This window comes from Aquila chrysaetos, chromosome 4 (assembly GCF_900496995.4).
Source record: "Aquila chrysaetos chrysaetos chromosome 4, bAquChr1.4, whole genome shotgun sequence".
In the NCBI taxonomy this organism is placed as follows: domain Eukaryota; kingdom Metazoa; phylum Chordata; class Aves; order Accipitriformes; family Accipitridae; genus Aquila; species Aquila chrysaetos.
The window spans coordinates 25,874,250-25,984,864 of record NC_044007.1 but is presented as its reverse complement, the minus strand read 5'-3'; the positions used below and the strand labels follow the sequence as shown (position 1 = coordinate 25,984,864).

General features: G+C 42.9%; 3 protein-coding genes and 1 long non-coding RNA gene across 26 annotated transcripts; 2 read left to right on the top strand and 2 right to left on the bottom strand.

The window, feature by feature from the left end:
- Positions 1-2,088: 2,088 nt before the first annotated feature.
- Positions 2,089-14,163, bottom strand: TP53INP1 (tumor protein p53 inducible nuclear protein 1). Of its 9 annotated transcripts, none has more exons than XM_041123112.1 (5): positions 14,050-14,141; positions 13,342-13,346; positions 10,545-10,828; positions 9,687-10,038; positions 2,089-5,559 (listed from the first exon to the last, which is right to left on the bottom strand). In XM_041123112.1, exons 3-5 carry the CDS (start codon positions 10,654-10,656, stop codon positions 5,310-5,312), a joined length of 714 nt encoding a protein of 237 aa, XP_040979046.1. In that variant the 5' UTR covers positions 10,657-10,828; positions 13,342-13,346; positions 14,050-14,141; the 3' UTR covers positions 2,089-5,309. The 9 variants fall into 9 exon arrangements, with proteins under 9 accessions (XP_040979046.1, XP_029868086.1, XP_029868087.1 ...); XM_041123115.1 differs by lacking the exon at positions 13,342-13,346 and adding an exon at positions 7,966-7,999 and having other exon boundaries at positions 5,335-5,559; positions 10,545-10,833; positions 14,050-14,150; XM_041123117.1 differs by lacking the exon at positions 13,342-13,346 and adding an exon at positions 7,966-7,999 and having other exon boundaries at positions 5,335-5,559; positions 9,687-10,035; positions 10,545-10,833; positions 14,050-14,150.
- Positions 14,164-24,715: 10,552 nt separating this feature from the next.
- LOC121233222 lies at positions 24,716-28,948 on the bottom strand. The gene is made up of 3 exons (XR_005932145.1): positions 28,764-28,948; positions 28,302-28,649; positions 24,716-24,804 (listed from the first exon to the last, which is right to left on the bottom strand). It is a non-coding gene; the product is annotated as an uncharacterized LOC121233222 (long non-coding RNA).
- Positions 28,949-33,354: 4,406 nt separating this feature from the next.
- On the top strand, positions 33,355-53,338 carry NDUFAF6 (NADH:ubiquinone oxidoreductase complex assembly factor 6). 10 transcript variants are annotated; one of them, XM_041122806.1, is made up of 10 exons: positions 38,046-38,131; positions 39,504-39,570; positions 40,695-40,762; positions 40,878-40,984; positions 42,408-42,464; positions 44,068-44,170; positions 46,874-47,007; positions 48,806-48,907; positions 52,632-52,688; positions 53,196-53,338. In XM_041122806.1, exons 3-10 carry the CDS (start codon positions 40,741-40,743, stop codon positions 53,322-53,324), a joined length of 711 nt encoding a protein of 236 aa, XP_040978740.1. In that variant the 5' UTR covers positions 38,046-38,131; positions 39,504-39,570; positions 40,695-40,740; the 3' UTR covers positions 53,325-53,338. The 10 variants fall into 10 exon arrangements, with proteins under 10 accessions (XP_029868740.1, XP_029868741.1, XP_029868743.1 ...); XM_030012880.2 differs by lacking the exons at positions 39,504-39,570; positions 40,695-40,762; positions 40,878-40,984 and adding exons at positions 33,355-33,563; positions 37,004-37,103 and having other exon boundaries at positions 38,009-38,131; XM_030012883.2 differs by lacking the exons at positions 39,504-39,570; positions 40,695-40,762; positions 40,878-40,984 and adding exons at positions 33,449-33,563; positions 37,004-37,107 and having other exon boundaries at positions 38,009-38,131.
- PLEKHF2 (pleckstrin homology and FYVE domain containing 2) lies at positions 48,806-87,046 on the top strand. Of its 6 annotated transcripts, XM_041122810.1 has the most exons (3): positions 64,596-64,623; positions 76,983-77,067; positions 83,640-87,046. In XM_041122810.1, exon 3 carries the CDS (start codon positions 83,654-83,656, stop codon positions 84,401-84,403), a length of 750 nt encoding a protein of 249 aa, XP_040978744.1. In that variant the 5' UTR covers positions 64,596-64,623; positions 76,983-77,067; positions 83,640-83,653; the 3' UTR covers positions 84,404-87,046. The 6 variants fall into 6 exon arrangements, with proteins under 6 accessions (XP_040978748.1, XP_029868750.1, XP_040978744.1 ...); XM_041122814.1 differs by lacking the exons at positions 64,596-64,623; positions 76,983-77,067 and adding an exon at positions 48,806-48,907; XM_030012890.1 differs by lacking the exon at positions 76,983-77,067 and having other exon boundaries at positions 64,568-64,623.
- Positions 87,047-110,615: the final 23,569 nt, after the last annotated feature.

Genomic DNA, 110,615 nt, shown 5'->3' with positions numbered 1-110,615 from the left:
TTTAAATGGAATTTCCCATATTTCAGCTTCCACCCATTGCCTTTTGTCCTTTCACTGGGCACCACTAGAGAAGAGTCTGGTTCTGTCTTCTTTACTGCCTACCATCAGGTGTTTATACACCTTGACAAGATCCCCCCTCGGGCCTTTTCTTCTCCAGCCTAAACAATCCCAGCTCTCAGCCTCTCCCCATTATTTCAGTCTTCAATCCTATTGTCATCTTCCTGGCTTCTTGCTGGATACACTCCAGTATGTCGGCATCTCTCTTGTACTGGGGAGCTCAGCACTGGACACAGCATTCAGATCTGTCTCACCAGCACAGTGGAGAGGAAGGATCACCTCCCTCCACCTGCTGGTAACACTCCTCTTAACACAGCCCAGGAAGCTTTCATTTTTGAGGCCACAAGGGTGCACCACTGGCTCATGGTCAACTTGGTGTCTGTCCACCAGGACCCCCAGAGCCTTTTCTGCCAAGGTGCTTTCCAGCCAGTTGGCCTGGTGCCTGGGGTTATTTTTCCTCCAGATACAAGACTCCGCATTTCCCCTTGTTGAACTCCATGAGGTGCCTGTCAGCCCACTTCTCCAGCCTGTTGAGGTCCTTCTGAAAGGCAGCACAGCCCTCTAGCGTATAAACAACTCCTCCTATCTTCTGCAAGCTTGCCGATTGTGCACTCTGCTCCGTGACCCAGGTCATTAATGAAGGTTTTTAAGTGTAAGATCCAGCATTGATAGGGTACACCAGTAGCAACTGGCCTCCAGCTAGGTTTCATGCCCAGGCCACTGATCACAACCCCTTTGAGCACAGCAGTTCAGCCAGTTCTCAACACAACTGGCCACAATCTACTTACATGGTCCATAATTCACCAGTTTGGGAGGATGTTACAGGGGACAGCATTAAAAGCCTTGCTAAAGTCAAGATAAACAACATCCACTGCTCTCCCCTCATCCACCAAGCCAGTCATCTAATTGCAGAAGGCTATTAGGTTGTCAGGCATGCTCTCCCCTGCATAAATCCCTTCTGACTACTCCTAATCACCTTCTTGTTCATGTTTGGAAACAATTTGCAGGATTATTTGCTCTATCACCTTCCCAGAGATCAAAGTGAGACTGACTGTCTTGTCATTCCCCCCATTCTTCTTGTCCTTCTTGAAGACAGGAAGGACATTTGCTTTCTTCCAGCCCTCAGGAATCATGTCCATTGCTATAACCTTTAAGATGGTTGAGAACAGCTTCACAATGACATCAGCCAGCTCCTTTGCCAGTCATGGATGTGTCCCATAGATCTGTGGACATACCATGTCTTTAAGCATTTAACTTGATCCTTTTCAACCAAGGCTTGATTGTCCTTGCTCTAGCCTTTCCCACCGGCCTCAGGGGCCTGCAATTCCCAAAGGTCTTACCAGTAGTGACCAAAGCAAGGAAGACATGGAGTACCTCAGCCTTCTCCATGTCCTTTGTCACGAGGACTCCTGCCCCATTTAGCAGCAGGTCCACGTTTTCTCTGATCTTCCTTTTGCTGCCAACATACCTGTGGAAGGCCTGTTGTCCTCCACATCCCTTGCCTCGTTCAGCTACAGATGGCTTGGCTTTGGCTTCCCTAACTCCAACCCTGGACATTTTCACAGGATTTCTATGTCCCTCACAGGCTACCTGTCCCTGCTTCCAGCTTTTGAATGCTAACAGCAGCCTTCCATACAGATTTTTCACAGTGGTGCATGGCAGGAAGACGATAGGCAATGGGTATGAGTTGAAACGAGAGGTTCAGCCTAGATAAGGAGAACCCCCACCCCCTGCACACTTTAAGTGGTAATGTGTTTTTTTTATCTCTGTCCTGTTCACCTATGGCACTTTTGCATGCTGACCAGGAAACGCAGCAGTTGGCAGAGATGCATAACACTACTTGGACCATGCATTGTCACTTGATCAGCAATGCAAACATTCCCAGAGGAACTTCTGTACTAGAGCAAGCATTCTGAGATACTCAGTACTTGTACCTACCACACCTGAATGGGGTGCTCAGGCATTTGGATTTTGACCAGTCTGTAAAAAAACCAACCAAACAAACAAAAAAACCCAAACAAACCAACAGACTGAGAATTTTTAATAGGCCATTTTTTTATTGAGAGTTAAGATCATGTCTCCCCATGGTGCACAGAACGCACTATGAAAACAAAATACAGAGGATCACTTTAGTAAATACACTCTGGTTAAGCAATGCTACTTTTTGGCAAAGTGCTGTATTTTGTCGGTTTTCAGCTTGTGTTAAACTATTAAAAAAAAAAAAAAAGAGCCAGACATTCTTCCATATCAAAAGGACTGCTACAAATAGAGAAGTGGCTCTGGAGAGAAGCTGCCATATATGCATAGACTGATGTACAGTATTAATCCTAACTGAAATGTCCCTTTTGAATCTTCAAGTTTGCTGTGTAGAAGGCACAGTTTAAAATGCAAATCTGTCTATTGACCAATACATATGAAAATAGTTTCAGCAAGATTCATTAATATCAATCGGTATGAGACAGTGCAAGGCCTCCACTTTTACATGAAAACACACACACTTTAATACAATTCAAAAACCCATATAAAAAGCCACACAGCTCACTATTAAAACAGAAAACCAAAATAAATCTAATTGCCCAATAGCTCCAGGCACAAAACAGGGCTAGACCAACATAAATATGTAAAACAAATTAACAAAAAGCCATTGATGCAGTACTATCTCACACAATAATATGGTTTCCAATATTACAAATTGAGAAGCACAGCTTTGTGCAACAAAATAGTTTATATCCTGAAAGATATAGGTTTTCATCACCAGAAAGTCATCTAGTAATGTAGTATAAAAAGATCAGTATCTCCCAACTCTAGGAGCAGTCTAAAGTTGCATTTACTTGCCTACTGAGAAGAACAGACCAAGGCTCTCATTGTAATGCTTGGGAGCCTTATACTCTCAACTCCATCTCCCCGTTAAGAGTTAAAGGATTACTTACTCCTTCCAACACGGAGAGGTGGAGACTCCATCTTCCTTCATTTCACTTTAAGAAAATTAAAGCTGAAGGAAAGTAGTTACTTTTATATAAAGAAAAATACAGGAAAGCAAAGAATTTTCCTGAGCTAGAAAGTTGGCAGTGAGGAGAAGGAAGTTTAAGCCAGGCAAAAATTTGGAGTGATAAAGGTAGATAATCTGAGGCAAGTAAGAATATTCATGAACATATGAGAGACTGGTGAAACTAGTTATTTGCAGATAAACCAGAGTATTTGGACCACAAAAGAATTGTTGTATGGACATGGGCACATACTGCTGAAGAGACTAGTAACAAAATCTGTTTTGGAAACTCATGATGTGACCAATTTAGTTTTCTTTCACTATCCACATGAATTAGTATGTCTTAAAAAAAAAAACCAAACCAAACTAGTGTATCCAGGAAAGCACCTCTTGCTTTTATACATTTAACTATTTGTTAACATATTTTTGCAACAATCTTAACTAATCCCAGTGAAGCAGCACATCTGCAGTGAAACAGAGGTTATAAATGCCATTTCCTGTACACTAAGCATGTTCCACAACAATTCCAGCTGCAGAATGTGCAACAGTACCACCACATTGAGGTCAATGCAAATTGTTGGGAGTTTTGCTTCAGTGAAATTGAAGCATTTGGCTAAATTTAAAATACTTCATAGGTCTGGAATAATTCACATTATTGATTTTTCCTAATTTCAGAGACTCCTCACATGGCTCCTTATATAACTTCTGTATGTGGACTACTGGAAGACATGGTTGAATGTAATGTTAAAACTTTAATGCCCTAGGCACTAAACACAAGGAAAAAACAGTAAGTCACATTAAACACTGACCAAAAGGGGGATAAACTTATTTCCCCCATTCTTTCAGTGCAGACTTCCACTTCCTCACCTCTATAACCATTTTAATCTACTTCCCAGATATCAGGGTTCAGCACGCCATCTGGCTGCTGTGTAATACACGCTCTTTCTTAACAGGTGAACTTCACTTTTAAGTGCCTGCCAACTTCCAAAACGTCTTGCACAGTGTTCTTGAGAAAACTACTTGTTAGTTTTAAATGGCTTTTCTTTCCTGTTGGCCCACAGAATTGCTATCCAGTCCTTCTGCAGCCAGTGGGCTAGGAGAACAACCACTGCCGATCTATCTCAATTTTTATACACCCTGTTATCACTGTGTTTAGTTCTGTAAGACTGTTTTTCAGCATCCTCTTTTTCCTGCCAAACACTGCCCTTCATTTCCAGTCACAATTAACTTGGACTTCATTTTCATAGAGAGAGAAAGAGAGAGAATTAGCAGAACTTATAGTAAAACCTTCCTTCTAGCTACTTTTGAGCTACTCTCAACCTGTAAATATGAGACAATATAACAGCAGTTAGCAGCTCAGAAATAGCTATCCATCAGCCTGACTTCTTTAAAGAAGAGTCAGCTACTGATGGGATTAAAAGAACAGTCAATCCACCATCTTTTTCCTTTAACTAGACTAGATATTAAATGAAATAGGGTAGGGGAAATACATCTTTCAAAGACAGAAAGAGGAAGAGTTAGAGAAAGGGAGTAAGAACTTGAACTGTACCAAGTAAAACCCAGTTCAGCTCTCTGGGTTGTGCATCTGCACTTAACCCATCGGTCCACTTCTCCTTCCACTCCACTGTGAGGTACTACATCTGTAACACCAGTGCCATATCATACTGCAACAATATTGGGGGGACATTTAACCTTTTTCTGATACCTATATCAAGTACCCAACACACCTACACAGACTCCACTAACACAAGTAGGTACTAGGCAATTTAGATTAGATGTCCTTCTTGTAACAGCTCAGCATAGCTATGTAATATCCACCAGTGGCTACAGTATTTCCTTGTTAGAAAGTGATCATATATGCTGAATACAGACAGATACACAAGCTGTCAAGTACTGGTCATTAAAGCATTTGGCTAACCTCAAATTTTCTAACTCCACTTTGATTAATGCAAAATGTAACCGATTTCCATCTCAGTTAAGTTTCTTAAAAATACCAGCTAATAACCCACCTATACATCATAGTTTATAGAACAGCACACAAGCTATCATACTGATAGGCTTCCAATACATTGATATTTAACATCAACGTTTAGGACTTGCTGCAAGACGTTTGGAAATTTATGTGTCATTTCAAAAGAATGCAACACTAATTACGATTGTGTTTGAGGGACTGACGATCAGCTTCAGGTTGACCACACTTACCTATGCATGAAAACAAGAGCAAACTAAAAAAAAATTAGACTGTAGATTAAAATCACAAGAGCCATCAGTAATTGAACTGACGCTGGCAAGGCTGGTGAACAAACAGTCCGTTGTGCTTGATTTGCCGGGAGTGGCAATCCCTGGTAAGGTTTTGGCGACGGAGACTGTTTCTGTTGAGATAGTGTCTTTCATTATGTTCTTTTAGCCAGTGGGTAGGACGAAAGCTCTTGTTTTTTTCCAGAAAAGTTGAACGAGTAGCAAGAGCTGTGACATAGCAGTGAACACGCTGTCCTGTTTCATTTCGGGCCTCCAGTCTAGAAATGTAACAAGCAGATATCAGTCATTACTGAGGTGCATTGGAAAGACATGCAAAGTATAAAGGGCAGAACATGGACATCAACATCCAGCACTTCAAAAGGGCACCCTTATTCTACTGGACAGAGATGTGGGTGGAGGCGAGGTCAAGCCAGTTAAGAAAAACCACACTGGTAAGGTTTAGTACAAGCATAGTACTGCTAACTCACTTTTTGTGTGAGGGCACCACAATAGCCTTTGGACTTTTGTCTGGTGTCTTATACTATTGCTCCCATCCTTCCCCACCCCCCATTCCCTAAGCCCAAGATGCAATATAGATCAGAAATACAAGGCAATGTGTGTCACACTGCTCCAGCTTTAGAAGACTTGGAGTTATCCACATGGCAAAGTTTGATTTAAAATCATCTTGAACATAGGTGTTTCAGCCTGAAAACAGAAGCACACTAATGAAAGCATGTTTGGATTGCCAGCCACACAAGCAAATCCAAACAACGTTCATGCAGAGGAATGAGAAAGATAGACCAGTTGTGACACACACAGGAAATAACTTAGAAGGATTGTTCCTCAACCAGCCCTCTAGATTTCATGAGCAGAGAGTCAGCAGTTTTGGCAAACCCTTACTCCATCATGCACTAGTGAAAAAACAAACCAGCAGCCTATGCAAGCAGGGACTGACATATTGAAAAAGGACTTCCCTACTTGACAGAACAGTCACTGGTGTTTCCTGAAACTTCCAAAGTAAAGCTAAAAATAGCCTGGCAGTTTTAAAAGCAAAGCAAATCCCAAGTCTGAGTGCCACAGCTGGTGTGAGACTAGTGGCACAAGAGTTGCTTTCCTTCTCTCTACCCACCCAGGACCAAATGACTAGCTGTCAACTCAGCAGTGCCCAAGGAAAGATGTCTGCAAGACCAGGAGCTAGCTCAGGCATAAGCAAGAGGTCTCTTGAGAAGTCTGTTTTTCAGCACTAGCACGACCCTATAATAAAGTCTCTTCTGGAAGAGGTTAACTTGCATTTATTGTATGTCGTCTCTGTAGACATAAGTCTGGTCTGCCATGCCCCCACGGTACACCCCTGTAGCCTTGCTCTTGCAGGGCTGCAGGTGCCTCGCACAGAAGTGAGCTCTTCTGCCTCCCCCCACTCCACACTAGAGCAAAATACTCGCTGTCAGCAAGGGAATACTCCCTCCCTTCTACTCTTTTCTTTTAAATATCCAAATCCACTTGCTTTTGGCTCCTTGGGTAGCTTGATATGACTGACTGAAGCCTACAGACTCCAGAATAGCCATGTGTGACACACTGGTTTTCCCCTGTTCATTCACTGGATTTTGTCCTAAACCTAGCGCTTGAAATACAAAGCAAGAAATAACAGAATAACACAGCACAAATCAATTCAGAGAGCCTTGTAAATACTTTCTATGCAAATTACACCAGTTTAATTTACATGAGGGTGCCTGCAAATATGGGGCTACTGTTTTCTATATGGGGTGATCCCTTAACACGTTCAACAGTGCTGGAAGCAGAACTCTAAGAGAAGCCTTTCTGGGGAAAGCCATAAGGAGCTAGGAAGCCACCACATTCATTAGAACTTGTATTTCCCAAGCATGCCCTTGCTGCATGTCATTGGCTAGCAAAGGGCATCAACGCTAAGACAAACTGTTGTGGTTTGTTATGGAAAAATATGACTAACCTGACAAACAGGGGGAAGTTTATACAACATCCTTTTGCTTTGAAAGGAATTTAAAAGGAACAAATAGATTTTCTCCACAAAAGGAGAAAAACTGGTTTAAAATTGCTGGTTGAAGGTATTTAAGCTTTTTCCCCTCTTATCAAATACCCTCCCAACACTGGTTTGCAAACCAACACTTTTCTACTTGTCATCTTAAAGTGAAACTGGGATAGCAGATGTGGTTTGAATTAGCTAAAAGGCCACGTACTCTTCCAAAATGTAGCATTTTGGTATCTTAGTGGTTGCCTTTGGTAGCCTGGCACTAGTGAGCCCCAGGCACCGAGAGAACAGGGCTGATGAACCCCCATCAATATTGTCAAAATGTAGTTTTAGAGGGGCTGTGTCTAAAGCCAGAGCGTCACTACATACATTCGCTGCTGCACCCCCGGCATCTATTTTGCTAGAAAGCGTAAGTGTCCTGCTAGTTGTGCTATAGAGCCAGACCTTAAGAAACATTAAAGGCTTCAGACCCCACCCCAATTAATATTTAAGTAATTTTTCTGCACTTAGCATTTTGGCTTGTTAAAGCAGCTGTAGTTAGGCTTGATCAAGTAACATCATTTGGCACAAAGGTTAGTCCTAAAACCAGTATTGTTTTGGCAGACAAGGCTCTAGAGGAAGCAGTGTTGCTAGCAGACTGATCAAACAAAAAGCATTGTCCCAAAACAGTAGTACTTACTGTGCCAGTGTGCCTTAAGCAGCTTTTCTTGGCCCTACAATGTTAAATGGCCAACCATTAAACCACTAGAGACTTCAAAACGGCTTTTGAAACTTACTGCATTATCAGTATAAATTGATGTTCCCAGTTCTGTAGTCTATCTCAGCTTTACACTTAAGTCTCCTCCCAGTTCTGCCACCCAAAATAACCTATACAAAAGCCTAGATCCTCTGACAAAGCAACAGCACAGGATTCAGTGTGAAGAAACTTAAGCACGCACCAGTTGAAGATCATCACACTTTTAGCTTCCCCACACATTAAAGCAGCTTAACTGTACTGCGTAACGTAAGACAGGATCCTTCTCCAGAAGAATTTATACTAGTATTCCCAGTTTAAGTCACTGAGAAGTCAGTATCTGACTTTGCATGTTACTATCCACTGCAAATTGATATTTTAGATAAACTGGTCTACTGTCTTTCACTAGGGCATGCCCTACAGTCTACCATTCTCTTGCAGATTCCTTCAGACCCTCATTTTAAAAGGTGCTGTATGCTCATAGCTTCTCCCCGATTTAAGTTAAGCTAGACCCTTGATGCTTAACATCACAAACTGCCCTCCCCAAATTATACAAATCCCCCACTCTAAGATTAATGGTATCAGCACTATACTTCAATACTATACAGCAGCATGTCATCTCAGTCACCTGTTTCTTTGAACTAAGAACTTTAAATATGGCAAGGAACTGATCAGAAAAGTCAACAGGCATCTACCTACAGGAACTACACTACTACACTCATTTTTTCCTGTATAACAAAGCTTAGTATACCATTTGTTTTTTTTAATTGATTCTAAGGGCAAGTACCAGATGGGATTAAAAAAAAAAAATAATCAGCCTTTGTTACTAACCAGGACTGACAAAACACCCAATTATTTCCAAATCAATGAACACATGGGCAAGTGTGGAGTCATAATGGCAAAGATACACTCTATTTGTGTACATCCATGTATACTATACTTGTATAGCTGTATATACTGGACAGTTAACACCAAAGCAGCAGTGCATGGCAAACATGCCTCTGCAATAATCCCACATGGCCAAATCTTTAGGACTCAAAACCAAAAAGCACAACTTCTTACCTTGCTAAAAGTAGAAGTTTGCAGCACAAATTTTTACCTTGAGGGGAGTAAGTTTTGTGGAATATTTCAGTTTGCTTTTGTTCCACAAACCGCCCGTGGAAAAATTTAATCCTGTCCTAATCTATCACTACCTTGAGGAAGAAAAAAAAAAAATTACCAAAACAGACTTCCCTGTCAGGATAATCAAAGTAATATTTTTCATCTCATGAGGTAACTGAAAGGGTACCAACTAACAGTTATGAAAAATACACATAGCTATGATGGGGGCAAAGTGTTTTCAAATCTATGTTACCAGCTACACAGTTAACTGCCACCAGTTTCAACAGGACTGGAGCACATTCTGCAAGGGAATAATTAGGCTCCATAAATATTCATTGCAGTGTCAAAATAGCATACTCAACTGTTTCCTGACACAGTCATCTTGCATAACATTTTTCTAAGCAGGCAGGCAGCCCTGACCATCCTACCCACCTTGTGCAGTATTCATGCTTTATTCACTTGCTCTGAAATAAGCTGGAAAATTCAGTATTAAGTGTCTAAGATGATCAAGTAGAAACCAGATATTTTCAGCAACAGAGCTCCTTGACAAGAGAAGTCAGACGTACCTGGGACTACCTGGGCTGCGAAACTCCTCATCTCCACATCCAGTCTCATTAAGGCTGTGACAGGTGTTGTGGACAGCATACACAGACATGCTGGGATGCTCTATCAGGAGGTTCTCCATTGGACTGGTTTCCACTTTGATAGTGGTTAATCCACCTGCAGTGAAACATGGGGGAGGGGTAATAAACCAGCTCTCCTCCATAGGACACGACTCAAACTGGATGAAGCAAGACTCGCTGGCCTCTGGCAAGTGTTCCAAGGGAGACGGTAAACAAGAGAACACGGGCGAGCCGTCTGCAGCTGATGCTTCAGCGATGTCCGCTTCCTCTGCGGAGCAATTAGTGCAAGTGTCTGCTGCAGGCGGCCATTAGTCAGTGGAGAGGAACCCATGGATGTTGGTGATTGCAGGGGGTTGAAAACAACAAGGTTGCACGTAGCCAGAGATGCGATATAAAAAAAGACAAAGAAACAGAAACAAACCTCTATTAGCACATACACATATTTTTATTTTTTTGAAAGCAAGGGGAGGGGAAAAGGGAGTTCCCTGATAAGCCACACTAGACACGTAAAACAACTGCTATCAGTAAAGCAATACAATTGCGTAATAAGTCAAATATATTTTATCTGTACAAGTGGTTCTGCTGAAGCCTGTGTCAGGCTTACAACCCTGACATCATTTTTCTCATCGGTTTGCATAACATGTTTTGGTACATTTGTTTGGGAGACACCCTGCACTCTAATCCACACTGGTTTTGCTTAGGTAAAGTTTCTCCCAAGCTACTGGTTTCTTCACACGGAAGTAAGACAAGTAAGAGCCAGAGAAGGACAAAGGCAGAGCTTACATTTGACAGACATCTTACCTATAAAGTCAACTAGAATCCACTCGTCGTCTTCCTTCTCACTGAACTCTGGCTCTTGGCTGGACAAGCTATCAATCTCTCCCATGAGCATGTTATTTAACCTCTGGAACATTACTAAGGCAGGAGCAAGACTTTGGCTGGTAGGTCTTTATATCCAAGGTTCAAGGCACAGCTCACACTGTACTAGCAGAGTGGCATAGACTTGAGATTAAAGTGCATAGATGCTTTATCAGCTTAGGTACGGGATATGCAGAGGCATGACTGGTAAACAGTTTATGCAAAACCTGCAAAAAACAATGACAAGGGTCTTAATGACAAAGCAACACGTAACATCCCTAGGGAACAAATTAAAGACCCTCTCGTTAGCGCAGTCTGTGGTACCAGTGAACATTTTTCCCTAAGAGGAGAGGCAGCTTCACTGGCATTCACCATCACCCTCCCAGCTAGATACATACAGAAAAAGCCTAGGTCACTCCTCTGAGCTGAGTGCCTTCCTCTCAATCCTCCTCCCCAAGCAAAGCTGTGTTCAGCTGTCAGCTCCCACCTTCTCCTATGGGAGGAGAGGACTCTTTTACAAGAGACCCTTGTGCCTACGCTCACCGAGGTGCTCCCCCAGCTCCCTGCCTGTCTTCCTCCTGGTTGGAGAGAGATGCAAAGGGCAAGCGCGTGTTTTCTGTTCCAGACAGCCCATCTCCTCAGTTGACACAGCCTCACACCTCTCCTCACACCTCCCAGAGACTCCCGTGAGGGCTCCCAGGGGTGCCCAAGGCAGCGTTTCTTCTCTCTCCCATCACACACAGTTCAGGGCCACTGCTTACAAGTTAACACAGTAGAAAGGCACGTCCCATCTTCAGGTTCAAAGTGCACTACATAGTTACCGGTGGGATGATTTTCACAGCAAGTGCCCAACTACTCATGTATGGTAAGTCTAAGTAACAAGGAAAAGAAACTCGTATACTTAATTAAAACCAATGTTTATTTCTCAATACACTTCCCTAAATCTACATGTAATTAGTCACCATAAGCCTGAACTCTACATTTGGCAGTTAAGATGAAAAATCCCATTAGTGCCGATAAGCTGAATGTTCAACCACCTCAGATCAGCATGCTTACACCCTTTGAATATTTATGTGTGAGCCAATAAATAGAAGCCATTAAAGTAGCTGAAGAAGCAAAGACTATATGTGAAAAAAATTTACCACTTTAACTACAAGTTCATTCAAATACTACTATGGTGAAATTGTCACAGCATGTCAGAATTATTACAGATTAAATACCCGTTTCATAATTAAATAGGGAAGAAGATATGCATGTAAGAGGGTACGAGTGTCTGCATTCAGAAAGCGAAAGGGAGTAAGACACACTACACTGGACAAACCCAGCCATTTGAAGAAGATACAACCCATAAAGAATATTATTTAAGGCCAGTACACCTTGCTTCACCCTATAACTCTTAGGCCACACTAAAAGGGTCATTTCGGCCTCCTACGTCATCTTACCCCAGGACACCAGACCCCATCATCTACTTGTTCAAAGCAAGGACAAGCACCTGCTCCATACAGTACTGCCTCTATAGATATTTATGCAGCTACCTCCTTATTCAAACAGCACAGAAGGATAGGACTAGAATTTAAAGTAGTCTTCAGAAGCAATATGAAAAGGTACAGTGTAACTCAAGTGGTTATGTGCTCTAGTTCTTCGATAGGAACTATCGGCTGCAGGAAAATACAAGACTGGCAACAACTGGCTCAGCTGCAGTAGTGATAAAATCCTGGTTTTTAAGACCATGCTTGAAAATGAAATGTCTGGGCTCTCTTTAAGAGAGCTACAAGAATGATCAGAAGTCTAAAGAAAACCAGTGAAGTTCAAAAAATTGAAAGGCTTAACAGAGGGAAGGAAAAAAAGAAGACAACTGTAGTCAATTATGTGAAGAAAGAGGCAAACATTTATTCTCTTCTACATTCACAGCAAGGCGAAGTGGCAGAAGTGGGTTTTAACTGCAGTAAAGTTCAATTTTTAGTGGTTACTAGCAGGAAACGCTTTTAACCATTAAGGTTGCTGAGCCCTAGATGAGTTACTTAAAGAAATGCTAGATGCCCACAGTGTTCCTATGCATCTTCTTGAGAAGGCCTGAGCACTTCAATTGTAGCCAGAGTTTGCCACGGATATGGAAATGCACTCCAAATGAAAGCCTGAAGTCCGTAGCTTTCCAGTTATCTTCCACATCCATCCCTAACCCTCTTCTGGCACAAGTCCTAGGAACAAAAGAATTTGTTTTTTCTTTAGGCTAACTAGCAAGCCATAGTGTAACTGCTGATCAGCACTGGCTTTCCCTGTACTCCCACATGCATGTGTTGCCTCTTTCCTAGATCAAGACTGGACATACCTTCAGGCAGAGGCTGTCTTTTTGTTCTGTGCATAGAGTGGAGCAAGATGAGAGCTCACATTCCTACATTAAAGCTCCACAGGCATCACAGCAACATCAAATAACTAACCCCTAACAAGCAAGTGAGAGATCAACGTTCTTGAGAAAGTAAGCTAAACAAGCTACAGCTTTTGACCCGTAAATGTCTTCCTGTAGGTCAAGAGCAATTTGTCCCATTGTCCCTTTCCCCCACTCCAAGGAGGATCCAAAAAAACATCTGAATCATTTAGAAACTGGTTGATGTTTTGACATCCTTTTGGACAAGTGCCTTTAAAAATGCTGCACTTGTGTGCTATTGTGCAAGTCCGATTGGGACCTAGAAGTGACACTCTTTTGTTATCCCGGGCCATCCTTAGGGGAGGCAAACGAGACCGAGGCTGAAAGCGAGGTACTCTACTTCTTAGGCAGGAACTATCAGCTGCAAGAAGAGAGAAGACTGGGAACAACTGACTCAGCTACAGTAGTGATTAAGAGGCTGTTAGAGATAACACACCCAATGCATGTCAACAATATTGTGTTGCTGCATAAAAAAAACCTTCTTTTTTTTTCCCCCCTATCCCAGCAGAGGAGATAGGGCGCATGCTAAGCAAAACAAAAAACCGAAAAGACGACACCACCCCCCCAAATCACTTCTGCAGCTCCCTGCTGGAGCTCGGCTGCTGGTCCCCCGTGCCCTCAGCTCGCAGCCCCTCCTCAACCACCAGGAGGCTCCAAAAAGCCGCGTTCGCCCGAGCCGGCGGGTGACCCGGCAGAGCCCGCAGCAGCTGCGCACCTTCCCGGCTGCGCTCCGGAGCCCGGCCCCGCCGCTGGGCGGCGAGGGAGGGGAGGGAACGGGACGGACGACGACGTGACTACCGGCTGCCCGGCAGCCGGGAAAAGGGGCCAACCCCTCCCGGCCTCGGTGTTTTCCCAGGAGAGAGAAGCCGGGCTGGATGCACGGGGAGACGGGAGCCCCGCGCTGCTGCTGCTGCTGCTTTTCTCTCCCTCGCCCGGGCGGCTCAGACCATTACGGCCCGCCGCGGAGTAAGCCGGGACCCCCGCAGCCCACTTAAGCCCCAAACCCCTCAAGAGCGAACTCACCCGGACCGCGCCGCTCCCGCCACCGCGCCGACTCCGCGCCCCGCGGAGCCCTTTGTTGTTATAGCCGCGGCGCGCAGCTGACTGCCCGGCCGCCCCGGCTCCGCCCCTCCCCGCCCCTCCGCCAATCAGCGCCGCCGCCGGCTGTCGCTAACGCACGTGACGGGCGGGCAGGGACGCGGCGGGGGGAGCGGCGGGGCGGGGCGGGCGCGGGGGCGGGGCGGGGCCGAATTCGGCCCCGCCCCGCCCCCGCGCCCGCCCCGCCCCGCCCCCGCGTTACCGGAGCCGGTGCCTGCGGATAAATTTGCTAAGTTTGGGGAAGTAAAGTGCTGAACGCAGCGTGGGAGGGGGGAATTCCGTTAAGGTGGTAGTTACATGGTTAACTTGGAAAGCAGGTGGTTAGGAACAGAGGTAATTAAGTATACAAAATCTTAAGTAATGATGTGATTATTTATGCAAAGTAGTTATTAATTAAACACGCGCGTTTAATTAGTAATTAAATATGCACAATCTTGACTTATAGAGTGGTTTGGGTAGAGAGGGGGTCTTCAAACAGCATCTAGTCCAACCCCCCAGCTGTGGGCAGGGGCATCCTGCACTGGGCCAGGTTGCTCAAAGCCCTGTCCAACCCGGCCTTGGATGGGGCATCCACAGCTGGTCCAGGCAACCTGGTCCAGAGGCTTGCCACCCTCATAGTAAAAAAACTTCCTCCTTATATCCAATCTAAATCTACCCTCTTTCACTTAAAAACCATTGCCCCTTGTCCTGCCACTACTGTCATTTGGCAAAAAGTCTCTCTCTCTCTTTCTTGTAAGCCCCTTTAAGTACTGGAAGGCCACAATAAGGTTTCCCTGGAGCCTTCTCTTCTCCAGGCTGAACAACCCCAACTCTCTCAGCCTTCCCTCATAGGAGAGGTGTTCCATCCCTCTGATCATTTTTGTGGCCCTCCTCTGGACCCGCTCCAACAGGTCCATGTCTTTCCTGTGCTGCGGGCTCCAGAACTGGACGCAGTACTCCAGGTGGGGTCTCATGGGAGCAGAGTAGAGGCTGATACCAATTATTAGGCTGAAGCACCTTAGCTGGGCTGTAAAGTTTCCAAGTCACACACCTGAAGCCCTAGAAAACTTGTGTGTTAGGTCACTTACCCCATGCACTCCCTGTTTTTCTTTAACGAAAAAAAAAAAGGCGAGGAACATAAAGTTCAGTTCTCTCATAAAGAGCAGTGCTCTTCTGAGAGATCAGCAGCTAAAAGGAAAGGAATTTCCAAGCGGTGAAGTTACAGCCCAGGAGAGCTGGCGTAGCCGTGCTGCACACCTTCAGCGGCTTAGTATAAATGAATGTATCGGAGTGTTAACAGTCACTTCACACTGCAGCAAATGCTGGCTGCGCAAATGTCTGCTTCCTTTGGAAGATGCTGAAATAAGTGGGTGATGTGTAGCCAAACAGCATCTTACATGCAACACATCTTATCAATTTAGGATTTTTCATGGGTTCAGTAGAGCTAAGTAACTTGATTTGTAGCAAGCAACCATAACATTTTCTACTAAAATACAAGGTGTGCAACATGACTGTGTTACAGTTGCTGGAGTCCAGATAAACTTCTTGATCTTTTAACCTCAGTGTTTAATAATATCTTTTTTGTACACTCTCTGTTTTTTGTTTTGTTTTGTTTTGTTTTTCTTGTAAGGACAAAGCTTTTCAATGTAAAACAAAATGGAGAAAGTAAATTTTGGAAAAATGCTGCAAAGTGTCTTCCTGTGGCTGGGAGTAGGCTGTGTAACTTGACTGAAAAACCGCCTAGCTGTACAATTTGTAGTATTTTTGCAAAAAATTTGAATGTCTGGTATTTGATGATACTTTTCGAGGCTGAACTAACCCTTCCTGAATTAGGAGATCAACTTTATTTTTACAACATCGGCATGTTCAAGGGGTGTAAACTGATCATATGTTTGATTGAACTTTTGGTTTATAAGTTGAAGTAACTTGTGAAAAAGCCTATAAAGTCTCTTTGATTTTCAATGATAGTGGCTCTAAGATTGAAGAGAGGAGGGGAAATGGCAGAAGCAGCGCGTGTCTGCGAATTCAAGATAGGCGAGACAGAAAATTAAATTTACAGAATAAATGCCCCAAAGGATTTATCTGTGTTGCAAAATTACATTGTGTTAGAACACGTTAATTAAGGTGATACAAAGCACTTAGTGTAGACAAGAACTGTCATGTTTGGAGCTGGGTTACCTTGGGTCAACAACAACAACAAATGTTAAACGTAGTAGTCTTTGTTTATATTGACTGTTACATTAAGCATTACGTGTTAATACATTAACATAATATATTTTTCCAGTGTAGGCAAGCCCTAGGAAGGATTGGGTGGTATTTGAGACAGACTCCTAATGAAGTTAAAAGACCAGAGTTTATATTTTTTAAAGTCCCCTGAGAAGTAATTAAAGGGATAGAAGTTCTCCTCTTTCTGTAGTGTTGCTCTCAATTTCTTTCCTCTTCATTTCACTTATCTTATTTCTTTATTCCCTATCGTCACAAAATGGTGGAAACAATGGACTTGCTTATTCTTTCCTCCAAATTGCATTGCTCTTGGCAGGAGAGGGGCAGACCTGAAAGCTACCCACCCCTCTTCTCAGCCTGGCAACCAGCATGCTTTTGTTCCAGATCTGACAAGTACTTAGGCATATGAATGGTTTCAAACGAAATAAATTACATGTGTGGACTTAAATACCTGCTGACCAAAAGCCCGGGTATTTCATCCTGCACTCGCTGAGGTCAATGACAAATTTTCTGGTGATTGCAATGGTGCAGGTTGTGGCCTTAGATGCTTTATCCAAAGTCTTTCAAATCAATTAGCCTTTCTATTGATTCTAATGGTTGTTAGATCAGGCCCTCAGACAGAAAAAGAAATACGGTCACATTGGTCTGGGGCTTGCTGGACACAAAAGTTGACTCAGAGACTTGCCTTCCCTTCAGGAATTTGACTTTTTAATTTGCATTACAGAAAAAAAAAAATCTGAAGAGATCTCTGGAGCAAGGGAACCATTCATGTTTCCAGTAATACGTGCCCTTGCATGATTCTGAATTATTGATAGGAGTTAGCAGAGAGTCCGTTGTAATTTCTGCGTGCTCAGTGGCAGCTTAATGGCACAGCCATTGCTGTGCCTGCAAAAATTTCCCTGTGCGTCCAGAGTGCTCTGTCTGTCATAGGAAGAGTAAATGACTGGGCAGCAGTCCCCTGTTATTTGAACTGTATTGATTTTTCAAGATCCTACACATTAATGCAAGGCATGACCTATTGTCTGGGTTCCCACTGCGATGAAATACTACAGCAGTATTTAGCAGGCACAATATATGTCTAGCCATGGAGTACAGAAACACTGACCTTCCTACCACAAGACCTGGGAGTTACAATGAGTGCATTGAGCTTATAACAAAGCATTGCCATGTGTCATGCCTCTTGGAGAGGCCCTACTCCGCAGACGTGCCTGTTTAAATGGGAGGTGAGAATGCAGATCTATCTCTGTGTTAGAAAGACTGAGTAGCAGGAGGGAGAACGACGCCAAATAGAGCTTACACAGACTAAAAAAATAAACACTCTCTAAACTTTGGAGAAGTTTCCTTCTCCAGACAAAGAGAAATAAAAATTCTTTCCAAACAATGTGTAACAAACCACTTTATATCACTCTGAGTGACTTGCATGAACAAATCCATCGTTCCCATGCAGCATGGACCTGGCATATCTGTACAGGAGCCTCCACACCATTCACCTTTGCTGATAGGTGGGTCATTAGTCTAGGGTCAGCGCAGCACAGCTACCAAAACCAGTTTCAGTTTAATGTTCAGTTAAATACTGATACCCCGAACCTAATCATGATGAAGATCAAGTCTAATGCCCCCTGCCCCATGGCTTCCATCTGGCTGTGGCAGAAAGTCCTGTGCTGTATGGGAAGAGATTCTGCATGATTCTGCAAGATCACTGCTGTCAGATAGGTCTTGGGTCTGTCCTGCTGAATGCAATATGCAGAAATAGCAGGAGTTTACAATTTAAAAAATATCTCAAGTATATGATTAACCACAATTAAATAACTTTTTTTATTTTTCCCTATGGAAAAGATACGGCTGCTGTTCAAAAGAGTCCAAGCTTTTCTGTCCAAATTTAGGTACAGACACTTCAAACCTGTTGTTTAAAGCACGAGCAGTCTGAACAGATCTGAGCTTAAAAAAGCACAGTCTGACATTTGTGTCCTTGCACAAATGTCAATCCCTTTTTTGAAAGTGGACTTCTAGATTTAAACATCAGTCTCAATGAAGACGGGCACTTCCTTTTTGCTCTTCTTCCTCTGACTTTACTTAGTGCAAAGGTTTCTGCAACATTGGCTTAAAGATACCAGATTGATTGTTCCTGCTGTAAGTCACAAGTTTCTAATGTTATTTTCCCAAACAGCAAGTTAAAATTTTGAGTAAGAGCAGGCCTTTCCAGACTTTTATGCAAAACAGGTGTTAGAGACCTGTTTCTGTATTTCTAGAGCATGAACTCAGAAAATTCAAGAATCCAATTTTGACATGACTAGGAGCCTCATGATTTGGCAGAGAGAGATCCAAGGAGGCAGAAAATACTGGATATGATCCTCCAAACCAGGCTGAAAAAGTTGGGGGATTTGGTTTTCTGTGGAAGAACTATTATCTTAAAACATTAAACCTGTTGTCCTTTTCAGAAAAGAGTCCTTGGTTAGAAAAAACTTTTTTTCCTTAGAAACTGTCAAAATGCAATTCCTGCTTTTCATATTGTTTGAGAGCAAACCCAGGTATAATTCTGTCTTCAAATTGCCATTGGCAGGAAGCCATTGTAAATCATAGCCAGATTAAAAAAATAACGGTAAGCCTTCGCCACACACTGAGCTCTTTTCCTCCGTTCCGTCAAAATAAAAATCCTCTCAGAAGTCAGTAGAGATTTCCATGGTCTGAATAACTCTGCTTTTCTCTAGAGCACCTTCAGTGACAGCATTTGGATCGTTATCTTGGGCTGGAGTGTGTTGGGCTTCTCAGCAGGTAGTGCCGTACTGCAGTGCCAGCCAGCAGAGAGCCAAAGGCAGATGCCTCTTCTTGGGTCATTGTGTGAATGATTTTCCTCCTGAGCCCAGAGGCATTCATCAAACATTTTCCATTGGGATTGTCTGTCCTCTTTCATATTTGTCTCTTGTACTAGAAAAAGTCCAGCATATTTTCACTGCTCTTGCCTGAACCTGTCCTCTCCTTCAGAACTCGGTAATAAAAGACCCTATTGTACCTCTGGGTACAACCAGGAATCATGCTCTTCTACTGTTTTTTTCTTTGCCCTGGGATTAGAGAGGCTTTCCAGAAGCACACCTCCCACCTAAGAGAGTCAAGTAAAGTGTTCCTATCATCCAAAGGAGAAATGACCTGTGAATTCTTGACTATGGCATTGAACATGCATTTGTTACATTTATGAAATTCCTATGTTGATGTTTGATGGGTTATTACCATGGTTATTAACCCTTCATTTTTTTTGTTCTTTATTTCAGTGGTGATGTTAGGATGATGGGCAACCCACAGTCAACATATAGGCAAGTCTGCTTGATCAACTACTACAGATTGAGTTTAGGAGGAACCTACCTTGGTGCCATGATTTATTTTTCTAAGCTGGATTTATCTTCACAATGATTTTCAGTTAATGTCCAGTGAGAGGATAAGTAGGTTTCTCTGTCTGTAACATCTCTGTGTTTTAAATCACGTGGGAATGACAGACAGTGTGCAAGAGAGCTTCCTCCTTAAATTGTCAGCCCAAAGCATGTTTTGTTGTGTGGCTAGCCATGCTTAAAACCCTTCCTTGAATTTTCCTGCACAACCGCAGAGTCAGCAGACACACACTGTTCACATCTCTGAGGCATTTTTAGTCTCACCAGCAATCCATTTGTTTCCTTTCTGCTCTCCCACTGATTCATATGCTTCCTAAAATAGTGAGCACTATCTTTGTTCTGTTGTGACGAGTTACAAAAGAATTAGCAACATCAGTTTAGCACCAAGTAATATGAATCACATCATGTGCTTGGATTTCAACTGTAAGGCTCCATCCAATTGCAAATTACCATTATTTTTGAAAGATCTCTTAGTCTTTGCAGGGTACAAAGCCACACACCATGATTTTGCATTGTTATTCTTTTCAGCCATGGATGTTTCTTGCAAATACTGAGCCCAACATTTCTCAACATCGCTCAGACAAGCCCCAATAGATTAAAAAAAAGGCCAAGTACTTCTGAGAGAAGATCAAATAACGACTATTACAATGGAGCCTGAGGTGGTCACGGTGGATAAAAAAGACGTGACCTTTCCGGCTCCCAGGTCTCAGGCACTGCGTTGGTAACAAAGACAATCAATACTTCACAACGTCCTCAGCTCGCATGTTCAAGCCTAATTTTAGCATGGTATATATACCAATGTATATGTGTGTCTTTGTGTATTTCATGAATGATTTATACAGTATATTGCAGTATATATGTAGGTATATGTAGTTTACCCATGGAGGAATTGACTTGGGATCCCAAGCACTTATTGACAGGTTCCCTTTCTTGCTTAGGTCAGACACGATGAACGCCAGCATGCTGTGCCAGCTGAGCTCTGCTGAATGAATAAATAGCGTGGGAGGTCTTGTCTGTTGAGCTAAGCATTTCATAGAAGCCAGGTGCAAGCGCCATCATTGCATAGTGAATCACTGCAACTCAGAATCTGGTATTACAGTCATCTGAAGAGCTCTTTTCAGATAGCATTTTAAAACTGGCTCTGCGCAATAACAAATTAATGAGGTCTCAGTCTCTGCAAGATTTGTGCTAATGAAGCCTCCAGGCAAGAGACAGATCCTGCCACATGCCCTTCCAGTCTGGAAAAGTTAGTGTTCACAGCAAGGTACAGCTTCCCTGCATAACACTATAACTCCCCAGATGACAGTAAAGATTTCAGTAAAACTTGCCAGCAAGATTGTCTTGTCCAGCCATTACAGCAAGATACCTGTAGTTCCAGATTCAGTTGTTAACCTGTTGCGTGGCTTTTGGCAGACTACATAACTCTGCCTAAGTTCCTCATACGTAGGATGTGGTCAGGTAGTCAGGCACTCCACTGGGATGATGCAAGAGAGTTGTTTGCACTTAACCCTTTTTACTATAGGCTGTCTAAGAACTTTTCAAATAGCCGTAGGTTTTTGGAAAGGTTCTTGGATAAGGTGAAGCAGAGCTGCATCTGGGGTATTCTTCCAGCTGATGGTTCAGCTGGTGTAAGGTCCAAAACCTAAAGAAAGTAAGTTAGTATGCTTCGGTTCTTAAACCAAAATGGCACTTTCTTGGCTATGAGTGGCAGTGTGACAGAATGTGACAACTTGACAGTGATGCCCTCAGTCTCCAAGCACTTGGTATCCCCCAGGGCTCAATCCCAACAGCTGATGTGCTAAAAGCCATTTGCCTCACCTGTGCCAGTGCTTCAAAACATGCTACCTGATGTATTTTAAAGATACATCTTTCATCCTGCTGTGGTGAAAGTGCTCAAGTATTAGAAAAGTTTTTTATAAAAAAATTCCTGGCAGAAGCAGGGCCTTAGAATGTCTTCCAGGGTTTTTGGAAAAACATCATGACTGGTTGTGACAGAGTGAGGAATGCGTTGTGAGAAAACAGGCAGTTCAAGAGAAGAGCTAAATAAAAGACACTGCAGTTGAAAGAACTCTTTTTCTCTGTGCCTGAATTTTAGACATATTATCACTCAAATGTCAGTGCCTGAATAATTAAGGTGGTGTAATGAGATGTAATTGCCAGCGCTGCAAGGACAGTAAACATAACTGCACTATTATCAGCACAAGCTGAGCTTCCAATGATGCAACAGGTCAAACAGCTATAATCATACCACTGTACCTGGAATAGGATAAGTGCAGGGGCCACGTGCAGGCTGCACATGAACATACTGTACCTGGGCTCTGGAACTATAATTAGAGCAAAGCTGAAGGTTTATAGATCCCAGGCACAAAACAGCATGATAAAGCTTAAAAAAACTGAAAGTAAATTGGAAGAAATGTAAGCTCAATATTCGACTGAGCAATGTCACATTACTTAACTACATAGCTGGGATTGTTAGTGAAGAAAAATAAGATGCTATTTAAGAATAGGAAATCCAAGATTTTATGTCTGGTCAAGAACAATCCACTGCAAAAACCCAGACTGAGGAGCAAACGAGTAGGGAGCAGCCCTGCAGAAATATTCTGGAGGTTGCATACTCTTTCAAAAAAAGCAAACTACATACTGAGAGATATAAGTATAAATAGAGGCTATAAAATATGTGAAGTAACTCTTCCACTTTTCTCAGGATTGGCAAAGCTCAGCTGGAGCTCAGTGAGCCTGGCTTGGGGCACCATACTTGGGAGAGATATAACACTCATCAGGCTACAGAGGAGAGCAATGTCTATGATCAGAGCTCTAGAAAAACACTACTTAACATGGGAAGATTGGAGAAATAAGGGGTGCTGGCTCTAGTAAAGAGAAACCTGACAGAAATATGAGAGCAGTCTTCAAAAATAAAGATATTGCAGATTAATAAGACATTCCATTGCAGCAGAAATAGACTTTGGTTAGACATTAGGAAAAACTTTCTCAAAATAAGGCTAGTGATGCATTAAGCTAGATTGCCTGGGGATTGTAAATCTTTTTAAGAAGAGATATCAGATAAAACTTAGTCAGGAATGACAGAGATAAAATTCATCCATCTGTAGAGAGTGGGATGATATAGATGACTTCTTGAGATCCCTTTTCATCTGTATTTTCCATGATCATCCAAAAGATGAGTGTTTTGTTTTTTTTCAGACTTGCTTGTTTATTCATGCTTCTTCATCTTGGAGATGGAAATCCTATTACTCAGTTCCAGTCAGCACTGGTTTCAGGTTTTTCTTGTACTCCATAGCGACATAATGTGACTGTTCAAGTTGCAAAGACATCAAGACAAAGTTTAAAATGGTGTTGGTTAAAATAGTAACTTTGAAGCGACAGTCATACCAGTCAAAATACTTATCATTGGCTTCAAATCAAAAGATTTCACGAAAACAAGTCCTAAGTCATGAGTCTCAGGTAATTCGCATGGCCCCTTTGACAATTCAAAGAGACCATGCTGTTTGGATGAAATGTGCAAGTTTACCAGGACAGGCAAGACGGAGTCAGAAACAAACCCATTTGGATTCACTCTGCAGAGCAGCTGTTCCCGCTCTGGTGTGCCACAGAGGAAGCAGGAGACCTGTTACCATTTCACCACGCTGCTGGCACCCATTGACACTTGCATACATATCCACATCCACTGCCGACAACACAGAGAGACTTGGAGTCCCTCTGACACAAAGGAGGCGGCAGGTGGATTTGAAGTCTGCCCACAGTGCTCTCAATGGACGACTGGGCCCTTTTGTAGGATAAACCTGAGACAAGCTCAGCAATTTGGGCCTCCTCCTGCTTCCTTGGATGCCTTTGGTGTTTTTCTTCCCTAAGTGTTCCTATGGTGGCAGAATCAAAGCCTTGCACAGCTAATCCTCCTGCCTATATCCTGGGAGATTTGGGCAACGTTTGGTTATGTTTCTGTCTCCATGTAATTTCGGTTATTACTGAGAGAATTTTAGCTCGCCTTCAAATAATTTCAACTCCATTATGGTGATCCTTGTTGCAACATGCTAAGGCACTTGGCTCCTGAGCAAGTGCGTTATAAAAAGGATAAAGTGCTTCTACCTATTATGATTAATATTATTTTGCTACAGATGGAGGGCACTTAGGCTGCCTTCCCCTCAGGTTGCTACAGCAACACACATCTGTAAGGAGTCATTCTTCTAATTGTGTCAATTAGGCTTATATAAGAGTATTTCAGTGATCCAAACGCTGTGGAAAGCACGGTCTGAGGTCTGGCTGAAGATGAACCTCATGCTCCAAATACTAACGAAATTATTTTAAAATTCCTTCTGGTGTAATTGCATTAGTCATGGCGAGCAGGAAGCAGTGCAGTAGCTCGCTGAGCTGGGCAGGTTTGCTTGCTTCTCTGATGGAAAGGAGCACAACGGTGGCTTCTGAAATGCACTTCTGGAACAGAGGAAACAAAAAGTGAGCTTGCATTTTGTTTGCAATAACATTATTTTACAATCAAGACAAAGGAAATTAGAATGCAAACCCAGCACGTAATGATGCCAGATTAACGATTAATACTTTGCAGCTAAATGATGCCAGATTAATGACTAATAATTTACAGCTATACGCTGCTTTTCAAATAAAGCCAATCTGTGAAATACTTATAGACGTACAAGTCAACAACAGTGAAAGTGCAGCAAACTTCTGATTGACACTGTTGACTGGAGCAATTTGAAAGCTGCAGGGCCATATGGAAACTTTCCAGACAACAGCAGTGCCTTTCTCATGCGAGAAAGCTATGCTTCTTTCCACACAATAAAATTAAATGAAGTTTGTACTAACTAGCTGCTTATTTTATTAGTTCTATCCTCCAAGGGTGTGTTTGCAACCCAGATCATTATGTGTGAATAACAAACACTTTCTGAAAACTTGGTCTACTTGAGAGGGTTGTCATTAAAATATTAGCAGAAGACACTGACTTGCTGTTACATGACATTACACCACCACACTTGCCATGTTTTGCCGATGCTGTGACTCATCATAGGAGTTTGCTAGAGGCCGGCTATTGAAATGCCATCCAATTGCAATAATTGTTGGCTGAAACCTCCTGAAACAAAGAAAACGGTATCTTTAAAGTGAGACAACTATGTCTAATTACATCCTGTGATGGTCATGAAATAATATAACTGTCCAAACATAACAGTATGATTGTTCAAATATATAATTCCATTCATCCAAAAGAAATTTAAAAGTTTCAAAAATCAACATGCTTACTCTTCCCAGATTCTCATCCTGTGTTGCAATGGAATTACAGATCAGGCTGGAATATTACTTATTGTGTAGAACACGGAGTGACGGTCTTTTCACACAATGTTTTCAGATTATAGGAAAGTGTAAAAGCAGCACTTTGAATAAAAGTTTCTCCTTGCTTTATTTTTAGTGCAGCCACTGGGCGGGCCACAAAGTAACTCACAGTTGTGTGTGAGTAACTCACAGCTGTGTATGTGTATGAGATTGATCTTGAAATGTTTTTATGTTAAAAGATGATAATGGCCTATATAGGACAAAAGGTGAGAAAAGGACCCCCTACACTCACAGATGCCAAATCCCAATGCCAGACACATTTAATAACTTGCTAACTCTAGGCTAAAATAAGAATCACTGTACTCAGAGTAACTTATTTTATCTTTGCATCAGGCTGCCTAGCGCTCAGGTTTTTGGTTAGGAATAAGACTGTGGAGCTGAATGCTCAGTACATGAAATCACAACACCAAAATGCACTAGCTTCCCTTTGTCAAAGAAGTTCCCTAGCTTAGCATTTCCAGTGCAAGTGTTGACCTACATTGACCTGCCTCCCAGAACTGAAGCTTTGCCATACTGATGCAGAAAGGATTACTTCCCCATGGTTTTTAGTCGTCAGTCTTCCAACCTAAAGCTCCTTTCTCCTTAACGTTCTCAATAATTCTTCTGTTTCAGCAACCAGAGAATTGCCATAAATCACCTTTCTACAACAGTACTTTTTCCCCTTCTGTGCTCTCTAACGGTGTTTTGTCATTGATCTCGTCTGCCCTGCAACTCTTTTCACTATTTTAGCTGCATTTAATTAGCACGACCATTTATAATGCTCAGAGCTGAACTCTGGACTGTTTGTGGATTTGAAAACAGTTGGTTTTTAAAAGGTGTTTTAGAAATACTTTGAGATCCCATATCACCAGAAAAATGGGGGGAAGTGAAAAGCAGGGCAGTAGCTAGGCATTTCATTTTTCCAGCAACTGCTGTACTTAGCTAGTTATTATGGTTGGCTGATAAGGGGCACTTTTGGGGGAGAATGTTTCTACCTACCACTGCAGATTTCAGTATTACAAATCCCATGTACGTTTGTGCCCCGAAGTTCTCTGCAGAAGATCATCCCAGTTCCTGCCCAAGTGCGTCCCCTGTCCTAGGCCCCCTGGATATGGCAAATCGCTTTGGCCAGGCAGAGTTGGGAGAGATTCTCTTTGAGAAGTAGCAACACCATCTGTAAACCAGCAAGGATGCTAACTACTGAACAATGTGAAGTTTCCCTACCTGTGATGGCTCTGCTTTGCAGATTCCTCACATGCTCAGGGCCAGGGGATGGAAAGAAAAAAAACCCCAAACCCTTGAAAAGAAATTTGGCATTATTCCCTGGCTACATGGATATTTTACTATCTGACCACTTCCCTGAAGCACTTCATAAGTTACTTCAGTTACTTGGGTGTTCACAACCAAAAGGTCAGCTTCCTTGTTTCCTCTGCAGGCTTCTTCAGTACTTTCGGTTTCTACTACATTGTATGTACTCTCCCCAAGGATCCTCAAGTGCTTTCTGTCGATCCAGTGATGACTGGTACTATCATTTACATTTTTCACAGTCACAGAATGACAGAATCAGTGGATTCTGTTCAGAGGCTGGAAGGTGCCTCTAGATCATCTAGTCCACCCCCTCTGCTCAAAGCAGAGCCAACTAGAGCTGTTCTCTACCCCGTGCTCGGGCTTCCTTTTGTCACATAAGGGGAGAACATGCAAACACGAATGCTCATGTGGACAGTTGAAAGAGTAGGATCCCAATGTGAGATGGAGCAGAGCAGTGTGACAGGGTGGAAGCACTCTGTGTGACCTCTGAGGAATCGGGCTGACTCTAAGAAGGGGACATTGTTGCCTAAAGTAAAGACTAGGAAGAAAGCAGTTTGACTGGACATTCAGGCCCTGCTTGCTGATCTGAGGAGCTGTGAGTGCCCAAGATTTTGTCAGGAAAAATAACTAGGCACCCAAGATCCTGTTTCTGCACATGGCTGTAGGTGCCATTATCTTGGTAGAGCCAGCTGTCATAGCATCTCTTGCACATCAGCATCCCTTACCTCAGGGACCAACGCCAGAAAACCCTGTATCCTCTCAACCATCATTTAAAAATGAGCATAAATAGAACAAGTGCTGCAGTGTCTCAGGAGCCTACATGGGTGTTTCTACACTGTATTCTGCAGTCCTGTCCCTACAATCATTCCTTATAGTCTGTACTGTATAAAATCATCAAATCATTTAAAGATATTTCAGTTGGGTTGGCAGCCTTGCACCCTTGCACAATGGGTTTCAAAAAGAAACTTTTTTCAAAAAGAAGCTTGCAGGGTTTGGGGCATTCTCCTGCTAAGCAGCTGACTGCACAGCCTGCCCTCACTGGGACTGCCTGGCACCTGCCATGAGGGGCTGGGATGAAGGAAGGAGAGAGGAGAAGAGGCTGGTTTCATACCATGAGCAGGGAAGGAGGCTGCTGCTGGGAGGCAGAGAGCAAAAGTCAAGGTGGCATCAATCCGTGTCTGTGTCCTTGCAGCTCTATAACTTTTGGACACGTTGCTGCCAGCTGTTGGTAACAGGTGAGCTTCCCAAAGCATTGTCTCATCCCCAGCGACTGGCACACTGCCTGGCCTGCAACACCCCAGGAGTGCCTGTTCTGCACAGAAAGTTTTCTCTGAGCCCTTTTACAAGCTGTTAAAAGGGCCTTGGAGGCAGCAAGGGTGCCTGGGATGCTGTAGCACTGCCAGAAAATCTGTAATATTTTTTGCTCAGCTGCCTGGCAGCACACTCAACCCTGCAAGAGTTTGGAGCCTGGTTAAAGTTCCTGGACAGGTCAGGGGTCAGGCTGAATTGACCATAATGAAGAGGGATCCCCTCGTGCCACCAGTTTTTTAAACAGCAGAAGACAGCAGAAGTTCCTGGCTTGTGTCTGGTGGAATGTACCCAAGTGCCAAAAGATGCTGTCACCTTGGACTCTGCCAGGGTAACCAGTTTATGAATTATCCTCATTGACTGACAAGGCTAGGGCAGATCAGGGTGCCGTACCCTTCCTAGTTCTTGGTGATATAGACCCCATGTGACAGGCAGCAAAAGGAATGTGGGTCCTACTTCTGCCCCTTGTTTTGGTGAAACGGCATTGGGCAAACTCCCTTACAGCTCAAGGTCTAGGACAGGGCACTCACGATGCCAAGTTCTACCCTTTACCTCTCTTTAACACACAAAAGCAGCAAGCATCAGCATGCCTGCACAGGGAGCGCAAGGCAGAGGATGAATGGCAGAAGAGGGAGTGGTCCATACCCAGCAACAGTGAGTGCTGCTGGTCTCATCCCCTCTGTCTCAGGTAGCAAAGCTGGAAACAGGCCTGTGGATGTTTCCACGGTGGGACAGGTCTCATACCACCCTGTGTCCCCGCTAATATGCAGTAGTGATGTGTCCTGTGCACCCAAAAGGCCTTCAGATGTGAACACTAAGGATGTAAGTCAGTTAAAATTATTTCGCCCAGGGACTGTGAAGTTACAGCCGCTCTCGGATGTAACCATCGCAGACAGTACATGTGTTGCCACAGGAAGTGAATGACAGGACTTCAGAAGCCAAGCTGCCAGCCTTGTGCTTTAATTACTCAATAAAGCTCCCTCCTGTAAGTTCCTAAAAAAAGAAAACATAGGAAAATTTAGAGATCTCAGTAGAACATGATAAGGTTCTGGAACAAGTTGTTCGCTACTGTTGCCTCTTTGCTGAAATGCCTGAGGGCTCTCTCACCTTGCTATATCTGCTGTCACTTCTTTCCAGACTTGTCAGGGACAAGTCCTAGTGATGCAGTTTCCCATTATTCACCTTCCTGTCTTCTGAGCGCTACTCTGGCTTGCAGGGTTCCAAACAAAAAGATATAAAAAGGAGCAGGGTTCACAACAAATACACCTGCCCCCAACACGGAAGACACAACATTTAGCTCTATTTTGACTCTGGTAAAAAAACATTTACTTGGTGGATTCCATTGAAATCCTTATTATATTTGCAGTTGACTTCACCTGCATGCCAAAACCGAGTTTGCACACCCCCAGCTTCCTCTCTCTCTCATCTCCCTCCCAACAACTTCACAAAAATTTCAAACAAGAAAAGGTTGGCAACTTGTTGAAAGAACACAAAGACCTTGTCCTTGCTAGCCAGAGAAAAAGCGCTGGTACCTGTCCGTCAAGAACTTGCGGCTTTTCAGTTTGCATGTTTCTTGCTAAGACTGTTTATCCAGGTAACACAGATGGGGCGGATCATTTGGCAAGCTCACCCCTAAGCTTTTTACAACAAAGATGACAACAGGTGCAAGATAAGGGATACATACAAAAACAAGAGTTCATTACAAATACATTTGCATCCAAAGTAGCAGCAGAAGGACTTGGCTCTACTTTATCTTAAAAGCATACACTTTGTGAATTCCATTCAAATACTCACTGTATTTGCATCTGATACTGTATGCTGTCACCCCAGGCAACAGCATGGAACCAAACTGTTTGCGTGGGCCTGTGCTTCTGCGCAAGGGCAGCCAGGTAAGTCATCTCTTCTCATGACAGTATGGAGGTTTTAGGATGGCTCTTGAAAAACTAGAGACAAAATTCTGAAGAGAGTGCACTGTCCCCACAGAGAGCAGGATTTTCAAAGGGATTTTCTAACTCGTTAATCAGAAAGTCTTCTTAATTCTGAAGGTCTTATTTCGATGTCAAAGTGGAAGCTGAGCAGTTAGGATGCGCTAAGCCCTTGAAAACCTGGGCCCAAATTCTGCTTCTATGTGTTTGTGTGTTCAAAGAATGTGGCACAGCTGTGGAGAGGTTCCTGGTCAGAGAAGGTCAGTAACCTACAACCAGTAGAGAGACTAAGGTTAATTAGCATGATCTGAATGCTGAAGCTATGCCCTTATTCTGAATTAGTCTCTGTAAAAGTCCTATTTTAATCCACTGGCTAAAAAGAGATAAGAGACTATCCTAACAAAAGAGAGGTATCAAAAGGTATCATGGTTGCATGACCTGAATACCCACTGTTTCACTTACAAGTCTGCAGTCTGAATCAGGAGTAATTGAAAGTTGGTAATATCTGGCCTTCATTTGATGGTGTATGTAAAGTGCGTTGACAGATCCATCCGTTTCATGGGAGTAAAACTGAATCTCAGGTAAAACCACAGGAGGCTTGAGAATATCAGATGAGCAGCAATTCCTACTGAGTGCAGTGGAGTATGCCCACGGTTGGCAAAGGTGCTGGTGGATAAGGAAAAATTGCTGTTTCCTTTCATTCTGAAGGACAGTCACTGCAGCTCAGTCGTGCAGCCCGCAGCCAAGGAAGCATGCAGTGGTCCTCATCCTTCACAAATCACTGAGACCTTTGTTTCCCACTGCATAGTACCTTTTACAACCTCTATTTGTGCTTGAAACTGGGGAGTGAGAGAGCACAATGGTAAATAAATGAAAGTTTACCAGCAATTTACCTACAGACAAACCTACAAAAAATAAACAAATGCAGCAGCAACAAAGATGAAAACCCTTTACTGCAAGATCCTTTTGGAACTTTCCATCTACTTTGTAATTAAAGACTTAGATGTTTAAACCATGGAAAACGGGAAAACTGTGTTTTAAAGTGGTCCAGTGCTTGTTACTACATGCATTAATGTATTACTCTGTGGCCAGGACTGAAATGGCTCCAGTTAGACATGTTTTCTTAGTGTACTCCTTTAAACAAAGATTTTTGGTTGAATGTTTTTAGTAGTCCAGGTAAAAATAACTGCATACGCCTGTTCACTGTCACATAGAACTGGACAGGAAACACAGAGAGATTTTTCCTTAACTCTGATAACAGAATGAATCCAGGATTATTCAGAAGAGGAAAATGAGAGAAAGCGAGAATACATCCTTGCCCATGTGAACGTAGAGAACAGACCTGTCAGATCACTGTTCATATTTCTGCTCTCATTGCTACAGATGAGGGATCTCAGTGCCAGTCTCCCATATCCCAGTGAATGCCTCAGCCTCCGGTCATTGGATGTTCTGAGGCAGGTCTCTCTCCCCCATTCTCCTCTGCATGAAGAATTTTTGGGGTACAAGCACGTGAATATATGTAGACTTCCTAAACTTCAGGCTCTGTTTGGCCATCATGGGACTGCTGAGGGTCTCTTTTTCTCATTTATATCTTGACAAATAATATCTGGATGTTCTTTTAACAAGGGTTGGCTATAACTGATTGATATTTCTCAGCACAAAACTTGTTTTTTTTTCCAGAAATTCCAGGTTAGAGCAATAACTGAATTATCTCTACCTTAACCAGCCATTGCTGTCACTAGCATTGTTGCCTAAGCATTTCAGAGTTTTATCTGGGGAGTCACTGGGACAAAATACTTCAGTAAGAAGTATGCATCAGAGAGACAGGCAATCATCTTTCAGCTTCTGAGAGAAATCTTGAAAAAGGTGATGAAACGTGCTCTCTAACACAATGAGATCATTAAAAAAAGTTTGTAGATGTCCCTTACTAAGCTCAAATTTTCATATACAGTCTTAAAAACTCACTAAAACACTAAGCCAAATCATTACACCCACTGCGCTGGCAGCACAAAAGGCTAACTTACTAGAATCTATACAGACTTGAAGAAGCTTTTCAATAACTATACAAGACGTGAAATATTTGTTTAAAGAAAAAAAAGTAATTTAATGAGAACAGTAAAGGTACAGAACAATAAGAAACAAATGTCAGCACATGGAGAAAGAGGTCAGGATTATTGTTTTTTATACGACACCTGGTTTATTCTTTTCTTACTAAGGGTTTAAATCAGTTTAGCACCATTTTGGTTCATTCAGAGATTAACAAAAGTTAATATTTTATAAGATTTATTTATAATACCCTTGAGGTTTAGAGTATGTTTATGTAACCCTTCTGCCAGGAATTGGCAGCAGCTGAAAGAGCTGGATTCATTTATCTAGGGGTTCCCTCCGAAAACTTAAACAACAGCAGTTTCAGCCTCCACCCAAAGCTAAATGACCTCCTTTGGGTGCCCTGACAAACAATAAATCCTGCTCAAGGCATAGCAAGGGTTTAAAACAAGGTCCAGAGTTTCAAGACAAAGAGAACTTTAGAGACGAGGGAAGGGGAGAAGAAAGGCTCAGGATAAACCCACAAAAGCCACTAATCAATAAAATAAATAATGCTTAAGTGAGATCCCTAACCTCCTTTTTCTCGTCTCTGTGACACAAAATAAAGGCTTGTTCTCATTTCCAAACATACGCCTTGTGACTTGAAAGTCACTGCCCACTCAAAACTCCCTGTATTTACTGTGTGGCTTCACTTTACAGCTAAGCTAATGAACGTATGTATTACTGTCCACAGCCCGGGAGGTCCTACCCTCTCTTCAGCCCACAGCCCCTTGCTCATGCTAATGCCCTGTGCTGGCGCTGATGCTCAGCTGACCATGCAGTGAACTGATTTAAGGCACCAGACTGGCAGAAAACAAACTCAGGAAAACAAAAAGTGAGCAGTGGATGGGTTTCTGCTGGTTTAACTCCCGGAATCAACTCTACTATAACATTAAGGTCAAAGCTGGCACCAGGGAAGAAGATGGCAAGGCTGGGGTTAGAAAGAAAAGCCAGACTGCTGTTGTTTGTAGTAATAACTAGGTTGGGCTAGTTACTAATAGGGTGGGTTGGTGTAGTTTTAAGATGCAACTGCTCTTGAGCATGGTGGCACTTTTGTATGAATTTGCTGGCTTATCCCCATATAGGCCAAACTTTGAGGGAGCACAGCTACTCTTGTCCATGACTACAGGACTAACAGGGCTGTTCTGTCTCTAAATAAACTCCAGCCAGCCTGTACAGTATGAGTCGTCCCTCTCCCAGCCAAGAGGGGGAAATAGGGCCTCTGTTGCAAAACTTAAACAACACATTTTACCAACGACTGAGCCTTGGGGTCAGCTTCGCTGCCCAGGCAGAACTGCTCTGCTCCGCTCCCTCGTACAGCAAACCGGCCCTGGGGCCTTCCCCCAGTCCCACAGCCGCTCCCGTACACCTCCTATGCCACACTGCCCACAGCTAGATTTCTACAGTTCAGTTTCCTCAGTGTTTTGGGCACCGGGTTTAAAAACCTAAGTGCCTGGTTTCCCACGGAGCGCGGGAATTGACCTCGAACCGCCGCCGACAGTGCCCGCCTCGGGAGCCGGGGGAAACTGAGGCAAAGGCGGCGCGACGGACGCCATTTGCAGGACAACAAAACGCCGCCCGCCTCCCGCAAAACCCCGGGACGAAACCGCCCGTTCTCGGGTGCCACCTACCGGTACCTTCTCCGTTAAGCGCTGACATCGGACCGGCCCCGCGGCGCCGGGGTGACGGACGGGAGGGGAGGAGCGGCGGGCAGCATGGCGGCAGCCGCCATGGCGCGGGGCGGGCTGCGGCCGGGGCCCTGCCACCGCCTGGCAAGGGCAGCGGGCGCCCGCGCCGGGCTCCCGTGGCCGGGGCTCGGCGGCGGGAGGGCGGCGGCGGCGGGCTGGAGCCGCCCGGTGCCCGGAGGAGAGGTGCAGTACTGCGCCGAGCTGGTGCGGTGAGTGCCCGGGGGGGAAGGCCTGCAACCGCGTGGGTTTTCCTCTCCTCGGGGGGAGGTGAGTCTTGTCCGAGGAAGGCTGGCGAGCGCTCCCCTCCTGACGGAGAGGCTGCTGAGTTCTCCGGGAAAGGTGACCGGGGTTTCCCCCCGGCTGCCCTCGGCCTCGGCTGGGCTCGCCGCCGAAGGCCCCGAAAATAAACCCCTGCGGCCCTGAAGCGAACGGCGCCGGTGGATGGGGCTGCGCCGGCACCTCGCCGTTTCGGGGGGAGCAGCGGAAACGAGACAGATGCTTAAGTTACCCTGTAAACGGCGATTTCCTCCCCCGCTTCTGTCACAGCTGCTTTTCTTCTGAAATACTGAACCTTTCCGTTTCATTGTCTCGGCTTTTCGGAGAGAGAGATCACCGAAGTGGATGTTTAAAAGTAATGGGTGTTTCCAGATCTTCTTGGCTACTGGGAAATAGCCAAGCCTCCCAAGTACTCCTTGGAAAAATGAGCAAAAGCAGAGGAAACCCAACAGCTGGACAGGCAGCGCGAGTAGCTTCTGACCTGAGCGCAGGAGGGGGAGGAAGTCTATGTTTTCAAAAGCATCCGTATTTGGTCAAATCCAAAATGCTCCAAGAGGAGCAGGAGTGCAGCTCAGACACTTCCAGGCCAGGCAACGTTTCCTGCTTGGCTTCTGGGCAGTAAACAATGGGCAAGGCCCCTTGGCTGCTTTCTAGAAAGTCCACAGGAGTTCAGAAGTAAAAAAATTAAAACAAGTCTCTTTGTAAAGGCTTGTATAATTTCTCTTTGGATACAGTTGTCCTAGATTGTTGACAAAAGCAGGGAGAAGGCTTCCAAGCATGTATAGAAAGTGGAACAGGATCATCTTCTCCAAACTGATGCTTGTAAGAGATACAAAGGTGTGTGTGGTCAGCAGTAACGTTTGAAGTAGGAAAACTAACGGAAAGGAATGTGACAATCTTAAATTTTCTGTGCAGCACCAAGCAGCAGACCTTTATAGATACGTCAGAATGCATAGCCAGGTTGTGTTTTCCTTGATAAAACTTTAGATTACAGCTTTGTTTTCCTAGTTACTCTACCCAGGATTTTTTTACCTGTTACTCAGAACAGAGGCTGCACGTACAGTTAATGTACAGGTAAAGTTAACATATACAGGTAAAATGTTTTCAGTAAAAAACAACTGTGAACAGAATAGTTAGGTTCCAATGCACAGAAGCTGAGATGGTTGAATTTAAACTTTTTTGGTTATTTTTGTTAAACCATCAAAAGGACTACTTATAAAAATACACGAGCATTCAAAATAATAAAACAAAAGTTGGTTATGCTTTTGGCATTGTTTAATTGAAGCTGCTGTTCACAGTAGCTCATATATTGCATGGAAATCATAAGTCATTAAAAATGAAGAGGAAGGAGTTACTATTCAGACAGAAATAAAGCACTTGAGGCTATGCAAGCGTCAGCAACTTACCAGTCCTGAGTTTGAGTCTCCCACACATTAGGAAAAACAACTGAGTTACGCTTTAAAGGTGTAGATTTGTGCAACTTTTTGCAATATGCAAGATGCCCTTTCTCTTGGGTTTTCCTTTTTCTGTTAAACAACTATTTTAAAAGTAGCTTTAAGCTATTTGATTAAAAATATGTTTCCTGAGCAGGTATGTTTTCTGTCTCTTGCTGTTTATGATGTCTGCTCTGGAAGACAAGCTTGTGGCTTGATGGTATTATGGAGTTTTATAATGTGGAAGAAATTCATTATACTGAAAGTCCAGTAATGGTCATGGCCAACTTTTCTTCCATCTGTGGGTTCATATGTAAGCTTATACTTATTTGAGAGGGAAACTATGAAAAACACTCAATACCAGACTTAAGGTTATTCCCTCCTTCCTTCATTCCTTACACTAATACATGAAGAGAGTTGCGGTGGAACATGATCTATAGCAATATAAATTTTATTTTACAGGCTGAGGCTTAATGGATTTACTTTTCTACTGTTATGTCCAAGGGTGCACCGTCAGCATAAAATTCACATTTCTTTCTGATTTTTTTTTTTAACTGTTTTTTGCTACACTTAATTTTTAAGCTTAGAATAATGGGAAAAAAAAAAAAACCCAAACAACAACATGCCAACACCGTTACTAGAGGGAAGACAAATTTCTCTATTGTGCTGCTGTATGCTTTGTGTAATGTGTTTCTTTGTTTCCTTTCTGGAAGTAGAGGTGGTTCTGTGTTTTGTGAACAATCTAGGCAAACTGCATAACTGGAACTGGGAAAATGTGTCTGTAAACCTTGCAGCTCTGCCCAGGGTGGGCAATACTGGGTATTACTATAATCAGCCTTGAAAAAAATACTAGGTTTTGAGCTGATAATACCTTCCAGAAAGTGTCTTAATTGAGGGAGGTTTGATGCATCTGTTCTTTAATATGAAGGTGACCTTTAAAGCCTGCTAAAATTCACAAATAATTTTTTTGTTGATGCTTCTGGATTTGCATCAAGCTCTAAAACAAGTTTCACAACTGTTGTGAGAACTCTAAGCATTTGCTAGTTATCAGCTGTTGTGTATTGCAGGGGTAAGAACCTCTGTTAAATCTTACTTCCTTTTTGTTTGATGCTAAAAGTAGCAACCCTAATAACCCTTGGTGTTAGTTTGGCTTTGCTATTTTAAACTCACATTCAAAAGAAATATGAGTACATGTAAGAAGAGCAGACTTCATGAAAATGAGTTTTCCTTGACACCTGCTTCTCCACTCTCGAGGTGAAACTTGGAGTTGCTGGTCTTGTTGTAATGAGGAATCAGGTTACAAGCTTATCAGAAAGTATACAAAAATGTTGTTCAAAACAAGCAACTTAGCTTTTCAGAGGTGACCAAGTGTTTTTGTTAGCTACAGTTATGTATGATTTTGCAATTTATGATTCTGTGCACTGTGATTGTTTTTAATTTAATGGCACACCCAAGTGGCCAAACAAAGGCATATCACTCCAGATTGGCGACAAGTTACCTGCAGCAAAACTGCCAAAACCCAGAGTTTTTATGCTTTGAATATAGTTGCCAGTAAACAAAAACTTACTGGTTAGGCAAGTGCTCTTGTGCCAAGTTCCAAAGCACAATCTTTTAAAGAAAAGTGGTTTCATGTTTGGAACAGAAGTCTGGAAGTCGGACAATCTGGATTCTATTTGCAGTTCTGCCACAGCCTTGTTCCATGCCTTTAGCCAAATATCTTGAGATCTGGATTTGAGAGGTGCGCTGAGAGTTCAGACAGCATCCCCTCTCTCTTGGAGTTTGTCTTATTTTAAAATAAGCTTAAAAGCTGGTACTTTTGCAAAGTCAGAGTTTTAAACTACAACTTATTGCTACTGTTTTAGGAGTTCAGTGCTAAGCAATAGCACACCCAATTTACGTAGAGCTATAAATAATAAATGTATTTCTTTGTCCTTTTATAGAAAGCGTGACTATGAAGGGTTTCTGTGTTCTCTGCTGTTGCCTGCGGAATCTCGAACCTCTGCTTTTGCCTTGAGAGCCTTCAATGTGGAACTGGCTCAGGCAGGTATTAAAATACATTTGTGAACTCTGGAAATGTAAAATAACAGTTTCAATATTCTAAATTACACTGGTAGGTGGTGTTTTGCCAAGATTAATTTTTTGTACTATAAGGGGCAGTGAATAAATAGTGCCATACAAACCTCTAGGTTTGAACTTCCCTTGGAAAGTAGCCAGCCTCCCCCAGTTTATTTTGTTTATGTATATAGTTTTTCTGACTTTCCTCTTTGTCGTGCATTTTAAAATTAAATGATAACAAACAGGCTGTGGTCCTTGGTACTGTTATGTAGTTGCATCTGTGTCCTGGTTTCAAATGCAGCGACTGAATTGGTAAAGTGCAACTAAATCCTATCTTGTAGGTCTGTCGAAAACTTGGATGATATAATCAGTCCCAGGTCTTTGTTGGCAGAAGCTAGGTGATGGAAAGGCTGCTGGGAGGGAAGTTAGTAACTAGAGAGTTGCGGGAGGGGAGTGGCTGCAGTCTTTCCCCCTTTGCAAGGTGGCCAGAAGCTGCTAGTGCAACCAGGAAAGTTGGTAACTCTTGCCAGGAGTGATCCAAGAAATGTGCTGACCAAGTGAAAAACCTGGATCAGCTTCTGTGGGCTGTGCTTATGGCAACCTATGGCACTGCCCTCCCTCACTGCTGTTACCACTGGTGCTTTTCCTTCTGAGAAGAAAGCCAAGGTGAGGTTTGCCCAGGACTTAATCTCCATGGGTTTCAAAGTCAGGTTGTGGTGAAGATTTTTTTACTCTCTGTAGTGTTCATATGTTTTATGAGGAATAAATGTAAATTCAGGACTGAGCACTTTCCCTACTGAGTTTGGCTGTCCTGTGTCTGTCTTTTCAGTGTAGATAGACCAAGTGCCTTAAAGACACTGTGAATTTCACTCCAGATGTATCCTTTCCAGATTAAGGACTCCATAACTCAGAAGACTACAGGTTTGATGCGAATGCAGTTCTGGAGGGAGGCTGTGGAAGATATATTCTGCGATAACCCACCACATCAGCCGGTTGCTACAGAACTGTGGAGGGTAAAATATACCTTTATTGTCCTAAAATTCACTTAACTAAAATATTATTGTGGGAAATAATGATGTCATTGTTTTGTGTGTGCTGTGTTGCATAGTTAACAGCATTGTTTTATATAAAACAGATAACCTAAATTGTGTTTGTGTGATATTGTAAGTTACCTACAACCAAGGAGCTGAGTTGGAGAAGGAGGATATTTGAGTAGGACCTACTTGGAGGGTCAGACTTCTATGAACCATCTGCTTTTTCCTCTTCTGTTTGGGTGAAGGACGGAGTAAATTGTGGTAAGCCTTAAGCTGATAGCAAGTGAAGTGCATAAGTATACTTTCCTGAGCCAGTGCTAATTCTGCCTGAAGAGATTAAGCTGTACAAAAAGACAGAAGGCTAAGCACAGAGGTTGAAGTAGCAAATAGGGTATGAAGAAAAGCCCAAGACCTTCATACACAGTTACTGGGTAATAGGGAGAATCTTAATACAGTCTTCTTGCATCAAGAGGTGCTTGATGACTTCTATTTATGTATTATGTTTTGCACAGATCCATTTGTGTGCATGAAGTAACAGGGAATGTACTTGGGAACTTAACAGTTTATTTTTACCAAGATGCCCGAGTTCTGCAGGCACTAGAACATCACACATAAAGTACACCTACAGATCTGTTCCTCTGCTGGTCATGGCCAAAGAAACAAGGCTTTCTGCCAAAATTTTTTGTTTCTAGTTAGGACTGTCATTGATATGTTTGATAGATGATTGAAGGCAGTGTAAATGGATTTTCCCTTGATGCTGGTATAGAACCACAGAATAATTTAGTTGGTAGGGATCTCTGGTTGTCATCTTGTCCAACTTGCCACTCAAAGAAGGTCTAATGACAAAGTTAGATCAGGTTGTCAGGGTCACGTTGCATTGAATTTTTAATTTCTTTGGGGATGGAAATTCCATACATTGCTAACTTGTCATCTTAGGGCCACAGGCCACAGCAAGTCTTAGAACCTTCCAAAAGAGCAGCTACTGTAAGACCTCTACTCTATAAGATCAGAACTAGCATTTAAACTAAAGATCTCTGAGCTCCTGGACAAGAAAAGCTGCAGTTTGTCTAGATCTCAATAGCTGAATACAGTTAACGTAGATCCCATAGGTGGTTAGTTTTATGGACCCGCTGAAAAACAGGCAGTGAAATGTGGAGTCTTCATCCAAGTATTCATCTGCATTGTTCCTGTTAAAATCCTGGGGAAAGCAGGACGCTTGCTGTAACGCTGGGTTAGAACAATGGAGTTCCTGCAGAATTGGAGCATTTCACTTGATGCCATGTTGGCTTCACATCCACTCTGCTGCACCTCTGAGACCACAAAAATGAGTCCTTTCCAAATCCTCTTTCAGTGATTTTTGGCAGTGCTGAAACTGTGGCCTCTCCCTGACTCTTCCTCCTTCAAATGTGAAATAAAGCATAAGTGACCATTTGTTCCTGTCTATCAACACTCATGTTTAGATTAAAATTGGAATTTAAACAAGTTACACTTTGTTTAACTAAGAGAAAACATAGGTAAAGCCAAGAAGTAAAATAAAAGAAAAGCACCTGTTACTGTCATTTTTGAGAGGACTAGAGGTATTCATAGGTGTCTCCAGCTCAGATGAAGTGTGTGCCTTAGCCACAACAAAGCATTCGTACAGTTAGAATGAAGACTGGCAAATGTTGTGAGCCTTTTTACGGGATTATGGCAGTTGAAGATGCACCTAGGGTGATGATTTAATGCAGGCATTAAAATGCAGAATTGGTCATTTTGCATGTCAGTCCGTCGGTGCCTTTGCTTTTTATTTCTTTCTGTATCTCTTCCAGCATATGGCAAGCTTCCCAGGAGCAAGACCGTTTTCTCCCAAAATGCTTTTGTCTCCATTCCAAGGAGGAACTTGCTTTACTGTAGCTTAACTTATTTTTGTTTCTGAAGATCTCCTCTCATTTAGTTGTCTGATTGAGTGGGTTAGGTACAAGTTAGTTTTGGGTATGATTGTATATATTCTCCTGACCACTTTTAATTTCAGGCTGCTTGCGTGTGTATCAATGTGAGGTGTATGTATCCATGCCCAACCAGTCTCCAAGCAGAGGGCCCCCAGCCAACCACCCCCCTAGTTTTATTGCTGAGCATGATGCCATATGGTCTGGAATATCCCTGGGGTCAGCTGTCCCAGCTGTGTCCCCTCCCAAATCCTTGTGCACCCCCAGCCTCCTCGCTGGCGGGGCAGTGTGAGCAGCAGAAAAGGCCTTGGCTCTGTGTAAGCACTGCTCAGCAATAGCTAAAACATCAGTGTGCTGTCAACACTGTTTTCAGAACAAATCCAGAACATAGCCCATACAAGCTCCTATGAAGAAATTTAACTCTATCCCAGCCAAAACCACTACAAAGTTCAGATATAAACAATTCAGATATTGAGATAACAATTGCAACCCTTTCCAACAGCTAAGACTGCCAGTTATACTCCTTTCTCACAAAACAGAAAATTGATTTTGAAGCAGAAGAAAGAATTGGCCTATCTTTGTGGTAAGATTTCACCTCACATATGATTTCTCTACAGGAAGACTAATCTAAGACAATCCAAACAGACCTGGTTGTGAAATAAGATGTTGAAAAATAGTTCGGAAGGTATTTCTAGGAGCTTTCATAGTTCTGAACACTGCAGAGCACTGGAGTGAACTAGCAATCCAACCTGACCTGGTGACCTTTGCACTCAGGATGTGGTTTTATTTCTGCGTTTCAGCAAATACCCCAAGAATGACCTATCTGAAGAGCGTGGCTTCACAAATGTTCAAGAATGTCATTGCAATTCTTAGAAAGAAGGATTTGGAAAGACACCCGAACTCACAAGTATTGCAGAGCTGTTAATAGAAATAGCATGCCTTTTCACAGCATATTTTATGTATACTCCTTTCTTGCTGTTGAGTTTGTATCCTCATACAAACTCAACAGCAAGACATTTATCATAGTAATTTATCATGTTAAATGTGTTCCTGAAGTTTTGTGTATCCCAGAATACTCGCATTTGGATTCCAAGAGTTTTATGTACTAGTAAAGTATATAAATAACCTTTAATAGTATTTCTAGAATTATTAATAGCTCAACTCTCAGTGACTTTAATATAAACTTATATGGCAACTGTATGATACTTGTTCTTACTTATCTGTCCATTTTGAACATATAAAAAATGAGGCCTAATTCTCCCTTCATTTCTGTGGAAGAAACTAGTTTTCAAAACTTTTGAAAAATGAAGACCTGTGTGTTTGAATGAAGGTAGCTCGAAATGGGTGTAATGTACTAATTAGGTAATTTAGCAGAACTCAGTTTGGTGCTTTAAGGCTTGACCTGTGACTATTTCAAGGATTTAATTTACAAAATGATACTCAAGATGAACAAGTAAGAAGCAAAACTGACATTTGTAGTTGTAACTTAAAATTTGCCTTTTCACATATCAAGTACTTCCTCAAGTAGATTTTGTTGAATCAACAAGAAGATCTAGTCTTGTCAAACCTTGAAAAAAATATTTACAAATATAATGGATGTAAAGAAGTAGTTGAAAGTGAGCTATAAAGGCTCAGATTGTGAGAAATCTGCTCCATTAAGTTTTGTTTATAAATATTTATATGTGTGATTGTAGCCTTTCTGACAATGTGGTCTGCAAAATTCAGTGTGTGTAAGTAAGAGGATTGAAGGTAAGTTGATAGAATGAAGTGGTACAGGAAGGAAGTCAAATATGAGATAAGAGCCAAAAGAAGAATGTGTGAGTATGAGATGCTGTGGGATACTTTTTTGAACAAAACCGTAATACTCATTATATTATTTTGTTAGGATGCTGTCTTTACCATACATACTGGTATGTTGTACTGACATTTTCTTGAAAATTTACAAGGGAAATCTTTTTATTGCTTGACTCTGGAGGAAACTGTTCTTTTTGGAAAGTGAACATAGTTATCTGCAAATATTTTGTGGGAGTGTATGATTCCATGAAAGAATAAATTACCTTCAGAAATATTTTTAAAGAAATACTCTTAGTTAACTGGCTTGATGTCCAAGATGTCATTTTTTGTGTGCAACAACTTGTAACAAATGGCAGTTGAAGATTCTTGTATTTGAGGAAGATTCTCATTTTCCACTGATGTGCCACTTTTATTTAACCCAGTGAATACAATTCTTGTAAGAAAAGGATTATCTAAAACATACTTCAGCCTTCAGAATGCAGTACTACCGTCGCTTTGTATATATTAACATGGATGTTTTATTTGATAATTTTCAGGCTGTCAAGAGGCATAACTTGACTAAAATGTGGTTCATGAAGATCATTGATGAAAGAGTAAGTATTTACCATTCAAAGTCTGATTCTGTTTTTGGTCATGTTTGGTTTCCCCCCCCTTATTTTTATGTGTTTGTGTGTAAAACAAAAACTTAAGTAATTAATCTTTTCCAGACAGTAGTGTTTCTCTTTAAGAATGGTACTGCTATATTTCCTTTTAATTCTCCCTTGATGCCCCTACTCGTAATTTCTGCTCTTTCTGGCCAAAATGGCTAATATAATCCTTTGTTTATTTTTGCTTTAAAATAGATGTAGTTTGTGAGTCCACATCTATCTTGTTCCCTGCTCTGATAACCAGTTTATCTGTGCTCATGTTTTCTGTTGCTGGTCTCTATTCCTGATTTGAAGTGGTTACCCCTAGAGGTAATCCACTGGGAGTTACACTTAGATACCTTTCTGTATGTAAGCGAGGGAAGTTCCATCCTATGGTATTAAGTAGTAAGGTCTCCATATGCAACTGTTAAGAATTCTGGAAAACTACATTTTAATAGAAATGGAAATGAAGATGTGCAAGAAGAGAAACTCATACATGGTCTCTTCTTGTGTCATTCCAGTCCTGCCCCAAGAGAAAGGACATCTTGCATATTGTAAAAAGTTGCACATATCTACATCATTGGCATCATCTTATTCCTTCTCACATCTTTTCTTACCATGTCAGTTTTGCCCCTAAATAGCCTTTTCTTGTGATGAGTCATGGATATAAAATCTCAAAAATTAAATGACCTGTCTGAACCTTTCTGCCACACTTCGCTGTTTTTCCTTATCATGGCTGTGGAGTTTTTTCTAAGCAGTGTTCTAAATTGGAGCATTCAAATCACATGAATTTTAAAATAACTACCCTTTTTCTGGGAAAACAAAAGGAAGAATTTCACTGGTACAGTGATGCTGCTGCCAACTCTGACACAAGGGCAAGAATGAATAACTATGGGGAGGAATTTCTTAAGCTAGCTTTGCTGCTGAAGTTAGTGTCTTATGAAGTTATACCTTGAGAAAATTGATGGTCAATTACTTGTGGAGTGTCATTACTATGAAAGATTTCAGAGTTTTTAATCTTAAGACTGGTTTTTAATATTAAGACTCATATGTTTTAACCACAAAAGCCACTAGGACAGAAAGAATGCTGGAGGATGTTATATTTTTGGGGCTGTTAGCACATGACTTTGAAACTTGTCTGTTCATTTTTCGTTGGATTGATTCCTGTGTGTTTTTTTAAAAAATACATTCCTATTTATCTAAATTTCTCTGTGCTTCAGATGCAAATTAAGTATTAAAGGTGGCAGCCCCGTACTGTAAGAATACCATATGATGTTTTGTTTTGGCTGTATCTTTTTTAATGAAGAATTCTGGTTTCTTATTATTGCAGAAGGTTACATTTGCTCTAGTAACTAGACTTGGCTGCAGTTGTATGTAGTTATTTGGTTATGTTAGCCTTGCTGTAAGCTTTAATGACTACTTCTATCTGAGTTTATACTCTCTTTCTATCTCTTAATTTTGTCCTTTTTTTTTTTCTGTTAGTGGATTAGGCTGACCTGACTGTAGTAATAAACTTGCACAAATAGCAGTTATAGTTACATTTTACTGAAGTTCTGTATTCATATTACAGGAGAAGAATTTGGATGATAGAGCATACCGTAACATCCAGGAGCTTGAAACGTATGCTGAGAACACTCAGAGCGCTCTCTTGTACCTCACCTTGGAAGTGCTGGGTAGGTGTTTTCCCCTTTTTAGATTTTGCTGATGACTCATTAGTGCAGGTACAGTATTTGTTGATGTTTCAAAAAGCCCACTCTTTTTCCGCTGGAGTTTAATTTTAGTACAAGTTGTCTTAGGTAATACTTCAGATATCTTTTGAATGCTTGACCATAAATCTGGAATTTTACTGCACCTGTCCTAGAACTACGTACCTTCCTCAGAAGCATGCTCAGTGGAAAGCTCATTGAAGTGTGGTTTCCTGCTGCTTTGTTCTCTGTTGCTTAACTCTGTTCTTTTTTCTTGCTCTTATTACAGAGTGTGGTAAATTCAGCTCTTCACCATATTTCCTGATTGTTCCACTTGTCAGAATACAAAGTGCTGTAGTTATTCTGCAGCTGTTGTCCTATATTGCAGTGATGTACACTGGTTATCTTGAAACAGCTGACTTTCCAACCTATAAACTTCCATGGTGATGTTGTAAATTTGGGTCTGAATCCTCTCTTCCTAAAAGTAGATTAACTGTCAATAATTCAATAGCTAGAAAAAATGCAACAAAGATGATATGATCCTTGTGGTTAGGAGCTAGTATCTGTGTCATGTCTAATATAAGAGTCACAGACTGGGAAAGAACTGTTTGTTTGCAGTGAAGAAAAGGGTAACTTCCTTTTAGTGTCTGTTGCATTATGGAAGTATTCCCTGTATGAGCTCAGATGTAAAAGAAGAGTGAGAATTATTATTATTTAGTAGTATTTAGTATTGCAGTAGCAATATTTTCCTCTTGCTTATCAGAGTAGTCTGATGGAAGGCCAATGCTCAGGTTAAAAGAGTTTTAAAATAGAGAAGTAAAAAGTGAGATATGGTGAGCACATTCTTCTTTGGAAGAAATGAGGAACCTATCTCTTTAACATCTGATGTTCGCTTCCTCAGTAGGAAATCAGTGAAATGTTGCAAGTGTCTTTCTGAACTTCTGATTGAAGAAATGTAGGAATATGAGAAATATTGAGGTCTTCCATTCTGAGAAATGTCTTTGATCCTGAAGAAGTTCAGTCATGCTTGGGTTACTCCTGATACAAGTCAGATGATCCTGTTCTTGAAAATCTGTTACAGGGGCTCTAGATTTACTAGGTGCCGTATTGTCATGTTTAACTTCTCTTAAATATACCAGTGTAACAAAATATCTAAGCAAAAGTCTCATTTGCTGCATATTAAACAGTTAACTTCTGTATTTTTTTCCACAAATGGAGAAATTAATTGAACACAGCCCTTTTCTTGGTCTTTCCCATCAGCAGTCTTTTGTAGACTAGGTGGACCTGGTTTCATTACAGGTCATGTTTGCTAAATTTCTTCTGCTTTTTGGCTTCTTTATTCCTGACTGTCTCCAGTTTGTGTGTAACTCTCCCAGTAGTAGTGCTGCTTTATTCTTACTGATTTCAGGTTACTTCTTTTGTCAAGCTCATTTCAACTGGTAATCTTGTGATCCAAAGTCCTGGTACATCCTCTCAGCTCCTGTCATTTAAAAATATTAATATTGTGCTCTCTGATTCATTGCCTAAGCAGTTAGGAGTCTGGTACCACTCAATAACTTTGTTAAACCTTTTCAGAACCTCACTTTGGGATATATTCCCAGTTGGGCATGAGTCATTGCTAACGGTTACTCTTTGAGCTTTTTCTTTTTTTTTAATTCCTAGTTTTATGTAAAGCCTGAGCTGCCCAGTCAGTATCAGTAAGTTATATCCATTGATTCCTCCAAGCCACACTCTGCTTTCTGCTGCCATTGCCAAAGTAAGTCTATGTAGTCTACCTATAGCCACTGTTTTGCAAAGGCTTCTGAGACCCATGCAAGGCTCAGGCAGGCTTGGGCAGTGAATCTGGTATGCCCAGCATGGTGTTCAGGTGTCAGTTAGGCTCATTGGTCTGTAATTCCTGTATCCTCATTTCTTTCTTTGTAGAATGCTGCTTCTGTTAAGAGCTTTTGTGAATTTCAATTTCAGTTTTCCTTTAAATTTTCATTTGATCCCAGGTCAGTCCTGTGAAAACATTATGGCTTTATCATCAGTCTAAGCCAGACTTGTATGGTCTTGCCATGAAGACCAATGGTGCTGCTCTGCCCCACTCATTTCCCTCTTCTTTCAGTTCTCACAGTTGTGTGACCATTGCTTTGGTAATCTTGTTCAGTTTGCCGTGCTACTGCCTCATGGCCCCTGACAGCACAAGGGAGGTGGCAGAAATACAGGTTCGGGGGGGAAGCGTAGGACCATTCTCATTGACTTCAGTACACTGCTGAATCAGCTGCAGCTAATCATGAAACTGTGCTGTAAGCATTAATACTTGTCAGGAATCTGACACATGAATGATTTTTCTGGCAGGAAAAACAGTTCTTGGAATACTGTTACCCTGGGAGAGGATATGCCAATGAAAATGAGCTTGTGTACTGATGTATTATATCTGAATAGGTGCCGCTCTGCTAAGTATACCCTTTGCAGAAACTGCAACAAGCTAAGAGGCGTTTTGCTCCTGAATGTGGAAATCAGTGAATTTGCCTGATGCTTTGCACCTCTGAGATGAGATCTCAAGGCAATTTATGAACATAGGCAGTTCTATCATGGACCAACGCACTTAGCTTTCCTTAAATATGACTGTGATACACATCAGGGAAGACCATACCCCTCAAAAGGCCTGACAGTATGTTTCTAAACATATTATTTCTGCAATTTTAGGTGTGAGGGACATCCATGCCGACCATGCAGCCAGTCACATTGGGAAAGCGCAAGGCATAGTTACCTGTTTAAGAGCAACTCCGTATCATAGTACAAGACAAAAGGTCTTTCTTCCCATGGACATTTGTATGTTGGTAAGAGAAGCAAGTTTTCTGGAATTTAACAGTATAGTGTTTCTAACTGTGTCTCTCAATGCTAGATATGAGATCATAATTTATTAGGCTGGAAACAGAACACCTTTTTTCTTTATTTTAACTCTGCTGTGGCCTAGTAATATGCCACTGTCATGGTTTTGCATCTTTTGGGAGGTGAGAGGAGTGACCTTCGTGAAACTCTAGGGTTTCTGGGTTTTTATTTATTTATTTTTATTAAATGTAGTAATATTTTAACTTTCAGGATTTTTTTTCCATTAATGTGTAGAAATACACATATGGAACGGTGCCAGGGTTTGTGTTTTCTCTTGGTTTTTTTTCTTTTTTCTTTTCCTATCCCCATAAAGGAAGCACTGTGAGAAATTTTACTTCTGAACAACCTTCTTGGGTTTCTCTTTACTACCTTTTCATAAACGTGCTAGTGGTTTTGATTTTCTGGGTTTTGGGGGTTGTGGGGTTTTGGTTTGGTTTTTATTTTTTTGTTACTTATTTGATAGCTTTAAGCATACATTCCATATATTGCTGTAGGAGATGGTATAGTCCTCCAATTTAAACCGTACACCTAATTCACATTGGAATTTAGCAGATCTTGCAATTTGGGTAAAATGAGATTAAAGCTCAAATTTTTTCATTAATATTCTCTGGCTAGGTCTGTAGGCATCTCAGCTGTTATTCCTTCATCTCCAGTCTTTATTTTTAAATGTTAATGCTGTTCTTTTTACACTTAACCAAAATTTATGTAATTATGGTGATCCTTAAGGCAGTTGTGTTAGTATATTCTAAATACCATTTCAATACAATTGAAAGTTTTGATTTGAAGTTTAGTAATTTAGGTAGCTGCAAAAAATGTAGATACTAATATAGGTCAGGGTTATAAGACTGCAAAAAGGAGCTGCACCCTGCTTTCATCCCTTCTGGGACTGGATGGCCTTCCAAGTTTTTAGCTTTTCAAACATAGCCTGAAAATTCACAGTCATTCTGTGCCACGGAAGGTGTTCTGCAGTGAAACTGTAAAAACAGCTTGCATCCCTTCTGTGCAGACTGAGCATCTTGTAAGCATTTCAGCTGCTGGCAAGTATCACAGAGTTCTTCTGGAGTCTCTATCTCCTGTGAAGCCTACCTGCCTACCTTTATACAGCTTTCATATGTCTGAGTGTTGTTGAGAAGAATGGGAACTGGTGCAATTCTGAATATACCATATTATGTCTTACATTGATCACTGTAGTGAAAGAATAAGTTTGGGGTTGGGTTTTTTTTGGTGGTTTTGTTTTTTTGGTTTGTTTTTGGGGTGTGGATTTGTTTGGTTTGGGGTTTTGCTTGCTTGTTTGTTTTTTGTTTTGTTGGGAGTTTTTTGTTGGTTTGGTTTGGGTTTTTTTTGCAAGCCTGCTGGTGCACACCAGTCCCAAGATAATGACTTACTTCATAAGCCAGCATGGCTTCTGTGTTAGCTGTTACTGCCTTTCTTCTGTTTAGTATCGATTCTTGGATTATGGTTTTAAAAATTTGACTTGGTTATCTGACTGAACACAAAGTCTTCAGGGAGCAAATTAATGCGGAGAGTCTGTACCTACTGTTGTATTTGTTCTCTTGAATTTTTTTCCAAGTGACTGACAAAAGAAAAAGGAAATAAAAAAGGAGGGGGCAGTGGTAAAACATTGAGGCTGTTTCAATCTTGTGTCATTAATTTGGTTGCTGGGAGAGGTTTTTGAGAAGCTAAAATGGAAACTTGATATTTATTGAGAGTTTTTTCTCTTTTTTTTATTTTCCTTCCTATGTCTAGCATGGAGTTTCACAAGAGGATTTCATAAGAGGCAAGCAAGAGAAAAATATGAGAGATGTAATTTATGACGTTGCCAGCCAGGCCCATATTCATCTAGAACATGTGAGATTCCTTCCCTTTTATTTATTTAAATAAACATAATTGATATTAATCTTTACAAAGCATTGTCCATATGTGTTGTTAGAAGACTTACAGCTGCATACTTAATTTCAAATATTTTACTTTTAATTACTTTGAGAGTTTAAATTAAAAAAAAAAACCAAACACACAAAACCTTTAAATATTACAGCTACTTCTGTATGAATATTATACTTATCTGTATGTACAGGAGGCAGTTTACTCACAGCAAGGTCCAACTGCGTATATATAAATGCTGCCTAAAAACCTTATTACTGGGAGAGAAACTTCAAGCAGACTTTTATAAAGGCAACTATATGCCAGCATGGGATCAGCACCATAGAAAGCACTTCTGCATATGGTATTTCACAGCAGAGTGGAATGGCTGCCAGGAAGGCAGAGCATGTTGCCTTTAACTGCTGGTTAGTGCATGTGGGAGGGGGGATTCATTCCCTAACATGACTAGCCATGCTCAAAGCTATGTTGGGAAAGGTGCTTTCTGTTTATTTCTTTTCTGGCTCACAGCCAAGTGAATTAGGAAGGACTTTATTTGCTTGGAACAGTGGATAATGAATCCTGAATAACTGCAGAGTCCTACTCTATTTTTCTTTTATGCTCTTATTTTAGCTACACTCTAAATTGCTTGTTGGTACGTAATATGAAAGCAGAAGAATGTTTCATTAGCAATGCTGTGTCTGCCTTTATCTGGAAAACAAAACTTGCAAGAAGCACTGTAAAGAGTTTCTTATGTCTACAAGTACATGTACACATATACTTTGAGTATTGCACCCAATACTTCCAATCAAGGTAGTCTGAAAAGATACCACTTCAAAGTAAAGAAATAGCAGATTTACACCTGCATTTACACCATTAATATAATCCTCAATTACAGCGTTAGCTGTGATCACAGTATTTTATGCAGTAGAGATAGGAGAGCCCTTCTTCATTTTTCTGAAGGTAAAATGAGACATCCCTGGTTTCTTCAGTCAGTGATTAGTTGATTAATGTTTTTATTTTTTGTTAATATGTAGCCTTGGGCTTTATTTTTAATACATACTGTTTATAATTTGCATTTAATGCATTCTTGTTCATGTTGCTTCACCTGATGTCTCAGTTTTTGTTGTCACGTGCCCAAGGAAACTGTTCATTCCATTTAGAAGCAGGGAACAGAGACAAAGAAAACACAATGTCAAAACTGTCCAGTATCTTTGTTCAAGCTGAAACATGTTGATTTTTCTTTTTTTATTCCCCACCTCTCAACCCATCATGCACAGTGTATAAAACCCTTTGGCTTTGATTGCAGTTGTGGCTTACAAAAATGCCAAGTGCCTGGCCTGAAATGCCTTATATCAGGGATGGGAGGCATGGAAAATGATCAATGTGTATTTATTGTCCAGATGTTTAAAATTTGGTTGCTGCTATTGCATGGAAACTTTGGGACAGAAGCAGGGAGAGAATTCAGTTCTTCAGAGCCTTTCAGATAATTTGATAATTCTTTGTGCGTTGGTGCCCTGGCTGCCAACATGCCAACCAGCTTGTGAAGGGAACAGGCAGAACCTTACCTCCCTCTTCTTCCCACTCCATTCCTAGAGCCCTGCCCGTGTTGTGCACTGGGAGGGTCCTATGGAAAATATGCAATGTGATCATGTAATTGGAGACTGTACAGAAAAGTATAAACACAAGGAAACCAGATTAGGGCAGCATTAGCATTTTATTCAATTGAATGTTGATCTTGGCACACCCCCTCCCCTTTTTTTAAATGGATGGGTTATATCATCTTAATTAAAATAAAAATTTTCTCTCTGAGTACTTGCTTCCAGCCTCCATCATCATCAGTGAAGAATAATTGACAGTGCAGGATCTCTAGAGTGTTCAAACCACTTGAACTGGCAATAACTGGCAGTAATAACAGGGTATTAGCCTCCTTGATAATCAGATGGTCTTGTTAATGCAAGGATAAAGTTACTTTCTCCCCTGATGGATGAAACAGGCTTTTGCTGGCAACATTTGCTGGGTATTTCAAGACTTTAGGTGAACGTAATGGGCTGGTGTCTTTAAATGCATCTGTTCTCCTGTATAAAATCACCATCTTGTTTTGCCCGAGGGTCTTTTCAGCCACTAACCCTCTGTCTTAGTTGGAATTACAGGGTAGGGTAAAGTTTAAACCTGCAGAGAGGTTTCAACAATCTCAGCATTTGTTACACAAACCACATATGTTGGAGGATGAGTGTAACAGTTACCAGCCCCATTTCACAGTCAGAAGAAACATAATCCTCAAATGCTAAATTTAAGTCTCAGTGATATTATATGAAGCATATTGTAGTAATGTGGCACTTAATCTTGGGAGAAGTTTTTGAACTGTGGTCAGCTCTTCCTGATGCTGCGACTGATGACCAGCAGAGGGCAAAATAAGGTAATGAAGGTTGCAGTTTTCTTTAGGAATTGTGTGTTTTATTAGAATAAAAGCATATAATAAAAGTGCTCTGTCAGTCCCACAGTGATCCCCTTCGAAAGCCTGCGAATACATTTACATGTTCCCCCTCTTTCTCTTAAGCCCTGCTTCCCACATTCCTCTTTTTAAAAAAGGGTCTCCTTTTGGCTTTTTGCATTTATCTCAGTTACGCTAGATCATTATGGACTCAATTTACCAAGGAAGATAACATGCTTTCTGAATGATATGCAACCCATTCTGGGTTAAAAAGGTCAAGCAAGATTACTTTTTTCATCTCGCAATTAATAATAGTAAGGCAGAGCATTAGATCAGGGAAGAGCATTTTCCTCAGAGAGGGAGAGAGAGAGAGAGATGTTATTACTTCTCAAAGTTTTAAAATAATTTGCCTTCTGAAAAGATTCAAAAAGATTCAGTATTTTTCCCTCCTGAAGTTTCAACCTGATTTTTTCAGTTGTCTGGAAAGATCCATGGTAAACTAACAAACTCACACGTTCTCTTCAGTATTCATAGAGGGTTGGTTTGTTTTAAACTCTAAGAAAAGGACAACAGGGAGGGATTCTGTATTTATAAATGTTACAGGAAGATTTGCTTCAGGTCTCTTAGATGTACCTGAGTTGTACATGGGTTTAAATCATAGATTTGATTCAGCCGTGGTTTAGCCTCTGTTTATATGTAGATACTGAGGACCTGAGGCTTTGAGATCCTTTCAAAGTCCCATCAATTTAAATGGAACATAACTGGACTTCTGGGACTGATGGCAACACTGGACCAAAAAGATGCACTCAGAGAAACGCGTTTCTGGTCTTCCATCATTTCTGTCTCTTGGGATGCAAAGTGTTATTTGGTTGGGAGGAAAAAGGGTTAAACCGTACTTACTAAATCAGATACAACTTGGAGCTTTGTTGGAACAAGGGATGCTAATTTACATTGGTTTATTATATGTAAACTGTAAGGTTGTCAAACCATATAAGAATTTTAGCAGGCCTCTCCCAGTATTACATACTTTCTATGTAATTACTTTTGTATACAGTGAGGGATGGTGCTGGCTTGCACATAATGAAAAATTATAGTTTCAGGATGTCAAAATAAAAAGGGACGAAGCTCATAATACAGTCTGTTGCTTCTAACCATTATATATAGTACTTGATGTTTAATCTGAAATGTTAAATTCTCCTGATAAGTATGTTGGGTTTGGGGTTTTTTTTTGTCTGTTTGTTGTTGGTTTTTTCTCTCCCACCTTATCCCATTTACTTTCAGGCTAGATCTTTCAGTAAGAAAGTTCCTGTGAAGGCATATCCTGCTTTTTTCTGTACGGTGGGTGTAATAGCATGCACTCTTTAAGTGATGGAATCGTTTCTGTGCTAATATGTTTGCAAGGAGTAGAGTATCAAATTAAGTATGGTTAACTAATGCTTCATTTGTCTATTTTCGGAGGATGTAATACCTAAAACCTGTGAAAATCATAATGTGTACCTGACTCTGGAACCTCATAGTTTTGATCAACACTTCTAATCCTTCTTTAACTACCTCATTTTGCCCAAGATGTCTGTATATTCATAAACCATCACTCTGATGCAAGGGCCCAAAATCTCGTCTGTTTTTATAATTTGCTGTTTGGTCTAGTAAAAGATAATGCTTGTTTTCACAAAACGTGCCTTTTTTATATCTTTTGAATGTGATGGTTACACTACCACTTAATAAAATGGGCAAACTGTCAAGCCTTTTTGCAGTTCCTCATTCGGTTTCATGTATTGCTTTTTAAACTTAATGCCCAATTATTTGTGTGCACCATATGGACTAAGCTTTTCTCTTCTTTTCTAGGTTGCTTTAGATGATTATTTATGTAATATGCGAAAAGTGGACTTCAATATATTTCATCCAAGCTTACAAAAGAAAAGTACATTATTACCATTGCATTTATATATTAGATCTTGGAAAAAAACATATTAAAGTTTTTTTTTTTTAATATGCGTTCAGAGTGCCGAGTTTTTTCTTTAATGTCTTAACTTGATAGAATTGTTAAGTATCTAACTTCACACTTCTGCAAAGTGCAGTTCATATGAAACAGCAGATGCGCATGAACTGTAGCTGTCAGCTTGCTGGCAGTAGTTAAAGTTTGTTCTTGGAATATTAGGCTGATATCTCTGCTTCACATGTCTGCCAAGTCATATGTCCTTGTCTGAGATTAGTTTTCTTGTCTTTCCTGTAATAACAGCAATATGATAGAATTCTTGGACAAATTCTGTGCTAATGGATACTTCTGACAGTTCTGACACTTTACTACCAAAAAAAAAAAAAAAAAGAGAGAAGACTGCTTGCTTTGTGCCCAAAAGCAGTTACAGTAAATGCCTTATAAATCAGCTAAGCAATTCTGTTTAGTGCAAGGAGCAGACTTCTTGCAAGTATTAATGATGCTTCATGGTTGGAAGAATGAGCACATATATTTGAATGCAAGAAAACTGTCAAGAAAAGCTTTAGCTGTTTTAATTATGTAGTGGTTATGTAGAATTTCAGAATGGTGAAATAGAGCCGTAGTACAGAAATTATTTAACTGTGTGGTGAGTTTGAGCATTGAAGTGACTATAGGTGGTGGGAGGATAGCTTTATAACATAGGAAGAGAACCCTTATATAGTTTTTATCTCTATCTTAGCCGAAGTCTTTTTCATTCTGCTCTTAGCTTGGCTGTATCTTCCTCCTGGCCTCTCATCTCTCTGTTGTTGCCCACAGCTGTCATTGCAGTGTGGGTTCGACTGCCCCTTTGTTCATGTACACCATGTCTCTCAGGGCACCCTCCTATGTGGCTTCCCTGAATTCCTTTTCTTTGGTACTGTGAAGAAATATATTCCTGAATGTTCCAGGTCGTTTTAGTCCTCCCTCTCTGTAAAGATACTGCTCTGTTTTTTTGGTGGGAAATTACTGGGAGCTTTGTACTCAGCATCTCTTAGGATCAAGGTAAATACTTCTGTTTGATTTGTTGTTTGGTAAAATAATACTTCCTAACATCCAACTTGATTCATTTGCACAAATCCGGTAGTTTATTCTGCCGTCATCCTTGTTCTACTAAATAGCTGCTTTTCCCAGAGATTTTTTTTTTTTAATCGGGGTTAATCTTCCCAGATGCTTGGTTATATAACAGCATCCTGAATTTTAGTGTACAATGCTACATAATGAATTTCTGAGAACAAGATTCGTGGCTTTTTTAATCACAGAAACTGTCAGCATTGTAGAAATCTTAGGAACCCAATATTAAATCCTTCATTTGGTGATTTTATTTTACACATTTGATGTCAGTTTGTGATACAGATCTTGCTTAATTCTGCAGTTTCCCATTCCTGGGTAAGACATTTCTCTTTGAATTTGTTCAGCTCGGGATCTTGCTTTCTGTATTCCTAGAGGTGTAATAATCAAGGCTGATACGAACCTAGGAAAATCGGTGTATGCTGGATCGGGAGTATACTGGCTATTTTCTAAAGTAAAATCTTAACAGGCTCTGTCCACTTCTCAAGTCAGCTGCTGTATCTTATGATTGGTGTTCTTGAATGTGGCAAAGAGGTCTGGTGAAAAGAAAATATTTCCTTCCTATGCAGGCACCGCAGCTCTTCCTGCCAAATGAAGAGCAAAGGCTTACGCTCTGTTGCTGCTACCAGGCCAGCTGCGCGTTCACTCTGTTTATTTTATCTTCTGGAGAAAGCGTTACAAATGTCTCTTTCTGCAGTTGGTCCTCGTTTTGTTCCGAGTCAGAACAATAGAGGCAGCCCTGTCTGTCCTCTCAAAAGGAATCGCTCTCCTGTAAAGTTAACTTCTGGCAGGAGCGCAGTACAGTTAAGGAGGAAGAAAAGGGAAGGGAAATGATGCAGTATCACCAGTACATCGAGTTGCTACAGTGATATCTTGCTTCCAGGCCACAAGGCCAGTGCCTTGCTTCGGTGTTGGAAGTGGAACAAATCTTGACAATGTGCTTACAAAGGCATCAATGGAAGGGCTGATTTGTTGTAGTGCAGAAAAGAAGCCATGTGATGCAGTGAATGGTTAGCATGGTGAGAGGGACTTATCAGCAAATTAGTAAACAGGATATGGAATAAATAAATTCAAGTTATGACTTCAGTCACGAGAGTTTTGAGTGACCTCAGAAAGTAAAGCAGCACTTGGAATTGCAAATGACAGGAGGCTGCTTGAATAAGCAATCTATGTCTCCTTTGTATCCTTCAGGGAACAGCTTTCTCTCTTGGATGGTCATGACTGATCCTGCCCTTAGGGACAATGTTGTGAATGGAGGCATTAAATACCTGTCAAACAAGGTAGTCTTAATTTGTCTGTTTTCATCAGTATTATCTCCTTTTATTTCTCCATAGCAATTGGTGCCATAAAAGAAATTCCATTCATCAGTTCTGATAATTTATAATTCTACATCCTACAAAAATTTGTCCTATTTCTCCTTTTTTTTTTTTTTTTTTTTTTTTTTTGTTGGTTTTGGTTTGGGAGGTTTTTGGTTTGTGGTTTGTTTTTGGTTTGGTTTTTTTTTTGTTGTTGGCTCTGACAAAGTATTTTCTCCTATTGGTGCTAACCTACTGGTCGTTCCTATCAGAAAAGAACTAGCAAATCTGTTGCTGTCTGCTAATTACATGTTTGAAAATAATTTCCATGTCTAGTTAGCCTGGTCCATGTAAAGCAGCAGTCTAGTGGATATCCTCCTCAGTGACCTTATGTTTTGTGTATCTTTGATCTTTATGGTCTTGCTTGCTTTTGTTTAAGCACAGAATTGCAACTCCATCTTCAGAGCAGTTCACTGGAGTCTGTTCCAGAGTCTCTTTCCACTTAGACTTGTGGGTTTAAGCTAGCAAAACGTAAGAATTGTATTAGTCCTGTAACATCATATTTTGTCCATGATAGGTAATAGCTGCGGTATCAAAAGTCCTGAATGAATTGAAACACATCAGACATCACTTGCCTAGTAGTCTTGCAGTTTAATTGGTTTCCCACTTAGCCATATAATGGTGCTTAGTAAAAGCAAACCAAAGAAAAGATTAATTTTCAAGGAAAAATGCAGAAATTTCAATCATTGTTTTTGAGAAATGCATCCCCCAGATTGTCCCTGTTTCCCTCACAGCTTAGCATTTGAATATCTGCATCTTATTTTGGTCCTCCCTAGTGTCAAAACGTTGAACAGTACCAGAAAATGCTTTCCAGCCATAAATGTAGGAACTGCTATACTGCTGAAGGGGAGGGCTGTGCACTTTTGTCTTTGTGTTTTTCAAAACCACTTTTGTCTTTGTGTTTTTCAAAGGAAGATACAAAAGGAACCATTTAGATGATTATGATCAGTCTGCAAAAATAGTATGCATTTTTTTTTTGTTACTGCTCTGATGCCACATTAAGAACGACAAAGGTTTAGTTATAAAAGGATTTAGAAGGGGTTACAGTGTTACGCTGAATGTTCTCAGAACCTGTTTTCCATTGCATTTGCTGATGGCAATTGTACATTCTCAAAACTACATTTGTCTTGCTATCTCAAAACATCTCCATCTTTTTTTTCAGCTTTCATGAATCTTGCTCTAAGTCTACAGTTGGGTTTTTTTGGTTTTTTTTAATGTGGCTGACCCTCAACCACATTGAATCCATTGAAGTTGATCCAGTAAAAAATTGTGATAAATAACATCCACAGATACATAAATCAGGACAAAATATACAAGCAGTCCTTTATGCTTCAGGCCATATGTTGATTGGTATTTGCCTTTATAGACAGGCAACAATACGCAGATAGTCATTCACTGATTTATGTTATCAGCTGAAGCAAACGGTGTTTAGCATTCTGCTCCGATAGGGGCAAGTTATATATTCAGTGGGTTAATCTATGGATTTTTTTAGATTCTCTGTATCTGCATGAAGTCAGAAAGGCAGGATGGATGTGCATTTCTGTTTCATGGATAAAAAGGCTGGGAGTCTTCAAAGGAAGATGCTGGTTTTCTTCATGCTAGAGGGGGAACTTCTGAAACCTTTAATTGCGCAGTAGTAAGTGGTTGAGGGGTTTTTGTCAGGTCAGCAGTAGAAGACAACTTGAAAGTGGTAGCTACTCCTGTACAACCTGCCATAATGCCTAGGAGCAGCTACCCAGGCACTGCTGTCTGGAGCCAAGGATTATTTCGCTCTATGCGTCTTAGGCTGAGCACACTCCCTTCTTATTCAGGCCGTTCAAACTTTCTATTTTATTAATCTGGAGACTCCAAAGGAATTAAAAAAAAATATGTAAAGCTCTAACTGTCAGTCACTATCCAGAAGGCTGGAATTTGCCTAAAACCAGAAATCCCTTTTTTTTGTTGTTGTTGTTGTTGTTGTTGTTGCACATAATGCACAAAATCCGCAGCTTATTTCAAGTTGCAGGTAGGCAGTGTGTGACAAGATGACGTTTTTGTTACTTTAGCTCTACTTGATTTGTCCTTTTATTAAATTAGCTCAGTTGTAGTTCATCAGCCTAAACATATTTCTAAGCACCTAATGAATCAGTGTGCCCACTTAACCTTCATATTCACTGACAACTTGCTCTAATAGTTTGAAAGATTGTCTTTTCCCAAATAGCCACAGATAGGTGTCTTCTGTTTGCTTTTCCCTATGGGCAGTATCTTAGCAGGCACAAATCACGTCAATTAGGCATACAGATGTGTTATGCAAACATCTTGATGATTTCACTCAGATACTCAGTACAGCATCATAAAAATAGGGCTGAAAGGGACCCTGGGAAGTAATTAAAGTACCAGTCCCTCTATAAGCAGAATCAACTATAGCTGTAGCATCCAGTTACCCATTTTATAGATGAAATATTATGCCTAAATGTATTATGTTATGCATTAAATAACAGGATTTTTTTTTAATTGTCAGATTTGGAATTTATAATTTATTATAGTTTACGAAGATGACGGAAAGGACTCAAAATAATTTCTGCTTTCAGTTTTTCAGGATTTACAGCTATTCTCCAGGATTATTTTAAAGCAACATAAAGGATGTTTTAAATCATACTGGGTTGCCAGTGGAGCAAGGAGAGCAATACATCCACAGGTGATTCTCAGTCATGTAGTGACTGTCATCATGTTTGCTGCCTCCTACTGCTCGGTCTTTAATCTGTGCCAACGGTAGAGGGGCTGTGATAGGGAGGAGAAATTTTGTATGCTGATCCATCTCGTATGGTTTTCTACATCAGAATCACAGTGCTCTGGAGAATCAAAGCCAGAATGTTGGGGCTAGGATGGGGAGATTGTTTAGACTTCTGTCAGTCTGTAGTTTTTTTAAAAAACCCAAACCCTCAAACGCTTAAAAATTCAGAGCGCATGTCTAGTTTTGCCAGAGCGTATCTAGATGCTCTTCCTTTACATATTACTGCATATAATCATTAAGGCAAAGTGTGACAGCTTAGATTTTGTAATTTCACACCTTCTTTAGTTACCCCAGGCAGAGCAAAACATTGTGGTCTAGGGCATCGATGCCTATTTAGATTGCCATGTTTAAATAAGCATAAAATTAAGTGAAGGGGAAAGAAAAATAGTTAAGATATAACTCTTGGGCTTCTTCAGTGTCGGAAAGACCATGTTCCTTCAACAAAGCCTTTGTATGTGGCATTCTGGCTTTAAAGTCTGGTCTCTTTTCTAACCAAAAAGACTAAGCAAAGGTTGGCTGCTGTTTTCACTCTGTACAAATCTAAAGATTCCCAGATTCAGTCAGACTCCCCCATGTATTTTTCACTCTTAAAAAAAATACCACCCCCCAACCCCAAACTCCATAGGAGGGCTGGCCTAATGTAGACATGCGTAAGGGGCTTCATAACTGATGCAGTGTTTGGAAATGAGAGGTCTGAACTGCAGCTGCAGAAGTTGCATGAAATCTGCCTGCCTGCAAATACTGCTTTTTGTGTAGTGTAAGTGAAGGACATCAGCAGCTAATGTGAGGCAGAGGAGAAATTCACCCCATAAATCTAAAATCACAGTGCAAGTAATTCTGCTGCCCAACAGCTGCCACTAATCTTTACAGACCCCTGTCTTTCAAGTCTGTGAGGTGCCTGCGGCTGTGTCTCTGGGCAGGCTCAGTGGTGTCCCAGTATGGGTAGTCTGATGTTTCTCTCATTACCACATTGTACAGGCTCTGGATAGACAGTGTCCTTCTAGGAGGCCTGTTGAGCCCCTCGGCAAGCCAAGGACATAACAGCATGGCTGGCCTTTCACAGAATACAGCCGTGGCTGCCGTCCTTCACGGGCATCCCAAGAACGGAGACCCCAACCCAGCTTCCCTCTAGCTTGTAGCACTTTCAAGGCCTTGTCATGCAGAAGGGCGCCTTATCCACCAGGAGATAGCTAACCTGAAGCTATCGGAGATGTAAATAGGCTGCTCTGTGTCACTCAGCTTTTTCCATGGGAGTTACTCCACGGTGCAGCACTGGATTCACAATGCGTTTGGAGAGAGGTGAGAGGGACCGTGACCGTACAGGCCTAGCAGTTGTATCTGTCACCTCCCAGAGGAGAGCAACAAGCTCTGGTGTCCACTTCTGGGACTGGGAACTCGGCGTTTATGTGCGTTAAAGGTGTGGATTTGGGCCTCAGTCTGTTGCGAAGCTTCATTGCAAACCACTCCTGGAGGGACGGAGGTCTGAAACTCCTTCCCTGCCAGTCCACGGTCAGACACTCTTATCATTGCTTAAAAATCCCCAGAGATTCAAATACAGCATAACATCTGTTTGTTGTCTTCTAAGATCAGGAGATGTAAAAGCACCCTAAAGATTTGTCCATCCATGCTTTCTTAATTGAGCTATTGCTTGTTACTACCCAAGCTGAACACAGGAGTTCATCCTCTTAAACCATAGCTCTGACCAGGACAGTTTAAGGGTAGAATTCCACATTTCGGCAAATGGTTTATTTGGAAATAAACATGTGGGACCGAACTCCTTCAGTGTTTTGTAGAACCCTCCACAAAGCCAGATTAATATGATTTGTATGCTTAACAAATCCTATAGTCTAAACTTTTAGTAAGGTAATATGCTTTGAACTGCAAAAATGCTATGCCTTTATGGCACTTGGAAAGCCAAAAAGTACAAAACTTAGCACCTATTGAAGTTTTTGCTTTAAAAAAAATCTATCTTATCAGACTAATTTCTAATAAGGAGTAGAGAATCATCTTTTGCTTTCAACAGTGCAAATTTAGAGTTCAGCGTTATGGATTATTTAATGAAAGCTAAAGTTAAAAATGACATGAATATTTGAGGGACAGAACAAGACACACCCATCCCTAGGAAATGAAGAGTTATTTCTGGTTCAGCTTCTGAGCCCTTTTTTCTCAGGCTGTTGGCTAGCAGTTTGGCTGTGGAAGCGGAGGAAGAAGAACGCTACTTGGAAGAGAACTGAGTTTCTGCAATGGAAATGGGACGAATACCAAATAAATAAAAGGTTGTTCTATGTTTATATGAATTTCTGTTGTAAACATTATTTCTAGGGAAAGGCGATGCTTGTTGTGGCTACTTCTTTGCCAAATTCTTTCATACCTTAGGTGTACAATGAGTGCAGCCTCTTGGTTATGATGAATTCTCATCATATGAAAACTCAGAGTACAGATGATGGATTTTGTTAGTTTTCCCTTGGCCGATCAGAAATTGCCCTCAAGTAGTTCCAAAGAGATTTTGAATATACAGATGGTGAGCAGAAATCCTTACTGTCTCAAAACCAGGGATCCCTTTCTGTCAGTGTCAGAGAAGCGATCTATCAGAAAATGAGCTTGGCTTGAGCCTTTCTGGCTCTGTTATTTGTTAAGATACAGTGTTAAATGGTTATTGCTGAGTCTCATCGGTATGGTATGTACGGCAGCGGGGCAGAAAGAAAAAGCACTGCCATGCAGTCTGTCTTGATCTCACTTCAAAAATAACCTATCAACTTGCAATTTAGCTTTTAAGGTAGGTTAAAATGTTAAACTCTGGTAATAGTTCTACATGGACAGAGCTCAACCAAAAACTGAGACAAAAACTACAGATAACCATCTGAATTCAAATTCACAGCTTGGGGCTAAATTTACAGAACTTACTTAAGCAATTTTAACCCTGAGAGGTTGGGAATCAATTTGTGGTCTTGCAGTTGAGTCCCAGGTTTAGTTTCTATTGTACATGTACAGATGATACTGGCTCTCATAATAATGCATCAGTGCAAGCTCTTCACTACGCTAAAAGTATACGTACTTTTAATGCAACTCTCAAAACCTTTGCAACAAATCTTTTTGGAAGATAGTTAACAGCCAGAAATTCATGTTACTAACATAAGCTTGACAAAATATTTTAAAATTATATAAAATTACACATGGTCCTGTTTCACTGGACATGTTGTTTATAATATATGAAATAGACAAATGTTGTGCTTTTTCACAGAAAAAAAAATATATGCCCATACATTTACATGTTTTCATTTTAAAAGGGAAGTGCTTAAAGCCAATTACTCAATTATGTGCTTTTGACTGCCTCTTCTCATTAATGTTACATGGAAAATAAGAACCATAATATATCAATTTTACGAGTGTTAAATGCAGTTCCATAAAAATGGTGTGAGAATCTTTATTTGTCACTCAGCTATTTCCATTGCAACTGTGGTCCCTTCGCTACTAACAATTTTTTTTTTTCCTATGCCAAGAGTAAAATTCTAACCCTATGTTGACCCAACTGAAGGTAAAACACTTGTTGACCTGAGTTCTGTTTAGAGAACCAAGGTGTTCAGAAATGATTAACAGCAAGTTTCCACAGTTCATCTTTGGCTCTAGTTAGCTGCTTAGTTGGCTGTGGTGGGTTTGCCAAGAACTAACTGCTCAAAGGTTAGCAAGCAGGCATAATAATTTTCCGAATACAAGCTATACTCTTAGGTGTGCTGGATCCTGTAGAATGAATAGAAATAGATGGTGGCAAAATTTTAGTAAGGTATGTTTATAGATAATATATAAGTTAACTTATTTGAACTAATGAATTGAATCATTCAATCATTGAATAATGAATTTTCAAACAATAAATAAATTAAGACATGATGGTATGAAGGTGAAAAAAGGAATTAGATAAATTTAGGTATTCGTTATCCATTGGTGTCTATTAAGGAGCATATCAATTGCAGCCTTTATCACCTCAAGCCCACATTCGTCCCTCCCCCTCAAAAAGAAGTTACTAGAGGCTCAGTTAATGAGATAAATACGTAATAGCTCTATTTTTACTTGTTTTTCTTAAGCCTCCACTAGCGGTCACTGTTGCGGACAGGGCACAAAATTAAACAGACGTCAAACACCACTTCTTATGGCTGCTGTTGATTTTCAAGAACAGAGTGGTCTCTTTTGAGCATTATGGAGCTTTTATTTGTTGGGGTTTTTCCCCCTTCTATTTTTGTCTACAACAAAATGAACAGATGCCAAAAAGGAGCGAGGAAGTGATAAGAGTGATAAAGAAAACTCACATATTTTGCAGAAACGCTCTAAAAAATAAAATTGTTGTTGACAGGCAACATACATGGGTCTATATCAGAACTTAAAAAGCTACCACAATATTATTTAGAGAAAGAAAAAGCATTAATAAAAAATGTTTTTCATGCACATTCGGTCTTCTAGCTATTGCTTGCTTTCTGCATAGAATCCAAGTGGCTCACCATGGGTTTCTTGTCTTGGCGGGAGATTTGCTCCCCTTCACCAGGCTCTTTCTCCTTAGCACCATTCCTTCGCTCTTTATCAGGGTCCATGGGAAGGGGTCAGATCTGTTACTTGCAGAAGCGATGTGGGTTCAGCAGCCCTGCTTGCTTTGGGTCTGTAGGAAATTCACTCATGGAGCTGGGAGCATATCTGAACATATGTTAGTGGTCTTTTACAGCTGTCCATGTCACTTGTCACACCCCCACACAGAAGCTTTTGAATGTGCCCCACGTCCAGAAACTACGTCTGTCACAACAGTGAAAGGGTGCCATTCCTTCACTTCTGTCCTTCAGGAACCCCTTAGGGCAGCATTCGGGTCGGGCTGAGGGCTGGGTGGGTTTGAGGGGAGAAGCAGACGGCCAGGCTGCCACGCTGAGGGGTGGGAGGACACGCGTGCTCAGCCCTCCACATCCTGCTCCCTTCCGCGTGTCCCTCTCCCGCAGCCGGAGAGACCTAGCTCGGTGATGTGGCTCTCGCCTATCCGTGTCCCTGTCTGAGCTGAGATAAAAAATTCAGAGGAAATTCAGAAACTTCAGTAGGTTCATTATTACCACTGGAAAGTCCCACTGCCTAACTACTCTATTTTTTTTCCCGAGAAAAGCCAGCCACATTGTTGCCCAATAATGTGAAATCTGGAAAACGAAACTCCGCTATATTGCATGTAAGTGAAACTTTCTTAAAAAAAAGCCCCTCGGGCCATTTTCCAAAGCACAGACTTCGGCACCGGAGCAGCACCATAGCAGTGCTACCATCGCGACAGGGGAGCTGTGCCCCCTTCTCTCCCCCTCCGCAGCTCCCCAGAACACCCCAGCCACCCTCCCGCTCCGGTGGCACCCGTCAACGCCTGGAAGTCTTAGAAGGACCAGGTTAGCTGCTGATCGGCCGGCTAGATTTGGAAAACGCTGCTCTGGATGACTTGATGGGTAGACACTAAAAATGAGAATACGGAGGAGGGAAGGGGCTCCTTGTCTTTACGACCCCGGCAGCGTTTCGGGGGGGGGGGGGGCCGTACGAGCAGACCTGCCGTAGTTTCTCCAAGCTGACCGGCAACGCTTCGAACTAAAAGACGCTAACAACTCGCTCCCGTGTGCTATGAAAGGTTTATGCAGAGAGAGGTAATGAAAAACGCGGCCGTCCTTATTTACTTCTGGGAGAGCACGCTTGGAGCCACGGACATAAAGCACGGACCCGGGATGGTGCACAAAGAACGGAAACGTGGGTTTTTAAAAAAAAACAAACCAAAACGGAGGTAACTATCTCGCGTCCTGCGAATCCCTTTTCCACTGGGTGCCACTCGTGGGTTGAGAAGCGCCGGGCCCGCTCCTGCTGTCCCCACGCGGGGCGGCTTCCCGCGGCCAGCCCCGCGGTACAGCCGCCCGCCGCCGGCGCCGCCTCAGCCCTTCCCGCCGACCGGCTCCTCCCAAGATGGCGGCGGCCCCGCCCCGCGCGGGCGGTGTCCCGGAGCCCGTCCCCCGGCGGCGGCGGGGTGTATGACCGCGGCGGTGCGGGGAGAGGGCGGCGGGGCTGGCGGCGGCCGGGCGCTGGGGCGGGAGCCGGAGCGGAGCGCGCCGGGTGAGCAGCGCGGGCCCGGCCGCGTACCCAGGTGGCGGGTGTTCGGCCGCCGGGGCCGGTCGGCGGAGGGAGAGGGAAACTTTTCCTCGCGGAGCCCTTCGCCGCCGGGGCTCCGGCCGCTTTTCCGCGGCCATGTTGGGAGCCGGGGGCTGCCTGGCGGGGAAGGAGCTCGCCCGGCGGGAGGCGGCGCCGGGCTCCGCTGGCGGCCGCCGTGCGGGGCCGTCCCGCCGCGGGGCCGGGGCGCTCCCGGCCGTCCGCGGGGGCAGCGCCGCTTCCCGCCGGGAGGGAGGCGGCGGGGCGGGAAGGACCCGGGGAGGCGAGGGGCGGCGGGCGCGGGCTTGTCCCGGGGCGCTGAGGGAGTTGCGGGGCCTGGGAAACCAGCTCGCCTTCGGGGATGGGGAGGCGGGGGGGAACGAACAGCAGCGGCGGCCCCGCTGCGTTACATAAGTGCCTGAAAGTCCCCGACTCGTGACTGGCGCCGAGGCCCGGGCGGCGGCGGCCGCCGCTCGCCTTGGGGCGGCGGGACGGGACGGGGCGGAGGGCGCTTCCTTCCCCGGCGGGCCCCGCGGGGCAGCCCTCCGCCCGCCCGAGCCTTCGCCCCCGCCTTCGCCCGCCGTCTTAAACTCCTCGTCGTTCTCGGAGCGAGTCGCCTGAAAAGGTTTGATGCTGTGGTTAAAAAAAAAAAAAAAAAAAAAAAGGCTGTGGAACCCCGAGCGGTGCGGCTGCGAGCATGAGGTGCTGTTTTGTTTGTTTTGTTTTTCTGTGAAACTCGCATATTTTGGAGAGGAGCGTGACCGGTCTGCTTAAGATATATGTGGCACATAAGCTGTTGTCTGAAAGCGGCTCGGGAAAAGACAGCCACATGTTTTTCCTCTCGCCTCATTTGAAATACTATGTGCATAGACACCCGTATTCGTAAATGGCAAAAATGCTCATCACAGCAGGAAAGTGCTGAGTGAGTCTGCCGAGCAGAGCATCTTGGCATCGTCTTTGTCCCTGCGAAGAGAAACAGCTGTAGCTCAAGTTTTGACGTGAATCGTCAGTGCCATAGTTGTTGATAACCGAAACGAGTTGGTATATCCTTAACCAGAGATCAAGGACTCCTTTGCCTGCCTTTTGGTTGAATTGATGAGAGTGGTTCCAGAAGCATTGATGAGTCCTAACCCTGGCTGTCTGGTGTCTGGTGTGCTGAGTGGTTACTGTAGGGGTTGATGCATATTTGACAAACGCTGCATTCGAGGCTGCAATGTGCCTAACAGCTTAAGTTCAGATGAGGTTAATACAGTAGGCAAAGAGAGTCTAAAATCAAACCCACAACACTGGAATTGGTTTTAGAACTGAAATGGCTAATTCCTTTTTCTCTTCTGAAATAAAGAGAACTCAGCTTCCAAGTTCTAAAACATGTATATTGAATTATTTTAGGGATGGCTATCTGAAAGGAGGGAAGTATTTAAAGGTGGCAGTGTAATCAGTGCTGAGATCCTACAGGTGTTTTGCTTTGTATGCAGTCATCAACATGAGGAAAGGAATCGGTTCTTTAGCTCAGTAGGCAATATTCTTGCTTTTAACCTATGTAATCTGAATACCGTTGACTAATTAAGTCAGAAATAAGAATCTCTGTGTAGTTAAATGTCATGTATATCAGCTCAGTTTGCTAAATAACATTTTCCCAGGTGTTTTACTGCCATGCTGCTTATGTTGAAAACAGCAGTGAAAGTGAAGCATCGTGAGCCTGAGATCCAAATTCTTACTTCTGAATGCAAATCATCCATGTGCCTTTTGGAGTGTCTATGAGTTTTTCTCTGTATAGAAACCCACATAGAGGAAGTCCCTTAAATGCTAAATGAAAACCAGTGGTTAGAAATTTGGAGCTGGAGAAGCTGGATCAGAGCTTCCTCTGCTGTATCCTCTAGAAAGAGACAGAGTAGTGTCTTTTTCATCTGGAAGCAAGTTTTCAGTAGATGCAGTGATGAAATCATTCTTTAGCAAGAGCTGCATTCTGTTTCCCTCAAATTATGGGCTGAGACTTAACTCTAGTATTACGTACATCCCTGGACTAACAGAAGATCTACCTGTAACATCCTGAAGCCCTTTAGCTTACAAAAATTATCATCGGTAAAATGGTTGTTATATTCAAATGGCATGGTGACTTTTAGGTTTCACCATTGTGGTGAGTGGATGTGGGAAGGTTTCAGAGCAGTAGAGATGGAACTGCAGATTCACGTGGGGGGTGATATGATGGAGCTTGGCACATCTCATTTACCCCGCTGAGAGCCAAGTGAGGGCAGTAGAGGCAGGGTACAAATGCTGGTTTCGTTACACTTGCAGCATTTTTGGTAACTTCTTCACCAAAGAGGGCTAGAGGTGTTAAAAGTGAAAGCTTAGGTCAAAACATGGCACGAAGATGACGGAGAGTTGAAGTTTTTAATACTTGCAGATGTAATTTTCTGAGAATGGGTCTGTTAGCTAAAATGTTGGAAGTGGTGGTCAAGCAAACAAATAGCATGCAAGTTTTTGTTCTTAAAGGCCATTTATTAGCGGGTGATGTCAAATAAGAAAACCCCAGCATTAACAATGTATACGTTTCTTAGCTGTTGGTAGGTAAGAAAGTTAGTTAACTTCTTGGTTTTTGTATCTAGAAATTAAACCTTACTCTGTACTGATTCAAGTTCTAAAGGTATACTTGTGACTTAGTCCAAGCTCTGTTAATATTCAAGCTTACTTTTCCATTTAATTTATGTAATTTTTTTAAAAAAAATATAGATGATGCTTGTATATGTATATTTTGCCACTTTCAATGATTAATAATTCAGTGATTTGATGGAAGTGTGATAATCTGGGAATTGTTCTGAAAGAGAATACATAAGGTGCAAAAATAGGCCTTTGAAATAGAACCGTGTATTTAAAACTTTCTCCCTATGCAGCAAATGCAAAGTTTGCTGTTGTAGAATAACTTTAGTGTTCATGATTTAGCGGAGGACTTGTTTTTACAGTTGAGGGGGTGAAAAGTTACTTTGTAGATAGGTGTGGTAGAACATGTTTACCATACTAAAGATTATTTTAGCATTGTCATAAGATATAAGATGTGATGACAACTGTGTTAGCAAGTAGAGTCGGGCAAACTCTGAGCCACCTGAGTAGTCCTGTTGAAATAAATGAGTCTGCTCACATGAGAAGTGGCTTGGCTGAGAGTTGTAGGACAAAGGTTCTCCTTTTATGAAAATAAATACTATTGTCCAGAAGTGTTATTGAACAGAAGAGTACTTCATGTTTTTCGGCCTGCTGCTTTAATACTACATAGTCAAAAATGCACTCATACGTTTACTTTGGTTTTTTAAAGTTGCATAAATAGGTAAGAGTGCTGCTGCCTTGGATGTAACGATGGTGGTTTGTTTTGGGTTTTTTTTTTTTTTTTTTAGTCTATTAGTGATTGTAATTAATGTAAGGATTTTAAAATTATTTGGAAGAGAGTGGCTTGCTTTTTCCTCTTTGCATCATTACATTTTACAATAAAACAGTGTTAAGCATATTGTTTATGTAATATAGTAGGATTTTGGCATTTTGTATAAGTGTAAAAGAAGAAAAAACAGTTGAAAGTTAAGGATTTCAAATACAGGAATGTTCTCTCTCCACCACTTCCCCCCCCCCCCCCCCCCATTCCTGAATGTAGTAAGATGACATGCAAGCAACTAGTTACTGTGTTGAAATGCAATCTCTTGAGAAGTTGTACTGATTCTAACAGATACAGGGGTGTTGCTAGATAGTGATGTATCTGATCTTTCTATCGGCAGCTTTAGCTTTCACTAGATATCTCTTTTACCTCAAACATATCATCTAGAGGTAACTGTTTTGCTTTTAAGTACTTAATATGCCTTCTGCAAAAGGAAGAGTTACAGCACGTTCTTTGACATTTACATTTCTAAAGTGTACGCATAATTTGTTAATGTAAATTAATATTAAAGAGTGTACTGTACACGCTGCTGTTCAGGTTGTCAGATAGCATCTTTCTTGGAACAGTGAGCTGTGCAGGTTAACTTCAGTGCAAACCTTTGTGCAGTTTTCAAAGTTTCATCTAGATTGTGTCGTCTTTGCTGCAGCAGTAAGGGCCTAAGAGCAAAGGAAAAAGGTCTGTTGGATGAGAATCACGTGGACCACGAGCCCCTGCGGTATTCTGGACGCTGTTTATTGCACTCTGAGGACTGGGTTGTGCTGAGTGCTCTGATGTCTGTACTCCAAGTGCTTTCCATATAACTTTAAAATGCATCAAGCACATTTGACAAGCAATAAAAGGGAAAAAGGCCAGTGAGTGCATTTCCCAGGAAGGCCACCTACAGTAAGCCGCTGTGATTACGGGGTTCTTTCAGGAAATGACTTTTTTTTTTTTTTTTCCCCTCCCCCTTCTGCTTTAAATTTCTCCTGACTTAGCTGTCAGTACTTGGTAATGTAAAACTTCTGAGACTGATTTTCGGTGTACTTCTGTTCTGAAAGCTGTGTGTGACAGTGATTTCACCCCCCCCCCCCCCCCAATTCTGATCTAGGTTGGCAGCATGGAGGCAAGTGAACTGCCCTTTTAACACACAGGTTATGGCTGAAAAGCTGGTTACATTGAAGACTGACAAATTCTATTTACACTATCATTGTTAAAGCTTTCCTTTTGGCTTTTGTTGATAGCTGTCAGATGACGGTTTTCTAGACCTTCACTGTCCACCCATATGTCACCAGGTAGCAGCATTTGTTATAAAAAAGGGCTTATGTCCCTTGCTCAAGAAAGAGCAATTCAGCACTTGGCTTATGTATTTTAAATATTGCTAGATAAATACATTTTAAATATTGCTGGGGGGGGTGACAGTGACAGGTCCATGATTGCAGCACTTCAGTGTTGTCCAGCTTACCGAAAATCACATGTGGTTTGATTCCAAGCCCCAAGCTGTGTTTCTGCTGCCTGCGAGCCCCTGGCTTCTGCTGGGCTGGTGGTTTGCAGCCTGATGACAGCCCTGCTGTGTGCATGGGGCTTGAGCCATTTTTTGGTACCAATTTGAGCAACTTCTTTCAGGAGGTTCAAATGGTAGGAAAAAGATTCCCTGCAGCCAGCCATGCCCTTAGTCTGTTCTTGGTGGTGAACTAGTGGTAGAATTTGTTTGGCTTTTTTTTTTTTTTTTTTTTAAAGGAGTTAAGCATTTTAAGGAACTAAGTATGTCTAAATATTCTGGTTTTCCTACTGTAATATTGAAAATGTGCTGCAGCAGTGCTTTGTCTGACCCTGTTAGGTAGTGGCCAGCTGCCTGACCTACTGAAAGTATTTCTACAGTATAATATAGTATTAGGGTTGCTCCCTAAAGTGGACATTTAAGTAACTTTAGGTCAAGAGCAGCAGAAAGTTGAGGTGATTGCACCTTGTCAGAGAAGGAGGTTAAGTGTTGTTTTATTTGGCTTGTGTCTTGTTTAGTTTTGTGGAAAACCTTGGAATTACTGAGCTGGTAAAAGAAACCTCTCTATTGTGCAGCTTCTTTTCCTATAATAGGATATCTGAATTTAAAGGACGCATATGAAAATAATATTGATATAATAAAAATGAAATGGTGATGATGTGGTGGTGCTGCTGTGCTTGTAAATTGTGAGACTGCATGGGAAAACTTTGCTCTGTTTCAAAACACGGCTAGCTAAAAGCAAAAGTCCTTTTGTGTTGCAGTTATTTGTAGGAAGTTAATGGCTCTTGCCTGGCTTTGACTACTTGATAACTCTATAGCTTGGTCATGCTATAATCAATTACCTATAGTCTAGTTCTTGTTAGACTGTTAGTAAAATTCAGTAACTTCTCTCATAATGGTAATAAAAGTAAACTAAAGAAAACTTAAAACAGAAAACTTTTTTTTTAAACACTGGCAGTTTTAAGTACCTGTGCATAGTAAAAAGACATAAGCCAGTCAACAGTCAGATGTGTCATAGGTGTGCATTCATGAAGAAAGGGAAAATAAAATTCTGTTAACTGGAGGAAGCTCATTTGAACATGTAGCTCTTCTGGTAGCTCTCAAGAGCTAAACCATGCAGGTGCTCTGAAATCTAGGAGGTGCTATTTTTAGTGTATACTTGCGTATAAGAGATACACATGGAAATCCTTCTGTAAATGTTCTCTACTTGTAGGTTAAAGATGCTGCAAGAAGCATGCTGGCAAATACTATTTATTTCAGTCACTGAAGACCAAATCCTCTTTTTCACATGGACTGAGAGACAGTCTAGCTGGCTGTTAGCAAGTTGCCTCCGTGTGTGCTCTAAATACAATAATCTGTAACAACAACAAACCACACAACAATCTGGTTTTGGAGAACTGGTTGCAAGATGGACTTGGCAATGCTTCTTCTAGAACAGCTGTATCTGGATCTGTTTTGTCTATACTAATGATGCTGTGTGCCCTCCCTGAAAGAATTTAAATAAGTCTATTTCAAGATTGAAAAGGTACGTTGATTCTGTGGATTCTCTTCATTGTGCTGGGTTGGCAACACTTAAGGCAGGATCTGGCTTGCTCTGAAATTAGTCAGATCCTTTTCATTGATTTTTTCATGTCCCTGACCCAATGTCCATTTAACGTTAAGTGTGGTAGTATTTGTATATGTCAAGTTATTTGCTAGCCCAGATACCCAGACGAGTGCTGAAGTGGGCTGTCACCAGTTAGGCCGTTCCTTCGCAGGCAGCGTATCAGATGGGAAGGGCACACCCGGCGCGTGTCCAGGCAGCCTGGAAGGGAGGGGTAAGTCACTGCTGCCAAACTAGAAAATAACATTTGCTGAGAGAGACTCTTCAAACAGCTAAACAACTGGAGTAGGGAAACATTAAATTGTAAACACAAAAAACGTATTCCAGTGTTTGGTATCACAGCCTGGAGGAGTGATCCTTTAGGCACTGGACCAGCACGGGGGGTTTGTGTCTGCTGGAGCTTGTTGAGCCAGAGTGGGATCCCAGGCTCCTGTCCTCTGCCCTTGACTCTTCTGGTGCATTTCTAAGGTGTTGGTCTGTTGCCTGCTGTTCTTCTGATGGCTTTTAGCTACTCAAATCTGCAGAGAACTTCAGAAGGAACTTGAACTTTTTTGGGCTCAAGATATGTGGAAGCTGGTTTTGAAACTATTCTGGTCTGTGTTCCCAGTGTTTTGGTTAAGATGAAAGATGCAGTTTGCTAGCACCAGAGGCTAAGCTAACCATTGCTAGTGCTCCTAAATACAGGCAAATGGAAGGTTGAAACACTAGGGTATTTTCCCATGACAGCAAAGATTTGATCTGAATATTGGGCTTTTTTCAGTTAATTGTTTGTTGATTAATTTAAAAGGGCACATGTGTGTTATATAGTTTATAAATATATAGTTTGGTTTTATATATTTTTATATATATATATAAACATACAAAAACTCAGCCTTTTTACTTATACCCATTTCAGTATGCTGACAGCTGCAAGTATTTGATATGCCCATAGCTGCCTGGATCTTGCTTTCTGTGCTTTGACAGATGAGTTTGATGTCAAATTGGAAACACTGTTCACGGTGGGTCAGGCCTGCCTGTTCACCTCTATTTGCAGAACTCAAGCTTGCGAGGTTGTGTGGCTGTGTGCTGTGGTGGTTGCTTCTTTTTTTTTTTTAAATTCCTTTAATTCGAGCCATTAACCTGGTGTCCACGTGCATGTGCTGGCTACGTCCCCTTTCGCATCTTGAAAGGCATTAAGAATTTTCTCATCGAAATAGCAGCAGTTCGGCTGGCAGTACCGTGTTTCACCAAGTGCTGTTCAGAGCCATGTAAGCCTGTATTGGTGCTTGGGGAGCTCTCAGCTTGTTGAAAGAAGGGTAAGGACACAGAGATGAAATCAGTTTAGGAAGTTGCTCTCTACTGCAATGCTTGACTACCAGGTAGGGGATGGAGAATTGCATATTCCTTCCCAGCAGCAGCTCTATCTGTATCATGCCAGGAGACAAAAACAATATCAGCTACCATGGTTTATTATAAATAGGACCCTGACAGTGGTAATAAGCAGCTGATTTCATTAAAAAGCTGGATCTCTTATACAGATGTTGCACCTGGGCTTCTGCAGTGAGGTCTTGTCTTCCCTAAGAGGCATTCAGGGACTTTTTCCAGTGAAGCTGGGGACAGAAGGGAAGTACAACTACTTCCAGTTGGTCTAGGAGTGGATTGAGGCTCTCCTGAACACTTCCCTGTGGTACGAATTGTTTAGTACTGCTTGGGTTTCCATCTTTCATATTTTCTGTTACTGCCAAGTGGGAGAAGGCAGTGGGAACAGCTTTGGGACTCAGCAATGCTGGATTTCTGTGCCTCTTTAATGGGTGCCACATGTTTCTTGCTTGGAGCAGGGGTGCTGGCATTATGGCACGTGGCATTATGGCCAAGGTGGTTCCTCTCACCCTTCATGCAGGGCGGGCTGCAAACTGGCTGAACTGGTCTGGTGGGGCAGCCCGCTTCCGCATGCCTTTATTTTCCTCAGATCTCCTCTGTGATTATTTAGCATTACAACTCATTTGGGACGTGGGAGCTAGTCTTTCTGTTTACAAGCAGGTTAAATTGGTGTTCTCTTTCTGGCTGAGGTTTATTGTGTTAAATACCAAACCTCGTGAGAAGCTAATGTGCAGAACTTGGGTGGTTTTGCCTGCATACAGCAGCTCAGGCAGTGTTCTAACTGTTCAGCAGAGTAGCCTGGGTAGTAAAACAGCATTGCTCTGCTCTTGCTGTGCTAATACATATGCTGCTTGGCAAAACGGATAGTGTTTTGCTAAAAATAGGTTCCTGTACCCAAGCTAGCTTCTGAGTGTGTTGGGGAATATAAGGTCATACATCTTGAAAGATCTGCCTAGAAATTATCTCCGTCCCCAAAATGGAATTGGCCTTTCTAGGCATTCCTAGCTCAGTTGGATAATGGCAATTGCCAATTTGAAGAGTAATGCATTTGCCATGCAGGTCTGATAATAAAGTTTGTTTTGCTGTTGTTCTTCACTTAGAATCATTTACATTCTGTGAACAATTCTTACACAACTGGTCAATTAAAGTGAAATGGCAATCCTTCCTTGTAAGTTGGAAATTAGAGTATACTAATATTAACTGTAATGTATTGAAAGAATTACTAAACTGTAAGATGTTAGGCAGTTAAAATAGGCATTTCTACGTTGTACCTTCAAGAAGAGTTTTAGTGGGACTAGACTTGTGACAGTCATTTGCAGCAGCTTAAAAACAAACCCCAAACAGATCTGTCTGGATTATTACAGTAATTATAGGTTTATGATGACATCTGACTAGACAAATGCATGGATTTGCTTTCATGATGTATTTGGACATGACTGAATGCTGGACTGAGAAATAATCTAAAGCTTTCTAAAATATTGGCAGGCTGAGTATTCACAGGTTGCACAGTATGAAGTAACGTGGTTGCTGTTAACATATTTCTAGCGTGGTTTCTGCGAGTCTGTGGCTGATGCCAGAACATTAGCCAACAGGTTGAGACAAATGAAAGGTTAAGACTGCTGATTCGTACTGGATATACCAGTAAGAGAGTGAGTTAGCTCATATGCGTTTCCCCACAGTGCAGCCATTGCTCCACAGGCTTGCGCAATGCAGGAAGCCATGTCTTCACAGTGGGGAAGAAAAAAATAATAAAAGAATCACATTAATGTAAAAAATATTATACTGAAAATTATAGAAATGAGACTTGGGAGAAGTCCACAGTATCATCTATTCTGCTTTCCTGCCAGTGTAGTATTGATTGATGCTTACGCTGTGTTTTCTCTATAGCGTTTGGATGAAAATGTCACAAGCATCTTTGCTTGCTTAGAGTAATCCAAAGCAGCCTTAGTATTGCCACCATCCTTTTCTGGTTATTTTATCTTGCTTCTTTTTTGACTTTATTAAATGCCAATAATTAATAAGGGTTTGAAAAATGGTGCAGAGAGGCAACAGCATACATTGCCTTAAGGAAAAGGTAATTTTTTTTTTTGTCTGTAAATCAAGTCAAAGTTTCTGTCCTGCTACTGGTACCTTTCTGAATGCTGCAGCCATTAACCAGATTAGTCAAAAGTGGTTCTGGATAAAGACTGTGTTGAAGAAGTTCAGAGGGATCTTATTGCCTCCTTTCCTGCTCTCATCTCTACATTGTTACAGTTTCTTTAATCTCTTGGTCCTTCTTATTTCTTTGCAGTCTTGTGATGTAGCTTTTTGTCATTCTTGATACTTGTGTCTTTCAGATATCATCAGGGTTATCCTCTGCATCCTTACCAGCTGGTTACAGTAGCGATTGCAAGACAGTTTGTTAAATACAACAGTTTTGGGAATACTTCTGTGAAGAGAATTATTAGAGAACTGCTTGTTAGAAGGCTGTATTTCTCTTCAAGTGACAGTTGTTGTCTTATGTCTTAAACACCATCCAGGACAGCTAGCTTCAGCACAGTACAGACATTTAGTTGTTACTGTCATGTCAGCTTTTAGCAGTGATAAAGACTTTTAGAAAGCGTTTGTCATACTTGTATCTCCTCTCAACATAATATTTTTGGGGATGAAATTTCTTTTAATTTCAGTTAACTTTATGGTCAATTTGGTCTCTTCACTGTTTCATAAAAAAGCAACTGGTGAATAATGGAAATACATAATTAATATTAAAACCCCCCACAGTTTATTGTGCAGATGTATTTGAGTAACTGTAAGATATAGAATGAAATATTAATGAATTCATAAATGGGTTAATGGATACTTAAAACTTCATTTTCCTCAACATTTTATTCTACATACTGAATGATAGAAATAAATTTTAATTAAATACCTCTTGCTTGTATTTCTGTATCATCTTTAATCCAGCTCTTGTTATTACCTTGACAGGTAGTGCTGACTTGTGCATGAACGCTTGAATTCTGATTACAGCTAATCAGATCTAAGTGCATAGAAAGCTTAATTTTGCTAACAAAGATGACAGTGAAACATTCAGGACAAGCGATGGTATCGTCCTTCTCTGTATGTATTGAAGGAGGCTGTGTAGGAGGTGGAACCAGTGAGGCCAAAGTAAGATTTTTGAAATTTATGCTAATTTCTCTTCTCACCTGTATCAGAAACTTAGAATATGTGCTGTGCATGTGTTTAGTTCAGCAATTTTCCATACTAAAACTATTTTCAAAGCATTAGACATTGGTAAGTTTCCTTAAACAGGTTGCACTTCAGAAATTTACACTGTGTTTTACTTGGCAGTGGTGCAAAAAGTCAAGTGTTGCTCTTAAGAGCAATACATCTAATGTTAATAGAGATTAGAGTACTGTATTACAGTACTGAGATGCCTTCATAGCTGGAAGTTTGTCCACAAAAAGTAGTGGTATTACCATTTCAGACAGAGCTTTAAATTAGAGGGATGTGTGAGGGTTCTATTGTTTGTGTTTATTCAACTATAAGTCATATTAGCCTGTCCTTCTTGCATAGGCAAAGTGCAAGAGGAAAGCTGAATGAGTCTGATGTAACAATTATTTGAAACCTATTACTAAAAAGAAATAATACATAACTATGTACTAAATGACTGATTCTGATGAACTCTTTTTAAGGAGAGTGTGATATTTTCCTCTGTAAATCCAAAAGATGAGTCCTCTTACAAACCAGTCATTTGATGCACTTTAGATACCCAGTCTGCAGATAGTCCTTGTCTGTCTTAGGTTTACAGTTTACTTGTTTCTGTCTTGTAAAAGTTTTATTGATCTTCTGTGTGTTTAACTTGGGTGATAAAGTATAATAAACCAAGATTCAGTTCTATTTGAAATCTCTATTTTATTCAGACCCTTTGAGTTGTGGAGTCAGGCATGATAAAACCTTTAACTTTTGCCTTTTATTAAGTGACTCTAAACAGAAACTTTTATGAAACATACATGTTACCCTTAGGTAAGAAGGAAAATGGGTCTGAGTGTATGTGGTGGACACACAGCTGCTGATGTCTGTATGTGCAAATGCAGGTATGAGAACAAGGGATCTGTATGACAACTGGATAATTATTTAGAAGTTTATTGGGTGGCAAAATATAATGTGCTTTCATTTCAATCTGCTGTTTCTACCTTTTCTTTCTTTATTCTATTCCTTTTGTATTCCTCAGAAACTGAGACTTCTCTTTTCTATCCTCTACACTTGCTTCACTGCAACAATATCTAGATCTCATTTCATCCATTCTAATCGTGTGATGAGATACTGTGGTTGGTGACATTTTTTTATCAGACTTGTGTTACTGAATCTGGCTTGGAAACATCCAGGATCTGCTGCTGCTTTAGGACTGGATGGGCCTCAGTGTGGTTAGTTTTGAGCTCTTGTACTTTTTCCAGCAGCTTAAATACACTTTTTTCTTTTTTTCTTTAAAGCTGTCACCTTAACTGTGAATGTACATAGTAATGGATGAGCTGCCCGCATCCTGATACCATGGCTCTGAGAAATCTAGACTGCCTGGTTTGTATTAATGCAATGTGTTAAATGTAGTTGTTAACAGTCTAATTGCTAATTGTAAAGGTGATGATAGATGAACTGGCAATTATGGCAAGGCCAGTAGCATTTTCCTCACTTGAAGGATTGTTGAAGAAAAATAATGCTAAAAATTAGATGCTTATTAATTAATGCTTGTTAGCAGGGACTGTGTACTAGACAAGACTTGTTCTTGCCCAGGCCAGAAAGTAATGGAGCACTGCTGGTTCTGCTGTATTGCCAAAGAAAGTTGGGAATTCAGGTTGTGTCCCTCTCCTGCATACCTTTTGTGCCTGTCCTGCAGTCTAAAGGGAGTGCTGGTTGTGATGGTAATATGCACTGAGCTGGGGTAAGGAACTGTTTCTGTGCTGAGCTGTATGTAGTCTGCATCACTATGCCATAATAGCTTTTTTTCATCTCATTTTTCTTCTCCAGCACCTTTGTGTTATCTGTGGTTCTACTCTGTGGTGATCATGCCAGCTGCTACAGTGCTAATGTAGTAGTAGACAACTTTTCCTGCAGTGTTGAATTAGGTGTAGCTATATCAGTCAGGGTTGCTTTCTTTTTAGTTGACTCCTTCTGTCTGTCTTCAACTACAGCTATTCTTCTGTGCAGTTTAGTCTGGCCTCTATCAAGAGCAGAGCTAGCATAGAAAATAAACATTCTCCTATTTTAAATAAGACTTGTAGAAGCATTGAGTCCTGGGAGATCATCGGTTTGGTCACCAGGATACAGTGGCAGAAAGAAACATTTATGTGGTAAGTGACTTGTCAATGCACAGCAACCCTAGCAGAATTATTTTCCTGCTGCAGTAGTCTGGAATGTTAATAACTGTAGTAAATATGTGACTTCCTCAACATGGGTTGTGTTTTAGGTAAGTGGGTAACTTGTTAGTTCTTCAAAGGTTTCAGTAACATCTGAGTTTGCTTACTTTGAAGATAACTGTTCTCATCAACAGGATACAAACGTAAAACTGGAGTAAAATAAGGGAGCAAGAAGATCTTGATATCTTGATAACAGAATTGTTATTTCTGTAAAGCTTCTTGTGAGTAAAAGTAAAATTAACTTAGTGTCAAAGACAGTTCTGCATATGGTAGAAGAGTTGGGGCTTTCTGTGTCATGAAGTATTTTGTCACCTTTAAATAGCATATTATGCTTCGGAGGTGAAAGCCTTTGCCCAGCATCTTCATCATGAAATGGGCTTACTAGGGGCATCTGTGTGAGAAGGAGGACAAACTGAAGGTATTGCAGCATTTTGAGAGTTGAGATTTATTTATTCAGAAAGGCTGCTAAACCCTGCTCATGGTGTAGCTTTTTCTTACAAGGTGATTTATTTTTGTGATGTTTTGACTAGCAGCTAGTACTACACTGCAGTCTGGATGCAGAAAATGAATCTGATGTGATGGTAGTCTGATGGTCCTTATAGACAAATGGAGTCCTCCTTGCATAAGGGTGTGGGGACTTTCGGGAGTTTATTTGCAAAAAGTGTGAAACTGGAGTCAAACTTGATAAAAGTCTGAACAATAGGTTTGAGGTTTTTGATTTCATAGAATCCATAAACCGAGACTACGTATAAGATGCTCACACTCTCCCCTTAAGTGGAGCTGTCTAGCCTGTCATTTTGAAGCCCATGGTGCTGGTTTATTCCTCACTTGCTTTGGGGAAGATCTGGGGCTCGTTTTCAGCAATTTGCCATCACTTGAATTGCTTTGTTTGATCAGGTCTTGAGATTCTGCATCTTGAGGACAGTAATGCAGTATCTGCTTCTTATAGTGGCCTACAGTAGAAACTTCAGAAGAAACTTTTAGCTGGTAGAGAGGAGGATATTGCCACCCAGTTCCAGGGTATGATCTGTCATCTTTATAATATATCTGAATAAGCTTTAAGAAAAGATTGTTGTAATTTTAAAAGACTGGTAATTGGTAACATTGCATAGCTTTTGGACTGTGACATCTTGGGGTTAAAAGTTCCTTTGTGTCCAGACAATATTTTAATATAACATCTGCTTGGTCTGTGTGGTTGTGAGAAGAAGGGGTGCACCTCTTCTCCTAGCTTTAGCTCTTGTGACTTAGGGATGGCTTCTCTTTTGTATTCCTGATCTGTTTTTCCCACATTTAATTATTATTTGTAATCCTGATAGTTTCCAGGTAGTTTCTCATTATCCATTTCTGAACTTACTTCCTTTGTCAGAAAAGATTAGTGAAGCTGAATGAGCGTTATCATGCATAGGATCTCAGATGGATTTTTAATTTTTAGTTCTCTTAAAAACATATGAGAAAAATGTCGGAGTGCTTATTTTAAAAAGTCTAATCTATTAGTGTGTGAGGATACAATTCATGCCCTGGAAGGGTGGAATAACCCATCAGCAGTCTGTGACTTTTACTACCTTAATTGAGGCTGGTAGGTGAGAATTTGTTGAATGTTCTAGACAAAAGTTTATATCTAGAAAAGATGTGATTATCTTTTCTTTCTTAATAGTCCTTAACTTGCTCCAGATTCTTGCTTTAAGTCCCGTAAGTGATTATTGTTCACAAGCTGAAAGTACAGTCTTCAGCACAAGTTCTGGAGTCATGTGTCTTGGTTTCAAGCCATGATGATGATTAAACGATCCTGGTTAGAGTTGTTTTCTTAGGTTGTCCTAGAGAATAGTTAATTAAAACCTTTAGCCTTTTCTCCCCCTGTTTTCTTCTCCCAGTGACTTGTATTTTGAAAGCTTTCGTGATGACCTTGAACTGAGTTTGCTGTTTATTGGCAGGGAGTGCAGGGAGTGCTGAGCTGGGAGTTGTGGAGCAGTGAGTGCTTCCTACAGGTTGCTGTAACTTCACACCAAAAGCTTGCTTCACTGAAACTCACCAGTACGATTGTGGGGTGGTTTTGTTTGTGTTTTTTTTTTTTTTTTTTTTGGGGGGGGGGGGGGGTCCCCCTTGTGGACTAGCAAAAGCATTTAACTTGCTGTAATTTGCAGGTAATTCATATAAAAATGTAAGTTTAGAAGCAGTGCACATTGATTTGTGCCTGTAGAAAAGTGTATTCTTCTGGTCTGTCCCCTTTGCGCTTTGCTGACTGATTTCCCTCCCCACTTCACAGGGAACATGGGATTACTAAATAACTTTAGACTGACCCTGTGACTGACTCCTTGCTTTCTAAGTCCCAAGTTGTTGTTGGTTCAGCTTTGGCACTTGCAAAGGCTGTTTATTGCTAGTATGTTGTTAAATGGGAGTAGTTATTTGGCAGTTAATTAACCCTCATTCCAAATCCTGGGCTTTGGCAGTCAGGCACCTGAATTTGATTTCTGAGCCTAGGACTACAGCAAATACATATCAAAAAGTTCCTAGTTTATCTTTTGCATTCCCTCCTTAGTACTTTCTCCTTGGTAGATAGAGAGATAATAGCTGGGACAAGCCAACAATGTTCCTGTGGAGTGGTACTTCTGAGTTAGACAAGGCTATAAGTAGAAGTGAAGCCAATCACTTACCTGAAAAACTCACTCCCAAGTGCCAGTGGTAGTAGGTAGCTGGAATGTGTATATTTAAAGAAAAAAAAAAAAGTGGCTAGATCTTAATGCTGAATAAAACATGTAAAGGGTGGGTATTTTGTCCCCATGTACCTAAGTTAGTATTGGTGCTTGGAATGCTTGAAAGAGATAAGGTGTCTATTGAAAGGTATATTTTGCATATGCCTGTATAGTCATAGCATTAAAAAAAAAAGAATTGTATTGATGTAATTTGAGTTTTCTGTTGTTCTCTGGGAGAAAAAAAAATAATGCTTCTGTTTACTGGTCAGTTTAAGCCAATGTACTTTGTTGGCAGGGCACTAAGCACCTCCCTTCCCATCCCTGCGTTGTCTCCCTCCACTGCAGCTATCCTGCCAACCTGAGCCCTAAAACTCTCCTGTTTGTTCTCAACTTGATCAGCCCTGATCTGATTCACTGTGTAGCTTTTGTAACAGCACAAGGGAGCGGGGAGGGGGGCAGATGGCATAAATTGGTATCATCACAGAGGGAAACAAAGCAGAACCATATCAGCTAAGTTTAGTGTTGCAGAAGGATTTAGGGATTTAGTAGTGTCCACTTGTGGGCATCTTTTAAAGGGAATGATGGACAAAGCTTCAAGAACCGTGACAAGAGTAATGTTCAGAAAGTAGGGCTGGTGAAGGAGATGGAAATAACAGGGTTTTTTTGTGGGTTGGTTTTTTTCCTTCTACTTGGACTCCCAGTCTTCTCTCTAGAGATAAGTAACAAGCATTTCAGTCCTCAGAAAGCTTAATAAAGAAGGTAGTGATGATTTATTCTGATTGCAGAACAAAAAGAAATGTCTGTTTTTCAACAAAGATGACTTAAGCTTACTGTTAAGAAAATACTTTCTAACTAATCAAATGGGGAGCCACTGGACAGGGTAATGGAGGAGGTCGGCCTTTTTTTCTTTGACTGATACCTGGTGGAAATAGCATAGATGTACTTCCTTGTGTGCCTTGATGCAGCACAATTAAATCTCTTGAACACTTTTTATAAGGCAGTTTGTGTATTGTCTTGACCTTCTGCAGATCAAAATAATTTCAGATTTGGTGGCTTTGTAATTCCACTAACCATAAAACTGGTTAACAAAGTACTCACATATTGTAACTAATGCTGCAAGGCACATAAAGAAAATTCAGAACTAGTGCTGAGTAATATCTTTAATAGATTCTTCTGTCTTCAGTGTCAGACTTCGGTACAAGATGATGGCATCTGCAGAACTTAAAAAAAGGTCAGTTTAGTTATATCTGAGCAAGACCAATTGTCAAACTATTTTAGTGTGGAACTAATTAAACTCTCAAAGCAGTTATTTTTTAATCACACTTAACATTGGGCATGTGGATTTGTATAATCACAGGTAACATACTTATTTAGATGAGGCCTGATGAGAGGTTTCTCTGCCACCAAATTCCTATCAAGAAGTTTCATCCCTATTTTGTAAGGAAGTAGCTGAGCTTTGATTCATAGGAAGAAGATTGACTGGATCAGGTTATGGCAGAGCGAGAGTCTGAGCAGCATCGAGTCTGAGCCTTGCTTCAGCCCAGTTTCTTCTCGGTTATAGGCTGATGCTGTATTGATGGCAGGCAGCATAGATCTAAAAGAAAACGTAGGTGAACATAGAGGGCTTCCCAAACCGGGATCATGTTGGGAAGCGCAGGTAGCAGGCACTAGAGTATTTGCTACTCTGCTCTCCTTCAGGCCTGTTCAAAGCAGTGGTTGTACCAAAGGGTGTCGTGAGCATCAGCCCTTTGGTAGGTGGAGAGGAAGGCACAGGAGAGCCGTCTTCTGCGTGCTGAGAGACAGGTCTGTCCTTAGTACTCCCCTCTGCCAGCTGTCTCACTGCTCCGTCAAGCACATGGTTCAGGTTCATGGCTGTACTCAGGAGGAGCTTTGGGGGAGCAGATCTGGATCAGACTGGCAGGAGTTTCCTTTGCCTGACTTCTGCTCAGGAAGCTCTAGGGTAAAAGATAGGCTAAAGAGTGGTTTGCCGAGGTATGAATCACTATAGTTACTTCTTATTTTCAGTTCCCTGTTGGATGCCTTAGGAATCTTACCCTTACAAGAGAAAAATCTCATTTGCTACTTGGGGAAGGACAAGGGGTGGTTTTAATCTGAAATTGGAACGTATGTACTCTTTAGCTTAACAGCACTTCCTGAAATATGAAGCCTTCTTGCCCAAACTTTCAGCTGGTGCAGGACACTCAGTCTTTCTCGGGAGCAGTTGCAAGCTGTGTGGCTTGTCCTCTGTGCTGGTCTGCCTGTGTACATCGCCTGATCATGATGGATGCAGATGTGGTTTGAGCAGGCAAGGAGAGAGGGTCTGTGGGGCCCCTGCAAAAAGAAGGCAGCAGCAAGCAGGTAATGGGTCACCAGCCATGACTCACTCCCTGCTCCTGGCTCAAGAGTTTGCCATGAAAGCAGGTGGGGGGGGGGGTACAAGCTGTGGCCTGTACAAAATGTTTCTAGTAGGTAGATTCATGGTTTTGGCCTATCATTTAAGGTTTGCGTACTGAGAAAAGAGCAATACTGAGCTTGGGTGTTGTGGTTTCCTATGTGAACATCAATTATATCATTTTTGTTTGTCGTGTTAACACAAACACGGGTCTCTAAGCTGCTCAGTTAAGTTGATGTTTCTGTCAGTATTGGAATTTGGAATGATGGATGATACTTTCTTTTACCATCCAGAGACTAGATGCAGGAGGATATACAGAGAAATATGAACATTAAACCAGGATGCAGTAACCTTACTAGAGAGGAAGCCTCCTAGTCTGTTGCCAGAGGCTCTCAAGAGCAGTGCTGTAGGTGCTGTCTATGTGATAAAGATAGCTGTCAGCTGGATGGAACATTTTTGCTTTCGAAAAAAAGACTAATTGGTTGCTAAAAATTCTTAGGTGTTAATACTTATTTAAATCTAGCCCAAGTCTGTGCCTCTGAGACAGCGGGTTCTGTTAGGTATTTTAAGAAACGCGGGGTTGGTACCGTCCTTGGGGAAGGCTGCTGTTGAATCAGTCCTGTTCTAACAACAAACTTTTTTTTCTAATTTTAGGATACTTGTGAAAGATGGTGGATCGCTTGGCAAACAGTGAAGCAAATACTAGAAGAATAAGTATAGTGGAAAACTGCTTTGGAGCAGCTGGTCAACCTCTGACTATTCCTGGTCGTGTTCTGATCGGAGAGGGAGTACTAACAAAACTGTGTAGGAAGAAGCCCAAAGCGAGGCAGTTCTTCCTGTTCAATGACATTCTCGTTTACGGTAACATTGTCATCCAGAAGAAGAAATACAATAAACAGCACATAATCCCGCTGGAAAACGTCACTATTGATTCCATCCAGGATGAGGGAGACTTACGGAACGGGTGGCTTATCAAGACACCAACAAAGTCTTTTGCAGTTTATGCTGCCACTGCTACAGAGAAGTCTGAGTGGATGAACCACATAAATAAGTGTGTTTCTGATCTGCTTTCCAAAAGTGGGAAGACTCCTAGCAATGAACATGCAGCTGTCTGGGTACCAGACTCGGAAGCCACTGTGTGCATGCGTTGTCAGAAAGCAAAATTTACACCCGTCAACCGTCGTCACCACTGTCGCAAGTGTGGCTTTGTTGTGTGCGGGCCTTGCTCTGAAAAGAGGTTTCTTCTCCCGAGCCAGTCTTCCAAGCCTGTGCGAATTTGCGACTTCTGCTATGATCTTCTTTCTACTGGGGAGATGTCTGCTTGTCAGTCCACTAGGTCAGACTCCTACAGCCAGTCACCTAAATCATCTTTAAATGATGTATCTGATGATGATGATGATGAAGACAGTAGTGATTAAGGACCAAATGTTTTTTCCATGTGTTGCAATTTGTGTTTCAAACCATATGGAGCTGCTTATGGGGAAGTCTGTAGTGAGGTTCCTCAGAAAAATCCTGTTCTAGCCATAAAATATGCCTGAATATCTTCAATTGCGATGTGCCTCAATCTATGAATTCTCTAGACAATAGTTTTTCCACTCCTCTGCAGGGATATAGACTGTTGCAAATGTTATCAGAATATTTTCCAACTTCTTGTACTTGAGTTGTGTCTAGGTTAGACTTTTTGTGGAAGGTTGGAGAATAAAATGTACCTTCTTAATTTAACAACTCATACTTCCTAATGCTTCATAATGATATGTTGTTATGTGGGTTTTTTTCAGATATGGGGAAGAAAACTCTAAGCATGCATGGAACAGTGATGTTTTGGTTAATCCCTTAGACCATCTTGTTTTTCTAACCATGGTATATAGTAAGTTGAAATGTGACATAACTTACAAACTTAAATGTCACAAAACTTGGAAATTGTCTTGTTTTGCTCTTATTTATGACTTCCTATGCCAAGCAGTGCCTTGTACCAATTGTGCTGATTCAGGAAGAAACAAACCTATTCTGTGTCATCTGTATTTGCCTGATGCTGGTATCTGAGAGATTGTTGGTGCTATTGAAAATAACTGCTGTGTTCAAAGTGGAGCTTTGACAAGGTCATAACCGCATCCTGTGGTGGGTGATGGAGACCTGAATCACACGTCCTCACCTGTGCAGGCAGACCTGAAGACTCTGCAGATTCCCACAGGCTTCAGCGGGGTTCTCCTTGCAGGACTTGCATTGCGGGTCAGGATCTTGAGATGAGAAGCTTAGGGTGACTCTTCCTGGGGATTTATACGTATTCTTTTCAGAACAGTTTCTAAGTTTCAAATTTGGCAAATCCATACTGAAATTTTAGTTGGGTGTATAGCATTTGGATGTGATAGCATATATATATTTGGAAATAATTCCCCAAAATTACACTAAATTCTTTCCTAAAACGTTGGTGAGAGGGTTGGTGTTTGTTGTTTGTATTGGTTTTTTTTTTTTCCCCAGGAGTTTTATTGGCTTGTTTAAAAATAACCTTATGTTTTGAACAAAAAGCCTGCAAGTATCCTTATAAAATTGGGTTTCCTTTTTACACAGCTGACCTCAGGATAAATGTGAGATGCAAGTTATTTCATTCTAAATGTATACCCAGGACCAAGAAAGATATATTTAAGAACTATAATGAAATCATCAGTGCAGAAAATGTCTCTACCATAGTATTCATTTTTAATAAGCTCTTAAATACAGAAATGTCATGTTCCCATATAAATGTAAAATTTAGACTTGCAAAGACATGTTAAACCCCCAAATACTATGTTTCTATATTTTTATAATGATAGCATCAATTTTGAAGCAGAAAAATCTCTTTGAAATAGTTGTGTCAATATAGTAGCAACTGACTTGAAACAAAAAAATGCTGAACTTTTGTATCTCTAAGTGACAATTTCTGCACTGTTTGCCTTGGTTGGCCGTAATTGGGTTAAATATTTATTGAATAAACAATCAATGCTGCATATTGCACTAGTCTCCCATTCTGTATGCTGTAAATGTCAGTTGTAACTTTTTTATAAAAATTAGCAGAGCACTTCAAAGCTGTAGCCCTCCGTGAGATTTCTGGTAGCTAAAGATGCACTCTCCATTAATAGTCTGCAATACATTGCTTCAGGTGAAAATTGCGTTAATATTTTTAGCTTGGGCAATTTCTAAAAATAAGGGTTTTTCTAAAAGCACTGAAGAGTATTTGATCTACTTTGAAATAAACATAAAAAGGGGAAAATGCTTTCTGATGGAGACTAGGGACCAAGAGGATTCTGTAAAATTGCCAGATAAGCAATAAACGATTGTATATACTCAAAGACTAGCTGAAATAAGTAGTTACATGTACTTATTCCTTGAAAGATGAGGGAATGGTGACCTGCAGCAGGGGAAAACAGGCTATTCTGAGAAGGCACTTTCAGTGCTTACTTTTTGTACCTCTCTTACTCTATATTTCAGGAATGGAGACTTGTCAGATTCAGTTTTTCTACAGAATCAAAGTACAAACCTCCCTTGTACATACCTTCTAATGACTAACGATCATTTTCTTCCTGATGCAATTTTCTTCTTTCTTAAGCTGTCAAATATTAACTTGTCTCGTTAAAGAGTCCGTCCCCTTGTGTACTTTTCCCTGGGTTTCTATATGTTGTGCTTACTTTTCAGCACTTTTTAGGGGGTGGAAAGAGGGTTGCCAGGAGTTAGATCATATCCTATATTTTGCAGAATGTTCTTGTACCTACTTCAAATGTCTTTTTATCTGTGAATGAAACTTGCACTGTGCTGCACTGATCCCTGAAGCTGTAACCAAACCAATGTGTGTGCGGGGGATTTTTCATCTGAAATTGATGTATATGGTCCAAGCTTTTTGAGAAAGCATTAAAAAAAAAAAGTTTCATGGTAATACTCCTATCCCTCAGTGGTATTTGTTTAAAACTTTACAAAATGGACTTAACATCGACTTCTCTTGTACTTAAATTTGTGAAAGGGCTCGTTTCGTACTTTGTAATCTTGTTCTGTCAAATTATTTTATTTACAAATATACGGTGTAGCTTCAAGCCTATGTGTTTAATTTTATTTAACTGCGGGCCTTCAAGGGTGACAGAAAATAGGACAGCTGTTTTTATCTTGACAAGTATTTTAGCAGCAAGTTTATTCACTGTCAGGAGGGATTAATAAACTGGGAGTATGAGCAGACAGGAGGAGATTTAAGACTAAATTGGAAATAAATGCAGTTATGGATTAAGAAGCCACTTATGCATTTGAGTAACCCTTTAAAATAAGGATGACCAAGAGTGTTGCCAAGTTCAGGTTTTGTTGGACCAGTGGCAGTTAAGCCACTGGAAGAGGCTGGAGGACCCTTCATGTGCGGTGGGGTGCTGAGCAGCCCAGCCCCAGTGCTGCAGGTCTCTGCTCTGGACCCCATCGAACCACCACTGGGGATGAGACTTCTCGTGGTATCAAACTGGAGAGTAACTTAGTACTTTCCCAGTGCTTCTACACTCTTAAGATCTTAAAATAGTGATTAAATATGGTCAGTCTCTGTGTATTTTATGTACTTTTTTTGTTTGTGGTAGACTTAACCTGCTCTTTTTTGATAAGTTTTCCAAATCCAGTGGAGTGAAAGCAGCAGCAGCAGTGCCTGCAGTGTCTCTCTTGCAAGGCTCTGCAGTCAGCTTCGGCTTTGTAGAAGATGCTATACTGGAGAAATAAGTACTTATTTGCTTTAGCTGAGTTCACATTTTGCACACTCTTTGCCAGTACTTCATAGTTCGTTTGCTGGAAATATTACAGGAAAGGGAAAAGTCTCTTCTGAAGGTTTTAATTGAAGCCTACTAATTTTAGCCTCTGCACCTAAACCACCATTGTTATTTTAAGATAATATAGACTGTTTTCCTTTCAGGTTTGATGCAGCTGAACTTCCTGTACCTAAGAAGTAATCTGTGAGGGTGAAGCGCTGTTACTCACTTTAAAATAAAGTTTAACAAAGTGGGCGAGTGGATTAATTAGCATTGAGTTTGCAGTGGGGTTTTTAAGGTCTGTTGGCTAACAGGCAGATTATGAAAATGACATGCAGAAACCTTGTATTTATGTGGGGATTTCCCCCTGGGGGATACGCTTTAGCTAATCTCTTAATGCAAATGAAACAGTGGTTATCATAGTTGCTGGTTAATGTTTAAGTGGAAGCAGATTATAGATCATATTATTGTGATTTTTGTATTTTCCTGTAATTTCCCTGAACTGGTAGAAGAATGCCTATTTCTGTTAGCAGATACAGCTGGAAAAGAGTCAGAGTACTGATTCTGCTCCCCCCCCCCCCCCAGTAGCAAATTATTGTAGTAAATATTAGAAAGTGTCTTGGCTGTTTACTGCCTTTCATTTGATGAAATCTGAGCTGCTTGTTTGTGCCTGCAGCCGGTCCCTTGCCAGCGCTGGCTCCCGTGACTCATCGGGTAGTCGGCACTCTTCGCTGCGAAGAATCTCTGCTCTGTTCCCTTGCTGTGATCGAGTTTGGAGCTGCTGGGGAGTGCAGCACAGCAGCGATGGGTCTGCTGTACAGTGATAGACAGCTCTACTGTACTGCATGTATCTGAAAATATTCTTAAGCTCAATCAGGAATAAGAAATCTGAACCTCAGTCTTCAGAGTAGAAATTCATTGCTTTCTAAAGTACTTCCTAGTTGTCTGTGAAGCACTACCTGTGCTCAGGGTAAAAATCAGAATGCTTCAACTGCACTTGGACATACTTAGGATAAAAACTAACGATGTAAATTGATTGAATTGACAGTGAAATAATCTGTGAAGGAGCATGAGGCATTTCAGGGTCACTTGGTGCATCTAACTTTGTTTAGCCTGCCTAAGTGGAATAATCTTTCCATTGGGATGAAGTTTTACATTTATGAAACTTGCAGTTGCTTGTATCTAGTATTTTAAGAAACTTTGTCCCGGGTTAAGTTCTGCAAGCATAAAAAACTACCAAATAACAGCTGCAGCAAAACCTAAGGGGATGCAAATAGACCTGATTCGACCCTCCCTGTTCAGGGTCATTCTCAGTTACACAGGGGGTAACTGGATTAAATGGTAAGAGCATATCTAAAAGAAACCTTCTTTAGAAATCCTTTTACACAAGATGATACCCCCAGCCTAAGTAGTGTTCAGGCAAGAGAGCAAGAGCTCATTTTATTCAGATGTTCTGAGGCATAACGCTAATGGGCTTAAAGGACTTAAATCTTCAAGATTTCAAGATCTTCAAGAGCATCTGTTGACCTTTCCTAGGTAGTCTTTTTTGCAGATGAAAAGTAGATGTGGTCAGCTCTATTACAGGTGTGAGTGGCTTGCTAGCAATTCATTTTAGCTTCTGGCTAGACTTACTATTTAGAGTTTTCTCTCCAAAAGCTGTTGCCTGTATGCAAATTTAATTGTTGTAGTAAGAGTTAGGGTTTTGCTGGCTGCTTTTTATAGAGCCTGGTGCTGCTGTTGAGCACTTCTAACCTGTGAGCTTGTAATGGGTTTGCATAACATCAGCAGTCTCTGAGAAAGCTGTCTAGCAGCAAAGGAAGGGGACCTGCTTGGTCTGCTTGAAATAGCAGTTGGTTCCTTCTGGTACCTGTTTGCCCCAGTCCAGGTCTCTGCTGTCTCTCCAGAATGACAGCTCCAAAATGAGCCAGGACACCTGCTTTTATATATATATATATATAAATATATAGGTAGAGTAATTTCCTTCCTTCCCCACCTGGCTTGCTTCATACTTGCTTTATCAGGGTATTACCCTGCAGGATAAGACAAGTAACTAAGGGCTGAGGCTGCCTCTCCTGTCTGACAAGGATGATGTGAGCACTGTCGTGGTGTTACGATGGGTTGTGGGATGTATACATGTGCGCCAGGAATAAGGAAGACAACAGAACTAATTGCTACACTGAGAAAACGAACATGCTAGTAAATTAACATTGGAAGGAAAGAGCTGGTCTCTCAGTCTATTGAGAGCATGCAAAGTGGTGTGGAGCTTACTGCCAGGTGCAGAAGGAAAGGCAACCAGCTTCAGTGAGACTGGGCCTTAGAGGGCCTCTAGTCTGCTCTGTGGCTTTTCTTCTGAAGCTGAAGTTACTATTAAAAAAAAAAAAAAAAAAAGAAAATAAGAAAAAGAAAAAAAGAAAGACAGTCTGTAATAGGTCTGTAACAGTATTACTCATTGTGTGCATCTGACCTGACCTTTATTATATATAACCTGGCATTTTGAATAGAGGAGTCTTAAAGGTTGGAAGGACCAAGCTGGTTTTTAAACAAGAAAGTCGTATGATGTTTTTAACAGCACTGAAACAGTAGCCTATGAGAGGAGGAACACTTGAAAAAGCCCATTTTGAATACGTTTCTCTTTTTTGGCTTTTAGTGATGGATATAGCTCCTCTCATATGAGATCCCTGGAAGCAGAGGATAGTGACCCTCTGTGGGGGTACTTGCTTCCTACTGTTTGTAGTGCATGTAATGAAAAGGGTTTGTTACCTCCCTTAATGGAAGCTAAATATGGTAAGTCCAAGAAAAACTCTTCTTTTTGTAAATAAACACATTTTACTTGTTGCAGGAAATACTTGACAAGATTCAAACGAGCACAGTGCAGTTGTGCTCATGCCTAAAACAAAGCAGCTCCCATGTGCTGTGTAGTGGAAGCTGGTGGCTTCAGGCTTACAGGTGACGACAGCGCGTCTTGAGCAGGGGATGAGTACAATGCTAACAGGGTTCCTGTCACCCGTTGTTCCAAGGGACAGGAACAATTTGGGAAGGAAAAACAGTTACTACTGTCGCTGGTCAGCATGTACAAATTAATACTGAAAAGTGCCATGTGTGATCCTTAGTGGCTGCAAACGTCAGAGGCTCCTTTGCTGTAGATTTGGAGACAGGTAACTTTCTGCCACACTGTCCCAAAACCACGCATGGGGAAGGAACCATGCCTCGTCTGAAATGCCCTGTGCCTGCCTGCCCTGGAACGGGGTGCCCAGCGTGCTTGGCTGCTCTATAGCAGCTCTTCAAAAACGCTGGGAGCTCTTTTGCTGCCCAGCTGTGCCCCTGCAAAGCCCACCTGAGGGGGCCGGGTAGCTCAGAGCTGGTGAGGGGGTGTGGGGATGATCACCCCAGGGTACAGACGGGTTCGGGTGAAGCTTGCAGTTCGTTAGTCGAGCGAGTACAGAGACTGCAATCTGCTCATAGCAGCAAGCATCAGCATGTCTTGTGCGTGTCGCCTGGCTTTGGTCGGGTAGGTGGGGCTCGGCAATGAATACCTGGCACTGAAGCTGCTGCCTAAGAAGCTTTATCTGCAGTTTCTGTCTTAGATCCAGCACTCTTTGGCGGTACCTGTGTTAAGAGGCTGTTTCGGTTGTGTCAGAAGAGCGTCAGAGGTGCATGTAGTTGTCCTCCTTCTTGTGCCATCGTCAGTGCCTGGTGTACAGGTAAATCGTGCCCAAGGCCAGCTTCTGCCCCTGACGGTTTTGTGGCTGATGCTATTCATTACAGCATGTGGTGGCAACCTAAGAAAAGTTAAAAGGGAGCTTGTTGATCTACAGAATGTACATGACACGGTTGCCTGCAGTAGCAAGGGACCAACAGGGCCATGCAAGGTCCCCGCTTCTGCTCCTCTGTCCTGTGGGCTGTGAGACTATTGACGTGAGGCCAGGACTGACCTGACTCCTTGGCTGTAGAAAACTCTGTGAGCTGTTCTTTTGGTCTTGCTGTACTTGTGTAAATTGGGAGGGGAAGGAAAACGGTGCCTGTGTGCCTCCTGTGTGAAGTCACAGGGTGGCTGAGGCTGGCAGGATCTCTGGAGGTCATCTGCTCTAACCTGCTGCTCAAGCAGGGCCACCGAGAGCCGGTTTCTCAGGAACACGTCCAGGTGGCTTTTGAATGTTTCCAGGGATGGAGACTCCACAACCTCCCTGGACAACCTGTGCCAGTGCTTGGTCACCCTCACAGTGAAAACATCTTTCCTGACATTCAGAGGGAAATTCCTGTGTTTCAGTGTGTGCCCCTTGCCTCTGGTCCTGTCACTGGGCACCACTGAAAAGGGCCTGGCTCTGTCTTCTTTGCACCTTCCCTTCAGGTATTTACACACATTGATGAGGTCCCCCTTGAGCCTACTCTTCTCCAGGCTGAACATTCCCAGCTCTCTCAGCCTTTCCTCATAGGAGAGATGCTCCAGTGCCTTCATCATCCTTGTGTCCCTTCATTGGACTCTCTCCAGGATGTCCATGTCTCTCCTGTACTGGGGAGCCCAGAAGTGGACCCAGCACTCCACGTGTGGCCTCACCAGTGCTGAGCAGAGGGGAAGGATCACCTCCCTGACCTGCTGGCAGTATTTTCCCTCATGCAGCTGGGGATACTGTTAGCTTGCTTTGCTGCAAGGGCATATTTCTGCCTCATGTAAGTTGGATCATAAAGTGCTGATTTACATCTATAAACTTTTCGTAACTTGTTTATTTCAGTTTTGTTGGTCCCCCCTGTGTTGTTGTGTTCCACCCCGCCCCCCACCACCCCCCCAAAAAAAAAAAAAAAGAGAAAGCTTGAATTTTTATGGTTTTGGAAAGATGGAGGAAGAGACTCTAAAATTTGCTGGTGTTTTCTTTATTTGTACCCAGGTTTTTCACACAAGGATGTTTCCCTACCCCTGTTGCCATCCCTTTACTCTGCCATGCATTCTCACCCATACTGTGCTGCTTTGTACATGGGAGAACTGTTATCCAACCTCCTAAGTACTTTTCTGTTTTCTAGCAGAAGTGCTGACATGGGTTTGATTTGGCCTTGCCAGCATAGCACAATGATTTGATTTGCTCCAGCCTGGAGCTCATGAGACAAACGTGTTGGCGTAGCCTGCTGCATTTGGGATGGTTGCATCCCAGATGACACATGGCCCCCAGCACGTTGTGCCCCACCTGTGAATCTAAATATGACTAAAATAGCACATCTGTGGGTGTTGGTACCATGACAGCTTGTGATAGCGGGAAGAGGACTTTCCTGACCTGAATGTGTTTGTCCTTAACGCCCCAAGCAGTTTAACGCAGGCGGAGGAATATTCTGCCTGGTGTGGTAACCATAACCCTCCCGGCATGACTCTCAACGCTGCTGCGCTTCCCACCACCCAGAAGCTGGGGCGGAATGCGGTGCTCGGAGCAAGGAACCACCACGCAAACCGGGATGGGCATCTGCCTTGGTGCTGGGCGCTCCCTGCCAGCCCTGGAGAGGGAGCGTGTCCCGGTGCAGGCGTCACCCGGCTTGTGGGCAGGGAGGCCGGTGCGCAGCTGGGGGAGCAGGGACCTGCGCTTCTCCCGCTGGGCCGCAACGCCTCTGCGAGGCAACACCCCGGCTGCTGCGGAAACGGCCCCGCATCCCCGCTGAGATAAGGGTTCCTTTGTTGCTTCGCTTCGTATAAATGCCTAGACCTGCCTTCTCTAACAAGCTTGGAAAAAAAAAAGGGCAGATGAAGGAGAAGGGGAGATGAGTCACAGAGAAACAACTGGTTCAGGACAACGCGAGAGAAGCCCAGGGCAGGGTTCGGAGCCGTTGGTGTGCTCCTTTCCTCCTGGCTCCCTTTCTCCGCTGTGTGCAGCTTCCTCCTCTTGTCGATCAGAGATCTGGCAACCAGGCCCAACCTCCCATTTCTCGCAGAAGCAGCACCCTCAGCTGTCTCAAGGGGAGGGAGGACAGTGCCAGGGATCCGGGTGCAAGTCCGTCCCCCGCCCTGTACCACGCTTGTGCACCAGGAGCGCCCTCAACGCTGCTGTGGCTCCAGGAAAGTTGCACCAGGGTCCTCTTTGCGTTAGTCCTCCACTGTACAGGGTGCATGACCTGTACAATGGTGCTACCTGGGCGTTCAGAGCTGCATTTTGCGAGTATCGGGATGTGGGGAGAAGGCAGCGTGCGTACAGTTTAAAGCGAACTCCTGTTAGTGGCCAAGCAACCGGGGCTGTCTTTATGCACAGAGAAGTCAAAGCAGAATCACATTTTGCATGTAATGGCACGGGGGTAGCTGAACCAAGGTTAAATAATAAAGTAATGCTGCGTATGGGATTTTCCTCTTGTAATTTGTGTTAACTGCTTGTGCTGGGAGTTGCAGAGGCCATGGGGGGAAGGAGAGTGTTTCCCAGGCTGTGCCTGCCCTTGCTGTGCTGGCTGCTAGCGGCTGTCAGGGCTTTTTTAGCAGGTGGATGTAAGGTGCAGCTTATGCTCTGCAAAGCTCTAAATGGTCTAAATCCCTGCTGCGTCAGAGCCCGCCTGCCCCCAGACGACATCTGCTCGGCAGCGGCCGTGTCCCCGGGCCGAGCACGGGCCGTTCCCAGGGATGTGACTGGGGTCGAGTGGGGCCTGGTTCACGGTGCAGCGTGCGATGCAGCCTCCAAGGAAGCTCTTCAGTGCCTTCGGAAACCCTCCCCCAAATCTTTAAGTCCCCTGCTGCATCCAGGTTCACTCATCCCGTCGAAGACGCCGTTGGTGTCCCTCTCCCCTCGCACGCGCTACAGTCCCCTGCGCATTGGCACTGTCAATAACTCGAGCCGTGCTTAATAGATTTCCAGTGCAGGTTGTCTTAAGAGCAGTGTGGGGTAGCAGGGGCTGCGGGAGCTGCTATGGTCGCTGGTGAAGTGGGGAGCTCCCTTGTGGCTGGGCTACAGCCATTTTTGGTCCTCGACTTGTGCCAAGGCAGGGGCCGTGCAATGCCTCTGCTTTGAGGTGCTCCGCTGAGGCGAAGGCATGAATCTCCTTGCAACTGTGAGGGAGGGCGGCTCTTCCAAGCCGGGGGAGCAAGGACAGATAAGGGAATGCTTACATCTGATGTGAAAATGGAGGCTGCTTCCAAAATGGTTCACAGAGGAGCACCTGTGAAAGAAAATTGGTTGCTCTCTCCCTAGCATGCTGCAGTGGAAAGCAGGAAAGGTACGGAGGGGAAGGGAAAAGCAGCCAGTTTCTGCTGTTTGCCTATAAGCTGAGGGCAAGGAGGAAAACTTCAGTTTTTAGGTGCTGCCAGTTGCTTTTGCAACACAATTCTTAACAGAAATAATCAAAACCCTTTAAGGGACTCCTTATCCTTGTGGGCCCAACAGCAAACAGCAGTACGATGAATGTAAACATAGATGAACAATCTACTTGAAACCCGTGAATGTGAGCTCCCACCCTGATAAAATGGTTGGGGGTAAGTGACTGTCAGTTGTTACTTGTTACCTGTCCCATGGGGAAATTGTTCAGTACCTGGTGCTACCACAGCAGATGTCCAGCTATTGGTGTGACCCAGCTCTGTTACTCCACCAGAGTAAGAGGTGGAGGGACAGTCACAGTGGTCACTAACACTCGGTGGGCAGCTAAAGCTGTGCTTAAGTAGTGCGGAGTTAATTTTAGTTTTTTTCTCTGTCTCTCAAGTTTCAGCTTTTCATAGACAAGAAGCTTTAAGACTTTGTTGCCATCTTGGATTTGCTGCTTGCAGCAAAGGACTGCTCCAAATCGAGTGCCACTGCTCAGCCCCAAACACGTGCCATTCGCAGCTCTGGTTTGCTCACTCTTATAAATAAAAGTTTCCTCACATGGGTGAGAGGGGCCTATGAAGTATCTTTCCAGCTGTCCCAAAGCACTTTGCAGAGTGCGTTGGGATCATTTTGCTCAGGATGGGGACACTGATGAAGTTGTGACTTGTTGAATGTCAGGCTGAGGCTGAAGACAAACCCTCTCTGCTGTTTCCCATGTGGATGTTTTACATGAGGGACTGTGTCCCACCTTAGGTGAAATGACCCCAGCAATGGAGGAAGGAGAGTTTACCCCCCTTACCAAGAGCCACTGGCTTGCCCTGCAGAAGGTGCTCCTGGTGAGCCCTGGTGGTTTGCAGAAACGGGTGGACGTTGGCTTCTGGCTGGTTCTCGTGGGGACATCCCGTGCTGGGGCTGGCACTTGCTTTTGCAGGATCCTCAGCCAGGAAAGATGTCTCCTATTCCCCCTTTCCTCCTTCTGGTTTTAAGCCTGGGCTTTGTAGCCATGGTCTCTCTAGTGTTTGTTTTTTTTTAGTCTGAGTCTGTATGAATGCGGCCCTACCACTTGGTGGGGAAGGACACAGGAGATGGCACCCACCTCCTCTCCCGGCCAGGGGCAGCCTGTGCAGGCATGCCAGTGCGCCAGGTTGGAGGACAGAGCTAAAGAGCAAGCGCAGGAGAGGAGCCAGGCTTCAGCAGACATCTGGCTGTTCACCATCATGTTACCACGGTATGCTGTGGAGCAGCTGCCTCGCCTATTTTTTGTAAAGTACAAGACTGGTAGTTGCTTATTTATCTGATGAGCTGAGGGAAGTGCTAAGCGAGCAATCTTTTCCCCTGCAGGCTGCATGTGTGGGTTTTTGTTTTTAAAAGGGAAAGAAGAAAGATTTGAAGATACTTGATCTGCAATCTAGCTCTGAGCTGGTTGAGTATTTACTTTGTTGTATACGCAGTTAGTTATTAAAAGCCTTATCATGGAAGGAAATCAGACAGGAGGCTCATGATTCAAACCGAGTAGGCACCTAGATGCAGAGAACATCACAGGGAGACCGTGCTATATGCAGAGAAACCTGCTCATTGCCATAATGTCACTATGCCATGCTTTGCGTGGCACAAAGGGCATCTGCTGATCATCGTGCAGAGTCACTGTATCCTCCAGGGCCTTTCTCCATTGAACCCTTCAGCCCTGCTGGTACCCATGTAGCTGACACGTAGTGCCAGAGCCACTGTTTGCAACGTGAAGCTGTTGCCACATAGGACTAGAAAGATGATGCATGTGTTTCTGAAATGCTGTAACTGTCCATAGCAAGAGTTTTACAGAAGTGCTGTAAATAGGCAGCTGCATGAGCCAGGAGAGATGGCTTTCTGGGCGTGCGCTCTGCTGCGGGATTCCCTGATGCCCGCTGCAAGCTGGCTTCATTTATCGGCCTGTCCCGCCATGAGGGTGACAGCAAGATCTTTATTCGCTATCTCTGTCTTCACAAGACTTCCGGAGGCTTCAAGGCTCCTACTTTTTCTTTTCCTTATCAAATTATGTTAAAATATGGTGAGCAGATTCAAAAGCTGTTTAGGCATGTGCGTGCGCAGTGAAAGAGAGAAGGGTTGCTTTCCTTAGAAGACCTGGCTAAAACCTTACCTCTGAGTGTCGAAACACAAACTGGATGAGAAAACCAAGAATGAGAATAGCTCTTGGAGAAGACGAGTTTGGTTGGAGGCCATGCATAGAGACCCCCAGCAGCAATGTGCATTCATTTTTGGGTAGCAATACAGTGTTGTTTTCCTAAAGCAAAGCAAGGCTGGGTGCCTGCCTGCAGGCGGACAGGACGATGCTGTAATGTTACCTGGCGCAAGGGCGGTGTGCTGCTTCAGCGATGCTTCCCACAAAACGGTGGGGAGCGAATGATGCGGCTGGTCATTAATTTCCTTCCCAACCAGATTCTGCCCCTCTCATGTTTTGCTGTCATTTCTTTTGGGTTGGTAACACTGCACAGCTTTCCCTTCAGCAGAGAAATCAGGATGGTTAATTTGCTCTGGCAGCCTGCAGCAGAGGAACCCTCTTGCTGGCTATTAGCATTGCAGCTGGCTGCAGAGGGCAATGAAAGCGGTGCTGCCGGCTCTTGATATATTTGGTGTTTTTCTAAAGCTCCACCTCCCCGGAGGAACATGAAGTACATCAAAATGTCAGGTTTCATTATGCAGCAAGTAGTTTGGGAGGAAGAGTGAAACAGAACCCTAAAGGCTCCCAATCCGAAGGAGAAATAAAGAGCCCGAGTGTATTATATGTAAATTCTTGCTCTTTAAGTGTTGACTTGTGATCTTTGAATTCTTGAGAGATGGCAACTCCGTGCAAGGTGCTACCCTGCTCCTGCTTTTTATCTTCTCTTTTATTTGGCAGCTTTGCTATCTTTCCTGGTGAAGCCACAGTGTAGCTAATGGCTTTGACACCCTTTCCAAAGCCTGATACTGTCACCTCGGGCACATCTCCACTCTCCTCTCCTCCAGTTCTCCTCCTGGGGTCAATCCCTGCCCTTGGCCTCTGTGGCTAATGGCGTAACGGCCTAAAATTACAAACACTTTAAGCAGGGCAGGCCCCTCTTCTTGCTTAATAATCTCTGAGCGTCTTTCATTACGGAAGCTCTGGCAGTGGAGGGCTAGGGCTGGCCTGGGTAAACCCAGCATCTCCTTTTTGGGTGGCTGCTGGTGGTGTGATTGCTGCTGGAGGCACAGTGTGGGCTCCTGCCAAGGTCCAGAAAGTTTCTTCAACTGCTGCCCACTTGGATGCAGACAGGGAAGAGCTGTGAGCCTGCAAGGTAAGAGTTACAGGGGAAGCACATGAGGCCATCATCTGCACTGCCAAGTACTGGCAGCCATGTTCAGGGGTGATGGTTTTCCCTGCAATGCTGCAAAAGAGGAGGGGAGGACAGCCAGGGAAGGGGCTGCAAAGGGAAAAAAGGGAGAGAAAGACCTGGAAGTGAGATAAGAAAGAGGAAGGGAAGATAGATTAGAGAACAAGAAGGTAAAATGGGTTAATACAAAAAGAAGAACCAGGACTTGAGATGTGGTCAGTCTGGTCTGGGTCAACTCTGGTGCTGCTGGACATTTCTCTTGGTGGGGTGGTCTCTCCCTGGGCAGGAGGATACAAAGCCGTAGTTTTGTAGAAAGTGATAATGTAAAAATTAGTAATGGTGCCAACGTGGTCCCTGCCCCGTCCCTGCCTGCCAGCACTGCTGGTCTCTGCTCTGACTGTGGGTGCTTGGGCACGGTGTGGGGTCCCCAGCTCCAGCAGGAGCCAGGGCTGGATTCTGTGAGCCCCCGTCCCTGTTTGGTATTTGGGGACTGGCTGTGGGCCTGCTGCTCTGGGTGCTGCCCGGCACGAGGGTCTGCCCAAGCGTGAGTGTGTCTCCTTTCCGTGCTGATCCCATCATGTACCTCGAGCGGAGCCCAGCACCAGCGTGGCTCATATCAAAAGCCAAAACCCCTATTTCGAGCAGCCCTTTTCCCTCCAGACAGCTTAAAAACCACTTAAACATCCTGAGTGAAACAGAGATTTTCTGGGATCTATTTGAAAACCAATAAGAATGTGCACTTTCCAGCTCTTCTTGTAACCACATGGGCAGCTGGCAGCTTGGACGTGGATCGCTGCACCCCGCATCACTCCTCCTGCTCCATCACGCCAATGGGCACCCCCTTGCTAAGGTGAGACGGGTTTTTTTAGCCCTTCATCATATACGCCTTTGGGGTGTGTGCTAGTGTCTGGCCATCCTTGGGCCAGGAGCTGCTGCTGGTTGGGATGATGGGGAGAGGGAGATAGCTGGGTGGTGGGGCTGCTGTGAGCACAGAGCTACTAATGGGCACAGCCCAACTGTGGAGGATGGAGGGTGGCGGAGAGGTGAGCAAACACTGCCTGCCCCTCGGAGACGGTACAGGATTGCCTTCCTGCTGTTACCTGCAGGGATAAAGTGCTGATTAGTCATTTGGCCAAGCAAGCTATCTGCTGCAAAAACTTGGCTTACAGAAGAGGTTGCAGGGGTGAGGTCTCTCCAGAGTTTACAGCAGAAAATGAGGATGATGTGGTAGAAAACGCACAATGCTTTTGGTTTCTGTAGCCTTTCAGACTATGAAACGCCCCTTCTCACCCCTCAGCATGGGGCCAGCCCTAGCCTTGCTCTGTGCTGCTAACAGAGACAATTGGACTTTAGATGAGACCTGTGCCTGGGAAAGGGGGGAGATGCCCAAATATAATTAATGTGAAATTAGCTGCATCTTGGAGAAAGAATCTAAGTCTGCATTTGCGTGTGATAAACCACCCCCATGCACTTTAAAACATATCAGTTGTGTTTCTGGTTTGCTTTCGCGTTTTTTTTTTTTTTTAAATAAAGACATGGTTTCTGATGGTGTGGCAAAGCATGTAGGGAATCACAATGCAGTTTCTAACATTCAGGCCTGACTTAGCCTCAGTGTTAAGTGACTGATCACTGATCAAGGGCAAGCTGGTGTCTGGATAAATACCAAGTAAACTTTCAGCACCCCTCTGAGTGTCCACAGCCTGTTTTGCACAGCTGCTTGACCAAGTTTTGAGGAGGGAGATACCAAGCAAAATAACTGCTTGAGGCCATGGAGCAATTGTCCTTTTACGAGGCAAAGCTACATGTGTATTGTAATGCCCCAGCAATCCTATGCCTGGCTGAAATCTTCCTGAAGTCGCAAGGAGTATTGAGTGAGTAAAACCAGCCTGGATCAAAAAAGTAACACCTTCTTTCATGGCACATCTTCCAAAATGCTGGAGAGCAAAGAACCAGTGCTGCTGCAAACAGCAGCTCCTCCGGGACAGTCCCCAGGCACTGCCCGCTGGCAGTGGCGGCTCCTCACCCAACTGCACATGGGGAGGATTGGGCTTGCTGCTGTGGTCATGCAACCATGAGGCTTTTTTAATTTTGAGCCCGTGGCTGGGCACCCACAAGATTCACCATTGCTGCATGGGCACTGCATCGTCATCAGTGAGCAAAAGTGGACGGACCAGGACTTGCTTCTCACTTACGACAGCCAGAAGCACTTGACATCGATGAGACTGTTCCTGGGGGGAAGGAAAGCCAGACCTAACCCAAAGACCTTGTGATGCCTCCTGCTCCCAGCTGAACTGCTTTTCTCCTAGCCTGGCAGCTTGATATCAAAGCATGAAGCACAGTTGGATGCTGTGAGCGGAGGGGTAGGATAGGGATGCTCCAGCACCTCAAGGGACAGGGACAGTGCTGCTGTGCGGTGACAGAGGCAGACCCAAGGCAAACACACTGCAGCTTTCCATGATGCTACTAGCAACCCTAGGGTATCGCTGGCTCAGCGGCCACCACTGATCAGGTCTTGATATGACCTCGATCGGGACCATCAAACCCAATTCTCTTTCTTTTCCTATTAGCTATTATTAACTGATGGTTTTAGCAGAAGCTTAGCATCTTTAGCCATAAGAAGGGACTTGGCAAGCTCTCCCGCATCCCTTAGGGGTATGTGCCCTCTGTTCTCACCTGCACTAGGACAAACCCTTTCAAATTACAGGGGCTTATTGACGAGCAAATCCCCTCGCCATCCTTGTAAGCGGTTCCCGCTTGGTTGCCGGGCAAGCATGTTCCCTTCCAGCATTTGGGTGTGCTGGCAAGACCGGGATGGAAATCTCAGCCCTGGCTCCCTCTCCCAGCCTTGCCATTTCTCTGGCTAACAAGGCGAGCCCCCTCATCTGACATACCAGCATGAGTCAGCAGAGCCCACGCAGCGTTCATAAGCCAGGTTTTAATTTTATTCCTGCCTTGCTGAGGTGGGGTAAACGCAGAGCCTAACTGCCTGTGTGGACCTGGGGATCCTGCCAACCTCTTGCAGCCCTTTTCCCTCGGCTCCTCATTTTGCCATCAACTCCTGGGGCTGGGTCGGAGCCTGTGGTGCTGCTGGGCCAGTCCCCACCGCCGGTTCGGTCTGAGTGGGAGCCACAGGAGCAAGGGCACCTTCATAACCTGAAACATATGTAAGCATGATGCATAAGCAAGGTCACGGTATAAGCTGGTTTCCTAAGCCTGCACTGAGTTTTAGGGCAAGGCCTATGAACACATCCCTGGGCTTCAGGTGCTATTTAATGCACCTGAGCTGCGTGGCGTTAGGTGGAACCGATGGGTAGATGTTTGCTCCACCCGGTTTTCCCTTGATGAAACAGGAAGATTGTTTGTGGTGGTTAGGGCTGAATCATAACCAGCCTGGCCTATTTGTAAAGTATCGCCTCTCTAACGAGAAGCATGTGCCAAGAGAAGCAGACGTTCATGGCTCCTGTGCTGGGAAGGAGGCTGCAGCTACGGGACACCTGGTAGGGCAGCAATAAACCACCATTTATTAGCTGCTATGAAAACAGGTTCTCCCGTCTGAATCCGGGCCAAATTACAAGCAGCATGATGAATTAGTACCAGTTAATGCACTCGTCATAACTACTTTAAGGGAAATTACTAGGAATCACAAATGCACTATTCATTTAAATACTATTCATTTATTTTAACTTGCTGCAAGTGAGCAGATGGGAAGGGATGCAGGGAGTAAACAGTGATTAGCACTAATTGGCATGGCGCGTGCTTCATGGAGCTCACATTCAGCCGGACCTACAAACGCAGGGGACGCTGCTGGCTGTCAGGGAAGATCCCGCGGTCTCAGCATGAAGGTGGTGGTAATTTTAAATATTGTGGCCATCGAGCCGGGTGTGTGTGACATGGGGGCCGGCTGAGCGCCGGAGCTGCCCAGGTGGTTGCATGGTGCCACGGGGCCAGCCCATGACACCTTCCTCCAGGCACTTTGGGGTGAGGAGCTGCACGGTGCCGGTGCCAGCTCCTGGTCCCCGTCCCGTCCCCACGGGGCACAGCGATGGTGCTGAGCCCCAGGTGGACACTGCCTGGTGGCACTGCTGTGAGCCCCCCTGAGCTTGCATTACCTGTGCAGCTGCGCAGCAAGTGTGTATCTTCAGTCTTTGGTCTTTCACGGCGCTTACAGAAAAACGGGTTGTTAAACTCATGCCACGGGGATCAGCAGCTGGCCGCAGTCTCCTGCCCCTCACTGGCATCTCCTGCCCCTTCCCAAATGAGTTTCTCCAGTGGGGGAGATAAGGTCCCCCATCTTGGCCTGTACGGATGCAGGCTTCTCTGGACTGAACTCACTTTGGACATGTGTCAAATGCACATCTGATTTTACGTTTCTCTCCAAACACGCAGACCTTCCTCCCCAGCGTTACCCTCCTCTGAGACACATTAGCACAAGAAAAATCAATTCCATAGCTCTTTAAGAGCAACCCTGCCAAGCACCCGTGGTGCACACAAGCCATTGCAGAAGCTGTGGTCAAAAGATACCTCAGAAAGGTTTGAGGCTGAAGCCACAGAAACTCTGCATTTTGAAAGTCTTCTTGAGAGAGGAAGAAAAGCAAAGGAAAGATAATTTTTCTTTTGCTACAGCTGTTTCCCTGATGAAAAAAAAGCAGTGCTCGTATCTCTAAGCAGATCGGAGCAGCTGAAGCATCAAGGACCGGCACAGTCAGTACCCATGAGGCTAAACTTGCTTCAAAATCACTCTAAAGTTTGGGTAAAGGTGTGGGTCTGGCTTCTGCAGTGTGTGAAGGGGGATGCTGCCAAACTGGGGGCACCTGTGGAGGCAAGGGAGCAACATCTGGAAACCCTGGAACATGCAAACAGCCTGGAAATGCGAGGATCTTTGCTCAGGTGTCTTGTGCTAAACTTGCTGCTCTGAAAGAGGCATTGATGAGCATCCCCAGCCAGAAGCAGGGCCTGATCCAGCCCAGCAGGTGGTTTTGCTCAGTTCTGTGGCACCTCGTCCGTGGGTGGTTTCAGTCCGGCAGGCAGGCAGCGTCTACTGGAGAAGGGCACTTCAGGCCCCAGAGTGCCAGGTGCCATTTTACACCCACCTGCCTGGTTATGAACACCCTGTGGGACTAGAGGGTGTTTTTCAGCAGTGTGATGTTTCACAACAGAGCTTAGGTTTTGATTAAATTAAAAAAAACAGCAATGAAAACAGTGTTATACAGGCAAGGGTATTGCCTGCTGCTCCCGGTGTTTGGCATTGCCATGGCATTCCTGGCAGAACCACACACGGGGATTTAAGGTCCAGGCTCTGGCTTTTTTTTTTTCTCTCCTAGTGGGATACTCATCTCACATTTTTGATCACCTCACATTTTTGATCATCCTGTTTTTGCTTTTAGCAGGGATGGGATCTCCATGCAGCGTAGAGCACCAAGTCATGAACAAAGATCCATAGCTTCTTAGGGTTTTTGGCTTTTCTCATTCCTGCAGTACCTGAGCTTTTCTTCTGCAAGCTAAGTATTCCTAGTGGGAATCAGAAATAGCTCAAACCTGTACATAATTCATCCAGCATGTTAGTAAAGTTGCTGTTTCCAAAGTTGCCGCAGTGTCAACGCCTAAGCAAGCAGTAGTGGGCAGAGCATGCCATGGGCCATGCATCCCACTGTGTCCTAAGGGGGATTTCTGCTCTGAGTGCCCCGTTGCTTGTGGTCAAATTTAGTGAGGACCCCTCTGTCCTGGTTTCAGCTGGGATAGAGTTAATTTTTTTTCTACTAGTTGGTATAGTGTTGTCTTGGATTGAGTATGAGAAGAATGTTGATAACACACTGATGTTTTCAGTTGTTGCTAAGTAGTGTTTAGTCTAATGTCAAGGATTTTTCAGCTTCTCATGCCCAGCCAGCGAGAAAGCTGGAGGGGCACAAGAAGTTGGGAGGGGACACAGCCAGGGCAGCTGACCCAAACTGGCCAGAGGGGTATTCCATACCATGTGACGTCATGCCCAGTATATAAACTGGGGGGAGTTCGTCTGGGGGGAAACTGCTCGGGAGCTAACCGGGCATTGGTCGGCAAGTGGTGAACATTGTGCACTTGTTTTGTATATTCCAATCCTTTTATTAGTATTGTAATTTTGTTATTGTTATCATAAATAATTTCTTCCTTTCTGTTCTATTAAACTGTTCCTATCTCAACCCACGAGTTTTACCTTTTTCCTTCCGATTCTCTTCCCTATCCCACTGGGTGGGGAGGAGGAGTGAGTGAGCGGCTGCATGGTCCTTAGTTGCTGGCTGGGTTTAAACCATGACACCCTCTGCGCAGGCCATGTGGCTACAAGATTCATGGAAAATTCACTGTTTGGAGACAGCCGTTGAGCCCAGGACCAAGCGCAGGAGACGTGCACACAAGTGCCAAGAGGAACAGCATCGCTTCTGGGGCCCCACAGAGGAGAAAAGGACAAGGGGGTCACTTAGCTGGCACTGATCATAGGAATGATCACGCATCCTCCCTACTTTGTTTACAAGGAAAAGAAATTTCTGCAAATTTAAAATTGCAACTTTTAAAAGTATCTTTTTTACCCTGTTTGGTGGGATAGAAAGAGCTTGTGCATTGCCCTTCTGCAGCTCCACAAGCAACAACTGGAGGTAGCTCAGTCCTCTCCATGGCTGGGATGTGGGAAGGAAGCACCTCTGGACTTGTGCGATGCCCTGGTAAAGCATAACCCTACATGCGTTGCGGCAGTGCTCTTTGCTCACAGTCTGTCTCCAGCTGCTGGGGTGAGGGAAGGGTGCTCTGAGGGGGGCTTTGGAAATAGGTGCCTAATTTGGCTTAATTTCCCTTCCTGTACCTAAGTTCTTTCAGGGAGCTGGAGAAGAGCAGCTATGCTATCAGTTGCTAACACCTCTTCCCAGTTTCTGATAGCCACTGAAAGAGAAATATCCATCTAATGCAGGAGGAAACAGCACGCGGTACACAAACAAGTCCTCATGTCTCCTCTTGTCCCTCCTGAGTGAGGGCTGATAGTCCTACAGACCTTAACTGCTGATGCCCTGTGCTGTGGTAGTTAAAAAATGAGAGGAAGTGTAGTAAGAAGGTCAAAGCCCGATGCTATAAGTGGAGAGCCCTGCCCAGCACGAGAGGAGGGACGTGTTGGCCGAGGGCTGAGAGACCTGAGCGTGGTGAGGAGGTACCGTGCAACAGCCAGCCCCCCCTCCGAGGGGTCAGTGCTTCAGCGTTTCACCCGCTCCCCCTGAACTGCCGCTATGGACATGAAACAGCTTCTCTTCTGGCCAGTGCTGCTGGCGCAGTGGTCCTCTCCGAGGGCATTTATGTCACCCTTTGCAGTGCTGCATCTGTCACTGTCCCCTGCGATTTCCTTTGCACAAATATCTGCCCTCATCCCTCCCTGTGTTTCCTCTGGAAAGGTGGATCGGTCCTGCACTTCCCATGCATACTTCAGCTCTTCTTTCCTATGTGCTACTTCCTCAAGCTTCTTCGTCAGTTATATTCAGTCTCCTGTCTACTACTTGGCTGCTAGTCACGTTCTGTGCTCCTCAGTGTCACCTTTCCTCATTGGAGCATCTCTTGTTTCTCCCCGCCAAGTGCCTGTGGGTGAAATTGGGGTGGTAGTGATGGCACAGCTGCTGATAGATTATTTCTGTGTCAAATAAGCAGTCTCTCACCTGCCTTAATGTCCACCTGCTCTGATGGCAAGGGAAAAGTTTGTGAGCTTCAGGCACTTTTCACTGACCAGAGGAAGCATCTGTGCAGAGGCACAGGACATCACACACAGACCAATGTGATCAGGTGAAGCCCACTTTACTAGAGCATCAGACATCATTTTATACATTGATTACATCTGTACATGCATTTAGCTATTTTACTATTAGTTACACACATTATTCACGCACTGTCCACGCGTCTAGTTACACTTAATGATTGGTTATATCAACACTGTACACGCGCATAAACATAAGACATAATTGGTTATACTAACTAAAACATGCGAGACCTGTCTCAGTCTAATTGGTCAAGATAAACTGCCGAATTGAGGTTGTTTGTGCCAAGTTCTCTTTATTGTGGAATGCGCACCTGTGTTTTTCTAATTGGTATCTTTCTTATTTTTGTCTTCTTGTTTATTCTGTTCAAGGCCTTCTAAAGGCATCTGGAATGCTCTTTTGACCGTTAGCTAAATATGTTCCCACAACACATTTGCAGGTTGATAGTTGCTGTTATAGAGGTGATCTTATTGCATTTTAAATGCACGATGCTTTAAATGAATGTTAAAGAACCGCAGGAATAGGGGACCTTCTTGCTCCAGACTCTCTTGTTTATGAGATATCTAAATACAATTTTAGTAAAAGGACATATACATACACAAACACCCCACATTTCTATTTCTTGATAGATTTTTCCCTCTATATTTCCCATATTCCTTGGCTACATTTAAGCACATCAAATGGTTCAGCTATCACTGATGTATCTAGGAGTGATGGTTGTTAAACATGTAAACACCACTGATTTACAAGCAGGTAAAGACAATGAAAGTCTACTTGATTATTTATGCTACTTTCTTGCCTCTGCAAAACCAGTTCCTAAAAAAACTGTCAAATTGAAGAAGTGGTGAGTGTACAGTAAGTGAATGGACATTTCAGTGGGCAGAAGTTATCAATAGTGTATCTCTATTTATTTCTAAAGGTTAAACACCTTAAGGAGAACAGCTCTGTTGGGAATGGTTCTGCCAGTCTGGGATCTGATCAGATGCACGATATGATTTCTATAATTTGAAAATGTGGTTTAAAGAATGAAAAGGGATGAAGCCCTGCTAAGCCTTTCTCCTTCCTACCATGTGTCACTACTGCAGAATTTGCCTTAGAGGGGACCTGAAGTGTACACTTTCATACAGTAATAATTCTGTAAAACAATCAGTGCATTTTAGCATGGACACAGGCTCTAAACCCTTCAGCCTCAATGTTTTGTATTTTAGCTGTGGGAAGTACTGGACAAGAAATCACACATGCAAAATGTCCCCCAAAGAGCCAGCTTGGTTCAACTTGCCGCCTGCCAGCGAGGTTGAGGACAATCTGTAATGCCAAACCACAGTGGTGTGGGGACATCTCTGCAGTCCTACGTGTAGGAGCATGTCTGTTGGCTGGGGACAGCGGGAAGGGCAGTGCCACGTAGTGCCTTTTGTGTGCTGGGGGTTCGTTGCCCAAGAGCAAGGACCAGGTTTGCAGCTGGCCACCAAGGCACTGGAAATCACAGCGGACCTGAGCAGCACTGGGCTTAGCAGAGATGAGGCAGTGAGTGGCTGTGATTTTTTATTTTTGAAGCACCCAGCATGGGGAAAAAAAGTGACAGGGTGGGATCCCACTTTGCAGCTATTCAGTCTCCACCGAGCGCCCTGCTGCAAGACCTCTGCTCCGTGCTGCAGTACAGCTGGACAGGTCGCTCCCAAGGCATCGTTGTCTGAGGGAGCGGTGGGTTTCATACCCAGGCTTTAGCTACATGTACATTTATATAACTAAAGAAGCCGGTGGTTTTTTGATCTTTTAAAATTTGTCATTTGCCTAGATACTTTCCAGTGCTTACCTCAGAGGAATTCAAACCTGTTGCCAAACTGCTTTTCTCCGTTATTTTTTGTGACCTGTCTGAAGGTGGAGGAAGCACACACTGAAAACCACTGGAGCAAGAGATGGTGGAGGCAGGTATGAAAGACACCTGGTTAAAATGCAAGCGGGAGTACGTGCACAACGTTTTCCAAAAGATTCAATTAGTTTAATTGTTTCCATTGAATTAATGCAATTCTACATTCAGATAAGCTCCTGAGATATGACTCTTAAACAAGTTTTCTTAGGAGAGTATTAAAGTCTGGATGACTGTTCTTATTTCTGGCTTCCTAACTCTAGACAGAGCTGAAAGGGATGGTGCAAAATCATCCCAGCTGGTTTGATGTAATCACTACTCTCTAAACCAAGAGAAGGCACCATCACTTGTTCCCCAGCACATGCTAAACCGGTCCTTGTGGGAAGCTGTCCTAGAGCCAGCTTGCTTTGCCTAGTTATAGGATGTTTTAGTGCTCAGACACATGAACAGTTTAGGGGAATACATCAGCCAAATGTCTTCATGTTGCCTTTAATCAGTGGCAAAGGAAGATTTTTTCAGTGTGCATTTACATGTTAACACCATTTGACTCTGGCCTTATTCTGTTGCAATTCTGGGAGCTAGTTTTGAGAGCAGAAGCCCCCAGAAACTAGCAGTGGTGATGGTTAAGGGGATGTGTGTGCCCCAGCCCTGCTCATCCCATCAAGAATTTATAAGCATGAAAGTCACCACAACAAAACCATGGAGCTGCATTAACGTCAGCACCAGAGGAAAGCTGGCAGACCAGGGGCTGCTAGTGCAGTAAGGAAAAAGAATGAGCCAACACTTGGGAACCTCAAAAGCCTCATCTAGCGGGCAAGACCTTTGACTGTTGTTCTTCTCTTAACTCCAGAATATCATGTGTTTACACAGGGACCAGTCTTCCCTTTACTGAAGGCTAATACTACCCGGGTGGGCATCCCTTGCAGTAAGCCTATCTAGTATGTTATCACAGAGATGAGAGGGTTAAATTTGTGCTGTTTGCCAGACACAAGGGCAGTTCTGCAAGGACATAGTTTGTTACAGGCCCTGCGCAGGCAGTAGCATCTTAAAATCCATTTTCAAGCTGCAAAGCATGTGGAGAGGTTTGTTCCTTGGAGGTATATCTCAAACCAAAGCAAAGCCAGTGGACTTAACTCAAACAAATGGCATTTGTGTACATGCTATTGGCTAAATTCAGATTTTAGCTCCCCAAGGAAAATCTGGAATAATCCCGTGGAAGGGCTGGGGTTTTAAAGCCGTGCCTCCCGTTGATGTGTGGCCTTGCCTCTGCTCTCACAGGAAGGAATGCCTCCAGCGGGATGGACCAGCTGCAGCAGGCATTGCCCTGGTTTACATGGCCTGACCCCAGATGAAGATCAGGCTCTACGTGACTTTGGTGCACACCATGTTTTTTTTCCATGGCACGGCAGCAACTGCCACATGCTGTATTTTGAGCAGCAAGTTGAGAGGATTACTGACAGCAAGCAGCATTGTGCGGGGACCATCCCCCCTCCGTGATGCAGAGGGATTTATGTACGTAACTCCCAACGCAGCTGCATAATAGACACAATAAACTGGTTTTGCATCAGTCCCTAATGCTTCATCCAGCTGCCTTCCCTGGAAAGCACTGCTCAGCTCTGTGGAGAGCCACTGCAGCCTGCGGGGTAAGCAGGGCCAGCCTGGAGCCGTGTCTTCCAAGCACTGGGTGCAGACATGATGGGTTGGGGATGCCAAACCCCTCCTTGAACCCCCCTCCTCCCCAGCTGTGGCTGCCCTGAGAACTGGCCTGGCCCTGCAGGGAGAAGAAAAGCCCTTGCAAGAAAACTGCTGTGCTCCTTAGTGAGAGTTTCCCTATTTAAATGATGGTCTTGCAATTTTTCTAATACTTATCAAGGCCCCAGCAGTGATCAGGGGTGTCGCTTGATCCCTGCCCAGCCACCCAGCCGTTTCATCCTTTAATTCAGGTTAATGCTTCAAAGAGGTACTGTACTTATCCCCATTATACAACCACACCTCAGGCTGTCCTGCTGGGAGGTGTTTCAGGGCCTGCATACCTTATTTTAGCATCAACTCCTCTCAGAACTATTAAGTACCTGATGCTGTTTGCATAATGTTGATTTATGAATCAAACGAAGATAATTTCTCAAGGCTATAAGATGTAAAAATCTCTGGGTCATGACCATGTTTTATTTACACTGATTCAAGGCTGTGGCTGTAGCTGCTTATTCTAATTCTTACATTCTTTATCTTTTTTTCACTTTCCTCATTAAAAGGTGTGATCTTTAATTTTTTTTTAAATGGCTAGCAGTTTGTGGAGAGATTTTAAGAGGTAAGCGATGCATGTGACTACTCATTGCCTGAACTCCCTGAACTTTTGAAAAAGTGCAGCCTGCCTCCTCCCTCTCCTCTTCCCCCGCCTATGGCTGCTGACATCTGCCTTCCCCAGGCTCAGCGCACTCGTGGCTTGACAAACTCCTTCTTCTTACAAGGTAGAGCCCGAAATCCCTGCTACCTGTGTGGAATTTAGAGGAGGAGGAGGTGTGGAAAGGCTTTCATCTCCCTGGCAGCATCCTCCATGTCCTTCCCCTTTCAAAGCCGTTGCTACTCTTTTGGCAGCAACCACCGGAGTCCTGCTGGGAGCCCCTTTCTTTGCATTTAAGGTGCACGAAAGAAAAAAGGAGCCCA

What these genes read in the sequence shown, in the direction of transcription:
- TP53INP1 (XM_030012226.1), bottom strand. Translation starts at nt 10,656, where the DNA reads ATGTTCCAGAGGTTAAATAACATGCTCATGGGAGAGATTGATAGCTTG. An exon ending in GATTCTAGTTGACTTTATAG is followed by an intron (nt 10,039 to 10,544) that starts GTAAGATGTCTG and finishes GGCCGCCTGCAG; the next exon opens with CAGACACTTGCACTAATTGC. An exon ending in CGCAGCCCAGGTAGTCCCAG is followed by an intron (nt 5,560 to 9,686) that starts GTACGTCTGACT and finishes TTACATTTCTAG; the next exon opens with ACTGGAGGCCCGAAATGAAA.
- NDUFAF6 (XM_030012880.2), top strand. Translation starts at nt 33,382, where the DNA reads ATGGCGGCAGCCGCCATGGCGCGGGGCGGGCTGCGGCCGGGGCCCTGC. An exon ending in TCAATGTGGAACTGGCTCAG is followed by an intron (nt 37,104 to 38,008) that starts GCAGGTATTAAA and finishes TATCCTTTCCAG; the next exon opens with ATTAAGGACTCCATAACTCA. An exon ending in ATCCTGCTTTTTTCTGTACG is followed by an intron (nt 52,689 to 53,195) that starts GTGGGTGTAATA and finishes CTTCTTTTCTAG; the next exon opens with GTTGCTTTAGATGATTATTT.
- PLEKHF2 (XM_041122814.1), top strand. Translation starts at nt 83,654, where the DNA reads ATGGTGGATCGCTTGGCAAACAGTGAAGCAAATACTAGAAGAATAAGT.